Here is a 144179-nt window from a genome sequence, read left to right on the forward strand (position 1 = left end):
GCACTGACAGCAGCACCGTGACATACAGCGCTGACAGCAGCACCGTGACATACAGCGCTGACAGCAGCACCGTGACATACAGCGCTGACAGCAGCACCGTGACATACAGCGCTGACAGCAGCACCGTGACATACAGCGCTGACAGCAGCACCGTGACATACAGCGCTGACAGCAGCACCGTGACATACAGCGCTGACAGCAGCACCGTGACATACAGCGCTGACAGCAGCACCGTGACATACAGCGCTGACAGCAGCACCGTGACATACAGCACTGACAGCAGCACCGTAAGCAGCCCCAGGAGGAAGTCAGCACAGCACAGGGATGGTGTGATCCCCTCATAATAAGAACCCCCAGGAGGAAGTCAGCACAGCACAGGGATAGTGTGATCCCTTCATAATAAGAACCCCCAGGAGGAAGTCAGCACAGCACAGGGATATCATAAGCAGCCCCAGTAGAAATATGACACCGCTCAACCTCTTCAAAGAGGAGGGTAGGGGCATATAGTACGGTGTGCTTTTTTGGGTCAAGGAAGTGAGCCAAATGAATTAAGAAGGTCTGTGTGCTTGATTAAAAAAATAGTTTATAGACATATACATGGTCTACTGGTCACATGTGTTGAATTCCTCCGAGATCCATGCCTCATTCATTTTTAGAAATGTGAGGTAGTTAACACTGTCGTGAGCTAGGCGAGTACGCTTATCGGTCACAATCCCCCCTGCTGCGCTGAACGTCCTTTCGGACAGGACACTGGATGAGGGGCAAGCCAACAGTTCGATTGCAAATTGGGCAAGCTCTGGCCAGAGGTCAAGCCTGCCCACCCAGTAGTCTAGGGGTTCATCACTCCTCAGAGCGTCCACATCGGCCGTTAACCCAATGTAGTCGGACACCTGACGGTCTAGGCGTTCCCTGATGCTGGATCCGGATGACACCTGTCGATGGGTCGGCTGAAAGAATGACCTCATATCCGAAGTCACCAACACATCTTCAAACCGGCCTCTTCTTGCAGGCGCTGTTGGATTGGTACCCGCAAATCCTTCTCTGGGAGTGGGAATTGCTCCTCTGCCAGCGCACGCAAAAGCAGAATGCAGCATTTCTCGAAGCAAGGCCTGGAAGTGCTGCATTCTGACAGCCCTCTGCGACGGCGGTAACATTTCCGCCATTTTGTGTTTGTACCGGGGGTCTAAGTACGTTGCCACCCAGTACTGGTCCTTGACCCTCATGCTTTTTATACGGGGGTCCCTATTAAAACACTGGAGCATGAAGGCCCCCATTTGCACTAAAGTGGAAGCGGTGTGGTGGCCTGGCTCCTGCTCATCATCCAGGATAATGTCGTCCTCTTCATTCTCCTCTCCCCATCCTCGCACAACAGGGATCCCAGAAAGGTTTAAAGCATGCTCTTCTTGCTCCTGCTCATCCGCCCCGGCACCATCCTCCTCTGACTCCTCATCAGACTCCTGTTGTTGACTTGTCTCAGATAGAGTAGCCCCCCCTGGGAATTCATCCAGCATTGCAACTTCCTCATCTTCCCGCTCCTGCTCCTCCACAGCCTGATCAATGACACGACGCAATGCACGCTCCAGAAAGAAGGCATAAGGTACCATGTCACTGATGGCGCCATGGCTGCGACTGACCAGTTTGGTGATCTCCTCAAATGGCCGCAGAAGTCTGCATGTGTCGCGCATGAGCAGCCACTGGCGCGGTGAAAAAAAACCCAGCTCCCCAGAACCGTTTCTTTCGCAGAGTTCATACAGGTAGACGTTAACTGCACGTTTCTGCTGGAGCAGCCTATCAAGCATATAGAAGGTTGAGTTCCATCGCGTCGGGCAATCGCAAATAAGACGTCTGACCGGCAGATGGTGTCGCCGCTGAATGTCAGCAAGGCGAGCCATGGCCGTGTAAGATCTTCTGAAATGGGCCGAGATTTTCCTTGCCTGCCGCAAGATGTCCTGGACCCCAGGGTATTTGACAAGGAATCGCTGCACGACCAAGTTTAAGACGTGTGCCATGCACGGCACGTGCGTGATTTTGCCCTGTTTCAATGCGCTAAGCAGATTGGCACCGTTGTCACACACCACTTTACCAACTGTCAAATTGAGCGGTGTTAGCCACTCATCTGCCTGTGAACGCAAAGCTGAAAGGAGTGCCGGGCCAGTGTGGCTCTTTGCTTCCAGGCACAACAGACGCAGCACGGCATGGCAACGTCTCACCTGGCATGTGGAATAGGTTCTGGGGAGCTTGGGCGGTGCAGTGGAAGAGACGCTAGCAGCGGAAAAGGAGGAGGCAGCTGAGGAGGAGAGGGAGGAGGATGGAGTAGGAGGAGGAGAAGAAGAGTCAGGCCTGCATGCAATCCGTGGCGGTAAAACCAAATATACACGGGTGCCACGGGTTACATGCTTGACGGCCGTCAGAAGGTTCACCCAGTGGGCAGTAAAACTGATATACCTTCCCTGCCCGTGTTTGCTAGACCACGTGTCTGTGGTCAGATGTATCTTGGCACCGACACTGTGTGCCAGAGATACATTCACTTGCCGCTGAACATGGCCATATAGCTCTGGGATGCCCTTCTCTGAGAAATACTTCCTTCCTGGGACCTTCCATTGTGGTGTTCCAATGGCCACAAATTTGCGAAAGGCCTCCGAGTCCACCAGTTTATATGGCAGTAGTTGGCGGGCTATGAGTTCTGACAAGCCAGCCGCCAACCGTTGGGCAAGAGGGTTATCCGGCGTCATCATTTTTTTACGCTCAAACATTAGGCCCACGGAAGCCTGCCTTTTTGCAGAAAAATGTGAGCTTGGCGTGATGGAAGGTGGAGTGGAGGACAATTGTGAGGAGAGAGGAGAAGGAGAAGTAGAAGACGAGGCTGGACGGTGAGAGCCTGCAGTGTGGCTTTGTGTGTTCCGTTGCTCCCACTGGGCTCGGTGATGGCTGCTCATGTGCCTTCTTAAGGCGGTCGTCCCTAGGTGAGTATTGGGCTTACCGCGACTAACGCGTTGACTGCAAAGATTGCAGATGGCAACGCTATTGTCAGCAGCGGACACGTTAAAAAAAGCCCACACTGCGGAGCCATGTGCCGGTGTCCTGGGAGCGCCAGATGTGACCGTACATGGTCGATGACTCGCTCCTGATACATTTGCAGTCTGCTTTGTCCCTGCTGTGCAATGTAAGTCATTGCTGCTTCTCCTCCCTATCTGCTGGTCCATATCTCCCTCTGAACTCCCCTCCTCTTCCTCTCTTGTGGGCACCCACGTGACATCACTAGACACGTCATCATCAACGTCACCTTCCCCACCGCTATAAGTAGAGATCTCGGAGTAGGCAGCAACACCGGGGACCAACCTCCTCCTTGGGCTGATCTGGGTACTGTCGTCAGACTGCTGAGTAGCGCTTGTTGCTACCTCCTCTTCCTGATCCAATACCAAGAAAATAATTCCAGTGACTCAAGCGGAAGGTATGTGGTGGTGGTGGTGGTGGTCGTGTTGTTGGTGGTAGTGTCTTTGGGGGTGCACATAGCAGAGAGTGAAGAAGAGGGTGCAGATCGAGAGGATGAGGAGGGTGCAGAAGAGTAAGGCTGAGCGAGCCACTCAACCAAGTCTGGTGCATCCTTTAAAGTAATTGAACGCACCTTCTGCAACTTCCCACTTTGGCTCAAGCCTGTTGCTCCTGCCCTACCCCTACCACCCCTGCGGAAGGGCCTGCCTCTTCCTCTGCCTGTCATTTTTTAAATGACCCTGTGACAAAACTCTTAGTCCCTATACCGATGAAGGACTGCTGCAGTATAGGGCAGCAGTCAGCAGTGGTGCACGTCAACCCTATCTATTGTGGACCGATAGCGGTCCTTACAGAACATCAGACTGTACCGCACTCAAGCCTATGTACCGTAGCACCCTATACCAAGTTACCAGTCCTTATAAGAACTTTTGTGGACCAAGCAGGTTGTGTATTAGTGTTTAGCAGACTGTACGTCAGTCCCTATACCGCTGAAGGACTGCTGCAGTATAGGGCAGCGGTCAGCAGTGGTGCACGTCAACCCTATCTATTGTGGACCGATAGCGGTCCTTACAGAACAGCAGACTGTACCGCACTCAAGCCTATGTACCGTAGCACCCTATACCAAGTTACCAGTCCTTATAAGAACTTTTGTGGAACAAGCAGGTTGTGTGTTAGTGATTAGCAGACTGTACGTCAGTCCCTATACCGCTGAAGGACTGCTGCAGTATAGGTGAGCGGTCAGCAGTGGTGCACGTCAACCCTATCTATTGTGGACCTATAGCGGTCCTTACAGAACAGCAGACTGTACCGCACTCAAGCCTATGTACCGTAGCACCCTATACCAAGTTACCAGTCCTTATAAGAACTTTTGTGGACCAAGCAGGTTGTGTATTAGTGTTTAGCAGACTGTACGTCAGTCCCTATACCGCTGAAGGACTGCTGCAGTATAGGGCAGCGGTCAGCAGTGGTGCACGTCAACCCTATCTATTGTGGACCTATAGCGGTCCTTACAGAACAGCAGACTGTACCGCACTCAAGCCTATGTACCGTAGCACCCTATACCAAGTTACCAGTCCTTATAAGAACTTTTGTGGACCAAGCAGGTTGTGTATTAGTGTTTAGCAGACTGTACGTCAGTCCCTATACCGCTGAAGGACTGCTGCAGTATAGGGCAGCGGTCAGCAGTGGTGCACGTCAACCCTATCTATTGTGGACCGATAGCGGTCCTTACAGAACAGCAGACTGTACCGCACTCAAGCCTATGTACCGTAGCACCCTATACCAAGTTACCAGTCCTTATAAGAACTTTTGTGGACCAAGCAGGTTGTGTATTAGTGTTTAGCAGACTGTACGTCAGTCCCTATACCGCTGAAGGACTGCTGCAGTATAGGGCAGCGGTCAGCAGTGGTGCACGTCAACCCTATCTATTGTGGACCGATAGCGGTCCTTACAGAACAGCAGACTGTACCGCACTCAAGCCTATGTACCGTAGCACCCTATACCAAGTTACCAGTCCTTATAAGAACTTTTGTGGAACAAGCAGGTTGTGTGTTAGTGATTAGCAGACTGTACGTCAGTCCCTATACCGCTGAAGGACTGCTGCAGTATAGGGCAGCGGTCAGCAGTGGTGCACGTCAACCCTATCTATTGTGGACCGATAGCGGTCCTTACAGAACAGCAGACTGTACCGCACTCAAGCCTATGTACCGTAGCACCCTATACCAAGTTACCAGTCCTTATAAGAACTTTTGTGGAACAAGTGAGTTGTGAATGTTTAGCAGACTGCAGCAGAAGGGCAGCAGTCAAGTATAATATCCTTTCTATATTTGGAAGAAAGAATATTATACATGTACAAGCCTATTACTGTACCACTGATACCAGTCCTGAAAAGAACCTTTGTGGAACTAATAATAACAGCAAGTCTTTAAAATTACCCTCACTGCCTGACAACACTGCTTCCTTCCTGTCCCTATACAAATTGGCAAAAAAAGAGAACGATTAGTGGTTACTGGAACAGCTCTTTTGTGGACCTTGATAGTAACAGCTAATGATGATGATGATGATGATGATGATGAAAGACTAATCTGGCTGTCCCTGTAGCATACACCGTCCTTTCCCTTTCTCTAAACTAACAAAAGACACTCAGGCTGCTGCAAGAATCAGCAGCACAGCAAACCTATCAACACCTAACACCTATACCAGTCCTGAAAAGAACTTTTGTGTACCAAATAGCTAGTGGTTTATCTCTCCCTACTCCACACAGGAACCTGTCCCTATCGTAACAGAAGAAAGAATGTAAAATGGCCACCGGATCGGGTGTATTTATAGGTTAGGGGGAATGTCCAAGTGTCCATGTGCTGTCATGTCTCAATTGGCTGTCCTGTATCACATGATAAACGTGTCACCAAAGGTTAAAGTTCTTGTATACATTAAACACGTAAGTCCGCCGCGGCGAACGACGGAAAAAGGCGTTCGAACGTGCGGACCGCGAATGTCGGAAATTCGCCGCGAAACGACCGCCGGGCGAAACGTTCGTCCATCACTAGTCTGATGGACAAAAACCAACGCGAGAGCAGCTATTGGCTACTGCCTATGAACTTCCTTATTCTAGTCTGGTCGTACGTCATCACGTTCGAATCCGTCAGACTTTGGTGTGATTGTGTGTGGCCAAGTCCGTTCATTCGGAAAGTCCGTCAGAACTTCGTCGGACCTAGTCCCTCGAAAAGTCCGGTCGTGTGTACGCGGCATCAGTCCATATAAATCCAATGGTAAATTACTGACTGAAAACTCCACTAGTGAGGGGTATCCACAGTCTTTAAGAGAAGTGTGTAAACAATGGAGACAATACACCCAGGAGTGCCTTCACCATCCAGGAAATGGGGAATATAAGAGGGTACCTTACCAGACGGAATGGACCCAACTCACCATACGGCGGTGGGTCTATTGAGCATGGAATCAGTATGGTATGATGTAGCTGTCAAGCTGTACGAGCCGACCATCCCCTCTGTGGACAGATGGAAATCCCAACGGACCAGCAGGCACAGGGTAAATATAAAGATCTCCGCCAGGGATATCAGTGATCACAGCAACTCCAAATGTATCCTGACTACTGAAAGTACCATTCATACACTGACAGAGCACTAACAGGCTGCTGCGCTGTCAGTGTATGAATGGTACTTGCAGGTTGTCATCTATGGTTATCTCAACCTGACTATGGAATATTATTATAAGGACACATCATATGATGCGCATTTGAAATCTCCTCACATACTTAAAGGAGCTATATACAGCTAACTTATATATTTATGACTATTATTATGATTTAAGGGTAAATTCTGAGATGTTAGGCAATATTTTCATTGTTTAATGTAAAATCAACATCATTTAAATTACATCAAATTATAGTACAATACCTTATACTGAAAGCTCCAAAATGTATCCTTCCCAAATAATAAACTGTATACTTTACACATCATATTCTAAATATTCAGTGTAAAAATAAAACACATTTACACAATTCATTGATTTGAATAAAGTTTATTGATTAGAGAATAAAGTTAGAGTTAAGATTTTAATGGCGCATGGATATGTAAGAAAGAAAATGTAAGAAATCAGAGAAAATAATAGATTTGATTTCATTTTTTTTTTTTTTTTCATGCTGTCCTATTTGCTAAGTTTGAAATCCAAATTGCACCTAGAAAATAAGTTCAAATGAGTCATATAAATAAAAAAATAAATATAATGCATTCAGTACTGCAGCATTAAGATTGTTGTATGTGTATCTCTTATCTGCACATAAAAAAAAAATGACAAGAATAACATAGATTTAAATATGTGACTTTTGGAAGTGTTTTGATCAGTAATTAGATTAAAAACAACATACATTAATATGTATAATAAGATAGAACCTCTTATGCCGCGTACACACGATCAGACTAGTCTGGCGGACAAACCGCCAAAAAGTCCGCCGGACTTTCCGAAAGAGCGGACCTGTCCACACACAACTGGTCGTTTCTGGCAGACTAGGTCAGCCGGACTATGGCAGGAGTCCGCCGTACTTTTGAAATGAACAGACTTGCCCACACACGGAGGAAAGTCTGTTCATTTTGAACCCGGCTCCAGGTGACCGGCCAGGCTGCGTGGTCAGATAAGGGTCTGATATGGACCTTGGGGGGACCCCCATGCCGTTTTTTCAGCATAAGGTTTCCCCTTTAAATCCATACCAGGTGACGGGGCCAGCAATGTGTCAATCTCGCTAGTCCCAGCTACCTGGAGCCACGTTCGAAATGAACGGACTTTCCTCCGTGTGCGGTAAAGTCCGTTCATTTCAAAAGTCCGGCGGACTAGCACACACACGGCCAGATTGTAGTCTGGTGGACAATTTTTGAGTCAAAACTACTTTCTAAGCCTGTTGAACTTTTGGGGAAAAAAAGTCCACCGGAGCCCACACACGGGCGGATTGTCCGCCGGATAGTTTGATCTTGTGTACGCAGCATTAGTCCTTTAACACTGCTCCTATTAATATGAGATAATATTGAAATATTTGCTCCTCTGACATTTTGAAGCCAAAACCCTCTTCATCAATCTCCAAAACTCTTATGCTGCGGACACACGACCAGACTTTGACAGACTAGGTCTGACGGTCTTCCCGACTGACTTTTGGCGGAGTTCTGATGGACTTTCCAAACGAAAGGACTTGGCCACACACAATCACACCAAAGTCCGACGGATTCTAACGTGATGACGTACGACCGGACTAGAATAGGGAAGTTCATAGCCAGTAGCCAATAGCTGCCCTACTGTCGGTTTTTATCCGTCAGACTAGCATACAGACAAACTGATTTTTCGACCAGACTCGAGTCCGTCAGAAAGATTTGAAACATTTCTAGGTCCGTCTGACTTTTGGGAAAAAAGACCGCTAGAGCCCATACACGATCGTAATATCCGACAGATTCATTCTGTCTGACCTAGTCTGTCGAAAAAGTCCGGTCGTGTGTACGCGGCATAAGTCCTATAACACCACACCTATTCATACGAGATAATATTGAAATATTTGCTCCTCTGGCAATTCATAAATGTTTAATCCAAAACCCTCTTCATTAGTCTCCCAAAACTTGGTGCACTGTTCAGTTATGATTCCATTGTAATGGAGGCTGTGCATTAAAGTACTGAACTGACAATTTAGCCCTGTTCTCTAGCCTACAGGCCTAGTGAGTGATGGAGTCATTGTCTATGGAGGCAATGAAGTCTATGCATTTTTGTTGCAGAAGGTGGTGTTGGTGACCACAAGTGTGATGTCAGATGTGTTGTATATCAGAATTTATAAGATACAGTAAACTGAAAATATTCATGGTCAATAGCATCACTCATGGAATCCAAGAAGAAAATCATGAATATTTAGTACCCTCTTCCATCCTCCATCTCTGATCTACTCTTCCCTTGCCATGGTTCTCCTATTCTGACCACCACTCAGTCATCAGATTTGGTCCTATGCAATTTCCAGGCCTTTGTGCCTCCCCTTTCTTTCTTTTATCGTGTAACTTACTGTACACGCTTCTCTTCCTTTTCCCTCCAGATGTCTCCTCTTCCTCCTCTATACCATGAGGCATTTACCAGGCATTATTAATTATATCTCATATTTTGTGCCACCCTGCTTAGAAACCAAATCTGATTTACACTGAGTAGGTTAACCTGTTTGCCCATGTGCAATTTTCCCACCCAAATCCAGCACAACTCCAAGTCCTGTGACACTGGTATCACCCAAAGGAATGAAGGTTTTTTTGCGTTCTGGTTTTAAATGTCTCTTTCTATGGAACCTGCCCTGGCTTGATGTCACAATGTCATAGTCTGGTGGCTTCCCTGCAACTGTAAGCACAAATGTGTGATGTACTCAACAAAACATGACTATTCTGGAAGAATGTCTGGAAATAAGAAGGAAGAGCTACCATATGCTGTAAGTGCTGTCTGCTCACCAATACTGCTCTCACTACCTCCTTCACCATTTTTAGACATTTGGATTGTAAGTAGTGTGAACATTGGCTTTACCTCTGTTATGGTCATGTTAAAAATATATTGTTGGGCAGCATAGTAACTAGCACCGATCTCACGAACTCTAGCAGAACAATGAATGCAAATTCTACTACAAATTGTTTTAAAGACATTGTCGGAACCTGGATATAAAACAGTTGCATGTGGGTTGGTTTAATAAAACTGGAGAGCGCAGAATCTAGTGAAGCTGTGCATGGTAGCCAATCAGCTTCTAACTTCAGCTTGTTCAATTAAGCTTTGAAAAAAATGGAAACTGATTGGTTTCTATGCAGAGCTGCACCTGATAATGCACTCTCCCGTTTTAGTAAATCAACCCCATAGTTTGTAGAAATAAAGAACCCCTTTTCTCAATCAGTGCTGAGATCTCATGCAAAGCGTCAGCAACGGGCTCTAATACAGTAAGGCTGCTTTCACACTGGGGCGGTATTCAGGCGTTACAGCGCTAAAAATAGCGCCTGTGTAGCGCCTGAAAAAAACCGGCCCCTTTAACTCCAGTGTGAAAGCCGGAGGGCTTTCACACTGGGGCGGTGCGCTGGCAGGACAGTGAAAAAAGTCCTGCTAGCCGCATCTTTGGAGCGGTGAAGGAGCGGTGTATTCACCGCTCCTAAACCGTTCCTACCCATTGAAATCAATGGGACAGCGCAGCAATACCGCCGGCAAAGCGCCGCTGCAGCGGCACTTTGCGGGCGGGTTTAACCCTTTTTCGTCCGCTAGCGGGGGTTAAAACCACCCCGCTAGCGCCCGCAGACCGCCGCTAAAATGACGGTAAAGCGCCGCTAAAAATAGCGGCGCTTTACCGCCGACGCCCGCACCGCCCCAATGTGAAAGCAGCCTAAGCAATGATCTAGGAACAACTATTTTTGCATGAATAGTTGCTACTTTTATTGCAAAGAGCTCAAAAACATTGCACTGATTCCCAAAAGTAATTGTTTCTTTACTACTTTTGGGGACTTTGGGGTGCGATTTGTATAGACATCTGTGCACAGATGTCTCTGAAATTGCCCCCAAAGTCAAACTAACATGCGGGAATGAAATTGTGCGAGTTCAATCTCACTGTCAGTGTGAACCTGGGTGAAGCAGAGATTGTTTGTTCTCAGAAGGCGAACAGAGGAGAAGTTTTTCTTCTGAGAACACCTGAGATCTGTGTAGCAGGGGGAGGGCTGCCTTGTGAGCTATCTTACAGAGCAGCTAAGTTTAAAAAGTGAAACCAAAGATACAAATATGGTGTAATTACACATTCTTTAAATGTGCACTTTGTCCCCTTTTTATTGTGCATTTTGGCATTATTTACACGCATTTTTCAGTTTTTACCATGCTGTTATTTTTTAACGAGGCTCTAGCGTGGGTTTTTTTTATTGTGCATTTTACCGCTTTTCTAAACACACATTTTGGCACAGGTTTTTTTAACACACACTTTGGTGTGGTGTGTAAGGCTCATCTTGGTGTTTCTTTTAGCATGTATTTTGGCACTTTAACGTGCATTTTAATTTGGTTTTTATACGTATTTTGACAAAGAGTACATTTGCTAGGCACTTTTGGGGTGCTATTAACAATTAATTAATTAATTCATTTTGCATGTGTTTCTAGAATGCACACAAAAATGTAGGAAAAAATTTGCTAAAATGCCTTACAAAAGCTGGTTATATGGAAGTAAGGGCATTCGAGGTATTGATCCTATTGTAAAACGTGTCTCTTGTAAAAAGACCACGTCTGCCACAAGATAAGGTAGTTCCTGCCACAGGCGTCTCCTTTTATGGGGTGAACACAAGCCCCTCACATTATAGGATATAATTTTCAATGAACTGGCCATTGTTTATGTCTTAGGTGGACATATATAGCTCCTAAATCATTGCCATGTATCTCAGTTTTTCCCTTTCTAGGCGCATCTGCAAAGTATACCAGACATCCAAAAAAAATATGAAACAACTTCACACTACACCAAAACATTCTACCTAGTAGAATATACCAACTAAAGGAAAGGAGGATCCATGTGGGTTCCATAGTCCTCACTCCAGAGCCACCTTTCCATATACCACCATGCAGATTATTTAGCCCCTTACAGGACCTGCCTAATGGAAAAATAACTCGTGGGGTGGGAAGTGAAGAGGGGGTTGTCTCTTTCTTCAACCACTTCTTAGCATTTCATAATGTTTTCAATTCCTTAAACCGATCCCTGCGCTGAAAATCTGTGCCTCTCCAGATGGGCCCGCATTGTGCCATAATAGGGAGTATGTCTGTGTCCATGTGCATGGGATCTGTATGGGAGTGGTTTTATAATTATCAGCTGCTACACCTGCAAGGCTCTAATGAGGAAGGCTGCAGGGTCTGCATCCCATTAGACATGATTTCCCTTTGAGAGTATCATACCAAAAATGACATATTTGTTGTAGGGGATGCTCAAAATCTGACTTGTGTCTTAGTGTAGACTTCTGGGAAAATCAGTGAGCCAATCACACAAACAGAAATTACATTTCCTGGGGGGTGTTCTGTACACCATCTGTGCATAGAACACCTCCAAGTAACCATACTGCATTAGGTTTTACAAAATATTTTAGTGCTGCAGATTAAAAAATAAAGGTAATTTTTAATAACATTAAATTACAATATGAGTTGTGTCACAACTATACATGCTATATTATTTATTTTTTATTTTTTGCCATGATAGTGGAGTTACCCTTTATTTGAACATGCTGAAATTAGAAACCAATTGGTTACTATGCACAGCTGCACTAGATTATGTGTGTCCCAGTTTTAGTAAACGTCCCCCTAGTATGTCTCTGCAATAAAACCCCCGGTTGTTGCCATTTTGTTATTCAGGGGTAAAGTTCTACTGAAAAGAGATAGATGACCTCTCTGATGCAATGATACTTACCGATGGCCATGCGCGATTGCAGGCACGAGAGGCAGAACAGGGACATGTGTGTAAACACACAAATCACTGTTCTGTGAGGAGAGGAGAGACAGATTGTGAGTCCCTAATAGCTAGGAACTAGAGCTGTACGATTAATTGTTAAAAATTTGCGATTTCGATTAACCCCCCTGACGATCTCTCCTGCTGAGAGTAGGCGATTCTTTCATATAAACAAGTGGGGAGATTATCTGCTCACTGTCAAAGGAAAGCATCCCGGGCAATCTGCCAAGTTTAGAACTTGAAACATTGTAACTAACGCTTACTTAGATCAAAGGGATAGAACTTCTTGTGTAAACAAATAATCAGGGCAGTCTGCCAAGCTTTCAACCATATGTAAATGCAGGAAGTTTAACCACTTAATGTCTAAATCTTTTTCTGCCACTGTATAATTTTAGCAGAGACCCTAGGGCAGTGATGGTGAACCTTGGTGCCCCAGATGTTCCGGAACTACGTTTCCCATGAGGCTCGTGCACTCTGCAGTGTGGTGGAGCATCATGGGAAATCTAGTTCCAAAACATCTGGGGTGCCAAGGTTCACCATCACTGCCCTAGGTTAAAAAAATGACAATTGCTGCAGAATTTTATGTCACACTGTATTTGCCCAGTGGTCTATCAAATGCATTTTTTGGGGAAAAAATACACTTCATTAAATAAAAAATAAATATTACACAGTAATCAGTGCATTTTTATAGTACAGATCACTGTATAATTGTCAATGGTTTAAAAAAATTGTCAAAAGTGTCTGATGTGTCCCCCATAATGTTGCAGTCAGGATAAAAATGGCAGTTTACTGCCATTGCTAGTAAAAAAAATAAAAAAAAATTAAAATGACATAAATCTATTCCCTATTTTGTAGACGCTATAATTCTTGTACAAACCAATCAATATACTCTTATTGCCAAAAATATGTAGAAGAATTCATATTGGCCTATACTGAGGAAAAAAAATTGCTGTTTTTTTTTTTTTAAATTAGGGATATTTATTATAGCAAAAAGTACAAGATATTGTGTTTTTTTTTTTCAAAATTGTCGCTTTTTTTTGTTTAAAGCGCAAAAAATTAAAACCGCAGAGATGATCAAATGGCACCAAAAGAAAGCTCTATTTGTGGAAAAAAAAAAAGGACGTCAATTTTTTTGGGCACTGCGCAATTGTCAGTTAAATCAATGCAGTGCCGAATCACAAAAAATGGCCTGGTTATTGAGCAGCCAAATCTTCCGAGGCTGAAGTGGTTAAGTATATATATATATATATATATATATATATATATATATATATATATATATATTACACACCCACACTTTTTTTTTTTATAGTTTGAGGGGAACAATTAGATGATAGTGATGTCCTAATATAAAATATCTAAGATAAAATACCATTACATTTTATCTGGAAGAATAACAATATAGAAGCCGTCATTGGTGATATGGGTTTAAAGGGACAGGCTCTGAAGTAGTCACAAATTTGAACAAACATGTAACGGTGTATTTTTAAAAGACTAAAAACTCAGTTCCTGCTTGTGTATCCAAGGATAGCAGTTCACTAGGTAGTCAATCCAGGATCCAGGAATGCCCTGGAACCTGCACCTTAAATATAAAGCCAGCATTGGCAGTCCCCTTATTTCTGACCTCACAGGTTCCCTTAAGATGAAATGTCTGATTTTCTTGAAGTAAAATTCTGATAGATGAATGAAAGAAAATACATATAATAATAAACTTACCACACATATATTAATGCAGTAAGTAGTTTCCCGCCTTAATTCACAATACAGGCTTAAGCTTGGGAAGAAATGAGATATATACATTAACTTACATTATATTAATATTTTACATTTTATTATATACATTAACTTTTGATAGAAATCCATATTACTTCATGTCAGGCTTGCAATAAATAGACTGTTAAAATATATATATCAAAATGAAAAAAGCAGCCAATGATATGTCAACATCCCTAAGCTATATACATAGAAAAAAACCTCATAATGGGACTTTAGCCGCAGTAGGTCATATTTAGGTAAATAGAAAATGATTTTTAAAAACTTTTACAGATTCTTTAATGTTACAAAAATGTACATAGTTACAACAAACAATTTTTTTCCCCTTTTGGGATAAAGGTCCTACATAAATACATAAAATGTGATCATTGCATGCACCCCTGTCAGTGTTATAAAAACTTCATCAGTTTAGGCCAATATGTATTCTTCTACATATTTTTGGTATCACAATAAGCGTATTTTGATTGGTTTGCGCACAAGTTATAGTATCTACAAAATGAGGAATAGATTTATGGTATTATTATTACTTATTTATTTTCTACTAGTAATGGCGGCAATCTGCAATTTTTAGCAGGACTGCAACATTGCGGCTGACAGATCAGACACATTTAACAATTTTTTGGGACCATTGCCATTTATACAGCGATCAGTGCTATAAAAATGCACTGATTACTGTGTAAATGTCACTGGCAGGGAAGGGGTTATCACTAGGGGGTGATCAAGAGGTTAAATGTGTTCCCTGGGATGTGTTTCTAACTGTGGGGGGGGGGGTGGGACCGACTGGAGGAGGAGAGAGATCATTGTTCCTAATCACTAGGACAGCAGATCTCCCTCTCCTCCCCTGTCAGAACGGGGATCTGTCTGTTTACATTGACAAATCCCCGTTCTGGCCCTCTTTCCTGCGGGTGGCAGGCAGACATTGCGGCCTCTGTCTTAAAGTATAATGACGGCGGTTGGTCGGCAAGTGGTTAAGCAGCATCAAATACTTTCTAAAGAGTAATTTCTAGAGAAGATTTGGTTTGGACCAGAGTATTTCTTTAGGTGTAGTAGAATGTAATAGTAAACTGTTGGATATAATAATTAGTTTTTCACCCTCACTAACAATAAAGCTATTATTGTTAGTAAGGGTGAAAACTCTGTCTTTGAACATATACTGTTGCTTTAGATAAACTGTACTTAACCACTTGCTGACTGCATACTAATATATATATATATATATATATATATATATATCTATATAGGGAAGGCGCTTCCGATTCTGGGGTGCCCCCCGGCGGACCATTCCCACTGTGATTAGACACAATGGGAGTTAATTGGTGGGTAGGACTTCATTTGCACCAGCATGCTTCGGTACACAGACAGAATGGCGGTCTGCCCATATACACAAGGCATATTGCCATTCTGTCAGTATAGAAGGCAAAGATCCTTCATAGTTCATAGTTCATAGTTCATAGTCCTGTGTCCTGTGTCGCTGCTAAGCAGTGACACCGATCCATGCCTTCTCCTAGTATAAGCACTTCCCCCAGAGTAATAAAGCACTGGTCAGGCACACATTTAACCCTTTGATCGCCCCTGATGTTAGTCCCTTCCCAACCAGTGTCATTAGTACAGTGACAGTGCATATTTTTTGGCATTTTTTTGTGTCATTGGTCCCCCACAATATCGCAGTCCCGCTATAAGTCATTGATCGCCGCCATTACTAATAAGTATAAAAAAAAAATCCCATAGTTGGTAGACGCTATAACTTTTGCGCAAACCAATTAAAAAACAAAAATATGTAGCAGAGTCCATATTGGCCTAAATTGATGAAGAAATTTGATTTTTTTTCAATTTTTTCTTTTGTTTATAGCACAAAAAATAAAAACTGCAGAGGTGATCAAATACCACCAAAAGAAAGCTCTATTTGTGGGGAAAAATTACATTAATTTTATTCGGGGACATCGTCACACGGCCGTGCAATTGTAAGTTAAAGTAATGTAGTGCCACATCACAAAAAAAATGGTCATAAAGGGGGGGGTAAATCTTCCGGAGGTCAAATGGTTAAAGACATTATTCTACTTTTATATATGAGTTAGCCAAACCCAAAGCAGATTATACTGACAATGTGAAATCTCAGACTAATGATATTTGCAAGCTAGCATAAGCAAAGCCATATTTACTAACAAATGCATTTCAAACTTACCAAGGTGCATGCTAAGTTGGCAATCAAATCGACTTTCTATAATAAAGATAAGACAATTAACACACTAAGGTAAAGCTATTTAATAAGTGGAATATTGTTTTAGGTCTTTATACTGTACATTTTTGAAGCTGTAAATAAACCTCATAAAGCGGTTACAAGACATTATTTTTCTTTACATGTAAAGTAGTTATGTGAAATTTCTATTCTGGAAAATGTAATTAAAAAAAAATGTTCTTTGATTCCTGGCTGCTTTTCTCAATCCCACCTCACAGTTCACCTACTGTATGTAATATCATGTAATATTAGCTGCATACAGCAGAATGAGGAATGCATATACCATATAAATCACAAACCAACAAAACATTTTACCCCAGTAAGGCCGAGTATATGTTCAATCAGTCCCTGAAGAAGTTCCGGACTGAGTGCTTCCAGTGCGTCTTCCTTAAAAAGTAAAACAAAAACATTTGTGAAATCCTGAACCCACACAGAGAATGTTTTAGAGGTTAATACAAAGTCCCATTATTTAATGTATTATTACTTCACATCTTTGCTGTATATTTTAGTTGGTTATATAATTGCTACGTTTTTATTGGATATTTTTTTATAACACATTGACCTTGGCATTGTTATTGCAGTGGTGCTCGGCCTTGAAACTTTTAACACTAATGCCGCGTACACACAATCAGAATTTCCGACAACAAATGTTCGATGTGAGCTTGTTGTCGGAAATTCCGACCATGTGTAGGCTCCATCGGAATTTCTGACAGCAGATGTTTGAGAGATGGATCTCAAATTTTCCGACAAAAAAATCCTTTGTCGTAAATTGCGAGCGTGTTTACACAATTCCGATGCACAAAATTCCACGTATGCTCGGAATCAAGCAGAAGAGCCGCACTGGCTATTGAACTTTATTTTTCTCGGGTTCGTCGTATGTGTTGTATGTCACCACATTCTTGGTGATCGGAATTTCCAACAACATTTGTGCGACCGTGTGTATGCAGGACAAGTTTGAGCCAATATCCGTCAGAAAAAATAATCCACAGTTTGGTTGTCGGAACATCCGATCGTCCGATCGGCATTACAGTATAATTCTTGCTATGACAATAAGAGAAAGCTTGTTAGCCTCCCTAGCGGTGATCCCGAGTCTGGCTCGGGTTGGGATTTTAGTATCATAAGCGGTAACCCCGAGCCAGACTCGGGATCGCATCGCTGGATACAGGGAGAAGTTACTTACCTTGTCCCCTGGATCCAGCGATGTCCACCGTGATGTGTGATCGAGCTGTCCTCTGCTCGATTCACACAGTGCCCGAATGCCACCGAGCTCCGTTCCCTGCGACGTTACGGTGCACGGGAGCGGAGATCAGCTTCAAATTCGAAAAAAGGAACAACACACAAAACACACACAATACTGTAATCTTACAGATTACACTACTGTATAAAAAAATTACACACCCCGTTTGTCCCTAGTGGTCTTTGCAGTGCCCTGCATGCACTTTTATATTATAAATGCTGTTTTTTCTGCCTGGAATTTGGAGATTGTCCATAGCAACCAAAAAGTGTGCCTTTATATCAAAATAATAATTTTTCATAATGAATAATTATCATAATGAATAATTTTTATTATTATATTATAAACTTTATCATACCCAGGATGTCTGCTAGACTCTGGTTTGAACAGATTTAAGTGAGTTATTCCTAAGAATTACAGGACTACAATATAAAACGCCAAATTTCCATGCAAAATAATTGTACTGCTTTCAGCACCTAAAACCAGAACTAATCATACCGCCAGGGAGGTTAAAGTATTTGGGGGTCAAACAATTCAGGTGAGTGTGTTCATTTTGGCAGCAAATTTCGATTTAGTTTTAGTCTTTTGACTAAAATGGCATTTTAATATTAGTCCCAATTTAGTCTTCTGCGATTGTTTTAGTGTCGTATTTAGTCGACTAAAACTCATTTAGTCGTCTAAAATCGAATTGGTGTAGTTAAATTTTAATGCATTATCTAGGCATTTCTCTACAATTTACAAACTCATTATATACTAATATACTAACATCTAATATGTTATTATATATGGTATTGAGGTATGAACATGCACTACAAACCAGTGTTAATTCTGAGGTCAAATTTGAATTTAGTTTTAGTCTTAAGCCCCGTACACACGATCTGATTTTCCGACAACAAATGTTGGATGTGAGCTTGTTAGCTGAAAGTCTGACCACGTGTATGCTCCATCGAACATTTGTTGTCTGACTTTCTGCCAACAAATGTTGGCTACTAGGTTCTCAGATTTTTCGCCAACAAAACTTTGTTGTCAGAATTTCCGATCGTGTGTACACAAGTCCGAGGCACAAAAGTTCACTCATGCTAGGATTTAAGCAGAAGGAGCCACACTGGGTATTTAACTTCCTTTTTCTCTGCTCGTCGTACGTCTTGTAAGTCACCACCTTCCCACAATCATAATTGTTGGCCAACATTTGTGTGACCGTGTGTATGCAAGACAAGTTGGAGCCAACCTCCTTCAAAAAAAATCCACGATTTTGTTGTCGGAAAGTCATGTGTACGAGGCATAAGTCTTTTGACCAAAATGGCATTTTTAGTTTTAGTCCCAATTTAGGCTTTTGACTAGAATATCATTTTAGTTTTAGTCGTATTTTAGTTTTAGTCATATTTTAGTCGACTAAAATAGTATTCATTTAGTCGATGAAAAGGTTTTAGTCGACAAAATTAACACTGGTATGGGAACATTGAGGGGACACGGAGCACTTTAAATCTTATGATCACTGAATATGTACTGAATGTCACTGAATATTATGAACAGTTTACGGTGGAAAAATCAAGAAAAAAAATGGAGTGTATAGTGTGGACTGTGTATAGTGATGGCCGAACGGTTCGCCCGGCGGTCGTTTCGCGGCGAATTTCCGACTTTCGCCGTCCGCGGGTTCGAACGCCTTTTTCCGTCGTTCGCCCCGGCGGACTTACGTGTTTAATGTATACAAGAACTTTAACCTTTCGTGACACGTTTATCATGTGTTACAGGACAACCAATTGAGACATGACAGCTCATGGACACTTGGACATTCCCCCTAACCTATAAATACACCCGATCCGGTGGCCATTTTACATTCTTTCTTCTGTCACTGTAGGGAAAGGATCCTGTGTGGAGTAGGGACAGAGAAAACGCTAGCTATTTGGTACACAAAAGTTCTTTTCAGGACTGGTATAGGTGTTAGGTCAGCAGCCTGAGTTTCTTTTGTCAGTTTAGATAAAGGGACAGAGCGCTGTATGCTGCTATTTTAGGGACAGCTCAGCCAGATTAGTCTTTCTTCATCATCATCATCATCATCATCATTAGCTGTTACTATCAGGTCCACAAAAGAGCTGTTCCAGCTAATCGTTCCAGCCTACTCTTTTTTGCCAATTTGTATAGGGACAGGCAGGAAGCAGTGTGTCAGGCAGTGAGGATAATTTTAAAGACTTGCTGTTACTATTAGTTCCACAAAGGTTCTTTTCAGGACTGGTATCAGTGGTACGGTAATAGGCTTGTACACGTATAATATTCTTTCTTCCAAATATAGAAAGAATATTATACTTGACTGCTGCCCTTCTGCTGCAGTCTGCTAATCATTCACAACTCACTTGTTCCACAAAGCTCTTTATCAGGACTGGTAACTTGGTCTGTCTAGGGTGCTACGGTACATAGGCTTGGGTGCGGTACAGTCTGCTGTTCTGTAAGGACCGCTATCGGTCCACAATACATAGGGTTGCCGTGCACTACTGCTGACCGCTGCCCTATACTGCAGCAGTCCTTCATTGGTATAGGGACTGACGTACAGTCTGCTAATCACTAACACACAACCTGCTTGGTCCACAAAAGTTCTTATAAGGACTGGTAACTTGGTATAGGGTGCTACGGTACATAGGCCTGAGTGCGTTACAGTCTGCTGTTCTGTAAGGACCGCTATCGGTCCACAATACATAGGGTTGCCGTGCACTACTGCTGACCGCTGCCCTATACTGCAGCAGTCCTTCAGCGGTATAGGGACTGACGCACAGTCTGCTAAACACTAACACACAACCTGCTTGGTCCACAAAAGTTTTTATAAGGACTGGTAACTTGGTATAGGGTGCTACGGTACATAGGCCTGAGTGCAGTACAGTCTGCTGTTCTGTAAGGACCGCTATCGGTCCACAATACATAGGGTTGCCGTGCACTACTGCTGACCGCTGCCCTATACTGCAGCAGTCCTTCATTGGTATAGGGACTGACGTACAGTCTGCTAATCACTAACACACAACCTGCTTGGTCCACAAAAGTTCTTATAAGGACTGGTAACTTGGTATAGGGTGCTACGGTACATAGGCCTGAGTGCGTTACAGTCTGCTGTTCTGTAAGGACCGCTATCGGTCCACAATACATAGGGTTGCCGTGCACTACTGCTGACCGCTGCCCTATACTGCAGCAGTCCTTCATTGGTATAGGGACTGACGTACAGTCTGCTAATCACTAACACACAACCTGCTTGTTCCACAAAAGTTCTTATAAGGACTGGTAACTTGGTATAGGGTGCTACGGTACATAGGCTTGAGTGCGGTACAGTCTGCTGTTCTGTAAGGACCGCTATCGGTCCACAATAGATAGGGTTGACGTGCACCACTGCTGACCGCTGCCCTATACTGCAGCAGTCCTTCAGCGGTATAGGGACTGACGTACAGTCTGCTAAACACTAATACACAACCTGCTTGGTCCACAAAAGTTCTTATAAGGACTGGTAACTTGGTATAGGGTGCTACGGTACATAGGCTTGAGTGCGGTACAGTCTGCTGTTCTGTAAGGACCGCTATCGGTCCACAATAGATAGGGTTGACGTGCACCACTGCTGACCGCTGCCCTATACTGCAGCAGTCCTTCAGCGGTATAGGGACTGACGCACAGTCTGCTAAACACTAACACACAACCTGCTTGGTCCACAAAAGTTTTTATAAGGACTGGTAACTTGGTATAGGGTGCTACGGTACATAGGCCTGAGTGCGTTACAGTCTGCTGTTCTGTAAGGACCGCTATCGGTCCACAATACATAGGGTTGCCGTGCACTACTGCTGACCGCTGCCCTATACTGCAGCAGTCCTTCATTGGTATAGGGACTGACGTACAGTCTGCTAATCACTAACACACAACCTGCTTGGTCCACAAAAGTTCTTATAAGGACTGGTAACTTGGTATAGGGTGCTACGGTACATAGGCCTGAGTGCGTTACAGTCTGCTGTTCTGTAAGGACCGCTATCGGTCCACAATACATAGGGTTGCCGTGCACTACTGCTGACCGCTGCCCTATACTGCAGCAGTCCTTCAGCGGTATAGGGACTGACGCACAGTCTGCTAAACACTAACACACAACCTGCTTGGTCCACAAAAGTTCTTATAAGGACTGGTAACTTGGTATAGGGTGCTACGGTACATAGGCCTGAGTGCAGTACAGTCTGCTGTTCTGTAAGGACCGCTATCGGTCCACAATACATAGGGTTGCCGTGCACTACTGCTGACCGCTGCCCTATACTGCAGCAGTCCTTCATTGGTATAGGGACTGACGTACAGTCTGCTAATCACTAACACACAACCTGCTTGTTCCACAAAAGTTCTTATAAGGACTGGTAACTTGGTATAGGGTGCTACGGTACATAGGCTTGAGTGCGGTACAGTCTGCTGTTCTGTAAGGACCGCTATCGGTCCACAATAGATAGGGTTGACGTGCACCACTGCTGACCGCTGCCCTATACTGCAGCAGTCCTTCAGCGGTATAGGGACTGACGTACAGTCTGCTAAACACTAATACACAACCTGCTTGGTCCACAAAAGTTCTTATAAGGACTGGTAACTTGGTATAGGGTGCTACGGTACATAGGCTTGAGTGCGGTACAGTCTGCTGTTCTGTAAGGACCGCTATCGGTCCACAATAGATAGGGTTGACGTGCACCACTGCTGACCGCTGCCCTATACTGCAGCAGTCCTTCAGCGGTATAGGGACTGACGCACAGTCTGCTAAACACTAACACACAACCTGCTTGGTCCACAAAAGTTTTTATAAGGACTGGTAACTTGGTATAGGGTGCTACGGTACATAGGCCTGAGTGCGTTACAGTCTGCTGTTCTGTAAGGACCGCTATCGGTCCACAATACATAGGGTTGCCGTGCACTACTGCTGACCGCTGCCCTATACTGCAGCAGTCCTTCATTGGTATAGGGACTGACGTACAGTCTGCTAATCACTAACACACAACCTGCTTGGTCCACAAAAGTTCTTATAAGGACTGGTAACTTGGTATAGGGTGCTACGGTACATAGGCCTGAGTGCGTTACAGTCTGCTGTTCTGTAAGGACCGCTATCGGTCCACAATACATAGGGTTGCCGTGCACTACTGCTGACCGCTGCCCTATACTGCAGCAGTCCTTCAGCGGTATAGGGACTGACGCACAGTCTGCTAAACACTAACACACAACCTGCTTGGTCCACAAAAGTTCTTATAAGGACTGGTAACTTGGTATAGGGTGCTACGGTACATAGGCCTGAGTGCAGTACAGTCTGCTGTTCTGTAAGGACCGCTATCGGTCCACAATACATAGGGTTGCCGTGCACTACTGCTGACCGCTGCCCTATACTGCAGCAGTCCTTCATTGGTATAGGGACTGACGTACAGTCTGCTAATCACTAACACACAACCTGCTTGTTCCACAAAAGTTCTTATAAGGACTGGTAACTTGGTATAGGGTGCTACGGTACATAGGCTTGAGTGCGGTACAGTCTGCTGTTCTGTAAGGACCGCTATCGGTCCACAATAGATAGGGTTGACGTGCACCACTGCTGACCGCTGCCCTATACTGCAGCAGTCCTTCAGCGGTATAGGGACTGACGTACAGTCTGCTAAACACTAATACACAACCTGCTTGGTCCACAAAAGTTCTTATAAGGACTGGTAACTTGGTATAGGGTGCTACGGTACATAGGCTTGAGTGCGGTACAGTCTGCTGTTCTGTAAGGACCGCTATCGGTCCACAATAGATAGGGTTGACGTGCACCACTGCTGACCGCTGCCCTATACTGCAGCAGTCCTTCAGCGGTATAGGGACTGACGTACAGTCTGCTAAACACTAATACACAACCTGCTTGGTCCACAAAAGTTCTTATAAGGACTGGTAACTTGGTATAGGGTGCTACGGTACATAGGCTTGAGTGCGGTACAGTCTGCTGTTCTGTAAGGACCGCTATAGGTCCACAATAGATAGGGTTGACGTGCACCACTGCTGACCGCTCACCTATACTGCAGCAGTCCTTCAGCGGTATAGGGACTAAGAGTTTTGTCACAGGGTCATTTAAAAAATGACATGCAGAGGAAGAGGCAGGCCCTTCCGCAGGGGTGGTAGGGGTAGGGCAGGAGCAACAGGCTTGAGCCAAAGTGGGAAGTTGCAGAAGGTGCGTTCAATTACTTTAAAGGATGCACCAGACTTGGTTGAGTGGCTCGCTCAGCCTTACTCTTCTGCACCCTCCTCATCCTCTCGATCTGCACCCTCTTCTTCACTCTCTGCTATGTGCACCCCCAAAGACACTACCACCAACAACACGACCACCACCACCACCACCACATACCTTCCGCTTGAGTCACTGGAATTATTTTCCGATCCATATCAAGAGGACATTTCTGATGCGCAGCCACTCTTGGTATTGGATCAGGAAGAGGAGGTAGCAACAAGCGCTACTCAGCAGTCTGACGCCAGTACCCAGATCAGCCCAAGGAGGAGGTTGGTCCCCGGTGTTGCTGCCTACTCTACTTATAGCGGTGGGGAAGGTGACGTTGATGATGACGTGTCTAGTGATGTCACGTGGGTGCCCACAAGAGAGGAAGAGGAGGGGAGTTCAGAGGGAGATATGGACCAGCAGATAGGGAGGAGAAGCAGCAATGACTTACATTGCACAGCAGGGACAAAGCAGACTGCAAATGTATCAGGAGCGAGTCATCGACCATGTACGGTCACATCTGGCGCTCCCAGGACACCGGCACATGGCTCCGCAGTGTGGGCTTTTTTTAACGTGTCCGCTGCTGACAATAGCGTTGCCATCTGCAATCTTTGCAGTCAACGCGTTAGTCGCGGTAAGCCCAATACTCACCTAGGGACGACCGCCTTAAGAAGGCACATGAGCAGCCATCACCGAGCCCAGTGGGAGCAACGGAACACACAAAGCCACACTGCAGGCTCTCACCGTCCAGCCTCGTCTTCTACTTCTCCTTCTCCTCTCTCCTCACAATTGTCCTCCACTCCACCTTCCATCACGCCAAGCTCACATTTTTCTGCAAAAAGGCAGGCTTCCGTGGGCCTAATGTTTGAGCGTAAAAAAATGATGACGCCGGATAACCCTCTTGCCCAACGGTTGGCGGCTGGCTTGTCAGAACTCATAGCCCGCCAACTACTGCCATATAAACTGGTGGACTCGGAGGCCTTTCGCAAATTTGTGGCCATTGGAACACCACAATGGAAGGTCCCAGGAAGGAAGTATTTCTCAGAGAAGGGCATCCCAGAGCTATATGGCCATGTTCAGCGGCAAGTGAATGTATCTCTGGCACACAGTGTCGGTGCCAAGATACATCTGACCACAGACACGTGGTCTAGCAAACACGGGCAGGGAAGGTATATCAGTTTTACTGCCCACTGGGTGAACCTTCTGACGGCCGTCAAGCATGTAACCCGTGGCACCCGTGTAGATTTGGTTTTACCGCCACGGATTGCATGCAGGCCTGACTCTTCTTCTCCTCCTCCTACTCCATCCTCCTCCCTCTCCTCCTCAGCTGCCTCCTCCTTTTCCGCTGCTAGCGTCTCTTCCACTGCACCGCCCAAGCTCCCCAGAACCTATTCCACATGCCAGGTGAGACGTTGCCATGCCGTGCTGCGTCTGTTGTGCCTGGAAGCAAAGAGCCACACTGGCCCGGCACTCCTTTCAGCTTTGCGTTCACAGGCAGATGAGTGGCTAACACCGCTCAATTTGACAGTTGGTAAAGTGGTGTGTGACAACGGTGCCAATCTGCTTAGCGCATTGAAACAGGGCAAAATCACGCACGTGCCGTGCATGGCACACGTCTTAAACTTGGTCGTGCAGCGATTCCTTGTCAAATACCCTGGGGTCCAGGACATCTTGCGGCAGGCAAGGAAAATCTCGGCCCATTTCAGAAGATCTTACACGGCCATGGCTCGCCTTGCTGACATTCAGCGGCGACACCATCTGCCGGTCAGACGTCTTATTTGCGATTGCCCGACGCGATGGAACTCAACCTTCTATATGCTTGATAGGCTGCTCCAGCAGAAACGTGCAGTTAACGTCTACCTGTATGAACTCTGCGAAAGAAACGGTTCTGGGGAGCTGGGTTTTTTTTCACCGCGCCAGTGGCTGCTCATGCGCGACACATGCAGACTTCTGCGGCCATTTGAGGAGATCACCAAACTGGTCAGTCGCAGCCATGGCGCCATCAGTGACATGGTACCTTATGCCTTCTTTCTGGAGCGTGCATTGCGTCGTGTCATTGATCAGGCTGTGGAGGAGCAGGAGCGGGAAGATGAGGAAGTCGCAATGCTGGATGAATTCCCAGGGGGGGCTACTCTATCTGAGACAAGTCAACAACAGGAGTCTGATGAGGAGTCAGAGGAGGATGGTGCCGGGGCGGATGAGCAGGAGCAAGAAGAGCATGCTTTAAACCTTTCTGGGATCCCTGTTGTGCGAGGATGGGGAGAGGAGAATGAAGAGGACGACATTATCCTGGATGATGAGCAGGAGCCAGGCCACCACACCGCTTCCACTTTAGTGCAAATGGGGGCCTTCATGCTCCAGTGTTTTAATAGGGACCCCCGTATAAAAAGCATGAGGGTCAAGGACCAGTACTGGGTGGCAACGTACTTAGACCCCCGGTACAAACACAAAATGGCGGAAATGTTACCGCCGTCGCAGAGGGCTGTCAGAATGCAGCACTTCCAGGCCTTGCTTCGAGAAATGCTGCATTCTGCTTTTGCGTGCGCTGGCAGAGGAGCAATTCCCACTCCCAGAGAAGGATTTGCGGGTACCAATCCAACAGCGCCTGCAAGAAGAGGCCGGTTTGAAGATGTGTTGGTGACTTCGGATATGAGGTCATTCTTTCAGCCGACCCATCGACAGGTGTCATCCGGATCCAGCATCAGGGAACGCCTAGACCGTCAGGTGTCCGACTACATTGGGTTAACGGCCGATGTGGACGCTCTGAGGAGTGATGAACCCCTAGACTACTGGGTGGGCAGGCTTGACCTCTGGCCAGAGCTTGCCCAATTTGCAATCGAACTGTTGGCTTGCCCCTCATCCAGTGTCCTGTCCGAAAGGACGTTCAGCGCAGCAGGGGGGATTGTGACCGATAAGCGTACTCGCCTAGCTCACCACAGTGTTAACTACCTCACATTTCTAAAAATGAATGAGGCATGGATCTCGGAGGAATTCAACACATGTGATCAGTAGACCATGTATATGTCTATAAACAATTTTTGGAATCAAGCACACAGACCTTCTTAATTCATTTGGCTCACTTCCCTGACCCAAAAAAGCACACCGTACTATATGCCCCTACCCTCCTCTTTGAAGAGGTTGAGCGGTGTCATATTTCTACTGGGGCTGCTTATTATGAGGGGTTCCCACCATCCCTGTGCTGTGCTGACTTCCTCCTGGGTGTTCTTATTATGAGGGGCTCCCACCATCCCTGTGCTGTGCTGACTTCCTCCTGGGGGTTCTTATTATGAGGGGATCACACCATCCCTGTGCTGTGCTGACTTCCTCCTGGGGCTGCTTACGGTGCTGCTGTCAGCGCTGTATGTCACGGAGCTGCTGTCAGCGCTGTATGTCACGGAGCTGCTGTCAGCGCTGTATGTCACGGAGCTGCTGTCAGCGCTGTATGTCACGGAGCTGCTGTCAGCGCTGTATGTCACGGAGCTGCTGTCAGCGCTGTATGTCACGGAGCTGCTGTCAGCGCTGTATGTCACGGAGCTGCTGTCAGCGCTGTATGTCACGGAGCTGCTGTCAGCGCTGTATGTCACGGAGCTGCTGTCAGCGCTGTATGTCACGGAGCTGCTGTCAGCGCTGTATGTCACGGTGCTGCTGTCAGCGCTGTATGTCACGGAGCTGCTGTCAGCGCTGTATGTCACGGAGCTGCTGTCAGTGCTGTATGTCACGGAGCTGCTGTCAGCGCTGTATGTCACGGAGCTGCTGTCAGCGCTGTATGTCACGGAGCTGCTGTCAGCGCTGTATGTCACGGTGCTGCTGTCAGCGCTGTATGTCACGGAGCTGCTGTCAGCGCTGTATGTCACGGAGCTGCTGTCAGCGCTGTATGTCACGGAGCTGCTGTCAGCGCTGTATGTCACGGAGCTGCTGTCAGCGCTGTATGTCACGGAGCTGCTGTCAGCGCTGTATGTCACGGAGCTGCTGTCAGCGCTGTATGTCACGGTGCTGCTGTCAGCGCTGTATGTCACGGAGCTGCTGTCAGCGCTGTATGTCACGGAGCTGCTGTCAGCGCTGTATGTCACGGAGCTGCTGTCAGCGCTGTATGTCACGGAGCTGCTGTCAGCGCTGTATGTCACGGTGCTGCTGTCAGCGCTGTATGTCACGGAGCTGCTGTCAGCGCTGTATGTCACGGAGCTGCTGTCAGTGCTGTATGTCACGGAGCTGCTGTCAGCGCTGTATGTCACGGAGCTGCTGTCAGCGCTGTATGTCACGGAGCTGCTGTCAGCGCTGTATGTCACGGTGCTGCTGTCAGCGCTGTATGTCACGGAGCTGCTGTCAGCGCTGTATGTCACGGAGCTGCTGTCAGCGCTGTATGTCACGGAGCTGCTGTCAGCGCTGTATGTCACGGAGCTGCTGTCAGCGCTGTATGTCACGGAGCTGCTGTCAGCGCTGTATGTCACGGTGCTGATGTCAGTGCTCTGTATTACGGTGCTGCTGTCAGTGCTCTGTATCTCCTGCACCCTCTTGTTTGCCTACCCTGGTCCCTGACCTTCCCTCTCCTCCATTGCCTTCATTAGCTCCATAGTCCTGAATTGTCAGAACAATTTCCCAAATAAAAAAAAAATGCTTGTAGTTATCGATCCCAAATTCACCTCATACATGTATTATGCTATTGTCCAGGTGGTGGGACTACGTGCTACCCCCTAATAATTACCCCGTGGCCGCAAATTCGACCTAAAGGTTTGCGAAATTCGCCTCCCATTGAAGTCAATGGAGCCCGCGGCGAACGGTCGTTTTCGCGAACGTTTGTGTCCGTTCGCGTTTCGCGTTCGCGAAACGTCCCGTCGGAAGTTCGTCCATCACTAACTGTGTATGCACCAAGCACTTATCATGTTTTCTGTATATGTTATTTTATGTACTGTATAGCACTGTGTAGATGAGGTTTGGATTATTTAAGTGGATTAGTGACCAGTACTACACAGAAAGAAAAGGAGTATCACAGGTTTTTATTGTTTTTTTTGGTTTTAAAGAATGACTAATGAAGGTAAAGATATTTCCCTTTGTTCTACTGTAGAGTACCAGGGGGAGTGAAATAGACAGTTCTGTCATTAAGTGCCAGTTCACACTGCAGCACTGTCTGGGATAGGATGTGATTCATATCGCACTGTAGTGCAAATCACATGCAATCTCTGTGAGATGCAATTTCAGCCATATAGATAGGATTGCTGAATTTGCATCACATTCAGACCAAACTCGCACAGGACCCTTTTTTGGTCCGCAGCACAATCAGATCCCATGGGTGTTCACACCCATGCAATCCGATTCCTGTCTGAATTTGCAGATCGCACTGAACAAAAAACCAAGTGCAACGTGCACTGAACAAAAGAAATCACATTTGACATCAATTACCATAGGATATGGTGCATTTCTGTATACAACGAGCAGGGTATTTCAGATAAACGGGTACCTAAAGCAGTTAGGCCATCCGAGGGAATGATATTCCAACACTGTCCTGCCTGTATGTGTGGGTTGCAGGGGATGAAAGGTGATATATATTATACCTGAGCTTAACTTATGAGCCATGGGGCTAGAGGTTAGCAGCAGGCCTTTGCTTTGTTGTGGGCACCAACATCAGATTTCAGGGGGTGGGTCTGTGCATATGGCTGCATCTTCCATCCATCTGTCCCATATTTTGTTAAACTTGGCTGTGCACCCCCTGTGTGTGTATAGCACTTTCTTATAGGGGAGTGTGGAATAAATTGATCCCTTCCATAGCTGGATAGTCGGAGGAGTTGTTCTAATCCAGGTGCGGGCAATTTGCATCCTGGCCAAGAATAGCATTTCTTGTAAAAATATACTGAGATATTTCTCCTCTTTGGGGAGAGAGAGGATGCCTAATAGACACTGACGGGGGCATAGGGATAAGGGAGAGCCCATTCGGTCATGGAGAAATCTGACCACCTGGGACCAGTAATCTTAGAGCTTCTGACAGGACCATAGCAAGTGATAGAATGTACCCCGAGGGTCTCCGCATTTGGGACACGCAGAGCTTTAGTTGGGTTTGAACTTAGACAGAAGAGTTGGGGTGAGGTATGATCTATGGAGTATATATAGGTGCGTGAGCCTATCTGATAATTTAGGGGATACTACCTTGGAGACGGTCAGTGCATCCATCGCCCTTCCTCCATTGCTCCCAAGTCTGCCTCCCGTTGGATCTTAAGTCGCTGCACATGTGAGGCGGTCGCGGCCAGTATGAGGCCATTATAAAAAAAAGGAACATCAGTCTCTTAGCCCTTGTACACACGGTCGGACATTCCGACGGAAAATGTCTGATCGGACCATGTTGTCGTATAATCCGACCGTGTGTGGGCTCCATCGGACTGTTTCCGTCTGAATATCCGATGGAGAAAGTTTTAGAGCCGGGCTATAAAATTTTCCAACAACATGATCCGATCGGACTTTGTCTGATCGTTTGTAGACAATTCCGATCGGACAAAGTGCCACGCATGCTCAGATCAAATTCCTAGACCAAAGCTATTGGCTACTAGCCTGAATGTTGTCCCATCGTAACGAAATAATGTCACGTTACGAACGATCAGATTTTCCGACAACTTTGTCCGACGTGTGTATGCAACACAAGTTTCGGACAAAATCCAACGGATTTTGTTGTCGGAATGTCCGACCGTGTGTACAAGGTCTTAGGGTCCTGTCCGCGGATCACGTCCAACAGGGGCACGGAGACTCCAAACTGGATATTGAGAGCATGTTGGAGCTGTAAATAACGGAAGAGCATTCGGTTAGGCAATTCAAAGTCATCCGATTCTTAATTATTTTTAGTGGAATAGTGTTGTACAGACCCAGTGTGGATGAACTGTAAGCACACAACTGAACTGATAGCAGAACAGAGTGAGAGTTTGCCTAATCTTCTAATCATCAGTTTTAGGCTGTGGCAGGCTGTCCATACAAGACGCAGGTGCATCACCCCTCTAATCCATGCACCCTTGGATCCCAATATTTTTTTTTATTAGCACATGATTAGAACCAGAGGCTCTTATTATCTTCAAAAAAAGGGTTGTGTGACAACAGTAAATTAATATTGGCTATTGTCACCCTGATTCTCCTCCCAGCCAATCAGGAAGCCAGTCCTGAGACCTGTCACCTGATTGGCCGAGAGGAGAAGCGAGAAGAAGGGGAGAAGGGGGAAGGAGATGCAGGGGAAGCTGCCATGAAGCCCAGAAGAAGGAGATGCAGGGTGAAGATGCCGCCCAGAGGAAGCAATGCCTGCGACCTAGATGGGGTAAGTGCGGGGCTACCGATCGACCGGGGGGGAGTGGGTGGATTGTTTACCGACCTCTCCAAAAAATTATACCACCAGCTGCAACTGATTTTAGGTGTACTGTCTGGGCATCTGTCTTGCTTATCTTCTCCACTCCTAGCCTTAGTGTGACTATGAGGTCGGATCTTGTCATTATGATACAAAAGTCATTCTTTCATCAGTGAGTGGACACAAGATAGTTGGCTTAGGATGGCAAGAAGAATAAACGAAAAGGGTCTCGTAAAAAGCCCACCTAATGTCTACACTTCTTTGTGCAATGTTATTGAAACCTAAGGCTGAATTACTCCTTTAAATGTATTATTTTGCTTAGCAGTAAGTTTTAAATATATTATTGCTTAACAAGTGAGCTTGTGTTGAAACTGAAATTCGATTTGAGGAACTTGCATATGTACCAGACAATGGTGGTTATTTACGAAAGGCAAATCCACTTTGCACTGAAAGTAAACTTGGAAGTAAAGTCACTGTAGATCCGAGGGGGACATGCAAGGAAAATAAAAAACAGCATTTTAGCTTGCACATGATTGGATAATAAAATCAACAGAACTTCCACTCATTTCAGATCTAGCCTTTAGATTTAGAGCAACTGTACTTCCAAGTACACTTGCAGTGCAAAGTGGATTTGCCTTTCGTAAATAACCCCCAATGTGTCTTGACTGACAGGAAACCATAGGGTTTTTTTTTTGTATATTCTAAGTGACATAATAGTTCTGCTTAGATACAGATACAGTATGTAAAGAATTCTAAATATACGTATCATTATAATTGGTTAATTGAATAAGTAGGTTTATAAAGGAAACATGTAATTTGAACATGTACCCCTTATTGGTGGAAAATAATTAACACCCATCTCATCCGGTGTATTTAAGATCTTGTACAAGCCAAAAATAAATGAACAGTGTGTAGACCTGATCTGTGTTGTTAATTATTATATATTCACTGTTCCCTGTGCAGATCTGGGTGTGCCTAATGGAGTAATGCCAGCAATAAGGTAAGGTAATTTGAAAATAATAAGGTGATAGTTAGGGCTAGAAATTATAGGTTAAAGGAGCATCCCGAAATAAACCTTGTCCTGGCTCTTTAGACTGGTTGAGAAGACATAATTTCCTCAGTTAAGAGCACAGCTTATCAACCAGTTCCATATGTACCCCAAGAGATACCTCAAGCATTTTTAGGGATGCATCCGCTTGTAAAAAATAATCCATTATTAACAGTGTAATGTTTTGGTATATTAAGTCAGATATATAACAGATTTTGACCTTGTGTTCTTAAAAACACAATTTATTGTTTGAAAACATTTAGACACAAAGGAATTAATGATCAATGTATACTTGATAAGGGGTGCAGTACAGGATACAGCAATGATGAGAAGTGGTTGTCACAGGAGATGGACACTCCTGGAAGTGTCTGTTTCAGAATGATATTCACCCCAGGATTGCTCTGCATTAGAGAAGTGTGTAGGGATCAGGGACAGCAGGATAGTTAAAGAATTCCAGCCAAAGCTCGTTTGGCTGTACCTCTCCTATGGATCACAGAAGTGCAGTTCATTTTGCACTCCTGTGACTCGTTTTCAGCAGAGAGCGGGTTGGGGTCTGCTCTCTGCTGACATCAATTTCAGTCCAGGCATCACTCCATCCCGACCACCGGAGTCTGGATCCGCCAGATGCCTGGACTGACACCAGTCTCAGAGAGCCGCTGAGAGCCTGAGATGGTCGCTCCTCCCCCTCCACATCTCATCACTCCAGTGAGTGAGGAGCCCATCCCTCCTTAAAGGCACATGTATGTGCTTCCACTGTGGAGGCTCCCAAAAATGTATAAAGTTAGGACTGCAAATATTAGTGGGGTGCTGTAAAGTGTCTCTGCAGTAGGGATGAGCCGAACCCCCCCCCCGGTTCGGTTCGCACCAGAACCTGTGAATGGACCAAAAGTTTGCGCAAACTTTGGAGCCTTGTTAAAGTCTATCGGACTCAAACGTTAAAAATTCAAAAGTGCTAATTTTAAAGGCTAATATGCAAGTTATTGTCCTAAGGTTTGGGGACCCGCGTCCTGCCCCAGGGAACATGTATCAATGCACAAAAACAGTTTTAAAAATGCCCGTTTTTTCAGGAGCATTGATTTTAATGATGCTTAAAGTGAAAAAAAGGTGAAATATTCGTTTAAATATCGTACCTGGGGGGGTGTCTATAGTATCTGTGAAGTGGCATGTGTTTAGAACTGTCCCTGCACAAAATGACATTTCTAAAGGAAAAAAAGTAATTTAAAACTGCTTGCGGCTTTAATGTAATGTCTGGTCCTGGCAATATGGATGAAAATCATTGAGAAAAATGGCATGGGTACCCACTCAGCCCATTACTAGCCCCTTTGGGTCTTATATGGATATTAAGGGAAACCCACGCATCCACATAAAAAAAAAGAAAGGCGTGGGGCCCCCAGGCCCTATATACTCTGGACTGCAGGAAAACAGGTGGTGCAAACAAGACAGAGACTGTAGGTTTGTTGTTAAGTAGAATCTGTTTATAATTTTGAACTGGTAAACATTTTTAAAGTGTAGCTCCAGCCAAAAAATCTATTTTTAAGCTTTTTGGAAAACATAGAGAAGGGTTATCACCCCTGTAACATTTGTTTTGCTGTATGTGCACCTCTTCAGAAGATTTCACCACACTTTCTGTCCCAATGACAAATGTTTTTTGAAAATTTGGGGTTTTTACTGAAACAAGGATTGGTGATAAAGCATCAGTGGAGAGGAGACAAGTTTTTCCCATATTAACTCTTACAGGAGAGAATTTCCCTTTCTAGGGGCATATTTCATCTCACTTCCTGTCTCCTTTCATTTGCAAGTAGGAGTCGTTTGTAAGTTGGATGTTTGAAAGTAGGGGCCTGTCCTATATATGTAGAAATTTGGGCCTTAGGTGTTTGTGTTGCCACAACACTGTAAGCCCAGTTACTCTTGGTAGGCACTTGAACAACCTGCTGTGAACTATTATATCAAGAATTGTAATTACATGCACCTGTTGAACAGGGGGAGAAAAATTGGGCCTTTGGTGGTGGTGGTGGTGTTTCCACAACACTGTAAGCCCTCACAGCTACTCTTGGTGGGTGCAAGAATGGGCCCTGCTGTGAAATATTAGATCAAGATTTGTAATTACATGCACCTGTTGAACAGGGGCAGAAAAATTGGGACTTAGGCACTGGTGCCACAACACTGCAACCCCTCACAGATACTCTATTTGGAGCACAGGAATGAGCCCTGCTGCAAAGTATTGCATCAAAAATTGTAATTACACTCCCCTGTTAAACAGGGACTGAAAAATTGGGCTTTAGGCACTGGTGCTGGTGTCACAGCACTGCAACCCATCACAGATATTGCAGAGTCTACCAACTGAAAAGGCAGCAGTTGAAGTGCTAGCAATTTTGCCAAGCTAGCATTCAACCACTGGGCATGTGGATGGCTGGGAGCGAACTTCTTTCGGTGCAGCAGCTGGGGCAAGGAAATTTGTCTGGTGCAATCTAACGTCGGTGTACCGATAGCAGATTGCCCGCAAGTACTTGGTTGTGACACACCTAATTCTATACCTTCATTCCTCTCAGTGCAGGACTGAAGGTATAGTGGGGTTAGAGATCCCAGCTGATGAGACGAAAAGGAGGGTTCCGCTTTGTTCTTTGGTGTAGGTCTTTTAGGTACACTTGCCAACAAACTGTATGGCAAGACAACATATGTCTGGTCAAGCATGTGGTGCCCAGGTGGCTGATGTTTTGGCCATGCGGGGATATGCTTGAGATATATGTTGCAAATAGCAGCGGTGCGATCTGATGCACTCATCTCAAAAAAGGCCCACACCAATGAACTTTTGGAATAACACGTAGAGACAGCAGCACCCTGAACATGTGGAGCTCTACGGTGTGATGCAGTTGGTGTGCTGCCCTTAAGCTGGCCCCTGAAGGGCATCCTACCTCATTAGAGATGTGCCTCCTCCTCCTCTCTATCAGGCACCTACATGGAATCAGTGACCTCGACATCCCCTCCCTTCTCATCACTGGAGCAAACCTGGCAGTATGCTGCAGCTGGGGGAGCATGACTGCCAGATTGCAGTCCTTCTCAGGCACCTCCTCTCTCTGGGATCACGTTACTGCCTTCCTCTAGCTGGGTACCCTCATCTAGCATGTACCCAACACTGTGGTCTAACAGTTTGGGGGACTCCTCAGGTGCACATGACAAGCATGTCCCATGGCCACGTGCTGATGAGGATGCACCATGTCCACAACCAGCACTGTTGACACAGAGCCTGCTTGCCCTCTTTTATTGGCTTGTGGCTGTCTGCCTATCCTTGTTGGCCTTCCAGACATACTAATGGCCTGCAGTGTGATGTAGCTGCACAAAGCTGGGATGTATATATATATATACTGATTATACTGCAGCTAGCAGAATCAACTGCCTGACTGTAGTAGTATTAGTATGAGTACACCAGCAATTGTCTTCAGGTAGCTTTAGGTGCACACTGTGCAGAGGGCACAGTACACTAACTGTAAATACTGCAGCTGCCTGCCTGTGATATTAATAGGATCAGAAGAACACCAGGAATTGTCTTGAAGGTAGCTTTAGGTGCACACTGTGCAAAGGACACAGTACACTAACTGTAAATACTGCAAGTACTAAAATCACCTGCCTGACTGTCAGTATATTAGGAAGAGAATAACAGCAATTGTCTTCAGGTAGCTTTAGGTGCACACTGTGCAGAGGACAAAGTACACTAACTGTAAATACTGCAAGTACTAAAATCCCCTGCCTGACTGTCAGTATATTAGGAAAAGAATAACAGGAACGGATCTAGCTAAACTGAATGCAATATATATATATATATATATATATATATATATATATATATATATATATATATATAATATAAATAATATATATAATATAATTTGGTGCGAACGGCCCATAACTTTGCAATTCGATGAACAACCAAACAGGTGATGTTCGAGTCGAACATGGGTTCAACTTGAACTTGAAGCTTATCCCTACTCTGCAGCTTACTCATGTATTTGAATATGTATGCAAACTAAACCCCTGTTTTTAACGCAAACTATTAGGCAGGTTAATTTGGTTGTTGGGAATTTCCTTTGGTTTTGTTTGACATGCATCGTCCTTCTATATGCTCCTTGCTACGAAGGCCAGTTATAGAATGGGGACAGTGGCCTATTTGTTTGCCTTTTTTTATACTAAAAGAGTCACTTCCAGCTGAAAATTATTGCAGTTATTATAAAGCCTGAAAAAATTAACATTGCTTACATACTTATTCTTTATTTTTTTATCTACAGCCTAATGGCAACAGAACCTGCTGGAGATGTTTCAAGAATTAGTTGTAAGAATGTACATTCATTTAGGTACATTTTGGAGAATATTCTTACCAGTGTTTTATCACTTTCCAGTCCAATCGCTTCACCCAAGGCACAGTCAATTCTTCCCTGTTTTAAAATGGGTAAAAAGGGATTTAATACATGAGATTACACACACACATATATATATATAATTCATATTCAAATTTGACACATTCCACAAGAAAACTAAGTATGCTGGAGCAGGAAAGCAGTAAAAAAAAAATATAACAATTTCAGTTTAATGTAGACAGCTGCACCAGATTCTGTGTGCACCAGCCCTTGGTGTCTGCCAGTTGGGTTTGGGGACTGATCCAGAAGTGACAGCAATTGGAGGCTCTTCTGAACAGTGATTTTTCTCAATTGCAGAGACAATTCTTCTAATGCCGCATACACACGATCAGACTATCCGGCGGACTTAGTCTGGTGGACAAACCGCAGTAAAGTCCGCCGAACCTACCCACACGCGGGACTTTTCCAGCGGACTAGGTCTGGCGGACTATCTGCAGTACTTTTGAAATAAACGGACTTGCCCACACACGGTGGAAAGTCCGTTCATTTTGAGCATGGCTCCAGGTAGCCGGGACTAGCGAATGAAGTCATTGTCGCCGCCTTCAGCAGCGAGATTGACACGTCGTTGGCCCCGTCACCTGGTATGGACTTAAAGGGGAAGCCCTATGCCAAAAAAATGGTGTGGGGGTTCCCCCTAGGTCCATATCAGACCCTTATCCGAACACGCAACCAGGCCAGTCAGGAAAGGGGGTGGGGACGAACGAGCGCCACCCCAAAGCACCTTGTCCCCATGTTGATGAGGACAAGGGCCTCTTCTTGACAACCCTGGCTGTTGGTTGTCGGGTCTGCAGGCGGGGGGCTTATCGGAATCTGGGAGCCCCCTTTAATAAGGGGGCCCCAGATAACGTCCCCCCACCCTATGTGAATGAGTATGGGATACACTGTACCCCTACCCATTCACCTGTGAAAAAAATGTAAATAAAACACAACACACATGGGTTAAAAATAGTTTATTGCACAGCTCCAGGGGTCTTCTTCCGTCTTAGGGGGTCTTCTTGCCGGGCTCCTCCGCTATCTTCTGCTAGTGGAGGAGCCCGGCTTTCTTCCTCGCAGCCTCTCGGGGATCTTCTTCCAAATTTGGGGGTCTTGTCCCCCTCTTCGGTTCTTCTTGCCGGGCCTCCTTCTTCCAGCTCTTTTACTGGAGGTGGCCCGGTCTTCTGTCGCCGCTGTCACCACTGTCGCCGATGACTTCGTCGCCTTCTGTTCTTCTGTTCCTCTGTTCTTCTCTTTTTCTCTTCTTGAGATGTTGCCTCGTCGCTGTCTCTGGCCGCAATGACAGGGACGCGGCGTGCAGCGACTTTTATAGGGACCAGCGTCCTCTTACACTTACCTTTCCAGGGCACCCGCAATGTCGGCCGCCCGAGGCCGACCCGTCCCTTGGTTCTCAGGTTCCAGCGCTGCCATCCTCACTAAGGGAAACAGACAGTGGAGCCTTAGCCCTTGTACACACGGTCAGACAATCCGATGGAAAATGTCCGATCGGACTATGTTGTTGGATAATTGGATAATAATGTGTGGGCTCCATCGAACTGTTTCCTTCTGAATATCCGATGGACAAAGTTTTAGAGCTGGGCTATAAAACTTTCTGACAGCATGATCCGATCGGACTTTGTCCGATTGTGTGTAGAGAATTCCAATCAGACAAAGTGCCACGCATGCTCAGATCAAATTCCTAGACCAAAGCTATTGGCTACTAGCCTGAACGTAGTCCTGTCGTAATGAAATAACGTTGTCACGTTATGTACGATCTGATTTTCCAACTGTGTGTATGCAACACAAGTTTCGGACAAAATCCCATGGATTTTGTTGTCGGAATGTCCGACCGTGTGTACAAGGGCTTATGGTTTCACTGCCCGTTTCCTACTGGACATGCGCAAGTCGTGCAACGCTTTGTGAATGGGCGCACTGTGTTAGGAAACACATAGTTCCCAGAACATAGCGTGCCCCATTACCCAGAAGACAACGTGAGGAGGACACCTAGTAACAGGGATTTCTGGTAAGGTAAAAAAAAAAAAATTTTTTTAAGAATATTAACCGGTTCCCGACCAGTGCACGCCGATGCACGTTGGCAGAATGGCACGGGCAGGCATATTCGCATACAGGTGCTTCCAATCTTTAATGCCGCCCTGCCATCAGAAGCGGGCCACCGGCGGCGTGCTCATGTGCTAGTCGGGACCCCCGTGAGTCCGGTCGCGGGTCCCGCAGACTCGATCACCGCGAGCATACCCGCGATCGTCTCACGGGGTGGCTAAGCAAGGAAATGCCATTGTAAACAGCATTTCCCCGTTCTGCCTAGCAACAAGTGACGCTAATTTCTGCTCCATGTGATTGGAGCAGAGATCAGTGTTCACTAAATGAAAACAGTTAGTAACACACCCCTAGGAACACTTAACCCCTACACTGCCACCCACTGGTTAACCCCTTCACTGCCAGTGTCATTTACACAGGAATCACTGCATTTATATAGCAGTGATTGCTGTATAAATGACAATGGCCCCAAAAATGTGTCAAAAATGTCTGTTGTGTCCGTCATAATGTCGCAGTCACAATAAAAATTGCTGATCGCCGCCATTACTAGTAAAAAGAAATATTAATAAAATGTCATAAAACTATCCCCTATTTTGTAAACGCTATAATTTTTGTGCAAACCAATCAATAATCGCTTATTGCGATTTTCTTTACCAAAAATATGTAAAAGAATACGTATTGGCCTAAACTGAGGAAAAAAAACCTGTTTTTTTTATATATTTTTGGGGGATGTTTGTTATAGTAAAAAGTAAAGAATAATGCATTTTTTTCAAAATTGTCGCACTATTTTTGTTTATAGCGCAAAAAATAAAAACCGCAGGGGTGATCAAATACCACCAAAAGAAAGCTCTATTTGAAAAAAAGGACATCAATTTTGTTTGGGAGCCACGTCGCACGACCGCACAATTGTCAGTTAAAGCGACGCAGTGCCAAATCGCAAAAAGTGGTCTGGTCTTTTACCAGAAAAATGTTTTTTTTTTTTTTTTTGGGTGGCCCTCCACTTTAAGATACAAAAGGGCCTTTCCCTCCTCTGAAAGTTTAAATATATTTATATACTCCACTATGTTATTATTTTTACTTGATTGCTATCTAAAAGGGTTAATAACCCATCATGTGATAGCATTGGGCAGATGAAAGGTACTCTTTATGGAGACATTAGGGGTCTAATAAAGCCCAATGCCTTTCCTGCCCCCACCATCTAACGGAGCACAGATTTTTTTGGTTAGGCCGCGTACACACGGGCGGACTGTTCGCCCAACTTTGTCCGCTGAACAGTGTTTGGGCGGACAGTCCGCTCGTGTGTGGGCTTTCAGCGGACAGTTTCAGCGGACAGTTGGACGGACAAGGTTTTTCGGAAATTCCGAAAAACTGTCCGCTGAAACCTTGTTTGAGCGAACAGTCCGCCCGTGTGTAGGCTTGTTCGTCAAACAAAGTTGCGCGCATGCTCAGAAAGGATTTTCACGCCGAAAGCTATAATGCAGTGTATAGGACGTCGTATTTTTCGTCCCGTCGTACGTGCCGTTCACGTCATCGCGCACGGTTTCAGCAAACTGTTCGTCCGCCGTGTGTGGCCATGTCCGTCCATGCTAAGTTTGAGCGGACTGTTTGCCGAAACTGTTGGACGGACAAAGTTGGGCGAACAGTCCGCGCGTGTGTACGCGGCCTTAGATGTGTTCCCTGGCTGTACCAGCCATGAATTAGAGGACCGGCAATTGGAGGTCATAAAATCATTTTTGCTTCTGATTCCTTTGTTTACAGGGGGTATCAAGACATGGATTTCCCTGCTCTCCATCTTGAACGATCTTGTGGTCCCAAACATCGGGTAAAGTAAAAGTGAGAGGACCCAGGAACCATAGGTGGCACTGGTGGGGGGAGGGGGAACATCACTCCGCCCACTCTGGCAAAGTGCTTGGCGGCTATAGAGCCACCAAATCACTTTCAATTTGAAGCCGGGAGCTGCCTGAGCAGACAGAGCACAAGGTAGAAGCCATCAATTTATGATTAAAGGTTCACTCTTTGTGCCTCAAAAGAGCTGAAATAGTTAATACACTTTTAGTTGCATTTTAAAAACTACACTGCAATACAAAATATGGACTTTTCTCTGTCTACTGTGTTAATTTCACCAATCCCTACTGATTTTACTTATTGTAATATTTTGGCAACATGAAGGGACGCATAGCAGCCAATTAGAGATGATTTTACTGACGTCAAGATGGACTGGATGCATTCTAATTGGTTGTTATCTTATAGCAAAATGTTTTTAAGACTTTTTGGAATACATTGTAGCAAATGTTCAGGAGGTTTGGAATTGAGTACATGTGAACAATGTATAGTTGCCATGCTCTGTGGGCTTATTCAAGTAGACATTTCAAGTATAGCAAACTGGATGTAGAATGGATATAGATTTCAACTCATTCCCAAAACAGAAATGATTGATAATTAGTTGTCATGTTTTATAATTCATTGCATTCACATTATAAAAGGTTCTTACCAATAGTTTTGAAAGTCCAGAAGCAACACCAGTTGCACCACTGTTCTTTGACTATAAAAACAGAAAATAATGAATGTAAATTAAAAATTTTATCCAGCACAGTGCTTATGGCATTCAAAATACTGATTCCAAATGTTCTGTATTGTTTGCTGGATTTAGAGTAAATGAATGTTAAAGCTAAATAATAAAAACATAAGTTGTGCTAGAAATGAAAAATCACAAATTAAGTGACATATAGTGCAAATGAATTAATTAATTAATAAGTAGTGAACATTAAAAAAAAAAATCATAAACACAAAAATAAATATAGAATAAAAAATTGATAGTGGGTACAAAGAGGACAAAAAAAATGATGAATGGATGAGAAAATGAATGAAAAAATTAGTCCGTTGAGGTAGTAAATTCCAGAGGTTATCCACCTCTGGAATTTACTACCTCTAGGAAGGAGAGGGTGAGAAAGAGGAAGAATCTCGATCTGAGCATAAGATCCCTGGGAGACTGGGACCGTCCAAGTCGGAGTGTATATTTCCAGATTAGAGTGACTGCTTGTCTGGACCCATCATATCCCTCTGAGTGGCTACCGTTCATAATAGGAGAATTTTGGAGGTGCTGGAGACCTACCAGACCCCACAGAGGGCTTAATCTGCCTGTGCATATGACCTCGCTCTTGATTGGGTCCACCTGTTCAGGTAAAGGTTCCCACTTACAGAGTGAGATCTTCTCCTCAGATCGAGGTTTTCTCTTTCTCCCCCTCTCCTTCCTTCTGGTGAAGGTGCATAAACTCTGGAATTTACTACCTCAACGACTCATTTTTTATTCATTTTTTCATCCACTCATCCTTTTTTTTGTCCTTTGTATCCACGATCAATTTTATTCTATATTTATTTTTGTGTTTATGAATTTTTTTGAATGTTCATTATTTATTCATTAATTTATTTGTACTATATGTCACTTAATTTGATGATTCTTTCATTTTTAGAGCAACTTATGTTTGTATTATTTCACTTGCACCATAGAGATATTTGATGGTTTTTGTTGCAGCTATTTTTTATTTTATTCTGTGTTGTACTTTAGCGCAGTATTAACCTGTTTTCTACCCATAATCTTAATGTTAAATCTAACCTAACCTGGCCACAAATGTTCTTGCTTTCTTTTAATGAAAAAATGTCAACTAAAAAAATATTATATTGTATAAAATTGCTACATAAACCATACTGTAATTTAAGGTCAATATAAACTGAAAATGTAATTTCCTGCTTGTATGATTGGCTGACTGGTTTTCTCAGAAATCTGCACTACAATGTCAAATTTTAAGCATTCTCTGCAATAGAAATGTAAGTTTTGGGGAGATACTCCCCATGGTTTAAATAAGGATTAAATACATCTAAATGGTTGCAGACACTGCGGCTTTCCTCATTATAGCATTGGAAGTACACCACCATCATAATAAACCAGATCCTTACATTCAATCTACAATTAGACCCCTTTCACACCACACCGCCTATAGCGTCGGCGTTAAAAACGCTGCTATTTTTAGCAGCGTTTTACCACCGGATTTCCAGCGCATTTCGGCCGCTAGCGGGGCGTTTTTACCCCCCGCTAGCGGCCGCGAAAGGGTTAAAATTGCCAGCAATACGCTGCAATAGCGGTGTTTTGCCGGCGGTATTACAGCGCTGCCCCATTGATTTCAATGGGGAGCAGCGGTGGAGGAGCGGTAAACACACCGCTCCTTCACTGCTCCAAAGAAGCTGCTGGCAGGGCTTTTTTCTGGCGTCCTGCCAGCGCACCGCTGTAGTGTGAAAGCCCTCGGGCTTTCACACTACACGCAATGGTGCAGCTTCTTTAGGGCGGATTGCAGGCGCTATTTCTAACGCTATAGCGCCTGCAGAATGCCCTGGTGTGAAAGGTGTGTTAGTGTTAAAGAGACATCTATTTCTTCAGAGCCGAAAAAGTTTGTTAAAATGCAAGCAATGTATATTATTCAACCAGGGAAAGGAGGGTATTTTTCTCAACAAAAATGTATCAGAAAAACAAATTTTTTTTTTTTTTTTTTAATTCTAGAACATATTTAACCTTCTTGTGCCTGCGCTATAGCCGAATGACTGCTACAGTGCGGGCCTTAATTGCCAGGAGGCCATCTATAGATGAGAATCGGCTTATCGCAGATCGAAATAAGGGGCCGATATCAGTCTCTTACCACGTAATTAGCTGTCAGCCAATGACAGCTGATCACATGATGTAAATAGAAGATCTGTAAATAAATTCACATTTCTCCATGGTTTGCATCTTTACAAATTCTGCAAGCATAGAAAAATACTTGTTCATCCATTAAAATTCCAGTGAGCGTGTTGCTTCCTGTGTACTTTGCCTCTGTTGCACTGAAACTTTTTGGACTACAGAACATCTCCCCTCTATGCTAAGGAGGCAAGGTGGGGGGCACGTGTTTTGTTGTCTAGATCAGCAAAAAGCAGCCCAAAGTGATAACACTGCTCCCCCATATATTCAGTATAGTAGGAAAGAATTGTCACACTAGAATAGGAAGTGTACTAATAGAAGGAGCACTAGTGAAAATAAAAGCACCCCGATGTAAAAACCTGGGAAAAGAAAACTACCGCAGTCATCACCAGGCATGTACTGGCCATCGGGGCTACTGGGAGTTTCTTGTTGGGGCAATGGCTCAGTGGGCCGGTTTCAGTGACAGCCAGTGGCGTCGCTAGGGGGTGGCTTTTAGGGCTATAGCCCTAAATATGGCGTCCAGAGCCCCAAGTCCTAGGGGTCCCCAACCACAGGGCCATAGCCCACTACCATGCTGTGGCCTCTCTGCAGCTGTGCAGTGGGCAGCACGGGACAGCCAGAGAGCGGGCGGGCAGCAGGGGAGAGCCAGGCAGATGAGAGAGAAGAGAGATGACATAATTCCTAATATAAGTGAGGGGAGCTCTCTGGGGAACCTGATGTAAGTGGGGGGCTCTCTGGGGACCCCGATGTAAGGTAAATGCTCTCTGGGGACCCTGTTGTAAGGGAGAGGCTCTCTGGGGACCCTGATGTAAGGGGGCTCTCTGGGGACCCTGATGTAATGGGGGGCTCTCTGGGGACCCCGATGTAATGGGAGGCTCTCTGGGGACACTTATGTAAGTGGGAGGCTCTCTGGGGACACTTATGTAAGTGGGAGGCTCTCTGTGGACCCTGATGTAAGAGGGGGACTCTCTGAGGATCCTGATGTAAAGGGGACGCTCGCTGGGGAGCCTGATGTAAGGAGGGGCTCTCTGGGGACCCTGGTGTAAGGGGGGGCTCTCTTGGGACCCTGGTGTAAGTCATTAATTCAAATCATGTCATTCTAAAGGCGTCTGTAATGTTGGAATGCATATTTTTCTTGAAATAAAGAGTTAAAAAAAAAAAGGAAGCCATTTACAAATACAATAGAATGTATGTATATATGTGTTTTTGCACAATTGCGTATAGTTTACATACTGTTTTTTATACGTGTTTGCAAAATTAAATTGGGGCGGTCTGGATGAAGCCCAGGGCCAAATTTTTGTCCCAGTCCAGCCCTGGTCATCACATCTAAGGACTAGTGAGCTGAACAATAATACAATATAATCATTTATTTTTGGGTTTACATACACTTTATAACCATAGTTTTGACTTGGGCAGAAGTAAAAGCCCCATGTACAGGTTGGGTGTAGGATCCAAGCAGGGCCGGTGCTACCACTAGGCGGACTAGGCAGCCGCCTAGGGCGCACTGCCGCCTAGGGCGCCCGGCCACTGGTGACTCTCTTCCCTCTCTCTGCAGCCAGTAACTAAGTCAGTCTCAACACAACAGGCAGCCGCTCCCCAGTCCCTCTATACAGTGTCAGAGGCGCAGCGGCGGCGGAGAACTGTGTCATCCCCTGCGCCTCTGATCATCACAGTGCCAGAATGCTAGTAACCTGTCTGTCTGTGTTTCACTACAGCCAGATCTGCCTCTCTCTCTGCCCAGTTCCCATATGCTGCACGGTCCGTTCTCCCCCCATAACTCCGCCTCTTCCCCTCTCCTCAGCCTCTCCAGCAATGTCTATTGTCCAGGGCTCGATGCTTTTAGCCTCTACTGTGCGGGCACTCTGCAGGATCAGAGCGCTCTCCCACCGACACAACACTGCCAACATCCCCTCTCCTGGTAAGAGACTTCATGATCTCTGCTGCTGTTTCTTCTCAGCTCTGTTTTCCTCCCAGTGAGGCTGTGGTCACATGTAGTGGAGCCTGGAGAACAGGCACATGTCCCGCATGATGCTGCAGCCCAGTTAGAAGAAGGTAGCTGAAAAATATGTCACCAGGCAAACCATGTGTACTGTACAGGGTCTGAGCCAGGAAACAGGACACCAGGGTGGCTGGGGAACTGCACATACAGAATCCTCACAGTGTGTAGTGGGATTGAGCAGCAGACTATAGCTTTGGGAAGGATGTCCTGTCACTGCTTCAGTGCCCCAACAGGTATGCAGATGCACACAGGTTGGGTGAGACACAACCAGAGTGATGGTAGTATTGCTCATAACATCATGTAATACTGACTGAACTGCACTCTACACATGTGTCAAATATAGTATTATGCCCTACACTGGTTGACAGACCTATGCTGCTTGCTGTCTCTTGTATTTATGTGTGCTTTAGGCTGGGTTCACACCGCTGCGGGTGGGAGACCCGGATGTGATTCGCACCGCACTGCAGTGCAAATCACATCCGATCTCTGTGCGATGCGAGTTCAGCCATACAGATAGTATACAGATAGTATACAGATAGTATGGCTGAATTCGCATCGCACCCGCCCCAAACTCGCACAGGACCCTTTTTTTGGTCCGCAGCAGAATCGGATCGCATGGGTGTTCACACCATGCGATCCGATTCCTGTCCGAGTTTGCAGATCGCACTGCGATATGCGGACTGATCTGGGGGTGTCATTAAGATTTCATTGACACTCCCAGCAGTCCGCATAGGGCAGTGTGAACTGCCGGCGGGAGGCATGCGATGCAGGAAAACGCCGCGGATTCACGGTGTTCCCGCATCGCTCCAGTGTGAACCCAGCCTTACACTGCTTTCAACTTTGCTTTGTCCGTTTTGCTACCAAACACAGACAGATCATGGATCCACTGCATCCACTTAAAATTCCTTCCAGAAAGTATAAATAAAATTGGACATCCCAGTGATTGTAAGGTTAGGTGGGCAGTCTATACAGATGTGACTCCCCCAGCCTACGTACAATAAGTGTGTTTTTTAGTGGCTGATTGTGTGTTAAAACAACATTGTCTTGAGTGGCGGTGTAGAATATTTGATATTTAATATTTATTCTTTTTAGTCATTGTGCCACATTGCTTTTTAGATGGATTTTATTTCATGCTACATCTCACAAGGTAACTTATTTTATTAGCAGCAGCTATTCTTTATTGCTGCTAAATTTTTTGTATTTTGGAGGGGGAAATCCTCCATAAATGTACAAATCACTGTTCAGCCATCTTTGATCTGATCTATCATCCCTGATCACTGCCCAGGCCTGGAGTACACAAAGATGAGGTGTCCAGGGATCTGTCCTGTCAATACCACCTGGTGATTGCTGGCATATACAGAGCTGGCCCTCACACACCAGACTTTTAGCCCCAGTTCACACTAGAACGCGGTGCAGGAAAACCACCATCCATGTGCATTTTCCACACCACATTCGGGGGGGCGGCAAAATTAGGTTTCGTCTAGGGTGTCAAATATCCTTGCACCAGCCCTGGATCCAAGGTGCTCCACAGGAACACTAAGATCAATCTGAATACTGTCACAGGTCATGAGGATTATCAATAAACCCCACATGGTGCCAGCTTCTGGGCACTGTTACCTTAGGTAGGTAAGATATTTGTTTTTATTAATGATTTGATTAACAAAAAAAATCCCACACAGTATAAAGCAGTTTTATAAAATCACAGATTGTATGAAGTAGAGACACACATGTTTTTACTAACAGAATGAACAATTCGATTATTTTGGATTACTTGGGGGAATATGCCCCATCATTTATGTTTCATTTTGCCAGAGCTGTAATATTCCCTAATATTTTTATGTTTGAATACGGTATAATAATATCTAGGTAAGAATTACCTTACAATAAAGATCTTTCAGGTCAGTTAATATGTCCGGAGTAATTTTCTGAAATGAAATACAGCAGTTCACATAACAACTCATATCCACATGACAAACATTTATTGAATAAGCACAAATAATAGCAAAACTGTTTATACCTTCATATATAGTATTGAGATGAAAACAACCTTAGCAGACCTGACTTTCCCCCAGAGATTGGTCACTAACCGTCTACTATTCTGCAGCTGTCACTATCAAAAACATGTATGGATTGTATTGACTCAATAACTGGATTAAATATTGTTTCTTAAATCTGCAGGGAGTTCATCTTGATTAACCGTTTCCCGACCAGCTCACATAGACATACTGCGGCACAATGGCACAGCTGCGCGAAACCCCTTACGGGTACGGGTTCTCCTTTAGGAGCTGCTAGAGAACACAAGCTTGCGCCTGCTGCACGGCGGAGGACCCAATGCGCGTGGCAAGTGTGTGCGATCGCTGCTGGTCACACACGATCGCGTGCAGGAGAGCCAGCACAAAACACACAAATCCCTTCTGTGAGGGGAGATGAGACATATCGTTTGTTCCTACTAAGTAGGATCAAACGATAGGTCTCCTCCCTCAGTCAGTCCCATTCCCTTACAGTCATTGTCCTGCATTTTAACATGTAGTTTGAGACTATAATTTTATTCTGCACTTTGTGGTAATTTAGTTAAAACTTGGTCTTATTCTGCAGTATGTGGAGTGAGACTCCACATGTTGATTAAACTAACTGCAATCTAGTGAAGATTTTGTCTCATTTGCAGCATGTAGAGTGATACTCTGCATGTTGCTTGCAGTTAATTTGATAAGGCTACTGTCTTGTATCTTCAATTGGTTATTGCCCTTGTACAGTGTGTGGAGCAACACTTCTGTCTCGCTCCGCGCTTTGTCTACTATAAACCTAGCACAGTCTTTTCTTGTATTGCAACATGTGGAGGGAGTTTTTAACTTCACTGGAGACTTTTGTTTTTATTTTGCAGCATGAGAAGTGAGACTCCACATGTTGCTTATAGTCTATTTAGTAAGACTATTGCCTTGTATTTTCAATCTTTGTAGCTGCATCAAGCTTTCACATTGTTAGTTATAGCTTTGCTTGGTTTGCTCTAAATCTAAAATCATATTTATATATTACTATGCTTCTCCTTGCTCACGCAGTTTGGGTCCTTCTTATTCTTTGCCCTTACGTCTTTGTATGTTTTTTACATACATGTTCGTGCGGGCAAAATTGGATTAATAATTATGTTCCAATAGTCAATTTTAATTTTATACATGGACATTTTTATATCTGTGATGGCATTTAGTATATATGCTTTTTTTTACTTTTTGTATAACAATTTATATCAAATCTCTTGCAGGTCCTTTTGATGATTAATTTTATTTTGTATATACTGGTAGTCCTTTTGTAACTTTTAAATCTGTATCTGCATTTGTATTATTATCTATTATACATTTTCCTTTATTAGTTACAATTTATTTTAGCCTTCGATTGCACCATATTGGGAAGCTGCATTTAGCTTACGACCACACACACACATTTATATATCTATCTTTTTATTTATTCATTTGAATTAATTGTATTTGTTTGCTCTTTGTTTCTCCCCTCCAGGTGCCATTCATTTTGAGCTTTTACAAGGTCTTATTTTATGGGGAGGTTTCTTTCAACATTCCTTGCATTTGATTGGCTGTCTATTTTTCATTAGCTCCATATCTACAGATCAGATTTTGTTCATTCAGCTATGACTAAGCATTTGTTTGTGATGTGGAAAGCGTTAGCTGGTTGTCCCTGGTTTCTATGCTTCAGCTATGACTGTTTTTGGATTTGAATCTTTCAATAAAGATGCCTTCAGCGGTGTGCGGCCATTCAGGATTTTTCCTTCCTTCCTAATTTGAGCAGAGCCAGCACTTGCAAGATCGTATAGGGTGGGTGTCTTCAACAGGTCTGGAGCCTTTGAGCTGCAATTTCTCTTCCACAAATCTTTCCCATAGTTTGTAGACGCTATAACTTTTGCGCAAACCAATCAATTTGCTTATTGTGATTTTTTTTTTTTTTAAATACCAAAAATATGTAGAAGAATATATATTGGCCTAAAGTGATGAATAAATGTATTTAAAAAAAAATATGAATATTTATTATAGCAAAAAAGTAAAAAAATATAGTTTTTTTTTTTTTTTTGTTTTTTTTGTTTATAGCACAAATACCACCAAAAGAAAAGCTCTATCTGTGGGGAAAAAAAGACGCAAAGTTTGTTTAGGTACAGCATTGCACGACCGCGCAATTGTCAAAGTGACGCAGTGCCGAATTGTAAAAAGTGTCTGGTGAGGAAGGGGGTAGAATCTTCTGGGGCTGAAATGGTTAAAATAGCATGAAGCTATATTATGTCCATTACGCTCTGTGATAAATCTGTAAAAATCTCTTAAGTAAAAATCTATGTTTAGTATTAGACAAATGTCCAAATCGTATGTAAATGTGTAGATTCTGGTCCCATAGCAACCAAAAATTCTAAACATGACAGAGTCTTTTTTTTTTTTTTTTTGCCATTTCTAGTTTACAGATGATATGATATGATATATACATACCGTGAGGGCTTCCTGCAGGCATGGTGATTGTAAAAGTTTCCCTACCTATTGGAGGATATGATTTCTAATTAGTATATATGGGTAATTTAAAGCTATACATAAAGAAATAATGTAAGACATCATACAGGAAAAGAAAGACATGCAAAGGTAATACACCATTTTTAAAATACAATATGAGAAGAAATATTGTATTTAATAAATGATATACAGTATGTTTTACATGAGCAGGGTGTTTGGTTTCTTCAAACAGTTATGGTGGTCTCATTGATATAGTGCTAATTTTTGTTATAGTCACACATATTTCATAGCAATAATATACCAAATTGTATAAAAAATAAATAAAAGTAGTCCTTATTAATTGCCTAATAAAAATGTATTTACAGAGGAGTGCATTGGAAAATATGAAGTTATTTAACATAATAAACAAAATGTCTCAGTTGTCAATATACAGTTTTGGCCTTACCAGTGCGCAAACAAGCTTTGTCTTTAATTCATCTATTCCCAGTTTTTTCTGAAAAAACAAAAGCACAAAAAAGATCATTAGTATTTTTCTTTACAAAAATGATTGCAGTAAGGCCAGTACCCTGTCCACATAGACGTCAATGGGCTGTATGCACACAACAACTAGTGGTTCAAGCCACATAAACATGCGGCCCATTCACAGACGAATGGTCCCAGCGCACCTGTGAGTGAGGATTAAAAACACAAAAAGTATTCTTTCCTGAGAACAATAATAATCTCATTCAATCTTCAAGTTGTCCCCCTTTCTAAGTGTATGTCACTTACACGATCCTAACTCATCAGTCTCAGCTTTATCCCCTTACTTTCTTGGGACAGGTCCTCTATATCAGTGGTCATCATCAACCCTGTCCCCGGGGCCCACTCATTTGATCTCATTTGCTGCTCAGTGATTTGCAGTATTCTAGTCTGCATCTCCCCCAAGGTAATACATAAAACCTGGCCTGTTAGTGGGCCCTGAGGACAGGGTTGATGACCACTGTTCTATATATTGGAAAACTATGAACCAAGGGTTTTGATTTACTAATGTAATACAGATGGTTTGTGCAAATTAAACTTTTACTTGCTGGCCATACACATGAGGAATTTCAGATAATTTCTGCAGAATTGGCCAACATTCAAGCCATAAGTGGTCCTGCAAGCACCACCTAGCTCAACAAAATTAAATCTAAGGCTACTTTCACACTGGGGCGGGCGGGCGCCGGCAGTAAACCTGCGCTATATTTAGAGCCACTTTTCCGCTGCTAGCGGGGTGGTTTTAACCCCCGCTAGTGGCCGAAAAAGGGTTAAAACTGCCTGCAAAGAGCCGCTGGGTTTGCAGCGCTGCCCCATTGTTTTCAATGGGAAGGGGCGCTTTAGGAGCAGTGAATACATCCGTTCAGGTCCGCCTAAAAAACTGACAGGTGGACTTGAACGGATCTGTTGTGTGAAAAAGCCCTAACTTGGATGGGGCAATAGACTGATTTCTCTATTTGCTTGTGGGACTGAATGACATACACCAAGCCATGTATGGTTAGCCTTAGAAAACTAGATGAATCTTTGTTCGCTTTGAATGCAGAATAATGCGCAAAGGAAATAGACAAAAAGGATTTTTGCCTTCATGTGATTGGAAGATAGTTTAGTGAATAAGGTAGAAGTTATTTTCAATCCAGAGTCTCTATTTCTTTAGTAAATAAACAAGTAGCATTTACCATAGCAGAAAATATTCTTACTAGAAATAAACTAATTAATTCTTTAAAATCACCTGTTCACCTTCTCTTATTCTTAGGACCATGGCACACTAGAGACCCTGAACTACTGATAGAGTAATTACTCAATGATGTGTTGCTTCCTTGCAGGTCTTATGAGCAAGCTATCTGTGGTCGAGTGATATTTTGTAGTATTTTTGTCATTTTGGCAGTTACAGCACATACAATTAAAGCGGAGGTCCACCCTAAAATGGACCTCCGCTCATCGGAATCCCCCCCCCCTCCGGCGCCACAATCGGCACCTTTCAGGGGGGAGGGGGGTGCAGTTACCTGGATAATCCAGGTAACTGCACCCACTTCCGGGCTAGCTCTCTGCGGAAAGGGGCGTACGTTACGCCCCTTTCCGCAAGCGCCCGCCCCCTTCAGCAAGTGCCCCGCTGCCTGCTGGGAAACACACAGCTCCCAGAGGCAGCGGGGACCGTCCGGATTGCGCCGCGCGGCTCGCGCATGCGCAGTAGGGAACCGGGAAATGAAGCCGAAAGGCTCCATTTCCTGATTCCCATACCCAAGATGGCGGCGGCACGAGCGAGCGATCGGCTTCGGGTGCCGACATCGCGGGCGCGCTGGACAGGTAAGTGTCACTATTTAAAAGTCAGCAGCTGCAGTATTTGTAGCTGCTGGATTTTAAAAAAAAAAAAAAAAAACGCGGAGTCCCGGTGGACTCCCGCTTTAAAGAAGTATGTATAAACCAGTGAATATGGCATTACACAATAATTCACTGCAGGTGAATATCCCTAGGGAATTTGTTTAAATAGGCAATAAACTATTCACCACCAGTGAATGTTCAGTGAATGCCACCTTCACTACATAAATGTACTGAGCTGGAGTAATTTTATAAATATGTGATGCATACTTTTGGGGGTTTTGTCCTGCATTTTACTATTTTAGTCAATTGAAGAACTGCTGTCTCTGTCTTTTTTTTTTTTTTTTCAATTATATCTATTCCAATTTATAACAAAATAGCAATTGCAGCACTGATTCAATAATACAGTATAGAAAATGATTCAGTGTGGAAATTCATGCACAATAAATCATTCAATAAATACTATGATAGAATAAAGTTTTTTTTTTTTTAAACTAAAGGCATTATATTTTTAACCAAAATTAATTTTAAACTAAATAAGTTCAAATAAAGCAATCCAATAGTGTAACGACTAAAAAAATCCCCATCGCCAATATTATTTTTCCAAATAAAGAAAAATCTTTGGTTCAAGGTGACTACTACCACTAATACGGGAAAACTCACTTACCAGAAGCGTGCGCCTATCTCGCTACAAGACCAGTGTTTGCCGAGCCTTGTAGCGAGATAGGCACGCACTCCTGGTAAGTGCATTTTCCTGTATTGGTGGTAGTAGTCACCTTGGATCAAGGATTTTTCTACACTTGGAAGAATAATATTGGTCATGGGAATTTTTTAGTTGTTACACTGTTGGATTTCTTTATTTGAACTTATTTAATTTAAAATTAATTTTGGTTAAAATATTTTAATGTATCCTTTGGAGGAATTTATTTAATCGCAATGTTTATTGAATGATTTATTGTCCATGAATTTTCACACTGAATATTTTATATTATTGAATCAGTGCTGTCATTATTTTGTTATATTACTTTTTGTATTTATTTATAGCTGCTGGTTATTGGTAGAATAATAAGTTACCGTATATACTCGAGTATAAGCCGAGATTTTCAGCCTCTTTTTTGAGGCTGAAAGTGCCCCCCTCGGCTTATACTCGAGTCATCGCTGTCTGCCCGCTCGATCAGCGTGTCGAGCAGACAGACAGCGGCCATTCTATAATTCAAAAGCCGCGCCTCCGGCTCCGCCTTCGCCTGTGATAGGCGGAACACTGAATTTCCCAGCAGCCTGTGTTCCGCCTATCACGGACATCGTATCATCCTCGTACTACGGACGAGGATGATACGATGTCCGTGATAGGCGGAACACAGGCTGCTGGGAAATTCAGTGTTCCGCCTATCACAGGCGAAGGCGGAGGCGCGGCTTTTGAATTTTACAATGGCCGCCGAGGCGCCGACGAAGAGGGCACGGGACGGAGGCAAGGCAAGGCACGGCACGGGACGGAGGCAAGGCAAGGCACGACACGGGACGGAGGCAAGGCACGGCACGGGACGGAGGCAAGGAGGCAAGGCACGGGACGGAGGCTCGGGACAAAGGCTCGGGACACAGGTAGGCTGGACACACACACACACACACACACACACACACACACACACACACACACACACACACACACACACACACGGATGGAGACACACACACACACAGGGATGGATGGATACACACACACACAGGGATGGATGGATGGATGGAGACACACACACACAGGGATGGATGGATGGAGACACACACACACAGGGATGGATGGATGGATGGATGGAGACACACACACACAGGGATGGATGGATGGATGGACACACACACACACAGGGATGGATGGACGGACACACAGGGATGGACGGACACACAGGGATGGACGGACACACAGGGATGGACGGACACACACACAGGGATGGACAGGCATGTCTCACCCTCGGCTTATACACGAGTCAATAAGTTTGCCAGTTTTTTTGGGGGTAAATTGGGGGCCTCGGCTTATATTCGGGTCGGCCTATACTCGAGTATATACGGTATTTGGTTCACAGTTTTGCAATATAATTCTCTTATAATTTATTCTATCCCTCAGCCCTGAAAGGTTTATACACTAGACATGGGCGCCGTCAATAAATTTGTTTAGTTTAGTTCTATTACGGTTCGTATTAGAATTAATTCGTACTTGGTAATTCGTGTCCGAAATTCAATTTCAATTCGTACGAAATACGAATTGTCGTTAGGTTCGTTAACTTGTACGAACATTCTTTACAATGAATTTAAAGGCAAAAATATATATCTATACCTCAATATGACAGTTGATGCTGATGGAAGTTTGGTTTTTATCCCCTGCTGTGCTCGGTATGTCAGCACAGCACAGGAATGGTGGAAGCCCCTCATAATGAGCACAGCAGGGGTACAGCCCCAGGAGGAGGTCAGTATAGCACAGGGATGGTGGGAGCCCCTCATAAGAGGCATAATGAGTCCTCGGCGACGACTGATCCAAAATTCGTAAACAAAAGTTCGTATTTCGTATAAAATTCGGACACATGGCAATTCGTATTTCGGATCCTCCCGAATGTACGAATTTAGGGAAATTCGTACAAAACAAATCTAACATGTCTATTATACACTAGGGATGAGCCGAACACCCCCCGGTTCGGTTCGCACCAGAACTTGCGAACGACCCCCGCGTTCGGCACGAACGTTAGAACCCCATTGAAGTCTCGAAGTTCGAATTGGAAAGTGCTAATTTTAACGGCTAATATGCAAGATAGTGTGCTAAAAAGGGTTTGGCGATCTGCCTCCTGCCTCAGGGGACATGGGTCACTGCAAAAAAAAGTTTTAAAAACTACCGTTTTGGCGGGAGCACTGATTTTAATGACGATTAAAGTGAAAAAAAAAGTGAAATATTCCTTTAAATATGGTGCCTGGGGGGTGTCTATAGTATGCCTGTGAAGTGCCACGTGTTTCCCGTGTTTAGAACAGTCCCTGCACAAAATGACATTAAACGGAAATAACACCATTTAAAACTGCTTGCGGTTTTAATGTTATATCTGGTTCCTGTAATATGGTTGAAAATCATTCAGAAAAATGGCATGGGTAGCCCTCCCTGCCCATTACCAGCCTATTTGGGTCTTGTACGCATATTAAGGGGAACCCCGTACCCATATTAAAAAAAGGAAATGCGTGTGGCCCCCAGGCCCTATATACTCAGAACAGCAGTATACAGGCGGTGCAAACAAGACAGGGACTGTGTAGGTTTGTTGTGTTAAGTTGAATCTGTTTGTCATTTTCAAGCGGTACATTTTTAAAGTGTAGCTCCAGTCAAAAAAAATATCTTTAAGCTTTTTGGAAAACATAGGGAAGGGTTATCACCCCTGTATAATTTGTTTTGTCGTCCATCTTTTTTCATCTCACTTGCTGTTGTCTCCTTCCGTTTGCAAGTAGGAGATGTTTGTAAATTGGATGTTTGAAAGTAGGGGCCTGCCCTATATGCTCTGCAGAAATGGCGGAACAAGGTGTTGGTTTTGCAACAACATTGTAAGCCCTCAAAGTGACTCTTGGTGGCCGCTGGAGCGCCCTGCTGTGAACGATTATATCAAGAATTGTAATTACATGCCATTGTTGAACAGTGGTAGAAAAATTGACCTTTGGTGGTTGTGGTGCTGGTGCCACAACACTATAAGTCCTCACAGTTACTCTGGGTGGGCACAGGAAGGGGCCCTCCTGTGAAATATTATATCAAGAATTGTAATTACATGTCCCTGTTAAACAGGGGCAGAAAAATTGGGCCTTAGGCACTGGTGCCATCACACTGCAACCTCTGCCATACACTCTAGTTTTATTGCAGGAATTAGCCCTGCTGCAAAGCATTGCATCAAAAATTGTACTTAAACGCCCCTGTTAAACAGGGGCAGAAAAATTGGGCCTTAGGCACTGGTGCCATCACACTGCAACCTCTGCCATACACTCTAGTTTTATTGCAGGAATTAGCCCTGCTGCAAAGCATTGCATCAAAAATTGTACTTAAACGCCCCTGTTAAACAGGGGCAGAAAAATTGGGCCTTAGGCACTGGTGCCATCACACTGCAACCTCTGCCATACACTCTAGTTTTATTGCAGGAATTAGCCCTGCTGCAAAGCATTGCATCAAAAATTGTACTTAAACGCCCCTGTTAAACAGGGGCAGAAAAATTGGGCCTTAGGCACTGGTGCCATCACACTGCAACCTCTGCCATACACTCTAGTTTTTTTGCAGGAATTAGCCCTGCTGCAAAGCATTGCATCAAAAATTGTACTTAAACACCCCTGTTAAACAGGGGCAGAAAAATTGGGCTGCTGGCATCACCCAGAACCAAAAATGTTCTTCCAACATATCAGCGGAGGAGGAAGAGGATAGACAATCAACATAACAGGACAGTCACTCAGCATCAGCATAGGCAGTCTTGAAGGGATGTGGTATTTCAAAAAAAATTATTCGGTTACATCAGCTTCAGGTGCTTGGTAGCTGTGGGTGATCCAAGACTGATTCATCTTGATGAAGGTCAGTCGATCAACTGATTCGGTGGACAGGCGCACCCTGTGATCGGTAACGAAGCCACCAGCAGCACTGAAGGTGCGTTCCGAAAGAACGCTGGATGCAGGACAGGCCAGGAGCTCAATTGCATACTGTGCAAGCTCTGGCCAGTGATCCATCCTCAAGACCCAGTAAGCCAGAGGATTTTCAGTGGGAAAGGTGTCCAAGTCTGACCTTGCCCCTAGGTATTCCTGCACCATGTAAATTAGACGCTGGCGATGGGTGCTGGAACCAATCATACCTTGGGGCTGCGGACTAAAAAATTGTCTGAACGCATCAGTCAGACGGCCACCTTCTCCACCGCTCCTTCTGACTGATGCCTCAGCAACACGTTGTCCAGGACCAGGAGTTTGTGACCTCCCAGTCTCTGGGAACGCGTTGCACAGAGCTTTCTGCAAGGCCTCCCGGAGATGTCTCATCCTCTGCTCCCTCTGCGATGGCAAGATAAGGTCGGCAACCTTACCCTTGTACCGTGGATCAAGGAGAGTGGCCAGCCAGTAATGGTCCCTCTCCTTGATCCGAAGAATACGAGGATCCTTCCGCAGGCTTTGCAGGATCAGGGAGGCCATGCAGCGTAGGTTAGCTGAGGCATTCGGTCCGGAGTCCTCTGGGTCACTAAGGACAACATGATCCGCAGCTACCTCCTCCCAGCCACGTACAAGTCCACGTGTTTCTTGGGACTGTAAATCATCCCTATAAGACTGCTGCTGCTGATGCTGAGTGCCAGCCTCCACCTCCATGCTGACACAATCATCCTCCTCCTCCTCTTCCTCCTCCTCACCCTCTTCCTGTGTGATGGGTGGCACAGCAGGAACACTGTCTGGATAAAGGGGGCCTTGAGAGGCAAGGAAGTCCTCCTCTTCCTGCCTCTGTTCTGCCTCAAGTGCCCTGTCCATTATTCCACGCAGCGTATGCTCCAAGAGGTGGACAAGAGGTATAGTGTCACTGATGCATGCACTGTCACTGCTCACCATCCTTGTGGCCTCCTCAAACGGTGACAGGACAGTGCATGCATCCCTGATCATGCCCCACTGGCGTGGTGAGAAAAAACCAAGCTCTCCTGACCCTGTCCTGGTGCCGTAGTCGCACAGGTACTCATTGATGGCCCTCTGCTGCGTGTGCAGCCGCTGCAGCATGGCCAATGTTGAGTTCCATCTGGTGGGCATGTCACATATAAGGCGGTTCTTGGGCAGGTTCAACTCCTTTTGGAGCTCAGCCAGCCGAGCACAGGCATTAAATGATCGGCGGAAATGCACACAGACTCTCCTGGCCTGTTTCAGGACATCCTGTAAGCCGGGGTACCTGCCCAAGAACCGCTGCACCACCAGGTTAAGGACGTGAGCTACACAGGGCACATGGGTCAGTTGTCCCTGTCGGAGGGCGGAGAGGAGGTTGGTGCCATTGTCGCAAACCACCATTCCTGGCTTAAGCTGGCGTGGCGTCAACCACCTCTCGGCCTGCCCCTGCAGAGCTGACAAAACATCCGCCCCAGTGTGGCTCCTGTCCCCCAAACAAACCAGCGCAAGCACGGCATGGCATCGTTTTGCCTGCGTACTTGCGTAGCCCCTGCAACGCCTACGGAGCACCGCTGGTTCTGAGGACAGAGCACTGGAAGAGGCCGTGGAGGAAGAAGAAGAGGAGGGGGTGGAGGAGAGAGGTGTGTCACAACCAATAGTAGCATTTTGGAGGCGTGGTGGCGGAACAACCTCCAATACTACTGCACCTTGTCCTGCATCCTTCCCAGCAGCCAGAAGAGTGACCCAATGGGCCGTGAAAGACAGGTAACGTCCCTGTCCATGCCTGCTGGACCATGAGTCAGCGGTAATATGCACCTTACCGCTGACCGCCCTGTCCAGCGAGGCAAGGACATTGCCTTCCACATGCCGGTAGAGAGCCGGAATTGCCTTCCGTGAGAAAAAGTGGCGTTTGGGGACCTGCCACTGAGGAACCGCACATTGTACAAACTCACGGAAGGGGGCCGAATCTACCAACTGAAAAGGCAACAGTTGAAGTGCTAGCAATTTAGCCAAGCTAGCATTCAACCGCTGGGCATGTGGATGGCTGGGAGTAAATTTCTTCCGCCGGTCCAGCAGCTGGGGCAGGGACATTTGTCTGCTATAATCGGACGTGGATGTACCACTAGCAGAGTTCCCGGAAGCACTTGGCTGTGACACACCTAATTCTACACCTTCATTCCTCTCAGAGCAGGTTTCAGAGAGGACTGAAGGTCTAGTGGGGTTGGAGATGCCAGCTGATGAGGAGCAAGGAGAGGTCCGCTTTGTTCTTTGGTGTGGGTCTTTGAGGTATGCTTGCCAACGAGCTGCATGGCAGGTCAACATATGTCTGGTCAAGCATGTGGTGCCCAAGCGGCTGATGTTTTGGCCACGTGAGATACGCTTGAGACATATGTTGCAAATAGCAGCGGTGCGATCTGATGCACTCGTCTCAAAAAAGGCCCACACCAAAGAACTTTTAGAATAACGCGCAGAGGAAGCGCTCTGCGCAGAGGAAGCGCTCTGCGCAGGCGGAGCTCTGCGGTGTGATTCAGTCGGTGTGCTGCCCCTAAGCTGGCCCCCGGAGAGCATCCTGCCTCGTTGGACATGTGCCTCCTCCTCCTCCTCCTCCTCCTCCTCCTCCCTCCTTCCAGGCACCCATGTGGAGTCAGTGCCCTCATCATCCCCTCCCTCTTCATCGCTGTAGCAAACCTGGCAGTATGCTGCAGCTTGTGGAACATTACTGCCAGATTGCTGTCCTTCTTGAGCATCCCCTCTCTCTGTGCTCACGCTACTGCCTTCCTCTAGCTGAGTGTCATCATCAGAGCCCACCAAACACTGGGCATCCTCCTGGAGCATGTACCCAACACTGTGCTCAAAGAGTTCAGGAGACTCCTCAGGAGGACGTGGTGGGTCTAGGGAAGGAGTCACTGATGATGACATTGAGAGGAGGGACGACGATGTGTTGGCAGCTGCTTTTCTACTACCCTGAGACTGGGTGAGAGAGGATGAGGAGGATGAAGAGGGCTTGGTCATCCACTCTACCAAGTCGTTGGCATGTTGCGGTTCAACATGTCCAGCTGCAGAAAAGAAGGACAAGCATGTCCCATGGCCACGTGCTGATGACAATGCACCGCGTCCCCGACCAGCACTGTTGTCTCTAGACACAGAGCCTGCTTGCCCTCTTTTATCGGCTCGCGCCTGTCTGCCTCTCCTTGCTGGCCTTCCAGACATGGTAATGGCCTGAAGGGAGTTGGGTAAAACAGTAGTTGGGTAGTTTATATTGTGCTGGAGGCACACAACACCCACTAACTCCTGCAGATGCCTTTTTTATAGAACAGCAGAGTTAAAGGGGTATATACAGATGTATACTGTGCTGTGCTGGAAGCACACACAACTTCCAATAACTCCAGCAGATGCCAATCGGGCCCAAATACAGAACAGCTATGTAGGTGGATAATAGCGGTATGTACTGGGTACAGAGCAGGCACACAGCACGCACTATCTCCTGAGTGACACTGCTGACTGCAAGCTCTATTGTTAAAGATGGACCACTAGCTATATAGGTGAGGTGAATATCACGGTGTATACTGCGGTCAGGGCACGCAGACAATAACAAGAAAACAGCAGAGTTAAAGGGGTATATACAGCTGTATACTGTGCTGTGCTGGAGGCACACACAACTTCCAATAACTCCAGCAGATGTCAATCGGGCCCAAATAGAGAACAGCTATGTAGGTGGATAATAGCGGTATGTACTGGGTACAGAGCAGGCACACAGCACGCACTATCTCCTGAGTGACACTGCTGACTGCAAGCTCTATTGTTAAAGATGGACCACTAGCTATATAGGTGAGGTGAATATCACGGTGTATACTGCGGTCAGGGCACGCAGACAATAACAAGAAAACAGCAGAGTTAAAGGGGTATATACAGCTGTATACTGTGCTGTGCTGGAGGCACACACAACTTCCAATAACTCCAGCAGATGTCAATCGGGCCCAAATAGAGAACAGCTATGTAGGTGGATAATAGCGGTATGTACTGGGTACAGAGCAGGCACACAGCACGCACTATCTCCTGAGTGACACTGCTGACTGCAAGCTCTATTGTTAAAGATGGACCACTAGCTATATAGGTGAGGTGAATATCACGGTGTATACTGCGGTCAGGGCACGCAGACAATAACAAGAAAACAGCAGAGTTAAAGGGGCATATACAGCTGTATACTGTGCTGTGCTGGAGGCACACACAACTTCCAATAACTCCAGCAAATGACAATCGGGCTCAAATAGAGAACAGCTATGTAGGTGTATATAGTGGTATGTACTGGGTACAGAGCACGCAGACAGCACGCACTAACACTACTGACTGCAAGCTCTATTATTAAAGCTAGATCACTAGCTATATAGGTGAGGTGAATATAGTGGTGTATACTGCGGTCAGGGCACAGACAGTAACCACTACACAAGAGCAAAATAGTAAATCAGCCAAAAACGATTGGTGTGTAACTGTGTTGAAGGTACACAGAACACCCACTGCTTCAGATGCTAACAAACACTACACGAGGCCGCCTGAAAGGCAGCTTTATATAGTGTGGGGCGTGCACTACACTGTCTGAGCTATGATTGGCCACAGGCAGGATGCCTGTGACCAACCATTGCTCTTCCCGCTACTGGCGCTGCGATTGGCCAAGCATGCGGGGTCACAGTGCATGCTTGGCCAATCGTGAGACAGCAATGCATTGCGCCATCGCAGTGCATTGTGGGCCACACGAATTTTGCCGCGAACGTCCCAAACGTTCGGAATTCGGCGAACGCACGGACGACCGATGTTCGAGTCGAACATGCGTTCGACTCGAACACGAAGCTCATCCCTATTATACACCTATTCCAATGTCCCTGAAGAATAAGTAGCTCTTACTTTATAGATAGATGGGCTTATCTGATACAGATATGACAATATCCAAATTAGTCATATAGCTAATTTTAGATGATCACAACTGGATCAGATAAATTGCCTTGTAATGCGCTTTACACTGTCATCTTTTTTGTAATAAATAAGCTTATACAAAGATCTGCTGCAAGCCCTCATCTGACTCCACCTTGGCCTGATTTACTGAGACTGGGGTGTCCGTTTATGAAGCAGTGATCAGTGGAGATCCAGAGGATCGCCGCTGATCACAGCCCATAAACAGTTTATAAACCAGAGATAATCGGGGGAGAAGTGTTTGAATTTGTTCTCCCGCCGATTACCTCCACACACTGAGAATCCTCATAGAATGACACAGTAACGGCCAGTTTATGAAGCTGCGATCTCAGTGCTTCACTGGCGATTTGTGTCAGAATTCACACTCCCCGATTCACCAGCTCAGAGGTGGAGAACCGGGGAGTGAAGAGAGAATGTGGGGGGATCTGAGGAGGAAAGAGGAAGATAATTAACTTCCTTATGCCTCGTTCAGACCCCCCCAACACTGTAACCATGTCCCCCTGTCATAGTTATGTGTATACACACATATATATATATATATATATATATATATATATATATATAAAATGTGTGTGTATATATAATGTCTGTGTGTGTATACATGTATATATTATGTAGGGGGACGCTTTATTTCACTAACATTAATCACACCGTTTGTCAGTGTATTGAGCTGTGATAATTTATCACTGCTGAATAAATTGACATCTCTGTGTATCAGTGAATTTCTAGTACTGTAATCTCATAAAGTCTCACGAGATTCCAGTATTAGGGGCCGTTCTCCAGTGTTAGAAGCGTTTGTAGATCGCTTCACTTCTCCAAGGGTGAAGCGATCTACTCCGCTTCATAAAGTGGCACACAGAGGAGAAAGATCTCCTCTGAGAATGCCGGAGAATGAAGCAGTGAATAGATTTCACTGTTTCATAAAAGGACACCTGATTTACTAGGAATTGAGAATCTTCACATTATAAATTGAATGAAGGTTCACTTCAAGAATCCAATTATAAAAATAAAAACAACTACTCCCTGTTCACTTATTTCATCTGCCCATGATTGGGTAATTTATTGGGGAATATTCTCAAATCATTCTCAGTATCTCTCTGACCGGCTGATATGAACAAACAGAAATGAAGCGAGTGAACAAACAAACTTACCAAAATCTCTATACCAGTGGCAAGGGCTTCTACTCCAGTTCCTCCAGCTGACACCAAAAGGTCTTCCTATAAACAAAATGCAACACGATTGTGTATGTAAACATGCCAAATATTTCACATAATACAGATAAGGTGTAGCTTTAAAAATTTCAGATGATTTATACAGAACAAACAAGTTAAAATTTCAGAAAAATGAACTTACATTTAAAAAATGTTTTTTTGTTTGTTTGCATTGTAGATGTATGTGCTCATTTATGTTTCTAGTGTTGACATTTTTTTTCTTTTTAAATATTACATTGCTGTATCAAATTAGAAAGTGATCACAATATCTACAATATTCACAGTAACAGATCCCAAAAAAACATGGAGATATATTTACGGCATTAGGAGCTTTGATGTTTTATGATAAGAGGCACATACACTTTTTATATGTCTTTATTTTTGTCATGTAGCCATTTACTATGAAAGATTGTGAACTTTGATATATATGCCTGTGAGAATGGAATCATTTGTGAATATATATAAACAATCCAATCCTGATGCATGTACACAGAACATGAGCGATACCCTCTGCTCCCATAAATAGAAGATACGCTACAATACTTGTCATGCAGCACCTCGGGTGATTTATTTAAATATTTGCAAAATCCACAAACTTCATATGTTATAAATTCATGCAATTTGTATAACATTTTTGAAATGCCCAAAGTCCTTCCTCGGGTCAAATATAAAGCTGAAAACAAATCATCTCCATCTTAAGCCCCAGTTCACACTGAATGCGGCTTTGCAATAGCACTACCTCGGTGCGATTTCATGTGCAGCTTGTTAACATTTGTGCAAATCCATGCACAGATGTCAATGCCTAAAAAGACAGCAACCAAGGGTTCATACATGTCACAGCCACAATGCTTTGCTTCATGGCCAGAGCAGGAATTACACCTACTGTTGCATTCTGTAGGCATTACTATCCACCAAACGTGACACAGTCAAGTGAATGGAGCCAGTCTACAACCACCCCACAGCCACATACATTGCACATGGTAACAGCACAGTGGTGTGGCATTTATATGGTTAAAACAGGTGGTGAGGAGGTGAGATATTTCCTTCTTAAGCTGGTCATTCACTATTCATCATTATTATTTGCTGAATGTGTGATACATATGCATATTAGTTGTATAGCTATTTAAGCGCCGCACATTTGATATATCAGTTTGCATTGTCACATTTGGCAAAGTGTGGGAAGTGTTGGCAAGCTGTTTTTTTATTTTTTTATTTTATTTTCACTATTTTTATTTTATTTTTTATAGATTGTCACTAGTTAGGCCTCTCACCTGGTTCAAGAGTTTGCATGGATTTATTACATGTAAAGTTTTTGGATTTTACAAATATTTAAATAAATCACCCAACGACCTTTTCTGAAGTCTGGTGATTGGAATATATGCATCTAAAGCTGGCCATACACCTATAGATTATCTGCAGATTTTCCATGGTTAAATGGAAAAAGTGGGAGATTCCTCCATCCACATAGTTTAGCGAATATGGAAGAAATCTGTTGTATATTTTCCATCTAACCATAGAAAATCTGCAGATAATCTACAGGTGTATGGCCAGCTTTAGTAGTGGGGCTGTGAGGCTGATGACATCATTGTGTGCTGCTAGAGAACAGGAAGCGCTGTGATCTGTATACTACTGTACTGCTGGCTCTGTTATGCTCTTGTACATTCTACACCTGTGAGTGTTTTTATCCTTTTCTTTCTTCAGTAAAACAAGGGTGAGCATTATTTCAGTTTATTCTGTTTTATATGTACTGCACTCATTACAACGTCTGAACCTTGGATGGATCTAAGGGATCACGGCAAATGCAGTATTGGATTCCTTACTTTCCCTTAAAGGGAAGGAAGCACTTTTGGCTTTTACGTTTTTATGTCTGGATTGAAGGTGAGCTGCCTAACTTACCACTGGTGGAAATTGCACTAAGTTTATGCATGAGGAGGTTCACTTTTATCACACCAGAAGAATCATTTATTGTGGAAGTTTGGATAATTCACTTAAATATTCAGTATTATGTTAGTTTATGGACTTTTTTGGCACAAATATACTTTATTACTGATGCACTTCAACCTCCCTGATGACATTCCCGAGTGTGGGTTAAATTTCAATACCATTAGTGGTAACCCCAAGCCACACTCGCGATTGCATTGCAGATTTCTGTTACAACGTACTTACCTTATCACCAGGATTCTGTGATGTCCCCCCCGCTGTGTCCTCCTCCCCGATGCTCTGTGTTCCAGGCTCCATTCACTGTGAGCGTTAAGACGCATGGGGGCGGAGCCCAGTGGAAAATTCAAAAACTACAAAATACATAACACATACAGTACACTGTAATCTGTAAGATTACATTACTGTATCAAATCATTTCACCTCCCTTTTGTCCCTTGTGCTTTGTCCAGTGCCCTGTATGCACTTTTATATTATATATACTGTTCTTTCTGCCAGGAAATTTGAGAATGTCCATGGCAACCAAAAAGTGTCCCTTTACGTCAAAAGTGGTTTTAGACCAGCTAGAAAACAGCGATAGTAAATTAGAACACTTGCAGAATTGAGCGATAGTGATTTGTGGGGAAATTAATTATATAATTAAATATATTTTTTAAATTATTTATATTATAATTTAGGATTTTATGTTTCAAATTTTATCATACCCTGGATGTCTACCAGACTCTTATTTGGACAGATTTAAGTGAGTTATTCCTAAGAAATACAGGCCTCCAATATAAAACGCCAAATTACCATGCAAAACAATGTATCACTTTGAGATTCAAAAATCCGACATAATCATACCGCCAGGGAGGCTACTGGGATTTCATAATTGGATACACTTATGTATTATGTGTATAATATTTTATTTATTTGTGTTTTATTCATTGAATTGAATTTTGCATTACGCTACATTTTTTTTTAGTTCAAGGTAGTGCTGCGCTAACGGGGCTAAAAATCACCCAAAGTGTTACAGACCAGGTAATACATTGGGGCCAGTTTGCGGCAACCAGGTGAGGAGTACAAGGACAATTGTGTCATGCCTACAGTCAAGCATGGTGGTGTGAGTGTCATGGGCTGGGGCTGCATGAGCGCTGCCGACACTGGAGAGCTAAAGTTCATTGAGGGAACAATGAATGCCAACATGTACTGTGACATACTGAAGCAGAGCATGATCCCCCTTCCTTCAGGGGACTGGGCCAAACGACAGTATTCCAACTTGATAACAACTCCAAACACACCTCCAAGATAACCACTGTCTCGCTAAAGAAGCAGAGGGTAAAGCTGATGGACTAGCCAAGCATGTCTCCAGACCTAAACCCTATTGAGCATCTGTGGGGCATCATCAAACGGAAAGTGGAGGAGGGCAAGGTCTCTAACATCCACCAGCTCCGTGATGTCACCATGGAGGAGTGGCAACCTGTGAAGCTCTAGTGAACTCCATGCCCAAGAGGGTTAAGGCAGTGCTGGGAAAAGGGTCACTTTGGGCCCAATTTGGACATTTTCACTTAGGGGTGTACTCCTTTTTGTTGCCAGTGGTTTAAACATTAATGGCTGTGTGTTGAGTTATTTTGAAGGGACAGAAAATTGACACTGCTATACAAGCTGTACACTTTACATTGTAGCAAAGTGTAATTTCTTTAGTGTTTGCATGAAAAGATTTATAAAAGATTAACAAAAATGTGAGGGGTATACTCACTTTTGTGAGATACTGCGTGTGTGTATATATATATAGATAGATATAGAGATATATATATATATATATATATATATATATACATATAGATATATACATGCATACATTTACCATAGTGTTTGTATTGTTTTTAGATGAGGCTAAGCAGAAATTATTTAATTTCTTTCATTCATCAAAAGTGTTGCCAATCTTTGTAAAAAAAAAAAGTTACCATTATTTTAACCTACAAATGCAAACTGCAAGCACAGTGACCAATTGACAATAAGTAATCATTTTTGTTTGCTCTGTATGCTGTAATTTAATGAAAGGAAAATGTGATTGATTATCATAGATTCCTGCACTTTGCACATCTTCATTGTTCATTGAAATTGTTTACTGAGTTGAATTTTTGTCATGGAGCAAAAAATACTGACATCTGAATATCAACTCATGAAGAGAAGCATTTGAAAATAGAATTTTGATTTGAAGATGTTGCCTTGTACATGATTGGATGATGCTTTATTGAATCAGGATTACTGAAATCATTTGGATTTCTGCCATTTGTCATGTCTGAATGGGGCTCATGAGCTGGGAACACATGTCATACATTATATTAAAATGAGATATAAAAAATATAGGTAGATGGAGAGAGACTTACTAAATTTTTATCACCAAGATCAAAATGACAGGATACACACTTCTGCAACAAGAGTATAAAGTAAATTGTTTTAGATAATAATAATAATAATAATAATATTGATAATAATAACAGTAATAATAAAAAACTTAAGTGAAAATAGTAGATAAGGGGATTCTGTAAATTTTTGTGATTTGAGTAGTATCTTTTTTCCATGACTATTTATTCTCTGCATTAAGAAAAAAAATGTTTTTTTTCAGCTCCTTCCCCCATCCCCCATTATACTTACCTGAGCCTGATCTCTATCCAGTGCTGTACCTGAGAGCAGCAGCTCCGTCCACTCTCTGTCTCTCCTCTCTGGCCATGGAGGCATCCATCGGCTACTGATACTGTCAATTACAGCCATTGAGCAAAGAACAGAGGTGGGGCTGAGCTGCGCTGTGTGTGTTAATGGACACACAGAGCCCAGCTCACGATCAATGAGCTTTAATGCCCCCCTAATAAGCCGCTTGCTATGGGGGCACTCAGAAGGGGGATGGAGCCAGGAGCACCGGCGGGGACCCCAGAAGAGGAGGATCTTGGCTGCTCTGTGCAAAACCATTGCACAGAGCAGGCAAGTATATATGTTTATGAATAAAAAAGTATTGTTTGGGGAAAGAAAATTAATAAAATTCCCTTCACAGTACAATTAGCTTAAAGCTTAGGGGCAGCAAAACTCAAAACAAACAAAGAAAAAAAAAACCTTACAGTCAGTAGGATGTGTCCCTTGTGCTGATTCCTTTTCTGGTGAAAACCTCCTCCACCCTGTGCCCCCCAACCCCACCACTCTAATCTTCCAGTGTGGTCGGATTCCATTTTCTTTTACTGGATAGACTTTAGTAAATATTTTCCTATGTTCATGTTGGCCATAAAAAGAAAGGTCTTACAATTAGTACTCCATACCAGTACACCAATGAATATTTCTGCTGCATCGTTGTAATTCTTTACATTTCCATCCTCCTAAAAAAATAACAGAGTCAAACTTACTACAAAGGAATGTGAGAGCATCCACTGCCATTAATCATATAATACATGACAAATGGTTTGTATAAAATGAATTGTATACAGTTATTGTAATTGCCCTATTAAAAATGTAAAGCAATTTCAAGGAACGAATAAACTTTAATAAAAGACTTTGGCTGGGTGACAGCTGGTTTCTGTGCCCCTCTATGCCAGCATATTCTATAGCAGTGTTTCTCAACTTCAGTCTTCAAGGCGTCCCAACAGGTCATGTTTTCAGGCTTTCTCTCAGATAAAACAGCTGTGGTAATTACTAAGGCAGTGAAACTGATCATATCACCTGTGCAAAATAATGGGAGGCCTGAAAACATGACCTGTTGGGGGGCCTTGAGGACTGGCGTTGAGAAACACTGTTCTATAATAAGGCCATTGGCCTAAAGTGTCATGGCAAATGTAATTTTAAACTGATATATGCCACAATAGTGACTATCACTTATCTCCGCTGTACAGCGGTTTATGTGGCTGTGATGAGGAGTGGAGATGTTGTTCTGTCTCCCACTGCAGGAAAATCAGAGGAAATGATCTCCCTCCTCACTTCTCCACCTCAGAGATGGTAATAGTAGAGAAAGAGAAGAGAAACAGTCACAATGTGATGAGGGAGCAGATGAATGTCACTGCTTGGCAGGAAAATCAAAGACTCATTCAGGTTTATATATTTACCTATTTGTGTGTACATATACAACTATAAATATACAGCATATGTATATATACATGGCAGTTTTTTGTGGGGTGCAATATATTGCCATGCTTCTTATGGCTTATAAAAGACAGAGACATTTACACCTTAAAAACATTTCCTATTACTTAGGAGATCATGCTCTTTTATATTCCCCGGGATCTAATGGGGTATATTATCACTAGACCTCAGTATATTCCCGTCCTGTATGTGGACAGTAAAAGTAACAATAATAAAAGTCCTATTGAATGGAGACCCTGCATGGATAATTGTGTTTTATCATAAATACATTTGGTTACAAATGTAATAGGAATGTCTTAATATAAATAAAAACACATTTTCTTGCAAAACCCCTGCCCAATAAGTCTTTTATTAACAATTGGTTTTATTTTCCCTGCTTACTTCAATATTATTATTTTTTTATTTAAGGGAATTTTCTCCTAACTTCCAGTACACATCATAGTCATTCACTGCATATTCCATCCACTTTTATTGGAGAAGAACAATTGTTAATAAATTCCCTCATCTGAGGGATTTATATGTAGTGAATATAAAAAAGTATGTAGCGCTACCTTTTAAACAAAAATAGCAATATTAAATAAACCACCTAATCAGTGACACAAATCAATATACTGTACATGTATAGATATAAATAAATGTGCAAATCTAAAAACTGTGCATCAATAAATAGATAAATCTGCAAACACAATGGTGCAAAAATATCCAATAGTGGATATCAAATTATTGAACAGCACTGGATTCTTTTTGAACACTTGAATTGCACATGGACTTTCTTCTTTTTTGCTATTTTGCACTGTGATTGTGTCACATAGTTTTTGCGATATTTGCACATCTTATGATATTGGACTAACCACCCATGTTGTATGCAATTTTGCACTTTAGTCATTGTGATATTTTTGCACCATTGTGTTTGCACATGTATCTATTTATTGATGCACAGTTTTTAATTTGCACATTTATTTATATCTATATATGTACAGTATATTGATTTGTGTCACTGATTAAGTGGTTTATTTAATATCTCTATTTTTGTTTAAAAGGTAGCGCTACATACTTTTTTTTTAATATTTTGCTAGATAGTGTGGAGATCATTATTTATGTTAGCAGCTTCCTTTAGTTCTATTTATATTAGTTAGTTTCGTTTGGGGTTGTTGATTTGGGGTTGTGCGCACTAGTACCTTATCTATAATATGTAGTGAATAGCTGTGATATGTGCAGGATAGATTGCACCTTGTTAAATGGACACCTAAGAAAACAAGCAGTGCGTGACAGGATTAATTGCAAACATTAAAAACATCATGACCCTTATTTTTAAATCTTTTCTCTACCACCTCAAACTTCTGAACATCCTGGCTTTTTGTATTATTTTCTGTATGTTTAAATAGTTTTTTAAAGTTTAAAAAGGTTCTGTATAGGACCCCGCAGAAAAAAGAGCAACTGCATTTCAGGGGCTTAACAAACTTTCCCTTCATCATGATTCAGGTCTGTTTTCATGGACTCAGATAAACAGATATCAGACAAATCAGTGGTTTTGCCAGTGTTAATGAGCACATCAAAGGACCTGATGAAGGGGGAGTCTTTTTGGCCCCTGAAATGCATTGTTTTTTTCTGCTATGAACCAGTTTTATTAATTAAAGCTTTGGTTGCATGTCTGGTGCTCTCATTAGCATGTACATAGAGATTTCCTCTCACTTCCTGATGCATCTTCAGAATGGAAATTAAATTGAAATCTTCCGTTTTGGTACGCAGACAGCAAAAAACAAAGCGTAATGGGTACAATAAAAAAAAAAAAAAAATGAGAAAGCTTGAACATTTCATGCTTATTTAGTTATATCTTTATTTCTTTTTTTTTTAAATAACTATTTAGTCTACTCTCCTGCTGTTAATAGGCTAAACTCAAGTGAGCTGATGATGGTGAAAATTATTATTTTGAAAGAATTATTCCCAGGCACGTTATGAAGATAACAACATCTCTATTACATATCTCAAATTTCAGCTTCACTTGTTATTCTCAGCTCTCACCTCTGTTTTACACAAACTGCTTCACAATGGTGACTGGTGATAAACTTTTTTTGGGGGGTGGCAAACAATCTCTCCCCCAGGTCCGCACTCACGCATCCACCTCTGTGGATTCCCAGGTGTTCCATCAGATTACCGCTACCTTTCAGATCATGAAGTGTTTGGAATGCATAGCACATGTGCAGTAAGTATTGTTTGGTGGGAATGTCACTTCCGATACACGATCTGATGGGTAACTGTAATCTGATAAAACACCAGCTTCCTCGGCTGCTCGTCCCGGCCAACCCAATCTGCAACCTGTCCTGATTGGCCTGAAGTAGAAGCTGGAAGACAATAGCAAGTATTGATTTGCTAGTGTCACAAGTAGGTGGGTTCAGGGCGCAGTGCTCTGCTCCCCAATCCCAACCTTTTTCAAGTCAATTAGAGCCTCAGGCTCTAATCATATGGCTTGAGAAAAAAAAAAACTCATAGAAACCTGAGTCCAGCGCCCTGCTTGCATCCCTGCATGCAAACTAGGGAATGGCACACTAACTGGAGGGAGCAGCGCCCTGCACCCCTTATGGACCGGACGCTCCTGCTACTTCATGAGCCAAATAATCTCATTGTTATACTTAGTAGTAGATAACTGGAGGTGAATGTCATTTTCCTTCGATTTCCCTTCTAAATGTTTTTTTTATTTGTCTGAATTTCTCACTTCCTCCTTCTCCTCAGTAAACTTCACATCATCATCTGAGCGGTGTTTAGTCAGCCAGCACAGCTTAACAGGAAGTGAGAAATTCAGACAAAGAAAACAAAGAAAAAAACATTTAGAAGGGAAATTGAAGGAAAAGGTAGGTGAACCAACAATGCACTAGCTTAAAGGAACCTATTTAGAAAATAAAAAACGAACCTTTACAACCCCTTTAACTACAACTAATTCTACCATGACCTGGGTAAATGAGATGCTCCACAGACATTATTTTTGTATAGGGACTTCTCATAAGCAGTGCTTTCAAAGCAGGGTTATTTAGTAACACCTTGTTATAGTCACAATAAAATGATGTACCTGAAATTTATTGTATGCACAAACATATTTGCCAATAGCGGGAAGTAAATATCCAAGTTTCTGAAAATGAACAACATATGTTAGTGGTGAATATATCCAACACTATTAACAAAGAAAAGCATTGTAATAGTACAGGGTTATGACAGTTTGTTTGGCAAGTAGAGCTTTTGAAATGAATGGAGCTAATTTAGTAAATGAATAGAGACTGTTTAGTGAATGCCTTAGTTTAGTAAAATAATGACACTGTGTTCACTTCAATCACGCAATCATAATTAAGCCAGCCATACATGGATCAAAATTTGGTCAGTTCAGCAGGGACCGGCTGAATTCCGTTCCATGTATGGGCTAGCTGTTTGTACATAAGTTGATCTATCAATTGATTTATGCATAGTCTGTTGTTTTTTCCAGAATGATTAGTGCCACCAGCTCCACACCCGACAGAACACAAAAGCTCTGCTGCAGTGATTGCCCCATCCACACTGAGTGTGTGGATAGGGGAATCTGATCTTTTCTTGTTTAACCCGCTGGTTGAAGGAAAACAAATATTAGTGTATGGGCTGCCTTAACCACTTAATAACCGGCCTATAGCCGATTAACGGCTATAGGTCGGTTTGCTATCTCTGAGAGGCCGTTAATTAACGGCCTCCCGGAGAATCGTTCCCAGGGGGCGCGCACGCCGGAACATCCGTGCTCGCCGAGTTCACGGGACCCGGCGCAACACGGATCGCGGTAAAGGACCAATGGCAGCGGTCCTTTACCACGTGATCGCTCCGTCCAATGACGGAGCGATCACAAATGTAAACAATTCGGCTTTCCGGGTCAAGCTAAGGTCATCAGTCTCCTCTCCTCACACCGATGCAGCGTGAGAGGAGAGGAGAACATTCCAGTGAAACTAAAAAATAACCGTGAGTGCCCAGCAGTGCCCAAATAGTGCCACAACAGTGCCAGAACAGTGCCAGACCAGTGCCAGACCAGTGCCATCTATCACCTGTGCCACATCTGTGCCACCTGTGCGACCTGTGCCACCTTTGCCACCTCTGTGCCACCTCTGTGCCAGCAGAGCCACCCCAGTGCCACCCCAGTGCATACCAGTGCATACCAGTGCCACTACAGTGCATACCAGTGCCACACCAGTGCCACACCAGTGCCACCTGTGCCCATCAGTGCCACCTGTGCCCATCAGTGCCACATGTGCCCATCAGTGCCACCTGTGCCCATCAGTGCCATCTGTGCCCATCAGTGCTCATCTGCGCCACTGCAGTGCCACATCAGTGCCGTCTGTGCCCACCAGTGCCGCCTGTGCCCACCAGTGCCGCCTGTGCCCACCAGTGCCGCCTGTGTGCTAATCAGTGCCACCAGAGCCACACCAGTGCCACCAAAGTCACTATAGTGCCCATCAGTGCCACCTGCGCCCATCAGTGCCACCTGCGCCCATCAGTGCCACCTGCGCCCATCAGTGCCACCTGTGCCACTGCAGTGCCCCATCAGTGCCGCCTGTGTCCATCAGTGGCGCCTGTGTCCATCAGTGCCCACCTGTGCCCATCAGTGCCCACCTGTGCCGCCTGTGTCCATCAGTGCCCACCTGTGCCGCCTGTGCCACGACAGTGCTCTGCAGTGCAGCCTCACCAGCCACAAGAATGGCAAAAAAATATTTTACTAGTGAGGAAGCCTACAAGCTTCTAGGTGGTTGAGGTATTAGATGTGTAATTTATGCTCCTAGAACGCCTGAAGTTGCTACTTCAATGTTGGACTTGTGTATGTGGCCAGGCTGTGTAAAAGTCTAACACATGTGGTATCACCGTACTCAGGAGGAGCAGCAGAATGTATTTTGGGGTTTCATTTGTGGAATGTATATGCCGTGTGAGAGAAATAGCCTGGTAAAATGACAATTTGGTGTGAAAAAAAATTAAAATAAAAAAAATCTTTATTTTGCAAAGAATTGTGGGAAAAAATTACAACTTCAAAAAACTAACCGTGCCACGTACTAAATACCTTGGAATGTCTACTTTCCAAAAAGGGGTCATTTGGGGGGTTTTTGTACATTACTGGCTTGTTAGGGTCTCCAGAAATGAGATAGACTGTCAGTACATCAGCTGTGATCAAATTGATACATTTTCAGTGATTGGCACCATAGCTTGTAGACCCTATAACTTTCACGCAGAATAAATAATATCCACTAATTTGGGTTATTTTTACTAAAGACATTTAGCAGTATACATTTTTGGCCAAATTTATGAAGAAAAATTACTTATTTGCAAAAAAATTTAATAGAAATGAAGAAAAATGCTTTTTTTTACAAAATTTTTGGTATTTTTTCATTAATAGCACAAAAAATAAAAAACGCAGAGGTGATCAAATACCACCAAAAGAAAGCTCTATTTGTGGGAAAAAAAGGACGAAAATTTCAGATGGGTACAGTGTTGCATGACCGAGTAATTGTCATTCAAATTGTGAGAGCACTGAAAGCTGAAAATTGGTCTGGTTATTAAGGGTGTTTAAGTGCCCAGTGGTCAAGTGGTTAAATAATCCTGTGTATTAAATGTAAACACAATTTTTCCTTACTCACTTTGCTATGTAAACAGCCTCTCTATATCTTTAGTACAGTAACCTTGTAAAAGTGAGGATTTTTTAATGAAACAAATTCAGGATAACATTGCTTTTAAACTTAAAATTAAAGATGCAATATATCTGTAGATGACAAAAATGTAATACAATTTTGTAACAAAATCAACAAAATGTATGTAACCAAAAACAGTTCTATACCATAAGATATATGGGACCTACAACCCATTCTATATTCCAATCGTAAAATTAGAGGTGACATAACAACATGATTTAGTATTTGAACAGTTGTACTGGATTTCACTTACCCATTCAATGCATTACCCAGATTCATATTGAACTAAATTAAAAATAACACACTCTATCTTGTCTTGATGACAAATTAAACAAATAAATAACAAAAAACAATTGTTTATTTTAATTTTAAATTCTATGTTACCGTTACTGATTTTGCCAGACAATTAGGGTCATCTGCATAAGGATTAACTGGACAATCAGTACCTATAATGCAACATAGACATAGTTTATTGCTCCTTGAAAACAATCTAGCAATATAATACAAATCTTATTTAATGATTAATAGTGCTTAACACCATTACTCTCACCATCAGGCGTCTGAGCTTTGGTAGCGACGGCAAACAGTGCAAAAAGCAGGATAACCTTCATTGTACTGATTGCTGATTTCAACTCAGTGGGTGGTTGCCTGTACATCTCAGCTCCTCTTTTATACTTGTTAAAGTCAGTGACATCATTAAACACATGACATTGACACTGGCACATGTCCTAGACATCTCTTTCATGATCGTGAAACATCCAATCAGATCTGTTGGCAGCAGTTAAGAAAGCAAAGTGTGCTTGCCAAGATTACATTTAGGCTTTCAAAGACAAGTCTTTTTAGTTTTAATTTTGCTTCCTACCATCTCATCTTTCTGCACATCATGGCCTTTGTACGATTTATTTGTATTTTATTATAATGTTTTTAAGTGTTAAGAATTTTCTGTACCAGGCTAAACCATTTGTCTTGGCACTTTCCTTTTTAATCCAACTAGACTTTGTTTTTATATTTTATAGGTAAAATACAACAGACGGTTCCAGAATAAGTACTCGGATAAATTGTTATATTAAATATTATATAGTGTATATTTTATAAAATTATATGGAAAGTATTAGATAGATCCTGCTATATTACATTCTTTAAATTGTCATAATCAGCAATGCACCTCATCATGCCCACCAGTCAGGTTCTCACTAATGTTAGTAGGACTAGATGTGCTTATTAAAACAACTAGGAAGAGTAGTTAAAAAATTAGTAATACATCAAACTTTGACCTAAAACCTAAAAACATATAAGTCCATGAAAGTCCAGTTTTATTGAAAGAAGCACTTATTTTGGCTGCAGCACCTGGAATAGGAACATGGGTGGATCCCATTAGTACATATAACACAAAACAGAGAGACAGAGGGAAATACCATCTTAAGCTGGGCATAGACGGTTCCAATGTCGGCTGGTTCCTACTGAATCAAACCATGTATGGCCAGGCTGAATATATCCATATTGATCTTGGGTACAACCAGCCTGTGGGATTTTACATGCAATTATTGTTAGCAGCTGTTATATCCATTAGCAATAATCACTGTGGAGGGGAGGATCTGTCCATGCTGGGAGAACACAAAGGCTCTGACTGTGTTGATGAGGGAATGGAGCAATCTTTTTTCCTGCAACCCATCTGGGAGGTATCTTAGCCAGTTACAGTCTGTGTAATGTTCTCAGAGAATTCAATGCACTTGAGATGGCCTTGCGGTCCGCCCGGCGGTCGGTTCGCGACAAATTTTGCTCGTCCGCGATTCGCCAAACCGGCGGACTTCTGGCGCTGTTCGTGGGGGCCATATTTGTTTACATTGTGAAGAACTATGACCCACGACACATCCATCATGGGGTACAGGACAGCCAATTGAGACATTTCAGCACATGGACAATTGAACATTCCCCCTACCTTATAAATAGACCTGATTGGCGGCCGTTTTACATTCTGTCTTCTGTCAGTGTAGGGAAAGGACGCTGTGTGGAGCAGAAACAGTCAGTCTGGTTAGATTTGGGCTTACCGTTACCTTCTGTTTTCCTTGTGGCACATCTAGGGGATGTCCCGTGGTAAATGGCCCCGTAAATGGGAGACTGACAACAGATCCACTGGAATGGATTTTATTTGTAAAAACTTAGATAATGAAACAGTCTCTTAAAGTGGTTCTCCACCCTAAAGTGGAAGATCCGCTCATCTGATCCCTCCCCCCTCCGGTGCCACAATCTGCACCTTTCAGGGGGAAGGGGGGTGCAGTTACCTGGATAATGAAGGTATCTGCACCCACTTCCGGGACAGACCGCCGCAGATGCCCCCCCGTTGTGTTCCGGGAAACACACAGTTCCCAGGACACAGCGGGGACCAGCAGAGACGCGCAGCGCGACTCGCGCATGCGCAGTAGGGAACCGGGCAGTGAAGCCGCAACGATTCACTTCCCAATTTCCTCACAGAGGATGGCGGCGGGGGCAGCAGAGAGATGAGCGATCGCTCGTCATCTGCCGCCGACATCGCTGGACCCTGGGACAGGTAAGTGTGAATTTATTAAAAGTCAGCAGCTGCAATATTTGTAGCTGCTGGCTTTTAATATTTTTTTTAAAGGTGCAGAACCACTTTAAATTGGTATCAGTGGGTTGGTGAGGAAGTTCAGGTACTCTTAGAGTCAAAGTCAAAAATATTAAAGAACTTGCTTACTTTGACTGCATCCAGAGAATAGCCATTTGCAAGTGGATGATCACTCAGGTTGGACAGTCCCTCTCTCATAAGGCCTAGCAGCCAACAAGGTGCTTACTCAGGAACAAGTCTCTGCCACAGACGTTGTTTTAGAACATACAAGGTAATGTCTCTGCCACAGACGTTGTTTGTAGAAAAAGTAGGGAAAATAAGCTTGAAAATACTTGTAGGATACCTGGATCTCTCAGCCTGCTTGGCGATATCCACAAGACCGGATTCCCTCGGTTACTTCAGCCTTTCCAGACTCTTGCTAAGAAAACCAGCTCATACCTGGTGTTCCTCTGAAGAGTCTCTCCCGAACTGGAGACGGCACTCAACCACCTCAGAATCCTTCCTTTTGTTTCTTTGGCCAGAGACATCAAAATCAGGTGGATCCGCACCCCAGGCCATAGACTTCCTGGGGGCTGGTCAGGAGAACCAGGACCATGAAGTCAGTACATCATTTTGGATCAGAACCCCAAACCACGTGACGTCCGCATCTTAAATACTCTCTCCCAGAAAGCACAGCGAGAGCACCCCCCCACTGGGTGGCCTCCGAGAGAGATTAACTTAAGCATCTAACCAGACCATAGTTCCATGCCTGCCAGAAGAGACCATGCCCCTTGTGGCCAGGCTGAACATCTCATGGTCCAGTCAAACTGATGCTGAAGTCTAATTTAGACAACTGTACCCAAACCAAACTGCAGTTTAGGCAAACTTTAACTTTGGAAAAACACATAGCGCGTGCTCTTCAGAAGCCGATGCTACATGTATGTCCCTTTAAATTTACCGCCGTGCCGGTCGGGACCTCCATGAGTCAGATTGCGGGTTCCGCAGACTCGATCACCGCGGGGATACCCGCGATAGTCTCTTGGGGAGGAAGAACAGGGAGATGCTAATGTAAACAAGCATCTCCCTATTCTGCCTAGTGACAGTGTCACTGATCTCTGATCCCTGTCATCGGGAGCAGAGATCAGTGACATATCACACATAGCCACTCCCCCCACAGTTAGAAACGTGCCCCAGGACATACTTAACCCCTACACTGCCACCTAATGGTTAACCCCTTCACTGCCAGTGTCAATGTGTCAAATGTGTGAAAAATGTCCTATGTGTCCGCCATAATGTCGCAGTCACGATAAAAATTGCTGATCGCCTGCCATTACTACTATTAATAAAAATGCCATAAAGCTATCACCAATTTTGTAAATGCTATAACTTTTGCGCAAACCAATCAAACGCTTATTGCAATTTTTTTTTACCAAAAATATGTAGAAGAATACATATTGGCCTAAACTGAGAAAAAAAAAGTTTTTAATATATTTTTGGGGGATATTTATTATAGCAAATTGTAAAAAATAATGATTTTTTTCACAATTGTCACTCTTTTTTTGCTTATAGCGCAAAAAATAAAAACAGCAGGGGTGATCAAATACCACCAAAAGAAAGCTCTATTTGTGGGGGAAAAAGAATGTAAATTTTGTTTGGGAACCACGTTGCACGACCACGCAATTGTCAGCTAAAGTGATGCAGTGCTGAATCGCAAAAAGTGCTCTGGTCTTTGGCCATCAGCATGGTCCGGGGCTTAAGTGGTTAATATTGTGTTTAATGAATACTGATAACTTGCTTACATCCACCAGAAATACAGGTAACCGCGAATTACAAAGACCCTCTATGCAGACCAGATTATCAGATGGGTGAAAACTATATACTGCCAAGTATTTGTCTCTTGAGTATTCTATTTAATGGGGTTAAAGCGGGGTTCCACCCTAAAGTGGAACTTCTGCTCATCTGAACCCTCCCCCCCTCAGGTGTCACATTTGACAGCTTTCAGGGGGGAGGGGGTGGAGATACCTGTCTAAGACAGGTATTTTCACCCACTTCCGGGCATAGACTCCCACGGGAGTCTATGCTGTTTCCTGTCCCACCGCGCTGTCTGCTGGGACACACACGGGTCCCAGAGACAGCACGGACCATTCCCATTGCCCTGCGCGACTCGCGAATGCACAGTAGGGAACCGGGAAGTGAAGCTGCAACACTTCACTTCCTGATTCCCTCATCGAGAATGGCGGTGGCAGCAGCCCAGAGCCGAGCGATTGATTGGCCTCAGCTGCCGACATGGGACAGGTGAGTGTCCATTTATTAAAAGTCAGCAGGTGTAGTATTTATAGCTGCTGGCTTTTAATTTTTTGTAGATGGAATTCCTCTTTAAGGGGAAAATCACATCCTGTAATATGGCGCACAGAGACACCTTTTCATGGCATTGATCTATGGTCACTGTTGTGGAAATTAATGTACGCTATGTGCAATCAACTTCACTTGCATTAATAAGCGCACTTTTCAGCTCTTTTGGATAATGCAATTGAGTGCACTCATGTTTACCAATTAAAACAGACACAGCGGTTGTTATTACATTGGAAACTCCCCAGACAATCCTGGCTGACAATGGGAGCTCCATTATTTATAGGACTTTGGATGAACTGAGTAGTCACCTTTTGTTATCCCTTTTCAATCAAGCCCATGCATTCCTTCAAAATGTAATGGTGTAATACAAAACTTAACCAATGAAAAAACATGTGTATATTCAAAATAACAATGACTAGGGGAGTGTCTGATCATGTCCGCGCAGACCAGTGTGCACAATTTACCACTCTTTGTACCTGAAAACTGTGCTTCTACAGTTAACAAAGGAAGCCACATATAGTGAGATTGGCGTGTAAGAAATCTTGAATGCTGTTCCGGCAAAGCTCGCACACACATTCCCGCTTCTACCATTGGCATGAATCCTTATTCTGTATTGTTCAGAGAACAATGCATAGCCAGATTATACTACCATCTGCAGGGGCATTTCATGGTCTCTCCACATGGTGATCAGACACACAGAAAGACATGAGCGCACGTCCCTTCTGCAAAAGCAGATAGGTATCAAAAGAATGTCTTCACAGAGTGAACATATCCCCACCAAATGAACAAATCTGTGCATAATGCAGGGGCCCTCGCTGGCGGACATATCCTCACAGGGCAAATACCTTTCCACATCCACAAGAAGCTTTTCACTACCAATGGTCCTTCGCCGGTGACGGTTCGCTCCGGTTCACTCTTATGAATGAGCCGCATGTGGAACTAACACTGGGAGACACTTTGACATGCATACATATTGAATACATCTTAATAAAATTTCTACACAATCACTTGTCTAACAAGCAGGCCTGTGAAGTAGAGCTTTGTAATCAATGAATATCTCTATGCCCAGTAGCTTTAACCTCCCTGGCAGTATGATTATTTACAATTTTTGATGCTCAAATCGGTATAATTCTTTTGAATAGAAATTTGGCAATTTATATTGTAGGCCTGTAATTCTTAGGAATAACACACTTAAATCTGCCCAAACAAGAGTCTAGTAGACATCCCAGGTATGATAAAGTTTGAAACACGAAATCATAAATTATAATATCAAAAATAACTATAAAAAATTATACCAAATAATAATATAATAATAATGAAAAATGTAAAAAAAAAAAAAAAAAAGGTAATCAAATCAAAATCGGTGAAATTTGTTCGGTTGCATAATTGTCGCTGTTTCAGTGTTTGATGACAAATTTCCCCACAAATGTCTATCGCTCAATTCTGCAAGAGACCACTGTTTTCTAGCTGGTATAAAACTGCTTTTGATGTAAAGGGACGATTTTGGTTGCTATGGACAATCTCCAGTTTCCAGGCAGAAAGAACAGTATTTATAATATAAAACTGCATGCAGGGCATTGGAAAACCCACTAGGGACAAAAGGGATGTGAAATAATTTCATACAGTAATGTAATCTGTAAGATTACAGTGTACTGTATATATGGTATGTGTTTCACTGTTTGAATTTGGCGCTGTGCTCCATCCCCGTGCGTAGCAATGTTCGCAGGGCTCGGCTCTGATGAATCGAGCGGAAACACAGCGGCTGCGCACAGTGGGGAGACATCGCAGGATCCTGGGGACAAGGTCAGTAAGCTGTACCTGGATCCTGTGATGCTATCCCGAGTGTGGCTCGGGGTTATTGCTTTTGATACTGAAAATGCACCCCGAGCCCCACTCGGGAATACCGTCAGGGAGGTTAAGTCACAAGGGTTATCATTAAAGCAGATCTTTTTCTTTCTTTCTAAATGATTGAGTTCTGCTTTAATCTCTACATTTCCAACAAATCCAACCAGACCCAGGAATGTAGAATAATGGGGATGGGGTAGGATTTTGTATATATGGCTTATGGTGAGAGGCTGTGTATATGCCTGTTGGTAGGTGAGCTAGAGTTTTACATATGGCTTTAAATGTTAACAATTATAATGCCTGTAAGTACATACAAAGGGCAATGGGGTAAACATAGTGTGGACTAGGGATGAGCCGAACACCCCCCGGTTCGGTTCGCATCAGAACTTTCAAACTGACCCAAAATTCGTACGAACTTTAGAACCCCATTGAAGTCTATGGGACTTGAACGTTTGAAATAAAAAGTGCTAATTTTAATGGCTAATATGCAAGATATTGTCCTAAAAAGGGTTTGGGGACCCGGCCCCTGCCCCAGGGGACATGGATCAATGCCAATTTTTTTTTTAAAACTGCAGTTTTTTCTGGGTTCACTGATTTTAATGACGATTAAAGTGAAAAAAAAGTGAAATATTCCTTTAAATATCACACCTGGGGGGTGTCTATAGCATGCCTGTGAAGTGGCACGTGTTTCCTGTGTTTAGAACAGTCCCTGCACAAAATGACGTTTAACTGAAAAAAGCCATTTAAAACTGCTTGCGGTTTTAATGTCATGTCTGGTTCCGGCAATACGGATGAAAATCATTGAGAAAAAAATGGCATAGGTAGCCCTCCCTGCCCATTACCAGCCCCTTTGGGTCTTGTACGGATATTAAGGGGAACCCTGTACCCAAATTTAAAAAAGGAAAAGCGTGGGGCGCCCAGGCCCTATATATTTAGAACTGCAGTATACAGGAGGTGCAAACAAGACAGGCACTGTGTAAGTTTGTTGTGTTAAGTAGAATCCGTTTGTAATTTTGAACTGGTACATTTTTAAAGTGTAGCTCCAGTCAAAAAATCTATTTTCTTGATCATACATCACGGGACACAGGAGCTTCATTACATAGTGGGTTATATAGGCACCTCTGGTGATTGGACACTGGTTGACCCTAATTAAGGAGAATTCCTCCCCTATATAACCCCTCCCATCTGGGAGGCACCTCAGTTTTTTCACCAGTGTCTGGGTGATGGTCACGTAAAACTTAGCTCTATGCAGGTCCCTGCGAGGGCCGAAGGGCTACAACAAACCGGATCCATACCTCGGGCCGATATTTGACTCCCAAGATGGTATGGTACCCGGGCCTCGTCTGCCGAAGAAGCGAGGTTTTGCCTGTAAGTCCTCTCCATTGGAAGACTGGGCTCTGGGAAAACCAGACTTGGGGTACTGTTTACTCAGAGCGCCCGAAAGTTTCTGGCAGAGATTTCTACATGGCCCAGGTGGGAGGATCTTTTTGTAAGAACCCCAGATATACCTGAAGGTTGGCTAACAATACCCGCCGTGATGGGTGAAGGCTGGAATTGGTCTGATTCAGCAATTCCTGCGGCGGGGACAGGTAAGGGAAGTCATCCTGTATATTTAAATATATGAATGGATTTCTTCATTGTGAGTAGTTGTATGTCTTACCTGGTTTCCACCACTAGAGGGAGTAAGAGCAGCCTGATGCATACTTACATGCCTTTCAATACAAACACGCTCAGTGAAAGCCTGGTTTCTCCAGCTACTCACGTCTCCATTACAGTCCCTGCCACAGATGAAGGTAAACAGGGGTCCCACGCAGTTCAGGGGTCCCACGCTGCTCCGTTTTGGGTTCTCCTCCCCCCCCCGGATTCCGCGGTCCTCGTGCACGCACGCGGATGCATGCACCCGCGCCGGGTGCGCTCCCGGCCTTAGGGAGGAGGGGGGTGTGGTTGCAAGCCGTGCATGTCAGTGTGCACGGCGCTGTACTCGGCAGGCGCCAGGCGGCAGTTTTTAAAAAGCCCAGAGCGTCAGGGGACTGTAACTGGAGACACAGGAGCTGTGGGCAGTAAGCATCCGTGGGGATTGGATCCAGGCAAACCTTAAGACACCTACTCAGCATCAGGTTGTGCAGTTTAAGCATATATTGATTTATTGTGAGACTTTAAGCGCAACAGTGATCGCACTTGTACTAGTACCTCTGCTTTGTAGCCTAGTACTATGTCTCCTCGTAAGAGGGTTTCAGGGGGAGGTAATAAGAGCACTGGCAAGTCACCGCCTAGGTCCAGGGGTTCCAAAAGTGCCTGTAAATTACCATCCCCCTCTGCAAGACTGGAGCCAGCCTCTCATAACGAGTCAGTGCACCTGTCAGGTTTTGCAGCCTCTCCTAATGTCGCAGCCCCGGTTTATGTCACTGAGGACTCCCTTAGGGCTACATTGGAGGGTTTTGAAGGGAGAATCATGAATTTTATTTCTGCTTCCCTAAAAGATAGCAGGAAAAGGGGTAGATCCCCCTCCCTCTGCTGAAATCCCTCTCTCGGATAGTTGTTCTGAAAATGAGGAGGGATCCCTATCTTTGGATAGGGATCATGAGCAGTCGGATGAGTCAGAGGAAGAGGAGATAGTCACCTCCTCCCAGGCACTCAGAAAGCAGGTGCAGTATTATACTGAATTGGTGCGTACCACATTCAGAATGCCTGCTGCTGAAGTCGCTATGTCCTCTGTCTCTTCCCTGGGAGTCAGGAAAGCCCCACAGACTGCCTATTCCTTTCCAATTCATCCTTTAATGGATAAATTGATGTATGAGGATTGGGGACATCCCGATAAACTGTTTACTCCTCCCACAAGGTTTTCCATGCATTATCCTGTGGAGGAAAGTTTCACCAAGAAGTGGGGGGTCCCATCTGTCGATGCGGCTGTTTCTTGTGTGAATAAAAACCTAACTTGTCCTTTGGATAATGCGCAGGTATTCAAGGATCCAACTGATAAAGGGCTGGAAACCTTATTAAAAACCTCCTTTTCCATAGCTGGCGCTGTGGTGCAACCTACAGTCGCAGCCGTGGGGTTGTGTCAGTTCCTCAAGGAACAGGTTAAACGGATGTTTGGGCTCCTTCCCAGTGAGGAAGTAGAAAATTATGCAGAATTGCCTCACATCCTGTGTTTCATAATTGATGCGATTTTGGATTCTGTCCAACAAGCATCACGTTTATCCCTCATGTTGGTACACATGCGTAGGGCTCTATGGCTAAAGAATTGGGCTGCTGAGCTGTCATGCAAAAAGCATTTGACTGGGTTCCCTTTTAAAGGGGAGCGTTTGTTTGGGGAAGAATTAGATAAATTCGTCCAAAATATTTCAGGAGGTAAGTCTACTCTCCTTCCAGTCAAAAAGAGCAAGCGTCCTTCATTCAGGCGTGCTCTCTCTCCCGAAGCATCAAGCTCTTAACAGTGGCGACGGCCTTCTCAGTCCTCCTCTGCTAGAAAGGCTCAAGGCCGAGTCCAGGGACAGAAAAAGACTTGGGGGCGAAAGCCTGCCAAGCAGAGCCCCAAAACCTCCTTGTGAAGGGGCGCCCCTGCTCGGCAGAGTGGGGGGAAGGCTCCTGCAGTTGCAGGCGCCTGGCGGGAAGAGATTCAGGACAAGTGGGTGATCTCTTCAGTATCTCTGGGCTACAAGCTAGAGTTTTTTCAGGAGATTCCACCTTCTCGTTTCCTAAGGTCAAGGATCCCCAGGGATCCAGTAAAGCAAAAACCGCTATTCCTGGCCTTAGATCAATTACTATCCCAGGGTGTGATAGTAGAAGTGAGCCCGAAAGATCAGGGTTCAGGGTTTTATTCAAATCTCTTCACCGTTCCAAAACCAAATGGAAGTGTCAGACCTATCCTGGATCTGAAAGACCTAAACCGGTTTTTACACATCCAGACCTTCCGAATGCAGTCAATCCGCACTGTGGTCTCCTCCCTGCATGGGGGAGAATTCATGGCATCAATAGATATCAAGGATGCATATCTCCATGTGCCAATTTTTCCCGCACACCAGAAATTTCTAAGGTTCGCGGTAGAGCGGCGCCATTTTTAATTTGTGGCCTTGCCGTTCGGGCTTGCTACAGCCCCTCGAGTCTTCACAAAGATTCTGGACCCTCTCTTAGCAATCTTAAGAGTTCAGGGTATAGCCGTCATGGCTTATCTAGACGACTTGCTTCTCGTGGAGAGAACTGCAGCGTTCCTAAGTCGCAGCATCACCAAAACGCTAGAACATCTAGAACGCCTAGGTTGGATTATAAACCTAGAAGAGTCGTCCCTACAACCGACTACCAGGTTGGAATACCTAGGTATGATTATCGACACCGCTCAGGGCAGGGTGTTTCTTCCAAGGCTAAAGGCCTTGGCCATCGGAGATCTGGTGCGCCTGATTCTGGGCAGAAGATCTTCCTCCATTCGGTTGTGCATGAGACTATTGGGAAAGATGGTCGCCTCCTTCGAGGCCGTCCCATTCGCCCAGTTACACTCGAGGCCTCTGCAAGGATGCATCCTTGCGGCTTGGAACAGGAAGCCCCAATCCCTGGATCTTCCTATGCGTTTATCCCCCGGGACACGCAAAGTCTTGTCTGGTGGTTACAAACCAGGAATTTGCTGAAAGGCAAAACTTTTCTTCCTCTCTCATGGAAGATTATCACAACAGATGCCAGCCTGACAGGCTGGGGAGCTGTATTGGAGGGAACGTGCTCGCAGGGGAAATGGTCTGCGACCGAAAGTCTACTGCCCATAAATATCTTGGAGATTCGGGCAGTTTACATGGCACTCATAGAGTGGTCTTACAGACTGCGAGGTTTCCCGATTCGGGTTTAGTCCGACAATGCCACCGCAGTGGCTTATATCAATCACCAGGGCGGTACCAGAAGTCTGTGGCCCAAAAGGAGGTGAATCGCATACTTGTCTGGGCAGAAAAGCATGTTCCGTGTCTTTCTGCAGTCTTCATCCCAGGAGTGGAGAATTGGCAGGCGGATTTCCTCAGCCGCCAGCAGTTGTGCCCAGGAGAGTGGGCTCTGCACCCCGACGTGTTTCAGAACATATGTCACAAGTGGGGCACTCCAGACGTAGATCTGTTTGCATCCAGGTTCAACAGGAAACTGGACAAGTTTGTGTCAAGGACAAGAGATGCACTTGCTCAGGGGTCAGATGCTCTGACGGTTCCCTGGGAACAGTACAATCTGATCTATACCTTCCCCCCGAGCCCGCTACTGTCGCGGTTCCTGGGAAGGGTCAAGAGGGAGACTAAGTCGGTCCTTTTGGTGGCCTTGGCTTGGCCCAGGCGACCATGGTATGCAGAAATCATGAAGTTGGCAGTAGGCAGGCCATGGACCCTCCCTCTCCGGCCAGATCTGCTCTCACAGGGTCCAATCTACCATCCTGCTTTACGTAGTCTGAATTTGACGGTTTGGCTGCTGAGACCCACATTCTGAGAGACCGTGGCCTTTCGGGGCCAGTCCTTTCTACTCTGGTCAATGCCAGAAAGCCGGCCTCCAGGCGTATTTATTACAAAATCTGGAGGACATATGTTTCCTGGTGTGAACTCAGGAAGTGGCATCCTAGAAAGTATGTCATTAACAGAATCTTGGCCTTTCTCCAGTCAGGCCTAGAAATGAATGTGGCCATAAGCACTATCAAAGTGCAGATTTCGGCCCTGTCGGTATTTTTTCAAAAACCGCTTGCATCACATTCCCTGGTACGGGCTTTTATCCAGGGGGCTATGCGGACAAAACCGCCAGTTAAACCTCCGGTATGCCCATGGGATCTGAATTTGGTTCTCTCGGCCTTACATAGGCAACCATTTGAACCTTTGCATCTGGCTTCTTTAGCTCTCCTGACTAAAAAGCTGGTCTTCTTAGTAGCCATATCCACGGCTAGAAGAGTATCAGAGTTGGCAGCTCTTTCCAGTAAAGAGCCGTATTTAATTATCCATAAGGACCGGGTGGTCATGCGTCCCAACAGGTCCTTTCTACCTAAGGTGGTTTCGGGTTTCCATCTGAATCAGGATGTAATCCTACCATCCTTTTTTCCGGACCCTCAGTCCACAGAGGAAGAGTCTTTACACACTTTGGATGTGGTTAGAGCAATCAGTGTTTATCTTCAAGCAACTTCGGAGATAAGGAAGACTGATTGTTTATTTATTCTGCCGGAAGGCCCCAGAAAGGGTCAGGCAGCGTCAAGGTCCACCCTCTCAAGGTGGATCAGACAAGTTATTTCTCAGGCCTATGGCTTAAAGGGGAAGATTCCTCCTTTTCAGGTGAAAGCGCACTCTACTAGGGCTGTCAGTGCTTCTTGGGCAGTGCATCACCAGGCCTCCCTGGCTCAGATCTGTAAGGCTGCGACTTGGTCATCAGTCCACACATTCACCAGATTCTATCAGGTGGATGTCAGAGGGCAAGAGGATATCGCCTTCGGGCGCAGTGTACTGCAGGCTGCAGTTTAGGTCCTCAGGTCCCTGGCGGTCTATGTTTATGATCTGTGTCTCCCTCCCCTCAATCTGAGCATTGCTATGGGACATCCCACTATGTAATGAAGCTCCTGTGTCCGGTGATGTATGATCAAGAAAATGGGATTTTTATATACAGCTTACCTGTAAAATCCTTTTCTTGAGAGTACATCACGGGACACAGGGCTCCCGCCCCTCTTGGGTTTTACGTGGTTTCTTATTGCTTTGCTACAAAACTGAGGTGCCTCCCAGATGGGAGGGGTTATATAGGGGAGGAATTCTCCTTAATTAGGGTCAACCAGTGTCCAATCACCAGAGGTGCCTATATAACCCACTATGTAATGAAGCTCCTGTGTCCCGTGATGTACTCTCAAGAAAAGGATTTTACAGTTAAGCTGTATATAAAAATCCCATTTTTAAGCTTTTTGGAAAACATAGGGAAGGGTTATCACCCCTGTATAATTTTTTTGCCGTCCATCTTTTTTCATCTCACTTGCTGTTGTCTCCTTCTGTTTGCAAGTAGGAGACGTTTGTAAGTTGGATGTTTGAATGTAAGGGCCTGCCCTATATGCTCTGCAGAAATGTGGGCCTAAGGTATTGGTGTTGCCACAACACTGTAAGCCCTCAAAGTGACTCTTGGTGGGCGCTGGAGCACTCTGCTGTGAATGATTATATCAAGAATTGTAATTACATGCCATTGTTGAACAGTGGTAGAATAATTGGGCCTTTGGTGGTTGTGGTGGTGCTGGTGGTGTTGGTGCCACAACACTATAAATTCCCACAGTTACTCTTGGTGTGCGCAGGAACGGGCCCTGCTGTGAAATATTATATCAAGAATTGTAATTACATGCCCCTGTTAAACAAGGGCTGAAAAATTGGGCCTTAGGCACTGGTGCCAGTGCTAAGACACTGCAACATCTCCAAGATACTCTAGTTGGAGTGCAGGAATGAGCCCTGCTGCAAAGCATTGCATCAAAAATTGTAATTACATGCCCCTTTTAAACAGAGGCTGAAAAATTGGGCCTTAGCCACTGGTGGCGTCACCCAGAAGCAAAAATGTTCTTCCAAGCTATCAGCAGGATCATTGAGGAGGAAGAGGATAGTCAGTCAACATAACAGGACAGTCAATCAGCATAGGCAGTCTTGAAGGGATGTGACATTTCCAAAAAAAATTGTTCAGTTACATTAGCTTCAGGTACTTGTTAGCTGGTGGTGATCCAAGACTGATTCATCTTTATGAAGGTCAGTCGATCAACCGAGTCGGTGGACAGGTGTACCCTGTGATCGGTTAAAAAGCCTCCAGCAGCACTAAAGGTGCGTTCCGAAAGAAAGTTGGATGCAGGACAGGCCAGTAGCTCAATTGCATACTGTGCAAGCTCTGGCCAGTGATCCATCCTCAAGACCCAGTAAGCCAAAGGATTTTCGGTGGGAAAGGTGTCCAAGTCTGACTTTGCCCCTAGGTATTTCTGCACCATGTAAATCAGACGCTGGCGATAGTTGCTGTAACCGATCATACCTTGGGACTGCGGACTAAAAAATTGTCTGAATGCATTGGTCAGATGGCCACCTTCTCCACCGCTCCTTTTGTGACTGACCGAAGCCTCAACAACAAGTTGTCCAGGACTAGGAGTTTGTAACCTCCCAGTCTCTGGGAACATGTTGCACAGACCTTTTTGCAAGGCCTCCCGGAGTTGTCTCATCCTCTGCTCCCTCTGCGACGGCAAGATAAGGTCAGCAACCTTACCGTTGTACTGTGGATCAAGGAGAGTGGCCAGCCAGTAATGGTCCCTCTCCTTGAGCCCGAAGAATACGAGGATCCTTCCGCAGGCTTTGCAGGATCAGGGAGGCCATGCAGCGTAGGTTAGCTGAGGCATTTGTTCCAGAGTCCTCCGATGTGATGTGAGCCACACACAGCACATCGTTCAGTTGTCCCTGCCGGAGGGCGGAGAGGAGGTTGGTGCCATTGTCGCAAACCACCATTCCTGGCTTAAGCATGCATGGCGTCAACCACCTCTCAGCCTGCCCCTGCAGATCTGACAAAATCTCTGCCCCAGTGTGGCTCCTGTCCTCCAAACAAACCAGCGCAAGCATGGCATGGCATCTTTTTACCTGCGTACTTGCTTTGCCCCTTGAACGCCTACAGAGCACCACTGGTTCCAAGGTCAAAGCACTGGAAGAGGCCATGGAGGAAGGAGAAGAGGAGGGGGTAGAGGAGAGAGGTGTGTCACAACCAGTAGTAGTATTTTGGAGGCGTGGTGGCGGAACAACCTCCAACACTACTGCACCTTGTCCTGCATCCTTCCCAGCTGCCAGAAGAGTGACCAATGGGCCGTGAAAGATAGGTAATGTCATTGTCCATGCCTGCTGGACCATGAGTCAGCGGTAATGTGCACCTTACCATTGACTGCCCTGTCCAGCAAGGCATGGACATTGCCTTCCACATGCCGGTAGAGAGCCCGAAACGCCTTCCGTGAGAAAAAGTGGCGTTTGGGGGCCTGCCACTGAGGAACCGCACATTGTACAAACTCACGGAAGGGGGCAGAGTCTACCAACTGAAAAGGCAGCAACTGAAGTGCTAGCAATTTAGCCAAGCTAGCATTCAACTGCTGGGCATGTGGATGGCTGGGAGTGAACTTCTTTTGACGGTCCAGCAGCTGGGGCAGGGAAATTTGCCTGGTACAATCAGACTTCGGGGTACTGCTAGCAGAGTGCCCGCAAGTACTTGGCTGTGACACACCTAATTCTACACCTTCATTCCTCTCAGTGCAGGTTTCATAGAGGACTAAAGGTCTAGTGGGGTTGGAGATCCCAGTTGATGAGGAGCAAGGAGAGGTCCACTTTGTATTTTGGTGTGGGACTTTAAGGTATGCTTGCCAACGAGCTGCATGGCAGGTTAACATATGTCTGGTCAAGCATGTGGTGCCCAAGCAGCTGATGTTTTGGCCACGTGAGATATGCTTGAGACATATGTTGCAGATAAGTGTAAAATAAAAAGGTTATGGCGCTAAACCCTATCAGTGATGTGATGAGTTAACTTATCATCAAAACCTGGTGTTTATTTTTTATATAAAAAGAAAAAAACTGTTGGTGATAACGTGCAGAGATTTCCTAAAACAGTTTTATCCAAAGAAAATTGTGTGTGATTAATGTGGAGTCAACATTCATGTTCCATTATAATTAAAACCAAAATGGGTATTAAATTATCATATGCGTATCAACCTACTATGGATAGGTACTAAAAACATGTAAACATTCATTTAAGTGTGCAAAATGGTGGAAATATTGTTAGTGACATGGACATTCACTGTACTGTTCATTTAAGCACAAGAGACTCCATTTTGTCCTCCTTTGCTTTAGTGTTCTGTAACCTTCACCTAACACACAGAAACCTCTCCTACTAAACACTCTCTACTCCCCCCTCCCTTCTCACTGTTTTACTTTTGCAATTGTTCTATTCGCTAGCTTTTAATAATATATTTCTATTTGTTTAGCTCTTAATAACATATTTCTATTTGTTAGTTTTTAATAACATCTCACACCACCCCTTTCTTATCTATGTATAAAATAACATGTAATAATAAATTTTGACACTGAACGGACATTTTAAACACAGTGATTGAGTCCTGTGAATCTGTTCCTGCAGCTGCAGTATTAACTTTGTTTTAGAGTCCCAATCAGAAATCAGTCATAACAGTTTTGGCGAGTCAGAATATCAGGAGCTTGGCAGAGTTTCCAGAAGGAACCGCGCTTTGATCTGGATCATCGGGAACGCAGACATCTAAACGCCGGCTAGGTAAGCTGTCCTTAAGCTTGCTATATTTCTGCCTTTCCTATGTATCCTATCTGTCGGTTCTCAAGGAAACCAGACCACTCTCGGACCTTTCTGGTTGGGTAACGTGTGTGTGTGAATGTGTTTGTGTCCCCCTTCACGGGCTGGACTGTGGGTGGATAGGGAGAATCCTCTGCAGTTCCCTGCGTTGACTCCTTGTGGGCGACCTGGGTCAGAGGTGCATGGTAGGGTCAGATAAAACTCAGAGAAGAGAAGAGACAAGGAGGGTCTCTTAATGAGTGTTTTGTCTATTGTCATAAACCCCTTCTATCCACGTAGATAAGTGGAGACTTTTCTTGTAAATCTGCAGATTTGCTGTACTATTTGTTTTAGAGGCAAGAGTGTATAGGCACAGATAGAGAAGACTGGCCAGTCATTATGGGCATTAATTTAAGTAAGAGAATGAAGGGAGAGAAGCCTTCAGAAAATGCCCAGCGCAAGATGAGCGCTAGAGAATATATGAACCGAAGGTACGGTTCCGCCTATACTGAGCCCCTAGATAAATGGGTAGAATGGACAAAAGGAACAGCTAAACCTTTAAAATCTGAAGGGACTTTTGATTTACAAGTATGGCAAACTTTTCTGCACGATTATGGCCCACTACTGTGCAGTGAAGGAACGTGGAGAATAGCTTGCACATGGGAGACAGAAGCTAAAGTAGCAAATCAAACTGGCTTGATGGAGATGTTTAATAAAAGTACTGCCCAAATTTACTACGTTTGGCCAGAAGACTCTGTAGAGGAGGACCCCCCACCTTATGTGGCTGCCAGTTTGGCTTTAAGGGGTCCACGCACAAAAGCAAAAGAATTAGATTACATGGAACATACAAAAGATGAGCTGGGCAATATAGTAGAGAGCAGAGGTTTAACAGCCCCATATCAACCTACAAAGAGGGATTTGGCTCGAATCTTAGAAACAGATGATTGGCATAAATCCAAAGGCACATATGCAAAACTAGATCTCTCTGAACTTAAGGCTTTGGCCAGACAAAGAGAGATAGAGTCTGAACTTCCGGAGCAAACCCTAATTTCCAAATTGTGGCAGCAAGATGAAGAGAGAAAGAAGGGAGATGCCGCCCCTTCTGCCCCGGTCATAGATCAATCTGTTGCAGTTTATCCTGTCAGAACCCAATTAGTTTTTGAAGGTAATGCTGTTGACAGTAAGTCTCAAATTAAATGGCATGTACCTTTTAGTCCCCAAGATATGAGATCCATATTAGAGGGATTGGGAGACCCTAGAAAGAATCCAATTGGGTTTGCAAACAAACTTAGCGCTGCACAGGAAGCATATGAGGCTTCTGCTACTGACATTCATCAGCTTCTTATTAAAGCAGTGGGAAGCAACATGTCTGGTTATATACTTAAAGAATGTGGTGTAGACATCAAAAATCTAGGTAAGATGGTTAGTGGACGGGAGGTTTGTGAGAAATTGAAGGAAAAATTGCCCCAAATATATGGACAAACCAGACATGCTGAATTTATGAATGCCAAGCAAGGGAAAGAGGAGGCATCAGGGGCTTATTGGAGGAGGTTAAGTGATATGGCTGAGGAAGCAGGCATTAAAATAGAGGAAGAGAAGGCGGGAGAAACTGCAAGTCCATCTACACAACTGGTGAAACAAAGGTTTCTTGATGGTTTAATACCCCAGTTGAAAGAAAAGTTGTTCACAGCAAGGCCTGAGGCAGGCAATATGTCTATTCGAGACGTCCTGCCTATCCTGTTATCCATAGAAAACAGGATTAACCAAAAAGACAGCAAACCCAAGGTTATGTATGTGGGGAAGCAGAGAGGTAGAGGAAGAGGTAAAGGCAATGTCAGAAATCGTGGCAATCGGGGACCAATCATATGCTACAATTGTGATGGGGAAGGACACATAGCCAAATACTGCCATCTTCCTGACCGTAGACTGGAAAAGAGCTCAGAGGCACCTCATGCTGATCCCAGTTCTCTGCCAAAAGCAGTGGATCAGGCATAGGAAAATGGCATGCCAGTATCAATCATGTTAAATAGGGGAGACAATGGTCCCGAGGCCAGAGTAAAAGTATTTTTACGAGAACTCCCCTATCCTGGAGGAGAAACAGAATTAACCTGTTTAATAGATACTGGTGCAAGCCGAAGTGTTTTTAATATAGAGGACTTACCTCCAGGATTATTATCTACAAATGTTATCTCTGGTGTTGGCCTAACCGGGACCTCAACTGATTTGGTTGAGTCCAAGCCACTTAAACTCAGGCTAGGACAGCAAACAGAAATTGTCACTAAAGTGTTAGTTTCAGACACAGTTCCTACCAATCTTTTGGGAGCTGACATTTTGAATCAAATTTTAGCAAACATAGACTACACTCCTACAGGAGTCCAAGTGGTCAGTAGTCTGTCAGGAGAAGTTTTAAATACTGCGTGTGGAGTATTTTTAATTCAAGACTCCACTCCGCCATTTCCACCAGAATTGAAAGTGATTCCTGCTGAATTATGGGCCACCAGCAAATATGATGTAGGTCTGCTGGATTGCACCCCAGTCATGATAAAAATTAAACCAGGAGCCCATCTCCCACAGATTAAACAGTACCCACTGAGTATTGCTCAGATTGAGGGGATAAAGGATCAAATCACTCAACTGAAAGCCGCAGGGGTTGTTGTACCAATTAAGTCCCAAGTCAATACACCCCTGTTCCCAATTGCAAAGAAGCCAGACAAGAAGGGTGGGCAGGTGACATACCGCATGGTGCATGATTTGAGAGCCATTAACAAAATAATTGAGGCAGATACCCCGATTGTGCCCAATCCCCACACTTTACTAAGTGGAATACCTGCCTCCAGCACCTGCTTTACAGTGATTGATCTTGCAAATGCTTTCTTTTCGGTGCCTCTGCACCCAGATTGCTGGCATATCTTTTCTTTTACCAATGACGCCCAAAAATTAGCATGGACAAGATTGCCCCAAGGCTGTGTGAGTAGCCCCTCTGAATATAATACTGCGTTAAAGCAGGTATTGGACCAATGGTCCCCCTCATACCCAAACACAGTCTTGCTTCAGTACATAGACGATTTGCTTATTTGTTCTGATACAAAAGACATTTGTAGCAGAGAAACCGTAAGCCTTCTCATGTTTCTCTATAACAGTAACAACAAAGTTAGCAAAGATAAGCTACAATACTGCCAAGAGAAAGTGATCTTCCTGGGTCACTGCATTTCACATGGAATCCGTCACCTAACCCCAGATAGAGTTAAAACTCTACAAAAATTTGAAAAGCCAAGAAATGTACGGCAACTACGTGCCTTCCTGGGGTTAGTGGGATATTGTAGGGACTGGATTCCAAATGCATCAGAACTTATGGCTCCTCTATATGAGGCTACCACTAGAAACCCTTTCGACCTCACATGGGAAAATGAATTGCAGATGAAGGAGCTTATTAAAATTTTGTCTGAAGCTCCCGCCATTGGACTTCCTGACTATAATAAGACTTTCTCGTTGTTCTGTCATGAAGTCAATGGATTTGCTGCAGGTGTACTCACCCAGCTACATGGAGACAAACAGAGGCCTGTGATGTATGTATCAGCCTCATTAGACCCTGTCATTAAAGGCTCCCCCAGTTGTATGCGAGCCATAGCAGCCTGCATTTTGCTGCTAGACAAAGTAACTGAGCTTGTACTAGATTCTGCTCTGATCCTGTATATGCCACATGCAGTACAGGAAATCATGAATCAAGTAAATACCAGACATGTGTCTGCCAGTAGATTTGACAAGTACCAGTCTGCTCTTTTTGCTCCATCGAATTTAACAATCAAACGGTGTGTTACTTTAAATCCGGCTACTCTTCTTCCTATAATTGATGAGGAAGATGCAACAAATGGTACTGATGTAGAATCAGAGAGTTTTTCTCATGATTGTATGGCTCTGATGGAGGTAGAAAGGGCCTCTGTCACACCAGCAAAAGATGAGCCTTTATCAGATTGTGACACACACTTATTTGTAGATGGTTCCAGATTTTACACCGATGATGGTCAGCCACACACAGGTTTTGCTGTAACTACTACAGACACCATTTTACACCAGGAGGCATTGGCACCCCAGATGTCAGCACAGGAAGCGGAGTTGTGTGCTGTAGTCAAAGCATGTCATCTCCTAGAGAATCAAAGGGGAAACATTTACACTGACAGCAGATATGCGTTTGGAATCGCTCACGATTTTGGGCCTATTTGGAAAGCACGGAATTTCCTGACTAGTGCAGGGAAGCCAGTGAGACATGCAAAACTCATAGAGCGGCTATTTGAGGCCTTTCAGAAACCAGCAGAAGTTGCCATCTTGAAGGTAAAAGGGCATGCAAGGGGAAATGACATGACAGCCAGAGGAAACGCTTTAGCGGACCAAGCGGCAAAGGATGCTGCCCTTATGGCATTGGGAGTCACACCCACTGTAGGGGTCGCCCAGGTAGCGGGGACAGATTCCCCTCATCAAGAGCAGTGGGATGTAGAAACTCTAATTCAGTTGCAGAACCAGGCCCCTGATGAAGAGAAGGATAAGTGGAACAAATGTAATGCTACCCAAAATCAGCAGGGCCTGTGGAGCGCTGACAACAGGTGGTGTCTACCCAGGAGTTTGTACCCAGTTTTAGCACAACTGGCACATGGCGTCAGTCATCTTGCTAAGGGCGCGATGGTGGCACTTACTGACTGCTATTGGATAGCACCTGGATTTAGTGCATTTGCAGCCAGGTTTTGTGCTTCATGTCTCACTTGTGCTCTGTACAATGCAGGGAGGCCTGTCCATGTTCCCCAAAAGCATTCTCCTAGGCCAGATTTCCCTTTCCAAAGAATTCAAATAGACTACATTCAGATGCCCAGAATAGGCACCTATGAGTTCGCTTTAGTTTGTATTGACATGTTTTCAAGCTGGCCAGAGTGCTGGCCGGTAGCCAAAGCAAATGCAAAAACAACAGCAAAGAAAATTTTGAATGAAGTAGTTTGTAGATATGGAGTTCCTGAAACGATTGAGAGTGACAGAGGAACCCATTTTACTGGGGAAGTAATGAAAGAGGTAATGGAAGCCCTTCACATACAGCAAGCTTTCCATACACCTTATCATCCACAAAGTAGTGGCAAAGTTGAGAGACTTAATGGAATTTTGAAAAACAGATGTGCAAAAATTAAAGCAGATACAGGAAAAGGATGGGTGGAAGCTTTGCCATTAGCCCTATATTCTGTACGAACTACCCCTAAACAACCACATGGGCTGTCCCCCTATGAGATTTTATTTGGAGGGCCACCCAAAACAGGGCTATATTTTCCCCAACAGTTGCAGGCTTCTCACTCTAGTCTGTTAGAATATGTTCAGATTTTGCAAAGAACTTTGAATAAAATACATGAAGGTGTTTATAAATCTATCCCCGACCCAGATTCTGTTTCAGGTATTCACAGAATCCAACCAGGTGACTGGGTGGTGGTCAAGCGACACGTCAGAAAGCCGCTAGAACCAAAATTTGACGGACCACATTTGGTGCTTTTGACAACCGGTTCCGCAGTCAAGTTGGAAGGAAAGCCCTCCTGGATTCACGCCAGTCACTGCAAGAAAATCCTGAAGTGATGATATCCTTTGAAAAAATGATGATGTTGTTCTTTTTCTTTTTGTTGTTTGTGAGAACTGAGACATGGAAACATAACCCTTTCATACAAATGTTAAAATTGTATGCAACCCATAGCAACGCTAGTGACTGCTGGGTGTGTTCTCACTTACATCCCCAAACAGGAACAATACCCATGATAGCAATGCCTCTCAAATTCACTGATCTAAACAGGACCAGAATAAATGGCTCATACATCGTCTCCACAGCTAATGAGCACAGATCAGTAACTTTGATGGTTTCGAAACAGATAGACACTCCACAGATTTGTTTAAACATTACATGCCCGTTTAACACTAAATGTACACGGTTGGGCAATTCAGATTGCACCAGGGCAAAGATTACAGTTTATGGAGGAAACCATGGTCAATATTACTATATCCCAGATCCAGAACTAAATAGAACCCTTTATGGTACAAATTGTTCACAGTTCCCAATATGTGAAAATATCGGTTACCTGAGATTCCATGTTATTGCTTCCAGTTTCTTAGGCGCAGGCATACCGTCCATACGTAGAGGGTTATATTATATATGTGGAAATAAAGCTTACGCCTGGCTTCCTGCTAATGTTACAGGTACATGTTATATTGGGAAGTTAGCACCTGCTTTGGCTGTTCGCAAAGATACAGTGCGAGCAAATCAAAGTCCAGAATACCCTTTAGTGTTCAAAAGAGAGCTGTTCACTGAAGGCGACATGACATGGTCATGGTTCCCTTCCTGGACAGGATGGGGAATTGAAGCAATGAAAAGAATAAATAATTACACTAGAATTGTAGATGAGATTATTAACCTTACTACCACTGATATAGGTTTATTAAGTGAAGAAATGGCTCAGATTAAAAAAGTAGTATTAGAGCACAGATTAACGCTGAATTTTCTCACTGCAGCTCAAGGTGGGATGTGTAAGTTATTTCGCACCGACTGTTGTATATACATTTCTGATAATGAGGACATTATAAAAGGACATCTTGCTAAGATAAGAGAACTACAGAATAAGGCCAGAGATATTGCTAAAGATGGATGGAACCCCTTTAAGGCTTTAGGAGGTTTTGGTGACTTTTTATATGGTATAGCAACATGGTTACAGAAACTAGGCGCTTACATTGCGATGTTCCTATTTCTCATATTTGTCATTTACTTCCTCATCAGGCTGTGCCTCCGTGTGACTACCCGCTGTACCGACAAATGGTCCACCAGCCCTGATGAACCCATTATTGTGAGAAAGTTAGGAGAGAGCTGAACAGGACGCCGTCTCTCTGCGCCAATGTAACAGGAGTTACCAGCAATCGGCTGAATGTAACGCGGAGAAGAATGGTGTCAAATAAACAAAAGGAGGGAAATGACATGGACATTCACTGTACTGTTCATTTAAGCACAAGAGACTCCATTTTGTCCTCCTTTGCTTTAGTGTTCTGTAACCTTCACCTAACACACAGAAACCTCTCCTACTAAACACTCTCTACTCCCCCCTCCCTTCTCACTGTTTTACTTTTGCAATTGTTCTATTCGCTAGCTTTTAATAATATATTTCTATTTGTTTAGCTCTTAATAACATATTTCTATTTGTTAGTTTTTAATAACATCTCACACCACCCCTTTCTTATCTATGTATAAAATAACATGTAATAATAAATTTTGACACTGAACGGACATTTTAAACACAGTGATTGAGTCCTGTGAATCTGTTCCTGCAGCTGCAGTATTAACTTTGTTTTAGAGTCCCAATCAGAAATCAGTCATAACATTAGTATTCAACAATGTGCTAGTTCAGAACAGATTGTGCAAACATGTGCAAAAAATGTGCAAAAAAGCAACTAAAGGTCAGAACAACCAGGGATCAGAAATAATTCAACCAAAAAATCGCATGAAGACGCAAAATGTGCAAATAAACAACAACTAAGGATCAGAACAACCAGGGGTCTGATATATTTTCAACCAATAATCGCATGAAGACGCATCTATGTCCAATGTAAGTCCAAAGTTAATATTTGGCTTAGTAATACTGCCTCTTCAGATTATTGTTGTAATTGGTACATAAAGTCAATAGGGAATATTTGATTCACTCGTGCAAATAGTGCGGGTTTTCAATTAGAGAACTTCATCCCCCGGTGCGCCACTCAGTGCTATAGTATGTGAATGCTCTCACCAGAGTTAGTGCCCCTGTGGGGCTGGATGGACCTTCACAATGTAAGCCACTGTGTCGCTCTCTGGCTGCTGCTGGTGCACTGGGTGAAGCTTCGTTATTCCGTCCGTATGGTATCCAACGTTAATTATATAAGGAAAGACATATCATAGTGTAATACGTTCTTAACCAAATCGTTCGTTTATTAATATTAAGATCTACTCACATTTTACATTAAAAGCATATGCGTATGGAAAAAACTCAGCCGTTCGTCTCAAACGAGTGCACACAACGTGGCCACGCCCTACGCGTTTCGTCACTACGACGTCCTTTGGACTTACATTGGACATAGATGCGTCTTCATGCGATTATTGGTTGAAAATATATCAGACCCCTGGTTGTTCTGATCCTTAGTTGTTGTTTATTTGCACATTTTGCGTCTTCATGCGATTTTTTGGTTGAATTATTTCTGATCCCTGGTTGTTCTGACCTTTAGTTGCTTTTTTGCACATTTTTTGCACATGTTTGCACAATCTGTTCTGAACTAGCACATTGTTGAATACTAACAATATTTCCACCATTTTGCACACTTAAATGAATGTTTACATGTTTTTAGTACCTATCCATAGTAGGTTGATACGCATATGATAATTTAATACCCATTTTGGTTTTAATTATAATGGAACATGAATGTTGACTCCACATTAATCACACACAATTTTCTTTGGATAAAACTGTTTTAGGAAATCTCTGCACGTTATCACCAACAGTTTTTTTCTTTTTATATAAAAAATAAACACCAGGTTTTGATGATAAGTTAACTCATCACATCACTGATAGGGTTTAGCGCCATAACCTTTTTATTTTACACTTTTCATTTCCCTCTCCTCCCCAATAAGGAAGTGAGGGTTTCAGGCACAGGCAGCTCTAACCCAGTATATTTCCTTTTCTCTCTTCATTTTTCTAATTTTATTTCACATATTTCTATCACATTGGAGATCTGATTTTTCCATAGCGCGACTTTATTTATTCATTTATATGTTGCAGATAGCAGTGGTGCAATCTAATGCACTCGTCTCAAAGGCCCACACCAAAGAACTTTTGGAATAATGCACAGAGGCACCACCCTGCACAGGAGGAGCTCTGTGGTGTGATTCAGTCGGTGTGCTGCCCCTGAGTTGGCCCCCGAAGGGCATCCTGCCTCGTTGGAGATGTGCCTCCTCCTCCTCCTCTCCATCAGACATCCACGTGGAGTCAGTGACCTCATAATCCCCTCCTTCTTCATCACTGGAGCAAACCTGGCAGTATTTTGCAGCTGATGGAACAAGACTGCCAGATTGCTACTGCCTTCCTCTAGCTGGGTATCATCATCAGAGCCTTCAAAACACTGGGCATCCTCCTGGAGCATGTACCCAACACTGTGATCAAACAGTTCAGGAGACTCCTCAGGAGGACATGGTGGGTCTAAGGAAGGAGTGACTGATGACATTGAGATGAGGGAAGAGGACGCATTGGCAGCTACTTTGCTAGTACCCTGAGCCTGGGTGAGAGAGGATGAGGGGGATGAGGAGGGCTTGGTCATCCACTCTACCAAGTCTTCAGCATGATGCGGCTTAACACGTCCAGCTGCCGAAAATAAGGACAAGTGTGTCCCATGGCCACGTGCTAATGACGATGCACCGTTTTCACGACCAGCACTGTTGTCTCTAGACACAGAGCCTGCTTTCACTCTTTTATTGGCTCGTGACTGTCTGCCTCTCCTTTTTGGCCTTCCAGATATAGTAATGGCCTGCAGGGAGATGTGAAAACCAGCAATTGGGTAGCTTTAGGTGCACACTGAGCAGATGACACAGTACACCAATTGTAATTACTACAGCTGCCTGCCTGTGTTACAGAAACAGAACAACACCAGCAATAAGGGGTAGCTTCAGGTGTATACTGTGCAGGAAGCACACATCACCCACTGTAATTGCTGCAGATGCCTGTATTACAGAACACCAGTAATAAAGGGTAGCTTCAGGTGTATACTGTGCTGGAGACACACAACACCCGCTTTAACTGCTGCAGATGCCTGTATTACAGAACACCAGCAGTAAAGGGTAGCTTCAGGTGTATACTGTGCTGGAGGTACACAACACCCACTTTAACTGCTGCAGATGACAGTATTACAGAACACCAGTAATAAAGGGTAGCTTCATGTGTATATTGTGCTGTAGGCACACAACACCCACTTTAACTGCTGCAAATGCCTGTATTACAGAACACCAGTAATAAAGGGTAGCTTTAGGTGTATATTGTGCTGGAGGCACACAACATCCACTTTAAGTGCTGCCTGTATTACCCTTTATTACTGGTGCCTGTATTACAGAACATCAGTAATAAAGGGTAGCTTCAGGTGTATATTGCGCAAAAAAATAAGTAAAACATTCCACTGTAAGTATAAACGGCTTTTTTTTATTATTTAGAGAAAAAGATGCATTCCAACATTACAGACACCTTTAGAAGGAAATGTTTAACCACTTTCAGACCGGACCATTTTGCTGGTAAATGACCAGAGGTCTTTTTACACTTTGGCACTGCGCTGCTTTAACTGGTAATTGCGCGGTCATGCAATGTTGTACCCAAACAAAATTTGCGTCCTTTTCTTCCCACAAATAGAGCTTTCTTTTGATGGTATTTGATTGCCTCTGCGATTTTTATTTTTTGCGATATAAACGTAAAAAGACCGCAAATTTTGAAAAAAAATGATATTTTCTACTTTTTGTTATTAGAAAAATCCAATAAACTCAATTTTAGTCATACATTTAGGCCAAAATGTATTCAGCCACATGTCTTTGGTAAAAAAAAAGTAAATAATTGTATATTTATTGGTTTGCGCAAAAGTTGTCACATCTACAAACTAAGGTACGTTTTCTGGAATTTACGCAGCTTTTAGTTTACGACTGCGTATCTCATTTCTTGAGGTGCTAAAATGGCAGGGCAGTACAAAACCCCCCCAAATGACCCCATTTTGGAAAGTAGACCCCCTAAGGAAATTGATAAGAGGCATGTTGAGCCCATTGAATATTTTATTTTTTTGCCTCAAGCGATTGAATAATGACAAAAAAAAAATATTTTTTTTTTTTTACACAAAGTTGTCACTAAATGATATATTGCTCACACATGCTATGGGCGTATGTGAAATGACACCCCAAAATAAATTCTGCTGCTTCTCCTGAGTACGGGGATACCACATATGTGGGACTTTTTGGGAGCCTAGCCGCATACGGGGCCCCGAAAACCAAGCACCGCCTTCAGGCTTTCTAAGGGCGTAAATTTTTGAGTTCACTTCTCACTACCTATTACAGTTTTGAAGGCCATAAAATGCCAAGATGGCACAAAACCCCCACAAATGACCCCATTTTAGAAAGTAGACACCCCAAGCTATTTGCTGAGAGGCATGTTGAGTTCATGGAATATTTTATATTTTGCCACAAGTTGCGGGAAAATTACAAACTTTTTTTTTTTTTTTTTTTTTTTCACAAAGTTGTCACTAAATGATATATTGCTCATGCATGCCATGGGCATATGTGAAATGACACCCCAAAATAAATTCTGCTGCTTCTCCTGAGTACGGGGATACCACATATGTGGGACTTTTTGGGAGCCTAGCCGCGTACGGGGCCCCGAAAACCAAGCACCGCCTTCAGGCTTTCTAAGGGCGTAAATTTTTGAGTTCACTTCTCACTACCTATTACAGTTTTGAAGGCCATAAAATGCCAAGATGGCACAAAACCCCCACAAATGACCCCATTTTAGAAAGTAGACACCCCAAGCTATTTGCTGAGAGGCATGTTGAGTCCATGGAATATTTTATATTTTGCCACAAGTTGCGGGAAAATTACAAACTTTTTTTTTTTTTTTTTTTTTCACAAAGTTGTCACTAAATGATATATTGCTCACGCATGCCATGGGCATATGTGAAATGACACCCCAAAATAAATTCTGCTGCTTCTCCTGAGTACGGGGATACCACATATGTGGGACTTTTTGGGAGCCTAGCCGCGTACGGGGCCCCGAAAACCAAGCACCGCCTTCAGGCTTTCTAAGGGCGTTACAGTTTTGAAGGCCATAAAATGCCAAGATGGCACAAACCCCCCCCAAATGACCCCATTTTGGAAAGTAGACACCCCTAAATTTAGGGGTACACTAGTGAGACTAGGTAATAAATGGCGGGTGCCCTGAAACTATAAAAAAATAACTAACCAACCAGCGTCACCTGTAACAGTTATATGGTGATCACTGGTGAAAGGGTTAACTAGGGGGCAATCAGGGGGCTTTATGCGGTAGTATATGGGGGTCCCTGGCGCTATAAAAAGCTGCGGCGAACCTAAATACCTACCTGCCTAACTAGCGTCACCTGTGACACTAATACAGCGATCAGAAAAACAATCGCTTATTAGGCTGGGTTCACACTGGAGCGATGCGGGAACGCCACGAAAGCGGCGGGTTCCCGCATCGCATGCCTCCCGGCGGCAGTTCACACTGCCCTATGCGAACTGCTGGGAGTGTCAGTGAAATGTTACTGACACCCCCAGATCAGTTCGCATATCGCAGTGCGAACACCCATGCGATCCGATTCTGCTGCGGGCCAAAAAAAGGGTCCCGTGCGAATTTGCGGCGGGTGCGGCGGGTGTGGCGGGTGCGGCGAATGGCTGAACTCGAATCGCACAGAGATCGGATGTGATTTGCACTGCAGTGCGGTGCGAATCACATTCGTTCTCATAAACCGCTGCAATGTGAAACCAGCCTTAGTGACACTGGCGACGGGGGGTGATCACGGGGTTAAACCTTTATTGGGGGGGTTAGGGGGGTACATTAGAACTAAAGGGGGCTAACTCTAACTGCCCTAACAGTTATTACAGTCACAAATGACACCAATGCAAAAAAAAAAAAAATGACATTGGTGTCACTGTGACTGGGGGGCAGGGGTAATTGGGGGGGTGATCGGGGGGTAAAGGGGGGGTGTGAGTGTGCCTGGCATGTTCTACTGTGTGTGTAGAGTGTTGGTGCAACTCACCGATCCGCTCTCCTCCGTGTCGGAACGAAAAATACCGACACGGAGGAGAGAATACATCACTTCCTCTCCTGTGTTTACATTACAGGAGAGGAAGTGATGTCACGGGGGATTCCTATTCGTCGGGAGCGATCGCGAGGGGGTGGCCATGAATGAATGGCCGCCCCCTCATCCCGGATCGCTCTCGAAGGAATGCCGACCGCCGCAGGCACCGGGGGGGGCCCGATCGGGCCCCCCACTCGCGGGCAGGCAGGGACTTATATATACGCCCATATGCCTGCCCGTGCCATTCTGCCGACGTATATCGTCGTGCGGCGGTCGGCAAGTGGTTAAGTTACGCTCCGTTCAATGGCAGGTGTCATAAATAAGGAAACAGTTATAAATAACATCTTATGTTTGAATATAATATTAACAAGAAACAGTTCAAATAATAACTTGTGGGAATCACAAACATAAACAGACAGGGAAATATCCACTGTAACATACAATGCGAATTACAAAGGCAGTATAAACGGCTAACCATACAAAAAGGTCCAAAATCACTGTTAGGGCTTATAGAAGAAGCTTAGAAAACAATTCACTTTTCTCTGCAACTTTGTCAATGATCACTTCAGAGTCAAGAGAGCAGAGGATGTCCTTTTCTGTTGACATCAACATAAAAGCTTCCATATGCTCTTGTGACAGCTTGGTTCTGAGTCTGCTTTTAATGAACTTGAGTGTTGAAAATGTATGTTCACAAGCAATCTGAGCGATGGACAGGGTGAGTAGGAACTGGTATGCAAGACCTAGGAGGTGGTAGGCATTTGACATTAGATTGAACCTCCTGAGAATCTGGTAGCAACACAGCGGGCTTTCTTTACATGAGGAACACTTCTTACATTGGATTTCAACTTGCTCATCTTCACTCTCATTCTAAAATGTTTTTACCTTGTATTCATCTAGTGGAGACATTTTTAATCTTTCTCACTGAAGAGCAAAACTGCTTAATTCACTCTGAAGATCACTTGCTTCACTGTCAAATTTCAACAGACATTTGCTAAGTTCTTGGAACATAAGTGGTGAAAGAGACGAGGACTTTAACTGAACAAAGTTTCTTGGGTCCAGAAATGCAAGGTCAGCATAGAGTGTGCCATGACTCAGGAATCTTCTGTGCAATGTCTCTGTAGCTGTGTCCATTATCGGATTGTGCACTGTGACTTCATAAGCCTTTTCTGGACTTGTGATCGTTTCAGCATGAGCAATCTCTCCAGGCATGGTTTTCTTCTTCCTTTTTCTTTGTGATGGCAATGTAGACTGAACTTCCAGTTCTATCTCTTTGTCCTGCTCCTGCAATTTTTCATTTGCCCATAGAACAAATTTCTCTGCAGCTGCGCTAACTGAGGCAAAATCTCTAGACATATTTTTAAGACTTTCATGTGTTGCCATAACCATTCTATGAGCAGACCTTATATCCATCCCCTGCGTTTGAAGGTATTTGGACAATGCTGAAGTCTTCTCAAATATCCTGAGGAAGGTTTGTGCCGTCAGTATCATCTCATACTTCAGCAGAGCTTCTACAAATCCTCGTGCTTGAATGCGAGCAGTCGTTTTTAAGGTAATATTTTCTTGTATTGCTGTCAATGCAAGAATGACATCCACGTAGAGACAATTATCTGGATTTGCAAATGATCCAAACACTTTCCTGAGAGCGTTATCCTTGGCCCACCACCGTGTCTCTCCAATTAGTCAGAGTCGTCTCTGGTGCTTGTCTTGGCTCTCACTTTCCCACACATTCATCCTTTTATATGACTCACAAAAGAACACTGCGGTGTCATTAAGCACTGAAAAAAGTGATCCACATTGAATTACTGTTTGGGTTGTGTCAGCCAAAACTAGGTTAAGAACATGGGCATAGCACCAAACATGCACTTGATTTGGTGAAAATTTGGACATCTGAGTTGAAAAGCCTTTGTAGCGGCCTTGCATGTTAGAGGCACCATCTGTAGCATGTCCAATGCAGTTACTCAAGTCTAAATTGATCTTCTCTGCAAGCTCTGAAACAATATCCACAAAATATTGTCCAGTAGATTCCTTACACTTGACAATGCTAATAAGCCTTTCATGAATGGTGTCTATAACATATCGCAAAACAATAGAACACTGGTCTTGTGAGGTGATGTCTTGTGTGGTGTCAATCTGCACCGAGAACTAGTGATGGACGAACGGTTCGCCCGGCGGTCGTTTCGCGGCGAATTTCGGTCGTTCGCGGTCCGCTCGTTCGCTCGCCTTTTCCCGTCGTTCGCCCCGACGGACTTACATGTTTAATGTGTAAAAGAACTTTGACCTATGATGAGACGTCTATCATGGGGTACAGGACAGCCAATTGAGACATGACAGCACATGGACACTTGGACATTCCCCCTAACCTATAAATACACCCGATCCGGCGGCCATTTTACATTCTTTCTTCTGTCACTATAGGGAAAGGTTGCTGTGTGGAGTAGGGACAGATAAAACGCTAGCTATTTGGTACACAAAAGTTATTTTCAGGACTGGTATAGGTGTTAGGTGGATATAGGTTTGCTGTGCTACTGATTGTTGCAGCAGCCTGAGTGTCTTTTGTCAGTTTAGAGAAAGGGAAAGGACGGTGTGTGCTACAGGGACAGCCAGATTAGTCTTTCATCATCATCATCATTAGCTGTTACTATCAGGTCCACAAAAGAGCTGTTCCAGTAACCACTAATCGTTCCAGTCTACTCTTTTTTGCCACTTTGTATAGGGACAGGAAGGAAGCAGTGTTGTCAGGCAGTGAGGGTCAGTTTAAAGACTTGCTGTTACTATTAGTTCCACAAAGGTTCTTTTCAGGACTGATATCAGTGGTACGGTAATAGGCTTGTACACGTATAATATTCTTTCTTCCAAATATAGAAAGAATATTATACTTGACTGCTGCCCTTCTGCTGCAGTCTGCTAATCATTCACAACTCACTTGTTCCACAAAGCTCTTTATCAGGACTGGTAACTTGGTCTGTCTAGGGTGCTACAGTACATAGGGTTGAGTGCGGTACAGTCTGCTGTTCTGTAAGGACCGCTATCGGTCCACAATAGATAGGGTTGAGGTGCACTACTGCTGACTGCTGCCCTATACTGCAGCAGTCCTTCATTGGCATAGGGACTGATGTACAGTCTGCTAAACACTAACACACAACCTGCTTGGTCCACAAAAGTTCTTATAAGGACTGGTAACTTGGTTTAGGGTGCTACGGTACATAGGGTTGAGTGCGGTACAGTCTGCTGTTCTGTAAGGACCGGTATCGGTCCACAATAGATAGGGTTGAGGTGCACCACTGCTGACCGCTGCCCTATACTGCAGCAGTCCTTCATTGGTATAGGGACTGACGTACAGTCTGCTAATCAGTCACACACAACCTACTTGGTCCACAAAGGTCCTTATAAGGACTGGTAACTTGGTGAAGGGTGCTACAGTACATAGGTTTGAGTGAGGCACAGTCTGCTGTTCTGTAAGGACCGGTATCGGTCCACAATAGATAGGGTTGAGGTGCACCACTGCTGACCGCTGCCCTATACTGCAGCAGTCCTTCATCGGTATAGGGACTAAGAGTTTTGTCACAGGGTCATTTAAAAAATGACAGGCAGAGGAAGAGGCAGGCCCTTCCGCAGGGGTGGTAGGGGTAGGGCAGGAGAAACAGCCTTGAGCCAAAGTGGGAAGTTGCAGAAGGTGCGTTCAATTACTTTAAAGGACGCACCAGACTTGGTTGAGTGGCTCACTCAGCCTTACTCTTCTGCACCCTCCTCATCCTCTCGATCTGCACCCTCTTCTTCACTCTCTGCTATGTGCACCCCCAAAGACACTACCACCAACAACACCACCACCACCACATACCTTCCGCTTGAGTCACAGGAATTATTTTCCGATCCATATCAAGAGGACATTTCTGATGCGCAGCCACTCTTGGTATTGGATCAGGAAGAGGCGGTAGCAACAACCGCTACTCAGCAGTCTGACGACAGTACCCAGATCAGCCCAAGGAGGAGGTTGGTCCCCGGTGTTGCTGCCTACTCCGAGATCTCTACTTATAGCGGTGGGGAAGGTGACGTTGATGATGACGTGTCTAGTGATGTCACGTGGGTGCCCACAAGAGAGGAAGAGGAGGGGAGTTCAGAGGGAGATATGGACCAGCAGATAGGGAGGAGAAGCAGCAATAACTTACATTGCACAGCAGGGACAAAGCAGACTGCAAATGTATCAGGAGCGAGTCATCGACCATGTACGGTCACATCTGGCGCTCCCAGGACACCGGCACATGGCTCTGCAGTGTGGGCTTTTTTTAACGTGTCCGCTGCTGACAATAGCGTTGCCATCTGCAATCTTTGCAGTCAACGCGTTAGTCGCGGTAAGCCCAACACTCACCTAGGGACGACCGCCTTAAGAAGGCACATGAGCAGCCATCACCGAGCCCAGTGGGAGCAACGGAACACACAAAGCCACACTGCAGGCTCTCACCGTCCAGCCTCGTCTTCTACTTCTCCTTCTCCTCTCTCCTCACAATTGTCCTCCACTCCACCTTCCATCACGCCAAGCTCACGTTTTTCTGCAAAAAGGCAGGCTTCCGTGGGCCTAATGTTCGAGTGTAAAAAAATGATGACGCCGGATAACCCTCTTGCCCAACGGTTGACGGCTGGCTTGTCAGAACTGATAGCCCGCCAACTAACCAATATCACTTTTACTGCCCACTGGGTGAACCTTCTGACGGCCGTCAAGCGTGTAACCCGTGGCACCCGTGTAGATTTGGTTTTACCGCCACGGATTGCATGCAGGCCTGACTCTTCTCCTCCTCCTCCTCCTACTCCATCCTCCTCCCTCTCCTCCTCAGCTGCCTCCTCCTTTTCCGCTGCTAGCGTCTCTTCCGCTGCACCGCCCAAGCTCCCCAGAACCTATTCCACATGCCAGGTGAGACGTTGCCATGCCGTGCTGCGTCTGTTGTGCCTGGAAGCCAAGAGCCACACTGGCCCGGCACTCCTTTCAGCTTTGCGTTCACAGGCAGATCAGTGGCTAGCTAACACCGCTCAATTTGACAGTTGGTAAAGTGGTGTGTGACAACGGTGCCAATCTGCTTAGCGCATTGAAACAGGGCAAAATCACGCACGTGCCGTGCATGGCACACGTCTTAAACTTGGTCGTGCAGCGATTCCTTGTCAAATACCCTGGGGTCCAGGACATCTTGTGGCAGGCAAGGAAAATCTCGGCCCATTTCAGAAGATCTTACACGGCCATGGCTCGCCTTGCTGACATTCAGCGGCGACACCATCTGCCGGTCAGACGTCTTATTTGCGATTGCCCGACGCAATGGAACTCAACCTTCTATATGCTTGATAGGCTGCTCCAGCAGAAACGTGCAGTTAACATCTACCTGTATGAACTCTGCGAAAGAAACGGTTCTGGGGAGCTGGGGTTTTTTTCACCGTGCCAGTGGCTGCTCATGCGCGACGCATGCAGACTTCTGCGCCCATTTGAGGAGATCACCAAACTGGTCAGTCGCAGCCATGGCGCCATCAGTGACATGGTACCTTATGCCTTCTTTATGGAGCGTGCATTGCGTCGTGTCATTGATCAGGCTGTGGAGGAGCAGGAGCGGGAAGATGAGGAAGTCGCAATGCTGGATGAATTCCCAGGGGGGGCTACTCTATCTGAGACAAGTCAACAACAGGAGTCTGAAGAGGAGTCAGAGGAGGATGGTGCCGGGGCGGATGAGCAGGAGCAAGAAGAGCATGCTTTAAACCTTTCTGGGATCCCTGTTGTGCGTGGATGGGGAGAGGAGAATGAAGAGGACGACATTATCCTGGATGATGAGCAGGAGCCAGGCCACCACACCGCTTCCACTTTAGTGCAAATGGGGGCCTTCATGCTCCAGTGTTTTAATAGGGACCCCCGTATAAAAAGCATAAGGGTCAAGGACCAGTACTGGGTGGCAACGTACTTAGACCCCCGGTACAAACACAAAATGGTGGAAATGTTACCGCCGTCGCAGAGGGCTGTCAGAATGCAGCACTTCCAGGCCTTGCTTCGAGAAATGCTGCATTCTGCTTTTGCGTGCGCTGGCAGAGGAGCAATTCCCACTCCCAGAGAAGGATTTGCGGGTACCAATCCAACAGCGCCTGCAAGAAGAGGCCGGTTTGAAGATGTGTTGGTGACTTCGGATATGAGGTCATTCTTTCAGCCGACCCATCGACAGGTGTCATCCCGATCCAGCATCACGGAACGCCTAGACCGTCAGGTGTCCGACTACATGGGGTTAACGGCCGATGTGGACACTCTGAGGAGTGATGAACCCCTGGACTACTGGGTGGGCAGGCTTGACCTCTGGCCAGAGCTTGCCCAATTTGCAATCGAACTGTTGGCTTGCCCCTCATCCAGTGTCCTGTCCGAAAGGACATTCAGCGAAGCAGGGGGGATCGTGACCGATAAGCGTACTCGCCTAGCTCACGACAGTGTTAACTACCTCACATTTCTAAAAATGAATGAGGCATGGATCTCGGAGGAATTCAGCACATGTGACCAGTAGACCATGTATATGTCTATAAACTATTTTTTTAATCAAGCACACAGACCTTCTTTCTTCATTTGGCTCACTTCCTTGTCCCAAAAAAGCACATCGTACTATATGCCCCTACCCTCCTCTTTGAAGAGGTTGAGCGGTGTCATATTTCGACTGGGGCTGCTTATGATATCCCTGTGCTGTGCTGACTTCCTCCTGGGGGTTCTTATTATGAGGGGATCACACCATCCCTGTGCTGTGCTGACTTACTCCTGGGGCTGCTTACGGTGCTGGTGTGAGTGCTCTCTATCACGGTGCTGGTGTGAGTGCTCTCTATCACGGTGCTGATGTCAGTGCTGTATATCACGGTGCTGATGTCAGTGCTGTATGTCACGCTTCTGATGTCAGTACTCTCTATCACGGTGCTGCTGTCAGTGCTGTATATCACGGTGCTGATGTCAGTGCTTAATGTCACGCTTCTGATGTCAGCTCTCTCTATCACGGTGCTGCTGTCAGTGCTGTATATCACGGTGCTGATGTCAGTGCTGTATGTCACGCTTCTGATGTCAGTGCCCTCTATCACGGTGCTGCTGTCAGTGCTGCATATCACGGTGCTGATGTCAGTGCTGTATGTCACGCTTCTGATGTCAGTGCTCTCTATCACGGTGTTGCTGTCAATGCTGTATGTCACGGTGCTGGTGTTAATGCTTTATGTCACGCTCCTGATGTCAGTGCTCTCTATCACGATGCTGTTGTCAGATGCCTCTATCACGGTGCATGTGTCATTGCTGTATGTCACGCTGCTGGTGATCATCTCCTGCACCCTCTTCTTTGCCTACCCTGGTCCCTGACCTTCCCTCTCCTCCATTGCCTTCATGCGCTCCACAGCCCTGAATTGTCAGAACAATTTCCCACATAAAAAAAGAATGCTTGTAGTTATCAATCCCAAATTCACCTCATACATGTATTATGTCATTGGCCATGTGGTGGGACTATGTTTGCCCAGCTAATAATTATCTCGTGGCTGCAAATTCGACATGAAGGTTTAAAACGTTCGGTTTCGTGAACGTTTGGCCCCGTTCGCGTTCGCGAAACGTCCCGTCGGAAGTTCGTCCATCACTACCGAGAACATTACGGCATTCTTTATGTCTCTCACAATGGTCTCCTGAATAAGGTGCTGAATGGTTTCAATTACAGAATTAATGGTTCTTGCAGACAGTAATGTAACCAGGGAACCTCTGCCTTTTGCCCCAGTCTGATGTAGCTTCTTAGATATTTCAATGCATTCTTTTAAATGACATCAGACATCATACTTGCTTAACAGGAGTATAATCTCTAAAAAGTTGCCATGATCAATATTGCTGTCATCAAGCATGTATGCAGCCTCATTCTCTGACCTATAGCTAAGTCCTCTTTTGCCGATCAATTTGACAACATCAACCACACGCTCCAGTATTTGTCGCCTCTTTCTGATTTGTTCTCTGTGTGAGGACAGCTGACTTCCACTAAGTAAATGTTTAATGCCAGATTTAGAGGCATTTAAGAAGTATGCTTCTGCACATGTTTTGTGTGCCATGCTCTTTTCATGTTCCTCTGTGCGCTGATTAGGGATGAGCTTCGTGTTCGAGTCGAACGTACGTTCGACTCGAACATTGGCTGTTCAGCCGTTCGGCGAATTCCGAACGTTTTGGCCGTTCGCGTCAAAATTCGAGTGGCGCGCGCGCGGACCACAATGCACTGCGGTGGCGCAGTGCATTGCTGCCCCATGATTGGCCAAGCATGCACTGTGACCCCGCATGCTTGGCCAATCGCAGCGCCGGCAGCGAGGAGAGCCATGATTGGCCACAGGCATCCTGCCTGTGGCCAATCATAGCTCAGGCTGTGTAGTGCACGCCCCACACTATATAAGGCCGCCTTTGAGGCGGCCTCGTGTAGTGTGTTAGTTAGCATCTGAAGCAGTGGGTGTTCTGTGTACCTTCAACACAGTTACACACCAATCGTTTTTGGCTGATTTCCTATCTTGCTGCTGTGTAGTGGTTGTTGTCTGTGCCCTGACTGCAGTATACACCACTATATTCACCTCACCTATATAGCTAGTGATCTAGCTTTAACCACTTAACAACTGCCCATTGCCGATTAACGGCTTCAGGGCGGTTGTTTAACTCTGAGAGGCCGTTAATTAACGGCCTCCCAGAATTCTGCTCTCGCGCGCCCCCTGGGGCGCGCACTCGAGAGCATCCATGACCGCCGGGTCCACAGGACCCGGCGCATCACGGATCACGGTAAACGGCCGCTCATAGTGGCCGTTTACCACGTGATCGCTCCGTCAAATGACGGAGTGATCACTTGTAAACAAACCGGCGGCATGTTATGACGCCGGTTCCTCCCTCCCCTCTCTGTACCGATCGGTACAGCGGAGGGGAAAGAGATCGGTGTCAGCAGCGATGTGGGCTGCATCTGCAGTGCCCACATCGCTGCTCACCGAATTTAACCCCTCAATTCCCTGCCAATACTCTGCAATACCAGTGCATACTCTGCAGTACCCCGCCATTACTCTGCAGTACCCCGCCATTACTCTGCAGTACCCCGCCATTACTCTGCAGTGCAGTACCCTGCCATTACTCTGCAGTACCCCGCCATTACTCTGCAGTGCAGTACCCTGCCATTACTCTGCAGTACCCTGCCATTACTCTGCAGTACCCTGCCATTACTCTGCAGTACCCTGCCATTACTCTGCAGTACCCCGCCATTACTCTGCAGTGCAGTACCCTGCCATTACTCTGCAGTACCCCCAATACTCTGCAGTACCATGCCATTACTCTGTAGTACCCCCAATACTCTGCAGTACCCTGCTATTATTCTGTAGTACCCCGCCAATACCCCGCCAATACTCTGTAATACCCTGCCATAAATTGCCATACCCAGCCATACTCGGAGATACCCAGCCATACTCGGTGATACCCTGAAATACCCAGCCATAGACGCCCCCCACCCCTCACCGCCCTCCGGTGCTTCTAACAACTCGCCAGTACGTTCAAAGCCTGAATCTTTTTTTTATTTTTTATTTCAGGCTTCCCAGCCTAGAGGTGAGATGTGGGGTCATATTGACCCCCCAGATTTCACTGTAAAGAGGACCTGTCACCCCATATTCCTATTACAAGGGGTGTTTACATTTCTTGTAATAGGAATAAAAGTGATCAAAAATATATTTTTGGGGAAAAAAATGTCAAACTAAAATAAATAAAGTAAAATGAACAATAAAAAAATAAAATAAAAATTAAAGCGCCCATGTCCCCATGTGCTCGCATGTGCCACACATGTGAGGTATCGCCGAGAATGTTAGAGCGAGAGCAATAATTCTAGTCCTAGACCTCCTCTGCAACTCAAAACATGTAACCAGTAAAAAAAAAATGAAAGCGTCGCCTATGGGGATTTTTTAAGTAGCGACGTTTGGCGCCATTCCACGGGCATGTGCAATTTTGAAGAGTGACATGTTTGATATCTATTTACTCAGCATAACTTCATCTTTCACTTTATGCAAACATTGGGCTAACTTTACTGTTTTTTTTGTTTGTTTTTTAAGCACAAAACTGTTTTTTCCCCCAAAAAAACGCGTTTGAAAAATTGCTGTGCAAATACCGTGTGAGATAAAAATTTGCAACGACCACCATTGTATTCTCCAGGGTCTTTGCTAAAAAAAATATATATATATAATGTTTTGGGGTTCTCTGTAATTTTCTAGCAAATAAATTATGATTTTTACATGTAGGAGAGAAATGTCAGAATTGGCCTGGGTGCTCCAGAACGCCTGATGGCGCTCCCTGCATGTTGGGCCTCTGTATGTGGCCACGCTGTGTAAAAGTCTCACACATGTGGTATCGCCGTACTCGGGAGTAATAGCAGAATGTGTTTTGGGGTGTAATTTGTGGTATGCATATGCTGTGTGTGTGAAATAACCTGATAATATGACAATTTTGTGGAAAAAAAAAAAAAAGGAAATAGGCCGTCAGTACTTCAGGTGTGATCAATTTTCAGATATTGGCACCATAGCTTGTGGACTCTATAACTTTCACAAAGACCAAATAATATCCACCAATTTGTACTTATTTTTACCAAAGATATGTAGTAGTATGAATTTTGGCCAAAATTTATGAAGAAAAAATGACTAATCTGCTAAATTTTATAACAGAAAGGAAGAAAAATTCATTTTTTCGCAGAATTTTCGGTCTTTTTTCTTTTATAGCAGAGAGGTGATTAAATACCACCAAAAGAAAGCTCTATTTGTGTGAAAAAAGGACAAACATTTCCTATAGGTCCAGTGTTGCATGACTGAGTAATTGTCATTCAAAATGTGAGGGCACCGAAAGCTGAAAATTGGTCTGGTTATTAAGGGTGTTTAAGTGCCCAGTGGTCAAGTGGTTAATAATAGAGCTTGCAGTCAGTAGTGTTAGGAGTGCGTGCTGTCTGCGTGCTCTGTACCCAGTACATACCGCTATAATATAGGGCAGGCCCCTACTTTCAAACATCCAACTTACAAACATCTCCTACTTGCAAACGCAAGGAGACAGCAGCAAGTGAGATGAAAAAAGATGGACGACAAAACAAATTATACAGGGGTGATAACCCTTCCCTATGTTTTCCAAAAAGCTTAAAAATAGTTTTTTTGACTGGAGCTACACTTTAAAAATGTACCGGTTGAAAATGACAAACAGATTCAACTTAACACAACAAACCTACACAGTCCCTGTCTTGTTTGCACCGCCTGTATACTGCTGTTCTGAGTATATAGGGCCTGGGGGCCACACGCATTTCCTTTTTTTAATATGGGTACGGGGTTCCCCTTAATATGCGTACAAGACCCAAATAGGCTGGTAATGGGCAGGGAGGGCTACCCATGCCATGTTTCTCAATGATTTTCAACCATATTGCAGGAACCAGATATAACATTAAAACCGCAAGCAGTTTTAAATGGTGTTATTTCCGTTTAATGTCATTTTGTGCAGGGACTGTTCTAAACACGGGAAACACGTGGCACTTCACAGGCATACTACAGACACCCCCCAGGCACCATATTTAAAGGAATATTTCACCTTTTTTTTTTCACTTTAATCGTCATTAAAATCAGTGCTCCCGCCAAAACTGCAGTTTTTAAAACTTTTTTTTGCAGTGACCCATGTCCCCTGAGGCAGGAGGCAGGTCCCCAAACCCTTTTTAGGACACTACCTTGCATATTAGCCGTTAAAAATTAGCACTTTCCATTTCGAACGTTCGAGTCCCATAGACTTCAATGGGGTTCTAACGTTCGTACCGAACGCGGGGGTCGTTCGCAAGTTCTGGTGCGAACCGAACCGGGGGGTGTTCGGCTCATCCCTAGCGCTGATGCACATGTTTCCAGTCTGTCATACCACTTATAAATGGAAATTTGTCAGCTAACTTGGCAAATGCTATGCAGACAGAGCAATGTAATGCATGGCGTTCTTGGCAGTAAGTAAGCCACTGTCTATGAGTACCATCCTTGCACCAGAACACTTTCTGTACCAATGGATTACTTGATGTTTGTTGCGGATGATAATTAAAAAATATCTTCACGTTTTCCTGGTGGGGACGAATGTAATAATCAATGTTTTCCTTGGTGACTTCACTTTCCTCTGTATATGCCGCCATTTCTGTACTCTCTCCTTGGTTTACATCTCCTCTGTCAGCTACTCCCTCATGCGTTATGTCTTCTGCTCTCTCTAATCCTCTATCTTTTTTTTCTCACCTTCTCTCTCTTGTCTACATTCATGTTCCTGCTCATCTCCTCTATCCTCTTCACATTCAACGCCTGCCTTGTGTTCTCTCTTCTCTCCACTCTCCTCTATTGTGGACCCAGCCTGAGAATGGACATATAGTAAGTCACAACTGTAGGCATAATATGTTCCAAAAAGTCCACAAATCTTTATGTTGTTTAAAAAGGAATAAAAAATGAATGTCTGACTTACCACAGCAGTTAGGCCTGCGCTGCTCTCAGCTTTTGCTGATGTTCCAGCAAATAATACATCTAATTTTACACATTTAGTAGCTTCTGCCTCAAGTGCTTGCTTTTTTTTTTTCTCTTAACTTCTCAGCTCCTCCTTTACGTTTATTCTTGTGTTTTAACATGTTTGTTGTTGCACGTCACACCTAATGGGTTTAGTTAAAGTGTAATACATTATTTAAACATTGCTCTAGAATTTCAAAACTGCTTATATACTTCTGGAGTAAACTTCTATTAATCTTATGTTATTATCTATGCTATTAAGGTTTGAACATGCAATACAGACACATATATACTTGTCGTGAATTGGCAAAATAATTGAAAAATCTAGGACAGGGCAACTAATCTAGGGCAACTAATCTGGAATGGATTGTTGCATTGCAGATTTTTGCATCTGCATTTCCCCAAATAAAGAAATGTACCATTTGCAAAGTTTTCCTGAGACCCATTTTCAGCAGAGAGTGGGCTTAAGTCCACTCTCTACTGATGTCACAGAAATCAGTCCAGGCACCGTGTCATCATGACAATAAAGTCTGGACCTGCCAGGTGCTTGGACTGATACCCGCCGCCTCAGCCTCTCAGAAAGCCGCTGAGAGCCTGAGACAGCCGCTCCCCGCTCCTCCACAGCTCAGCACTCCAGTGAGCATGGTGGGCAGAGCAGAGAGCTGTTGATTTACAAGCAGCAGCTCTCTGCTCAGGCAGCTAAGAGAACCTGAGCCATCAGCGGTGTTTGATGGTTTGGTTCTCAGTGCAGAGGCGACGGGGGATAGATGCTGCATCCACCTAGGTAAGTATAAAACAGGAAAAGAAAAAACATACTTCTCTTTTAATTAATTAAAAACGTAGCTGGTGGTTGTTGTCAGTTTATGTTATACAGAAAGTAGCCTTTTACTCCATGATGCAGGAAGCTCCAAAGAGTGTCAGCAACAGCAATGGTAGCAGTGGCAGCTCCTTTTCCAGCCACATCTCAGCCAATATTAAAGAAGAGGACTGCAACCCAGAAGAGGAGAGTCCTCCAGAAGTGCCCTGTTCACCTATTTCCAGGGAGATATCAGCTCAGTGGTGGATGAGCACTTCAGCAGAGCTCTCAGCCAACCCAGCAGTTATTCCCCAAGCAGTGCTGCTGCCAAGACTTCCAGTACTGCCACGGGTCACTGATGAATGAATGTACTGCCACTGAACACTGAAGAATGAATGTACTGCCACTGGTCACTGATGCATTAATGACTGACCAGTGGTCAGCCATTAATGCATCAGTGACCAGTGGCAGTACATTCATTCATCATCAGTGATCATGACCAGCAGTGTTAGTACATTAATTCATCAGTGACCATGACTACAAGTGTAAGTACATTCATTTATCAGTGACCATGACTACAAGTGGCAGTACATTCATTCATCAGTGACCATGACTACAAGTGGCAGTACATTCATTCATCAGTGACCATGACTACAAGTGGCAGTACATTCATTCATCAGTAACCATGACCAGGGGCAGTAAATTATTCATCAATTACCGTGACCAGTGGCTGCAAATTCATTAACCAATGACCGTGACCAGTGGCAGTAAATTATTCATCAATTACCGTGACCAGTGGCAGTAAATTAATTCACCAGTGGCCGTAAGTTCAGTCATCATTTACTATGACCAATGACATTAAATTATTAATCAATTACCATGACCAGTGACAATAAATTATTAATCCGTTATCGTGACCAATGACATTAAATTATCAATTACCATGGATAGTGACAATTATTAATCAATTACCGTGACAATAAATTGATAATTTATTGTCACTGGTGATGGTAATTGATTATCAGTTACCGTGGACAGTGAGAATAAATTATTAATCAATTACCGTGACCAGTGACAATAAATTATTAATCAATTACCGTGGACAGTGACAATAAATTATTGATCAGTTACCGTGGGCAGTGACAATAAATAATTAACCACTTGCTTACTGGGCACTTAAACACCCTTCCTGCCCAGACCAATTTCCAGCTTTCGGTGCTCTCACACTTTGAATGACAATTACTCAGTCATGCAACACTGTACCCACATGAATTTTTTGTCCTTTTTTCCCCACAAATAGAGCTTTCTTTTGCTGGTATTTGATCACCTCTGGGGTTTTTATTTTTTGCGCTATAAATGAAAAAAGACCGAAAATTTTGAAAAAAAAATGCATATTTCTTTGTTTCTGTGACATATCTATGGTAAAAATAACCCAAATTAGTGGATATTATTTGGTCTTTGTGAAAATTAGAGAGTCTACAAGCTGTGGTGCGAATCACACAAAATTGATCACATCTGATGTACTGGTGGCCTATCTCGCTTCTTGTGACTGGAACAAGCCAGGAAAGTACTAAGCTCTCGTAGATATTGGGTAGTCTGACATACCAATGCTCAGCAGTGCTTTCTCCGGGGAGGGGCGGGTAAGGACACCTGTGATCCGTGCTATTAATTTAAACACCTTGTTCCAGAAGCTCCGCAATTGCGGACACTTCCACCACATGTGGATCAGCGTCCCCGCCCGGCCACACCCCCTCCAACACTTACTAGATTTATCGTCTGAAAATTTAGCTACTATATAGGGAGTGAGGTGCCATCATGCTATTATCTTCACAGCTAGTTCCTCATAGTTCGAACATCTCGAGAAGCAGATATTATTTCTAATTGCTAGTAACCACTGTTTATCAGTAAAATTTTTCCCAAGATCTGTCTCCCATCTCTCCAGATGTCCAAACCGATGAAAAAATGATTTCGCATTGAGCAAGTCATACATTAAAGAGATTCCCTTAAGTTTAGGGTTAGACGAGTTTAAAAAATCCCACACAGTTGTAATAAACATAGAGCTAGACAACTTCTTTTTTTGGTACCAAGATACAATTTGAAGATAAGTCAGGAACTCAGTCTGGGGGATATTAAATTTACTTTGGATTTCCTGGAAAGGCATAATGTAGTTACCCTCTATAAGGTCGTGAACGTTTTTTATCCCCCCCTTTCGCCAATTGGATAAAGACATATTCGGAATTAACCAGAGAAGTGAGTCTTTAGGGATGGGCACCGAGGTGAGGCTTTCTGCAGGGTGGGATGATGCAATTAATCCTCTCCATGCTTGAAGAGAAGCCTGGATGGTGGGGTGGTCACTAATAAACTTAAATTGCTCAAAATTATAGGTAATTAGAAAGGAACGGAGTGACTTGGGGTGTATCCATGCCTGTTCCATATGGCACCAGGGTTTCGATTCTAGGGGGAGAACCAACTACGTAGCTGATCCAGAACCGTGGCTGTAGCATGATCCTGTAGAATGGGAACACCAAATCCACCCACTTGTTTCGTTTTACTCTGCACAGTGGATGGAAATCTGGCTCTCTTCCCTGCCCAAACGAATGCTAACATTTGTGGAAAACAGTGCAGCGCTTAATGTGTAACACGTGACTGAATGTAGTGAAACAATAAATCAGGAAAAAAACTTTCAAAGATAATGTTTCCAAAAAGTAAAACATCAATGATAAACAATACACATGTGCATATTGTGCAATAAACAAAAAATGGGTTATTGAACCAAAAAAAGGGTAAAAAAAAAACACTTTTAGAAGGACAAAAAATAATTATTTAAACTACAGCTTAGTGCTGTGAAGCACAAACTTGTGATTAAGTGAAAAAAACAAACAACAAAATTGAAAAACAAATCAAAACAAATCCCATGCTTTGGATAAATGAAGTGATTTACAAGGCCCCATAAATGTGAAGATATAAGTTCATTAGATAGAACGTGAATGGAACTTTATAGTTGAACGTGAATGAAGCTTTAAAATTGGTCCCAGGTGTCACTGGTATAGGTGCTTGACCACGTAAATTCTTTCACTCTACAGTTTAAGTAAGTAGTAAAGGCTTACCAGAGCCACCTTTAGTGTGCGCAAATACGAACTCCCCAAGTGTTGGGATCGGTTAAGATCGTTCCTCCGACACTGCTCGTGTGAATGGATGACTCGAATCACCTTTCCGGATAGGAAGGTAAAGATTGACCCACACCTTCGGGTGTTCCTTGAGCGTCGTCCGTTCCGGTCCGTTCGAAAAATGTTGGCGTGTCACCAAATGGATGAAAAAGGAGAAAAGCGCCCAATCGTGTGATAAAGTCTAAAACATATGTACTTTATTTTCCAACCAAATAGGCGTTGAAAGATACAAATGACTCAATGGAGTCGTATAAAATTGAACGAAAAAAATTGCTAGCAAAAATATAAAATAAAGCGGATAAAATTAGCACGAGGTGTGGGTAGATACGTCTACACCTCGTGCTAATTTTATCCGCTTTATTTTATATTTTTGCTAGCAATTTTTTTCGTTCAATTTTATACGACTCCATTGAGTCATTTGTATCTTTCAACGCCTATTTGGTTGGAAAATAAAGTACATATGTTTTAGACTTTATCACACGATTGGGCGCTTTTCTCCTTTTTCATCCATTTGGTGACACGCCAACATTTTTCGAACGGACCGGAACGGACGACGCTCAAGGAACACCCGAAGGTGTGGGTCAATCTTTACCTTCCTATCCGGAAAGGTGATTCGAGTCATCCATTCACACGAGCAGTGTCGGAGGAACGATCTTGTCCGATCCCAACACTTGGGGAGTTCGTATTTGCGCACACTAAAGGTGGCTCTGGTAAGCCTTTACTACTTACTTAAACTGTAGAGTGAAAGAATTTACGTGGTCAAGCACCTATACCAGTGACACCTGGGACCAATTTTAAAGCTTCATTCACGTTCAACTATAAAGTTCCATTCACGTTCTATCTAATGAACTTATATCTTCACATTTATGGGGCCTTGTAAATCACTTCATTTATCCAAAGCATGGGATTTGTTTTGATTTGTTTTTCAATTTTGTTGTTTGTTTTTTTCACTTAATCACAAGTTTGTGCTTCACAGCACTAAGCTGTAGTTTAAATAATTATTTTTTGTCCTTCTAAAAGTGTTTTTTTTTACCCTTTTTTTGGTTCAATAACCCATTTTTTGTTTATTGCACAATATGCACATGTGTATTGTTTATCATTGATGTTTTACTTTTTGGAAACATTATCTTTGAAAGTTTTTTCCTGATTTATTGTTTCACTACATTCAGTCACGTGTTACACATTAAGCGCTGCACTGTTTTCCACATTTCTGTTAGTTGGACCTAGTATCTGGTTTTTTGTGCTCAGCTGCTATTTTCTTAATTGATTTTTCCCATATCAACTATTTTTTTACCAAGCGCAAGTTTCACTCCTTTTGTTTTTGAATGCTAACATTTGTCGCTAAAGAGTCTTAAAAAAGGGGATGGGTATAGGGATCGGTAATGCCCTGAAAAGATATGTCAATTTGGGAAGTAGGATCATTTTGTAGGCTGATAGACGTCCGTGCCAGGATATATAATGTTTCTGGAGCTTATTTATGTCTGACTGAAGCTTATCTAACAATGGGGGAAAAGTACGTACCCAAATACTGTATGGAATCTGTGGACCATGGGTACGGAAATTCTCTTTGTAGTTTTGCTTTCAGATGATCTTCAATACCTATGCCTAAAATACATGATTTATTTTCATTAATTTTGTAATAGGATACCTTGCCGAAATTTACTATAATGTCATGCGCCACAGTAATGGATTTCTGGGGATTGGAGAGGGTCAAAATGACATCGTCCACGAAGAGCGAGATCTTATGTTGTTTATTTTGGGAGGGTATTCCTTGTACTTCTAACCGATGTTTAATTGTTTCTGCAAAGGGTTCCATTACCATCGCAAAAATAATGGGAGATAGCGGGCAACCTTGTCTGGTGCCGTTCGTTATGCGCAAGTTTTTTGAGAACATACAGTAGGTGCCGCCGATATTGTGTCAATCTTGCTGCTTCTAGCGGCGAGATTGACACCCTACAAGCTCCGTTGCTGGAGCCAGCACCGAGCTGGCACGCACCGGGAAAGGAAAAATGTTTCTTTTCCTTTCCCGATAAGCGACAAGCATCTCTGGCCGGGTTGACACTGGTGCGGGGATCCAAATTGGATTCCCGCCAATACCAGGCACTGTTTGGTATGAATCCTAAGGGAGAACTCCACGCCAAATGTAAAAAAAAAAACGGCATGGGTTCCCCCTTGGGAGGCATACCAGGCCCTTAGGTCTGGCAGGGATTTTAAGGGGAATCCCCTTCGCCGACAAAAAAGGCGTGGGGTCCTCTCCAAAATCCATACCAGACCCCTATCCGAGCACGCAGCCCGGCCGGTCAGGAAAGGGGGTGGGGACGAGTGAGCACCCCCCCTCCTGAGCCGTACCAGGCCGCGTGCCCTCAACATGGGGGGTGCCTTGGGGAAGGGGGGGGCGCGCGGCCCCCCCACCCCAAACCACCTTGTCCCCATGTTGATGAGGACAAGGGCCTCTTCCCGTCAACCCTGGCCATTGGTTGTCGGGGTCTGCGGGCGGGGGGCTTATCGAAATCCAGGAGCCCCCTTTAATAAAGGGACCCCCGGATCCCGGCCCCCCACCCTATGTGAATGAGTATGGGGTACAATGTACGCCGCGCGCCCCCCCTTCCCCAAGGCACCCCCCATTTTGAGGGCACGCGGCCTGGTATGGCTCAGGAGGGGGGCGCTCACTCATCTCCACCCCCTTTCCTGACCGGCCGGGCTGCGTGCTCGGATAGGGGTCTGGTATGGATTTTGGGGGGGGCCCCACACCGTTTTTTTCAGCGAAGGGGGTTCCCCTTAAAATCTCTGCCAGACCTAAGGGCCTGGTATGCCCCCGAGAAGGCATGCAGGCTTCATGAGTGAGGCGACTCTGGCTGCTATAGGAAAATGATTATATCACAATGTAACTTATGCCGCATACACACGGTCAGAGAATCCGTCAGAATGCGTCTTATCGGACCGTGTCGTCAGATAATCCGACTGTGTGTGGTATGCATCGGATTGATTCCGTCCGAATCTCCGTCTGACCCAATTTTCCAACATGTTGGAAATATTTCCCGACCAACTGGGCCAGTCGGACATATTCCGATCATGTGTAGAGAATTTTGATCGGACCAAGTGCCACGCATGCTCAGATCAAATTCCTACATCAAAGCTATTGGCTACTAGCCTGAACGTAGTCCTATCGTAACGAAATTACGTCATCACGTTCTGAAAGATCGGATTTTTTGCCAACTTGGCCCGACCATGTGTATGCAACAGTTTCGGACAAGATCTGACGGACAAAATCAGACTGGCAAAATCCGACGGATTTGGTTGTGGAAATCTCCGACCATGTGTACGTGGGCTTAGACGCTTCTTTCCATGCCATTTGGCGTTTATACGGACTGTTAAGACCCTTTACGTTTAGAGATGAAATTGTAAAGCCATAGTGTGGCACACAGCACTCGTACTTGACTTTTAGTAGGTTCTGGTGAGATGTTCCGTAGGGGTGAAAGTTCTAGTGGATTTTCAAAGATAAGGCCCGTACCTAATTGACTGTCTATGTCAACCGGATGAGTCCAATTCTGTACCCTCAGTAGGTTATAAGGAGGAGGACCTCGGTGGGGTCCAATAATAAAACAAATACTAAATAGAACAGGAAAAATAAAAAAATAGAGATTCGCTAAGGAATCTGTGCTGGCAAAATACCGCTAAATCCTGGGGGGGTAGAAGCGGGTTAGAGTAGAAATGAAAAGATAATAAAAAAATCGTAAACGTAGCAAAAAATTGTAAGCCTTCTTCCTGAGCATATAGGTGATTTTAGTACGACCATTGTAAGGTAACTTCAGCCTGTCCCAGCGTCCGAGCTTGTGCTCGTGGAAGGGGGCGATCCTGTCCTGTCTGGATCCATGCATGGCGGATTCAAGAGTTGCCATTCTTCTAAGAGTCGGATACCATCTGCAACTTTAGCCACTATGTACGACCTTCATGAGTGATCAGCAGCTTAGCTGGGTACAGCCATCTATAGGGGATTCGATGGTTGTTCAGCGGTTTGGTTATTGTGACCAGTTGCCTGCGTTGTTGCATAGTATAGGCCAAGAGGTCGGCAAAGAATGACAAGTCTCAAAGTTCAATGGGTAAGTCCTCCCGCCTCCTAGTCTCCCTCACAAATCTTTCTTTTACGTGGTAGAAGTGGACCCTGAATATAGAGTCCGTGGGCAAGTGAGCCGGGATGTTCTTAGGTCTAGGCAGTCTATGGATACTATGGAATTGCCGCCTTCAGTAGATTAATAAAATACTCTCTCAACTCTTGTGGCTTAATTGCCTCTGGGATTCCGCAAATCTTGACGTTATTACGTCTCGAACGGTCCTCAAGGTCCGCTAGTTTTGCTTTAATGGCCACAAGTTCCTCGTCTCTGTCGTTATGGGCATCTGCCAACTCATTGAACGTATGCGCAAATTCCCCCATTTTTACTTCAATATGGGATACCCTGTTAGATACTGTAGTCACTTCTGATTTGAATTGCTGAGTAATGGACATTATGTCTGCGTGCAAATTTGAGCGCAGGGACACTAACATGTCCTTTAATGTGGTGTCCATTACAGGCTGATTTAGCATAGGGAAATCAGTATTAGAGTCCTGCAATTCTCTGGTGTCATCCAGTGAGGAATTGAAAGCACTCACCTCCTCTGTGTCAGCCACTGGTTCCTCCGTTTTTTGTCTGCTTTTCGCCGGGCTGGATAAAGCTGAAGGCGGCATGGAATGTGAGTGTGGCACCTCTGAAGGTAGATTTCCATCGTTAGACGCTCTGCTCTATTCCGCTGGGGTTGTGAGCCTCGTGAGCAGCCGCCGTGCATGCCGGCACCATCTTGGGCAGGATGCTGGCGCTGATGTGCGAAAAAATCCAGCATTTTGCCGGTCTTGTCATGTCCTTTCTTTTTCTGGATCGCATCAGGGAGGTTGCCCGCAGGTGCTAGTACAATTCTCGGCCTGAAACGAGGGCTATCACCGCTGTAAATCACCTTTTTAGCCCAGGATGTGACGGAGCCTCTCTACTGTGTGTCCATACGCTCCGCTGGTTGGCCACGCCCCCCTATCAGTAAGGCTTTTGACTCAGTCACCTGGCCTTATATGCAATTTACTCTAAAAAAAAAAGGGTTTTGGTAATCATTTCCTGACTTGGATCTCTTCCCTCTATAACAATCCCAGGGCGTATATTAAATATGCAGGTTATAAATCAGAAATAATAGACATCAGAAAAGGCACCAGACACAGTTGTCCCTTATCCCCACTACTTTTTGCCCTACTTATGGAACCTTTGGCACAATTAATTAGATCTAACCCAGATACCAAAGGTATTGAACAAGGTGGGCATCACCATAAACTGTGTCTTTGTGCGGATGACATACTTATTTATCTATCTCATCCCCACATTTCTGCCCCAATTCTTCTGCAAATATTGGATACATTTTCACATATTTCCGGTCTCTTTGTAAACCCCACCAAATCAAATGCATTGAATATTTCTATAAAACACTCTGACCTATTACAGGCTCAATCCTCTCTACCTTTCAATTGGGTTGATCGCCAATTACCATATTTAGGTGTACACCTTACATCCTCAATTTCTGATCTTTTTGTAGCTAATTATTTACCCCTGCTGAAGCAAGTTACAGGCTTACTAAAGCAATGGTCCGCACTACCACTATCATGGATGGGTCGGATTAACGCAATAAAAATGTCAATACTGCCTACGTTTTTATATTTATATAGGGTACTTCCCATTTCCATACCTTCATATTTTTTACGACTCACACAGCGTGGAATTATGTCTTTTATTTGGAAGAATATTAAACCCCATATACCTAAATCCACTTTATATATTAGTAAAACCAGTGGAGGCTTGGGGCTACCTAACTTCGCTTCTTACTACTTTGCAGCTCAACTATCGATACTCCCTAAATATCATTCAACAGAAGACATACCTTTATGGGTATCTATTGAAGCCATTGATTGTGACCCCATATCAGTGGCCAATCTACTATGGATTCAGCCAAAGGACAGATCGCATCTGACTAATCCTATCACAAAACATTCATTGGTTATCTGGGATAGATTTGGTAGTTCATGTAAATTACAATCAGTACATAATCCACTTCTTTCCTTTCTAGGGAATCCAGCTTTTTATCCTGCATGGACATTTCCAAAATCTTTTTCAACATGGTCTTCTACTAATCTGACTAGATTCTATAAGCTATTATCCTCAAATGCCTTTCAAACATTCCCTATGCTATGTACATACTAAGGGCTCTCAAACAATGAGATATTTCGATATCTACAAATTATAAATTTCTATATGCCTCTTATTGGGTCAGGTTTAGCACTTAGTCAGATGTCTAAATTTGAACATATTTGTATAAGTGACCCACACGTTAAAGGTTTAATTTCATGTGTGTACCAAACCCTTATTACTACCCCCAATGAGGTACTTCCATCATATTCTGTTAAATGGGCACAGGATTTGGGTCGAATATTTAACAATGACTGGTCCAACATTTGGTTAGCAACTAAATCATCATCTCCCAACTGTTATGCTTTGGAAACTAACTTTAAAGTTCTGGCACAATGGTACCTAGTACCAGCAAGGATTGCAAAATTTTCTCCATCTTACCCTAATCATTGTTTTAGAGGTTGCTCCTCTCCTGGTACTCATTTTCATATATGGTGGGATTGTCCGGTGGCGCAAGAATTTTGGAATAACATATTTGCAATGGCCTCTAAAGCTTTAGATATCTATATTGCCCCAGACCTAGCTATTGCACTTTTAAATCTCAAACCAGATTCACTCACACGGACACAATTCAAACTACTTGTTTATATTAATACAGCAGCTAAACAAACCATAGCTAAGGCATGGAAAACCAAAAATTTAATTGTGGCGGAAGCCAAACACAGACTGAACAAAGCTCTCATGTTCGATAAAATGACAGCTATTGAAAACAATAATATTAGTAAATTTCACATGATTTGGCAACCATGGGTTAAACATTTCTTTCCTTCTGATTTTGACCAGTCATTGCTGTTCCCACAATAAAATCCTTGTGTATCGCTGTTGTGCTATTGATTTATGTCATGTGCCAGGTCACTACCTCGAGAGTTTTCATCTCATCCCTTTTCTTCTCTCTTTTCCTCCTTTTCTATCCCTCTTCTTCTTTTTTTCTTTTTTTCTTTTATTTATGTTTTATATTTCAAAAGTTGGTTTATTTCTCATCAACATAGAGAAACAATCTCTCTTTTAGAGGGTCTATTCTTTAAAACGTTCTTTAAATACTGGTTGTGCTGAGCTAAAGTTAACCAGGAAAAGAGTTTTACTTTTTATTTTTTTTAATACAAACGTTTTTTATTAGTTGTAGAATAGCAAACAGAAAAACAAAAGTAGATACAATGCTGTAGTATAGGTTAACATCCAGGTACACTCCATTTACATACAGAGAAAGAAAAAAAAATTTTTTCCAGCATCGTGATGAAGAAAAAAAAAAAAAAACAGAAGGAAAACCCATTATAGATCCTACACGACTAGCTCCGGCCAGTCGTAGCAAGGGATACCATTCACAAACAGTCGGGTTATCCGCATAGGATTAACTTAACATGAAACAAATGTTTATCTAAAATGCTGACTATACATGCGTGAACCTATTCGGAACGTTGTCCTGCTCTTTGGTAACTAGTTTGAACTAAGCTCAGTGTGTACCGGTGGTCATCTCCATCTAGCAGTGTAAACTCAGAAGCCGAAGCTTTGAAAAGAGAAGACCAAGCTCAACCCTTCTGGAGGCCAGCTCCATCCTAATCTTAAACAACCTCTGGAGGGGGACTGGGTAAAGGCCCCACTCCAGCAGGCCCGGTGTTAGTGGGCCACTTGGCCCATTTAGCAGTATGTGTATGCATAGTATCCATGATAGTATGATGGATGCGCTCCATGAGGCGGATAGAGTCCATCCTATGGAGAACTTGTGACCAGGGAATTAAGTGCGTGCGCCAGTGTAGTGCTATCGTCCAATGAATGGCACAGAAGAAGGTATGGAGCAACCTTTGGTCAGTTAGAGGGATCCCTGGGATCGGTGCGAATAATAGGCAGTGTGTAGCTGTGAGATCAATCCTATATCCCAGAATGGTGGCCACTGTGGTAGATACCTGGTCCCAGACGGGCTGAAGTTGGGGGCAGCTCCAAAAGGTATGAAATAATGTGCCCGCTGTCGGGCAACCCCTCAAACAGAGGTCAGGGGCCGACGAATAAAACTTATGAACTCTAGTGGGGGTTAGGTACCATCGTGTATGCAGTTTCACCACAGTGTCTTTTACAGCCATTGATTTGGAACATTTATGCATATTCTGAAACATAGCTCGCCAGTCCTCGTCCGAGAATTCCGTGGTCAGATCCCCTTCCCACAAGATCATAGCCCTGGATTTCCCTGGTTGTTGGGTTTCAATAAGGTGCTTGTACAAAGTAGAGATAATGCCTCTATCTCTTGAGTGGCGATAGCATATAGATTCAAACTGTGCACTGCCTGGAACCTGAGGGGTCCTATAATGTGTTTGAAAAAAATGGCGAATTTGAAGGAATTTATAAAATTCCCCACTTGGTATCTTATATTGTGCACGGAGCTGTGAGAAAGAGATGAAGTTGACGGTATTGTCACACAGATCCCGCAAAGTGACCAATGAGTTCCGGATGCACCATCGGAAGGTGCCAGGAGATTCAAAAGCCAGAGGGAATCTCCTATCACCCAAAAATGATGCCATCCGGGGTCTATCAGGACATAACTTAAATTTGAGACGATAAAGAGACCAGAGATAATAAGAACGGCTGACAATGGTGTTAAGAGGAGCCAGATCACCCGGCTTCAGTCCCTCCTGCCACAGGAGGCCTAGGGGAGGAAGTATGGACGTATGGACTGAGTTTCAAATTGGAGCCAGGGTACCCCAACCGTGGGGGCATGCCATTGTGCCGTCTGGGCTAATCTAGCCGCCAAATAATACATCCATATATCGGGTAATCCCAGGCCCCCCTGTGGCATAGGTCGATGCAGCATGGGCTTCCCAAACCTTGGCCTCTTATTTTGCCAAATAAAAGTGTTAATTTCTCTCTGAAGTGCAATGAGGGATTGGCGAGGGACATACAGAGGGAGAGCCCTAAAAAAATACAATAATTTTGGTAAAATAGACATCTTGATGGCTACAACTCTACCCATTAAGGGTATCCGAAGCGTTGACCATAATCGCAGCCATCTTCTGACCGCAATAAAGGTGGGGGGGTAATTGGCGTTATATATGTCTTTCAAGGAAGGGGCTAAATGAATACCGAGGTATTGCAAAGTGCGGTTAGACATGGAGATTCCGAATGAGTTTTGAAGGTTATCTATCTCCGGAGGGATGAAATTGATAGGGAGGGCAGAACATTTGGCTAAGTTGCCCCCCAGTCCAGAGAGCCCCTGGAATGAGCGAAGAATCTCTAGAAGGCTAGGTAGTGATATCAACGGATTGGGTAAAAACATGAGGACATCATCCACATAAAGGCTTATTTTATACTCCCCTTCCTCCTTTACATACCCTCCGACATCCGGACTAGCCAAGATCGCCCTTGCCAAGGGCTCCAAGGCCAGGGCGAATATCAGAGGGGACAGGGGACATCCCTGTCGGGTACCCCTGCCCAACGAAAAATAATCCGAAGAGCAACCAGGGAGCCGTATCCTTGTCTAGGGGTTATGATACAATGCCTTAAACCCATTCACAAATTCACCTGCAAAACCAAACTTAGCCAAGACCAGATCTACATACGGCCATAGAATACTATCAAATGCTTTATGAATATCTAGCCCCAAAATCAAGACTTTGCGAGAGAAAAGGTTTGCATCCTGGATTATATTCGTGGCCAATCTAATATTATCTGTAATTTGCCTATCGGGGATAAAACCTGTTTGTTCTGGGCCTATAAGGGTACTAATGATGGGGGCCAATCTGTTCGCTAAAATTTTCCCTAAAATTTTTATGTCGTTATTTAAAACCGAGATAGGTCTATAGTTTTGGGGCAGGGTGTGGTCCTTGTGCGGTTTGGGGATCAGCGTCATATTGGCACACAACATTTCATCGGGTAGTTTATGTCCTTGTAATGTCTGATTAATAAGTTTTGTCAATCTAGGGGCCAGTATCTGGGAGAAGTTTTTATAGTATAAAGAGGTATAGCCATCAGGGCCGGGTGCGGTCGAAGATTTAAGTGATTTAATGGTGGCCATGACCTCTAGGTCGGTACAAGGGGCGTTTAAGGTGGCTAGCTGAGATTCCGAGAGGGAAGGGAGGAGTAAAGAAGCCAACCAATGGTCAGCATTACAGGGCATAGGTTGTGAGGGGGGATAACAAAGTTTGATAAAAGGACTTAAAAATTTGCAGTACCTCTCTAGGATGGGTAACCATGTGGCCGGAATTGTTTCTCAATTTATAAATATGTGCAGGTTGTAAGGATTGGTGAAGTTTGCGGGAGAACATGCCCGAGGCAGTATTACTATGTAAGAGGAACTTGGCTTTGGACCAGCGCAATGATTTTTCCGTATGTTCTGAGAGTATAGTGTCCAATTCAGCCCTTTTTTGGTTGATTGATAGTAGCATATAGGGATGAGCTTCGAGTTCGAGTCGAACTCATGTTCTACTCGAACATTGCCTGTTCGCCTGTTCAGCGAACAGTGAACAATTTGGGCTGTTCGCAGCAAATTCGAAAAGCCGGAACACCCTATACAAGTCTATGGGAGAAATCTAAAGTGCTAATTTTAAAGGGTAATATGCAGGTTACTGTCCTAAAAAGTGTTTGGGGACCCAGGTCCTGCCCCAGGGGACATGGATCAATGCAAAAAAAAGTTTTAAAAACGGCCGTTTTTTCAGGAGCAGTGATTTTAATAATGATTAAAGTGAAACAATAAAAGTGTAATATTCCTTTAAATTTCGTAGCTGGGGGGTATCTATAGTATGCCTGTGAAGGGGCGCATGTTTCTGGGGCTTAGAACTGTCCCTGCACAAAGTGTCATTTGTGCAGGAAAAAAAGTCTTTTAAAATCACTTGCGGCTATTGTCGGGTCCCGTAATACAGAGAACATTCAATGAGTGTTCTCTGCATTAGCCGACAATTCATTCATTCATTGATTAAAAAAAAAAAAAAAAAAAAAAGCGTGGGGGTTCCCCTAAATTCAATTACCAGGCCCTTCAGGTCTGACATGGATATTAAGGGGAACCCCGTGTCAAATTAAAAAAAAAAATTGACGTGGGGGTCCCCCTTAATATCCATAACCAGACCCTTCAGGTCTGATATGGATTTTAAGGGGAACCCCGCATCAAATTTTAAAAAAAAAATGACGTGGGGGTCCCCCTAAAAATCCATATCAGACCCTTTATCCGAGCACGCAACCTGGCAGGCCGCAGGAAAAGAGGGGGGGACGAGAGAGCGGCCCCCCCTCCCTCCTGAACCGTACCAGGCCACATACCCTCAACATTGGGAGGATGCTTTGGGGGTCTGTGACCCCTCAAAGCACCTTGTCCCCATGTTGATGAAGACAAGGGCCTCATCCTCACAACCCTGGCCGTTGGTTGTGAGGGTCTACGGGTCGGGGGGCTTATCAGAATCTGGAAGCCCCCTTTAACAAGGGGACCCCCAGATCCCGGCCCCCCCCCCTGTTTGAAATGGTAAGGGGGTACCATTTCACAAAGAAAGTGTCAAAATGGTTAAATAAGACAAACACACTTTTGAAAAATTTCTTTATTAAAAATAAAAAAAATAAAAAAAAGATTCCAGCGGTGCTAATCCACTCTTGCTATCCAGCGACGGGTCTCCGGGGTCCAGCGATGGATGATCATATCAAGCGACGGGGGATCTCTCAGTCCAGCGCTGTCCATACATCCTTCTTCTGTCTCCACTCCGGAGACACTGCAGCATCCCAGCGCTGACGTTTCTTATATTAGGAGGGCGGGGCCACCGCGCCACCTGACCCCGCCCCTCTGACGCTGGAGAGGGAAGCCAGGGGTTCCCCAGTGATGTGTGGGTGACCCCGCCCCCCTCTGATGTAACGGAAACCTGCGTTACATCAGAGGGGGCGGGGTCACCCACACGTCACTGGGGAACCCCTGGCTTCCCTCTCCAGCGTCAGAGGGGCGGGGTCAGGTGGCGGGTGGCCCCGCCCTCCTAATATAAGAAACGTCAGCGCTGGGATCTCTGCAGTGTCTCCGAAGTGGAGACAGAAGAAGGATGTATGGACAGCGCTGGACTGAGAGATCCCCCGTCGCTGGATATGATCATCCATCGCTGGATCGCTGAATAGCAAGAGTGGATTAGCACCGCTGGAATCTTTTTTTTATTTTTTTTATTTTTAATAAAGAAATTTTTCAAAAGTGTGTTTGTCTTATTTAACCATTTTGACACTTTCTTTGTGAAATGGTAGGGGTACTTTTGTACCCCCTTACCATTTCAAACAGGGGGGGGCCGGGATCTGGGGGTCCCCTTGTTAAAGGGGGCTTCCAGATTCTGATAAGCCCCCCGCCCGCAGACCCTCACAACCAACGGCCAGGGTTGTGAGGATGAGGCCCTTGTCTTCATCAACATGGGGACAAGGTGCTTTGAGGGGTCACAGACCCCCAAAGCATCCTCCCAATGTTGAGGGTATGTGGCCTGGTACGGTTCAGGAGGGAGGGGGGCCGCTCTCTCGTCCCCCCCTCTTTTCCTGCGGCCTGCCAGGTTGCGTGCTCGGATAAAGGGTCTGATATGGATTTTTAGGGGGACCCCCACGTCATTTTTTTTTTAAAATTTGATGCGGGGTTCCCCTTAAAATCCATATCAGACCTGAAGGGTCTGGTTATGGATATTTAGGGGGACCCCCACGTCAATTTTTTTTTTTTTATTTGACACGGGGTTCCCCTTAATATCCATGTCAGACCTGAAGGGCCTGGTAATTGAATTTAGGGGAACCCCCACGCTTTTTTTTTTTTTTTTTTAATCAATGAATGAATGAATTGTCGGCTAATGCAGAGAACACTCATTGAATGTTCTCTGTATTACGGGACCCGACAATAGCCGCAAGTGATTTTAAAAGACTTTTTTTCCTGCACAAATGACACTTTGTGCAGGGACAGTTCTAAGCCCCAGAAACATGCGCCCCTTCACAGGCATACTATAGATACCCCCAGCTACGAAATTTAAAGGAATATTACACTTTTATTGTTTCACTTTAATCATTATTAAAATCACTGCTCCTGAAAAAACGGCCGTTTTTAAAACTTTTTTTTGCATTGATCCATGTCCCCTGGGGCAGGACCCGGGTCCCCAAATACTTTTTAGGACAGTAACCTGCATATTACCCTTTAAAATGAGCACTTTAGATTGTGAACGTTCGAGTCCCATAGACTTTAATAGGGTTCTAAAGTTCACACGAAGTTTAGGTCTGTTCGCAGGTTCTGGTGCGAACCGAACAGGGGGGTGTTCGGCTCATCCCTAGTAGCATATCTGCAGAATGTGTGCTAGCATGTGCCTGGTATAGTGTGCGTAAGTCCTGGGTGAGTGTCTGAATCTTTTTGAGTTTCTGCTTCTTTTAAGTGACTGCGATCTCAATTAGATGGCCACGAAGTACTGCCTTATGGGCAGTCCAAAGAACTTGGGGGGAGATGTTATCTATATCATTAATATTAAAATAATCATCTAGGTGACCTGCTATTCGGGTGTACGTTTCAGGATCCGATAGTAAAGAGTCGTTCAACCTCCATGAAGCGACCGTGGGAGAAAGGCCGACATGCGAGGTATGGAAGGCCATCATTTGGTGATCCGACCAAGGGCAGGGGTGGATAGTCACTATAGCTGAGTTGGCTAATAAAATAGGTGAAGCAAAAACGTAATCAAGTCTTGCGTAGCTATCGTGGGGATGAGAGTAATGTGCATATTCCCTAGCACCAATATTCAATGCCCTCCAAGTGTGAATGAGTTGTAATCTATCAAATGATTTGGTAAGAAATTTAGGGAACGCTTTAGCACTGTGTGACGTTTTGCTTCTGTCTAGGGATGGGCTCGCCACTAGGTTAAAATCTCCTCCCACGATCAGGTGGGGAGAGATGTATCTATCCAGCGTACGTAAAAATGCACTATAGAAAGCCCCTTGCGCTGTATTTGGAGCGTACAAATTGGCAATAGTCACGGCCTTGCCCTATAACATACCCTGCACAATAATAAATCTACTACCAGGATCCTTGTAGACGTGGGAAGGCTCAAACTGGACTGAGTTACGGATAAACACCGCAACTCCTCTGGCCCTGGACTCAAACGTGGTGCAGTAGTGTAGTCTATAAGATTTATCAAAAAATTTTGGACAGGCCACCGATGAGAAATGGGTCTCTTGTAATAAAATGATGTCCACACCCATTTGCTTATAACAACGGAAGGCCTTCCGCCACTTCTGGGGGGAATTTAGACCCCTCGCATTATGGGAAATAATATGCAGACCCATGGTGCCCAGTTGGTATACATGCGCCACTGAAAATTACCCGAGAAAAGTTTGTTATCTCACACCAGAGTCCAACGCCAGAGGAGCCATCAGCAGGGAGCGGCCCATCCAGTTCATGACCTTGGCCAAAGAACCTATAGTAATAAGCGCTAAGAATAGGCAAGACACCCATACAGACTTGACATTGAGCATTAAAGTCAGCAGAATAACAAAAAAAACAAACAATAACGTAACGTAACTTATAACTCTATGGGGTCGGGGTGGGAAATCCATCCCGACAAAAAAGGTGTAACCAGATAGGCCTTCCGGCCCTTACTTCCACTTGCTCCACTCGCACCCCGCCACAGCGGTGGGTAGAGAAAAAGGTCCAAGAGGGTATGCCCCTCAGTCGTATAGTGTCAGTCAAAAATAAAAATAAGAAAAAAAGTAGAAGAACCCCGGTCCAATGGGGGAGCTAGTAGCGAGGATCAGAGAAGGGGATCAGGTGGAGAGCGGTGGGCAAGTTTGGAGGGGGGGAGTGATACTAGTCCAAAAAAGAAAAGAAAAAGGAACCAGGAAATAATCCTCCCTGGGGACTGGGAGAATCAAGGTAGCTAACAGAGCCATGTCCATTTAGCACAGGAGAAGAGGGAGCTCCCACCAGACAGGAAAGGGGGAATTTTCTCCAGTTCTAGTCCTTATGGTAATTTCTAATATCCTGCTGTCATTACTCCGACAGTGGAGGGAACTCCGTATATACTAAGGTACGGTCAGATTTCAGGCAATGGTTGTAGTCTACGGGAACGTCTATCCCTCTGAGGCGATGGGGTGGCCCAAATGGGAGATGGACGAGGAGTTGGGGGGTGCCTCGGTGTCTGCTGTCGTTCCTGCAGGCCCAACCGCACCAAGATTTCCTTACCCTCTGCAACTGTAGTGGCGATGTGTGTGGAACAATTGTGCGGTATGATCAATTTAAATGGGAAGCCCCAGCGATAGCGTATCTGCGCAGTTTGTAAAGCCGAGGTGACTTCTCGCATCCTTCTTCTTTTTTCCAGCGTTGCAGGTGCAATATCTGGGAAGATTTGTATAGAAGCCCCATCTAATTGAATGCGAGGCGTGGTACGGGACGCCCTGAGAATATCTTCTTTTACAAGGATATCCTTGAGGCACAAAACAATGTCCCGGGGGGGTCTCTCCGGGGGAGGTTTAGGTCTCAGTGCCCTATGCAGGCGGTCGCAAATAAAGGAATCCCCGGGATGGTTTGGCAGGAGTTGCTGGAATAGCTTAGTAATCGCAGCCGAAAGGTCGGTCACCGATTCGGGGACCCCCCGCACCCTAACATTGTTCCTTCGGTTGCGGTTGTCCAGGTCTTCCAAATGATTCTGGAGCTGGACAACCGTGTCCCCCAGTGCCTCATGGTCTCTCCGGAGATCTGTGTAGGCCAAGTGAAGTTCGTCATGCTTGACTTCTAGGAGATCTGTTCTACCTCCCAGGGTCGCTAGCTCCTGTGACAGTGTGCTAGTTGATTTTTGTAATTCCGCCTGGAATTTTTTGGCCAATCTATCGTACATATTAGCTAGACTGTCTTCCAGGTCAGCTTTTGTCAAGGGAGTGTCCCCGGTACCTGTAGGAGAGCCCACCGACCGCGGGGCCTCCGCGTCTGTGTAGGCCTGGGCGCCATCTTGGGACATCTCTGGCCACTCGGTGACTCGCAGAAGGTAGTTAGTAAGGGATCGTTGGGTGGTTTTCCGCTTGCCTTTCTTGGACGTCGGCATGCACAAATGGTCCCACAGGAGGGAGAGGCTCTTTGTGTGTCGATCGGTGCTCGGAATCGTCCTGGGGAGTGCTTTAGATTCTCCGTCGTCCCCGGAGCTCCTAGGCTTAGGCTCCTACTCGCTCCGTGCCGCGCATGCGCCCCCCAGTTTTACTTTTTAATTATATCTGCCCCCACCTGTTCACAGCTTGAACCCATTTGGGGTGGACAGGTGGTCTGGAGGCATATTTCATTAATTCTCTCATATAATTCGTTCCTAATTTAGTTAAGTACTTATAATATTATAGTATACAATCTCTATGTTACTTATACTTTCACTTATAACATACCTAATCTATGTGATCAATACCTGATTATAACTATATTGTTAATTTACGATACTCATGATATGATGCTCGTTATGATCTGTAAACTTCCCTTTTTTTGTTTTCTCTTGAAATTCAATAAAAAGATTTAACAAGATATTACATTTTATGGTAAATAAATAAATGCATGAAAACACCACATTTGAATTCTTTTCTGGAGCTTCGTAATAAAATATAAGTTAAATTTCCAGTCTCAGGAGGAGCACTGCCAGAAAATACTTTTTTGGGGGCAATTTATCGGGGCAATGGCTGACGTTGGTCTTCAGTCATCACGGCACCATGGTTGTTATGGTGGCAGGATGATTGAAACACATTATCTCTATTATTTCATTGTTATAGAAAATAAAATAGTGCAACTCACCATAATGCAGAATCAGTGGGAGCCCAGAGTGTGTCACTTGCCACCGTCGCCTGCCACCAGATGCAGATTGTCACTTGTCACACGTTGCAGATTGTCACTTGCCACGACACCTGCCACGAGTTGTGAATTGTCACTTGCCACGTCACCTGCCACACGTTGTGGATTTTCACTTTCCACCTCACCTGCCACCAGATGCAGATTGTCCCTTGTCACACGTTGCAGATTGTCCACTTGCCACGTCACCTGCCACAAGTTGCGGATTGTCACTTGCCACATGACCTGTCACACATTGCGGCGTGTTCACTTGCCATGTCACCTGTCACAAGTTGCGGATTGTCCACTTGCCATGTCACCTGCCACACATTGTGGATTGTCCACTTGCCACCTCACCTGCCACAAGTTGCAAACTGTCCACTTGCCACACATTGTGGATTGTCCCCTTGCCACATCACCTGCCACAAGTTGAAGATTGTAACTTTCCTGCCAAGGTGGGGAATGGGGATTGTGACTTCTGTTTCCCAGTCTGAGTCAGGCAGCAGAGAGATGATGTAATCTCTCTGCTGCCTGCACAGTGAGTGAGGGTGGAACTGCCAGGAAGCAGGGCGGGCGCCGGACAGTGAGAGATGATGTAATTTCTCTGCTACACCACCAGCTGATTGGTCACCCACGAGCCTCCCAGCTGGCAGCTCCCCCCCCTCCGCCGAGCCACCCAGCTGTGTCCACTTGTACAGTCAGTGTGATTGTACGAGCTCGGAGTGGATGGGCAGCTCAGCGGCTCTCCCGTTGCCCACTCACCAGGCCCTCCTCGGCTGTGAGCCCCATAGCGCCCGCATGGGTCTCTATGGCGGTAGTTCCGCCACTGCTCCAGTGGCAACTTGTGAAGCTCTGGTGAACTCCATGCCCAACAGGGTTAAGGCAGTGCTGGAAAATAATGGTGGCCACACAAAATAATAACACTTTGGGCCCAATTTGGACATTTTCACTTGAGGTGTACTCACTTTTGTTGCCAGGGGTTTAGACATTAATGGCTGTGTGTTTGGGTTATTTTTAGGGGACAGCAAATTCACATTGTTATACAAGCTGTACACTCACTACTTTACATTGTAGCAAAGTGTAATTTCTTCAGCGTTGTTACATGCAAAGATAGAATAAACTATTTTAAAAAATGTGAAGGGTGTACTCACTTTTACGAGATACTGTATTAAAGCGTGTTTGTTCCATGCAGCCCTCCTCTCTTCCAAAGCTCTCACTTTTCATGAATCTTCTTTTATCTACCCTGGCAGGTATATATCCATTCCTCTACATTCATGACAAAATTAGCTCCTCCTCCCATTCCCCCCAAAAAACCTAAGGTCTGTGTATGGTTCACAATGATTCAGTAATTTATAAGAGATAAATAACAGTCCCTTATCAACTGTAAGCTTAAGCCAGTGAGATTCAAATCATGTTAGCAACTCTGCCATTCTAAATCCCCTCAGGTGGGAGGCAATAAAAAAAAAAGCAGTGACTGTTCCTCCTCCATGGGAGGCTCCCACTGACTGATGCATGTTCACTGTGACAGCTCTCTTATAAAGCTGAGAGCAGGGCCACCCGTGATGTAATCGGGTGACCTCGCCCCCCTCTGATGCCAAGGGGGCTTCCACGACACTGCAACCTCTCCCAGATACTCTAGTTGGAATGCAGGAATGAGCTCTGCTGTAAAGCGTTGCATCAAAAATTTTAATTACATGCCCCTGTTAAACAGGAGCTGAAAAATTGAGCCTTAGGCCGCGTACACGTGGGCGGACTGTCTGCCCAAACTAAGTTCGTCAAACAGTCCGCTCAAACTTTTGAATGAACGAACTTGCCCACACACGGCACTTTTTGAGCGTACTAATACGGCAAACTAAGTTCGTCGTACTAAGTCCGCGCAACCTTTGAAATGAACGGACTCGCCCACACACGCAGAGGACAGTCCGCTCATTTCAAGCGCGTGTCAAGGTAGGCGGGGCCCGCGACGCAGACATCGTGGGCTCCGCCGCCTGGAATGGACTTAAAGGGGAATCCAACGCCGAAAAAAAATCGGCGTGGGGTTCCCCCAAAGTCCACAACAGACCCTTGTTCGAGCACGCTACCCGGCCGGCCAGGAAAGGGGGGCGAGCGAGCGCGCCCCTCCTCCTGAGCCATACCAGGCCGCGTGCCCTCAACATGGGGGGTGCCTTGGGGAAGGGGGGGCCGCGCGGCCCCCCCACCCCAAAGCACCTTGTCCCCATGTTGAGGACAAGGGCTCTTCCCGACAACCCTGGCCGTTGGTTGTCGGGGTCTGCGGGCGGGGGGCTCATCGGAATCCGGGAGCCCCCTTTAATAAGGGGGCCCCCGGATACCGGCCCCCCACCCTATGTGAATGAGTATGGGGTACAATGTACCCCTACCCATTCACCTGTAAAATAAAAGTACCCAAAAAAAACACAACACACGAGATAAAATATTTTATTGCACAGCTCCGGGGGTCTTCCGTCTTCGGGGGTCTTCTCGCCGGACTCCTCCGCTATCTTCTTGTAGCTCTTTTGCTAGCGGAGGAGTCCGGCTTTCTTCCTCCCCGCCGCCGGCCTCTTCTCCCGACTTCGGGGGTCTTGTCCCCCTCTTCGGTTCTTCTGCCGGGCCACCGCGCCTTCTTATAGCTCTTTTGGAGGTGGTGGCCCGGTCTTCTGTCGCCGCTGTCGCCGTCGCCGCCTTCCGTTCTTCTTCTTCTTCTTCTTCTTCTTCTTCTTCTTCTTCTTCTTCTTCTCCAGGAGATGTTGACACGACGCTCTCTCCGGCCGGAATGCCAGAGCCGCGCTGCCACTTATATAGTGACAATGGGGCGGTGTCACATGGGTTGATGTCACATGGGGACTATGACATCGTAAGGGGGCGGGGTCACCATGTGACCAACCCATGTGACATATACCATGTGACACCGCCCCATTGTCACTATATAAGTGGCAGCGCAGCGCGGCTCTGGCATTCCGGCAGGAGAGAGCGTCAGAAGAAGAAGAAGAAGAAAAAGAAGAAGAAGATCGGACTCCTCCGCTAGCAAAAGAGCTACAAGAAGATAGCAGAGGAGTCCGGCGAGAAGACCCCCGAAGACGGAAGACCCCCGGAGCTGTGCAATAAAATATTTTATCTCGTGTGTTGTGTTTTTTTTTGGGTACTTTTATTTTACAGGTGAATGGGTAGGGGTACGTTGTACCCCATACTCATTCACATAGGGTGGGGGGCCGATATCCGGGGGCCTCCTTATTAAAGGGGGCTCCCGGATTCCGATGAGCCCCCCGCCCGCAGACCCCGACAACCAACGGCCAGGGTTGTCGGGAAGAGGCCCTTGTCCTCATCAACATGGTGACAAGGTGCTTTGGGGTGGGGGGGCCGCGCGGCCCCCCCTTCCTCAAGGCACCCCCCATGTTGAGGGCACACGGCCTGGTACGGCTCAGGAGGAGGGGCGCGCTCGCTCGCCCCCCTTTCCTGGCCGGCCGGGTAGCGTGCTCGAACAAGGGTCTGTTGTGGACTTTGGGGGAACCCCCACGCCGATTTTTTTCGGCGTTGGGGTTGCCCTTTAAGTTCATACCAGGCGGCGGAGCCCGCGATGTCTCCTTCGCGGGCCCCGCCTACCTGGACACGTGCTCGAAATGAGCGGACTTTTCTCCGGGTGGGAACAGTTCGCTCATTTCGAAAGTACAGCGGACTGGCACACACACGGGCGGACTGTCCGCTGAAACCAAGTTTCAGCAGACAGTTTTTCGGAAATTCCGAAAATCTTTGTTCGTCAAACAGTCCGCAGAAACTGTCCGCTGAAGCCCACACACGAGCGGACTGTCCGCTGAAACACTGTTCAGGGGACAAAGTTGAGCGAACAGTCCCCGCGTGTGTACGTGGCCTTAGGCCGCGTACACACGAGAGGATTGTCCGCCCAACTTAGTCCGCTGAACCATGTTTCAGCGGACAATCCGCTCGTGTGTGGGCTTCAGACAATCTGACGAACCAAGTCTTACGGAATTTCCGTAATTTTGTCAGTCCAAACTTGGTTTCAGCGGACAGTCCGCTCGTGAGTAGGCAAGTTGGACGTACTAAGTATGGCGCATGCTCAGAAAGGATTTCCATGGCGGAAGGTTGCATTGCAGTGTATTGGACATCGAATTTCTAGTCCCGTCGTACGTGCTGTATACGTCATCGCGCAAGTTTTCAGCGGACTGTCTGTTCATCGTATGTGGTCAAGTCCATTCATTGAAAAGTTGGACGGACTGTCTGTCAGACTGTCTGACGAACTTAGTTGGGCGGACAATCCGCCCGTGTATACGCGGCCTTAGGCACTGGTGCTGGTGCCACAACACTGCAACCTCTCCCATATACTCTAGTTGGAGTGCAGGAATGAGCCCTGCTGCAAAGCATTGCATCAAAAATTGTAATTACACACCCCTGTTAAACAGGGGCTAAAAAATTGGGTCTTAGACACTGGTTGCTGGTGCCACGACACTGCAACCTCTCTCAGATACACTAGTTGGAGTGCAGGAAAGAGCTCTGCTGTTAAGCATTGCATCAAAAATTGTAATTACATACCCCTGTTAAACAGGGGCTGAAAAATTGGGCCTTAGACACTGGTGGCGTCACCCAGAAGCAAAAATGTTCTTCCAAGCTATCAGCAGGATCATTGAGGAGGAAGAGGATAGTCGGTCAACATAACAGGACAGTCACTCAGCATCAGCATAGGCAGTCTTGAAGGGATGTGATATTTCCAATAACAAATGTTCAGTTACATCAGCTTCAGGTACTTGGTAGCTGGTGGTGATCCAAGACTGATTCATCTTTATGAAGGTCAGTCGATCAACCGAGTCAGTGGACAGGCGTACCCTGTGATCGGTTAAAAAGCCTCCAACAGCACTGAAGGTGCGTTCCAAAAGAACGTTGGACGCAGGACAGGCCAGTAGCTCAATTGCATACTGTGCAAGCTCTGGCCAGTGATCCATCCTCAAGACCCAGTAAGCCAAAGGATTTTCGGTGGGAAAGGTGTCCAAGTCTGACCTTGCCCCTAGGTATTTCTGCACCATGTAAATCAGACGCTGGCAATAGTTGCTGTAACCGATCATACCTTGGGGCTGTGGTCTAAAAAATGTTTGTGACTGACCGAAGCCTCAACAAGTTGTCCAGGACTAGGAGTTTGTAACCTCCCAGTCTCTGAGAACATGTTGCACAGACCTTTTTGCATGGCCTCCCGGAGTTGTCTCATCCCCTGCTCCCTCTGCGACGGCAAGATAAGGTCAGCAACCTTACCCTTGTACTGTGGATCAAGAAGAGTGGCCAGCCAGTAATGGTCCCTCTCCTTGAGCCGAAGAATACGAGGATCCTTCCGCAGGCTTTGCAGGATCAGGGACGCCATGTAGCATAGGTTAGCTGAGGCATTTGTCCTCCGATGTGACGTGAGCCACACACGGCACATCGGTCAGTTGTCCCTGCCAGAGGGCGGAGAGGAGGTTGGTGCCATTGTCGCAAACCACCATTCCTGGCTTAAGCATGCGTGGTGTCAACCACCTCTCAGCCTGCCCCTGCAGAGCTGACAAAATATCTGCCTCAGTGTGGCTCCTGTCCTCCAAACAAACCAGCGCAAGCATGGCATGGCATCTTTTACCTGCGTACTTGCTTTGCCCCTTGAACCCCTACAGAGCACCACTGGTTCCAAGGACAAAGCACTGGAAGAGGCCATGGAGGAAGAAGAAGAGGAGGGGGTGGAGGAGAGAGGTGTGTCACAACCAGTAGTAGCATTTTGGAGGCGTGGTGGTGGAACAACCTCCAACAATACTGCACCTTGTCCTGCATCCTTCCCAGCTGCCAGAAGAGTGACCAATGGGCCGTGAAAGATAGGTAATGTCCCTGTCCATGCCTGCTGGACCATGAGTAATGTGTAATGTGCACCTTACCGTTGACTGCCCTGTCCAGCGAGGCATGGACATTGCCTTCCACATGCCGGTAGAGAGCCCGAAACGCCTTCCGTGAGAAAAAGTGTTTGGGGGCCTGCCACTGAGGAACCGCACATTGTACAAACTCACGGAAGGG

General features: G+C 44.7%; 1 protein-coding gene across 1 annotated transcript; it reads right to left on the reverse strand.

Annotated features, from left to right (window-relative positions):
* Positions 1-16751: 16751 nt before the first annotated feature.
* Positions 16752-75412, reverse strand: LOC143927138 (ranaspumin-like). The gene is made up of 12 exons (XM_077451091.1): positions 75336-75412; positions 75170-75231; positions 72169-72228; positions 68291-68347; positions 67370-67411; positions 63000-63065; positions 50381-50428; positions 49918-49962; positions 47317-47364; positions 41206-41256; positions 36648-36704; positions 16752-16880 (listed from the first exon to the last, which is right to left on the reverse strand). The coding sequence occupies exons 1-12, from the start codon at positions 75394-75396 to the stop codon at positions 16752-16754; spliced, it is 726 nt and encodes a 241-aa protein (XP_077307217.1). The 5' UTR covers positions 75397-75412.
* Positions 75413-144179: the final 68767 nt, after the last annotated feature.

Source organism: Lithobates pipiens, unplaced genomic scaffold, assembly GCF_037356315.1.
Source record: "Lithobates pipiens isolate NorthernLeopardFrog02 unplaced genomic scaffold, aLitPip1_a1.2 Scaffold_23, whole genome shotgun sequence".
NCBI lineage: Eukaryota > Metazoa > Chordata > Amphibia > Anura > Ranidae > Lithobates > Lithobates pipiens.

Bases quoted from the DNA above. Each gene is read 5' to 3' on its own strand.
- LOC143927138 (XM_077451091.1), bottom strand. From the start codon at position 75,396: ATGAAGGTTATCCTGCTTTTTGCACTGTTTGCCGTCGCTACCAAAGCT. The intron at 49,963-50,380 runs GTAAGGCCAAAA...ATCCTCCAATAG, and splicing joins CAAAGCTTGTTTGCGCACTG to GTAGGGAAACTTTTACAATC. The intron at 16,881-36,647 runs GTAAGAATATTC...GTGTGGGTTCAG, and splicing joins TGGAAAGTGATAAAACACTG to GATTTCACAAATGTTTTTGT.